The sequence below is a fragment of the Bufo gargarizans genome, chromosome 8 (genome assembly GCF_014858855.1).
Source record: "Bufo gargarizans isolate SCDJY-AF-19 chromosome 8, ASM1485885v1, whole genome shotgun sequence".
Taxonomy (NCBI): domain Eukaryota; kingdom Metazoa; phylum Chordata; class Amphibia; order Anura; family Bufonidae; genus Bufo; species Bufo gargarizans.
In genome coordinates, this window is record NC_058087.1 from 157,463,281 (window position 1) to 157,602,678 (window position 139,398).

At 44.8% G+C, this 139,398-nt stretch overlaps 1 protein-coding gene across 1 annotated transcript; it reads left to right on the forward strand.

Annotated features, from left to right (window-relative positions):
• The first annotated feature begins 60,102 nt into the window (after positions 1 to 60,102).
• USP7 (ubiquitin specific peptidase 7) lies at positions 60,103 to 118,774 on the forward strand. The gene is made up of 31 exons (XM_044302580.1): positions 60,103 to 60,851; positions 77,728 to 77,832; positions 79,860 to 80,058; positions 81,661 to 81,799; positions 83,220 to 83,308; positions 84,259 to 84,367; positions 85,036 to 85,166; positions 86,749 to 86,803; positions 87,219 to 87,299; positions 87,885 to 87,975; positions 91,428 to 91,510; positions 92,855 to 92,964; positions 93,917 to 94,073; positions 94,972 to 95,116; positions 95,248 to 95,378; positions 96,030 to 96,164; positions 99,450 to 99,551; positions 100,169 to 100,274; positions 101,262 to 101,354; positions 101,442 to 101,509; positions 103,417 to 103,517; positions 106,483 to 106,636; positions 108,098 to 108,165; positions 108,331 to 108,439; positions 108,519 to 108,596; positions 108,966 to 109,066; positions 109,866 to 109,965; positions 113,473 to 113,592; positions 113,716 to 113,787; positions 115,201 to 115,291; positions 118,170 to 118,774. The coding sequence occupies exons 1-31, from the start codon at positions 60,767 to 60,769 to the stop codon at positions 118,274 to 118,276; spliced, it is 3,315 nt and encodes a 1,104-aa protein (XP_044158515.1). The 5' UTR covers positions 60,103 to 60,766; the 3' UTR covers positions 118,277 to 118,774.
• The last annotated feature ends 20,624 nt before the right edge of the window (positions 118,775 to 139,398 follow it).

Consider the following 139,398-nt stretch of genomic DNA (forward strand, 5'->3'; position numbering starts at 1 on the left):
AAAATAGGCTCTATGCCAAACTCGAGAAATGTACCTTCGAAAAAACTACAGTACCGTTTCTTGGTTACATCATCTCTGATGCTGGATTACAGATGGATCCTGAAAAACTGTATGCGGTAAAGAACTGGCCTCGCCCACAGGGTCTTCATGCTATGCAGCGCTTCCTGGTATTCGCCAACTTCTATCGGCAGTTTATTCCGAACTTTTCATCCCTAACGTCTCCAATCTCCGCTTTTACTAATAAAGTGGTGAATTCCAAGGACTGGCCGCTTTAGTCCAATTAAAGAGCTCCTTTTCATCTGCACCTATTCTGCGACATCCCGATGTCTCCTGCCAATTCTTTTTAGAAGTGGACGCCTTCTCGATAGGAGCCGATGTGGTTTTACTACAAAAGAATTCCAAGGGCAAGATGTTCACTTGTGGATTTTTCTCTAAGCTCTTCTCTCCCGCTGAAAATAATTACTGTATAGGAGACAGGGAGCTTCTGGCCATAAAACTCGCCTTGGAGGAGTGGCATTATCTATTGGAGGGAGCCCAGCATCCGGTAATAATTTTTACTGACCATAAGAATCTTACGTACCTACAGACAGCTCAGCGTCTGAACCCTCGCCAAGCCAGGTGGGCGCTCTTCTTCTCTCGTTTTGATTTTGAGTTACACTTACGCCCGGTTGAGAAGAACATCAAGGCGGATGCTCTGTCCAGATCTTTTGACAAGCAGGATAAGCCTCAATACATGATAGCTCCTGCTCGCTTAATCACGGTGAATCCTGTCCTGGTAAGAGGCATTCCTCCCGGCAGAACATTTGTACCATCTGCCAAAAGGAAACATATCCTGTCGTGGGGGCACAACTCAAAACTGGCCGGTCATCCTGGGATTCGCAAGACCACAGAACTAGTGTCTTGCCACTACTGGTGGCCCACATTGTCCAAAGACGTGTGTGACTATGTTTCCGCTTCCACCGTCTGTGCTCAAAATAAAATCTCCAGGAGCAAACCTCCAGACCTGTTGCTACTCCTACCTGTTCCTGATGTTCCATGACAACACATTGCCATGGAGTTTATTACTGATCTGCCTTCTTAGGCTGAATGTACTGTGATTTGGGTGGTTGTGGACCACTTTTCCAAGATGGCACACTTCATTCCATTGACTGGATTTCCCTCGGCTGCAGAACTCGCTAAGCTGTTCGTAAAACATATATTTCGTCTACATGGTTTGCCTGGGCATATTGTTTCCGATCGGGGAGTCCAGTTTACTTTCAAGCTCTGGAGAGCCTTCTCTCGTCTACTAGAAATTGATCTAGACTTCTCTTCCTGTTACCACCCCCAAACCAATGGGCAAGTAGAGCGGGTCAATCAAATTTTGGAACTATCTTCGACACTTTGTCTCTGCGCAACACGACGTCTGGGTATCTCTGCTACCTTGGGCAGAGTTCTCCTATAATAACCACACCAATGAATCTACTGGATCCTCCCCATTCTTTGTCGTCTATGGTCAACATGCTCGTACTCCTCTTCCTGTTCCTGCATCCTCCGGGGTACCAGCTGCAGATTCTTTCTTCAGAGATTTTTTGAAGATTTGGAGTGACGCCAAGGTCTGCATCGACAAAGCAGTGTCCCATATGAAGACAAATGCGGACAAGAGAAGAAGGAAACCACCTCAGTTTTCATCTGGCGAGAAGGTATGGCTTTCCTCCAAGAACATCTGGTTAAGAGTCCCCAGTTTTAAGTTTGTTCTTAGATTCCTTGGCCCCCTTTGAAGTGTTGAGGAGAATCAACGAGGTGACATACAAGTTACGTCTGCCTCCTTCTCTACGCATTCCCAATGCCTTCCACGTTTCCTTATTGAAACCAGTAGTCCTTAACCGCTTTTCTACTACTCATTCTACTCCCACTCCGGCATCTGAGAATGCTGACGAGGTCTTTGAAGTCAAGGACATTCTAGAAGCGGGGTAATAAGACCTATTATCTGGTGGACTGGAAAGGTTTTGGTCCTGAAGAAAGATCCTGGGAAGCTCAAGAGAACATTCATGCTCCGGATCTAATTAAAAGCTTTCTGTCTCGGCGCGGACTCAAGAAGAGGGGGCGCGGGGGGGGGGGGGGGTACTGTAACAGCGACCTCTGTGAGGTGCTGTTCCCCCACTCCTAGCCTCTGTTGCAGCTCTGGACTCTGCCTGTGCGGTTGGTATTACCTATATGGATTCCGCTCCACAACTTCCATTTAATCTGGACACGACACTGCTTGTACTCGTCTGCTGATGTGGCAGTATGCATCACTCCCTTGGCGGGGCTGAGTCATGTCATATGATCTCGTTAACCTACCCTGGCTCACCTGCAGCCATTTAGCCAGACGCCTCAGAGTCAAGGTCCTAATCTTGTGCTAAAGAGCTTGCTTACCACTCGTGTTCCTGACTTCGTGCTTCATTCCTGGACTTTGTTTATCTCCTATCCCAGCCTGCTTGCATCACCTCTCCTGTTGCCGATCCGGATTGTCTGACCTTGCTCCTGTGCTGCCTGTCTTGACCCTTTGCTCGTCCTGACTACGTCTCTGCATCATCCTCCGGTTCCTGTCTTGTTGCTCCTGGTCACGACCCTGCCTGGTTTAGGCTCCATTCACACATCCGCAATTCCATTCCACATTCTGCGGAACAGACTCGCATACCTATACATTTCTGTGGCCCCGATCCGGAAATGCGGACTCACACTTCCAGCTCCGCATTTCCGTTCCCGAAAAAAATAGAAATTGCCCTATTCTTGTCCTCAATTGCAGACAAGAATAGGCATATTCTATTATTGCCGGAGATGTGCGGTCCGCAAAATGCTGCCCTTGGTTGGATTTGAATCCAGGACTCCAGCTGTGCTGCAACAGTGCTAACTAGTGATGTCCCAAACTATTCGCTGGCGAACGGTTCCCATTTTAGCATCCATTTTAGATTCATTCGAAAGCTGCATTCTCAGTGAGAGGAGGGACAGTGCTGCTGCTGATTCAATATGGAAAGCATTAGCTAGGGCAGTGTTCTGTGTCCACAGACTCATCTGCTGTAAGGACAGCGTCCTGACAGCACCCCAAAAAGCCCTTTTTTAATATATATATATATATATATATATATATATATGTATATTGCAGTTGCCTGGCTGCCCGTGTGTGAGAGGCTGCAGGCTCAGTCACAGACAGCACTGTGTGCAGACCATTCATACAGGGTGTGACAGAAAATACCTTGCAGATAAAAAAAAATTCTATTTAATATTTTTCTGTGATATAATCACATTTGCAAGCCCGTGTGTGTCAGGCCCACACAGACTGTATTGTGGCCACTGGCTAGTGGCTAGGCCTCCATCCATACCGTTACAGGGTGTCACTCACTCAAATACCTTGCAGATAAAAAAAATTCTATTTAAAATTTTTCTGTGATATAATCACATTTGCAAGCCCGTGTGTGCCAGGCCCACACAGACTGTATTGTGGCCACTGGCTAGTGGCTAGGCCTCCACTCATACAGTTACAGGGTGTCACTCACTCAAATACCTTGCAAATAAAAAAAATTATATTTAATATTTTTCAGTGATATAATCACAGTTGCAAGCCAGTGTGTGTCAGGCCCACACAGACTGTATTGTGGCCACTGGCTAGTGGCTAGGCCTCCACTCATACCGTTACAGGGTGTCATTCACTCAAATACCTTGCAGATAAAAATAATTCTATTTAATATTTTTCTGTGATATAATCACAGTTGCAAGGCCGTGTGTGTCAGGCCCACACAGACTGTACTGTGCCCACTGCCACCCACTTATATAGGGTGGCACAGTACCTTGCACGCATAGTACCACTTATCTAAAAAAAAATGACAGGCAGAGGCAGGCCACCCCGCAGGGGCCGTCGTGGTCGTAGTGCTATGATTTCCACTGGCCCTGGAATAATGCCCAGTGTTCAGAGGCCACGTACCCTGAACCCAAAATATTCGGAGAAAATAGTTGACTGGCTTACACAGGACACCCAATTTTTAACAGCTTCCGCTAAGAACCTTGACGCACCATCCTACTCCAGCTCAGCTTTGGTCACCTGCTCTCAAGTTACCACTCTCCCGTCCGCCGCCACCACCACCACTACCACCACAGCCACCACAGCCGCTTCACTTGATCCCTCAGAGGAGTTATTTACACATCAGTTGGATGAAATTAGTGATGCGCAACCATTATTGCCAGAGGATGTAGATAACAGGGATATGTCTCAGTCAGGCAGCATTACACACATGGACGTACAGTGTGATGAGGATGATAATGTTGTACCCGCTGCTGCTTCCTTTGCTGAGGTGTCAGATACAAGTGAAGTGGTTGATGATGACGATGTGTCTGTGGATGCTATGTGGGTGCCTGCTCGAAGAGAAGAAGAAGAGGGGGAAAGTTCAGAAGGGGAGACAGAGAGAAGGAGGAGACAAGTTGGAAGCAGGGGGAGGTCGTCGCAAGGAGCTAGTGGCACAGTCAGACAGCATGTATCGGCACCCGGGGTCAGCCAGACAGCACGCCGATCAACGCATGCTGTTGCCACCAACAGAATGGCGTCATTGCAAAGCTCAGCAGTGTGGCATTTAGGGTTAGGGTTAGGGTTAGGGTTAGGGTTTTTGTGTGTCTGCCTCTGATAACAGCGATGCCATTTGCAACCTGTGCCAAAAGAAACTGAGTCGTGGGAAGTCCAACACCCACCTCGGTACAACTGCTTTGCGAAAGCACATGATCTCACATCACAAACGCCAATGGGATCAACACATGAGTACAAGCAGCACACAAACTCAAAGCCACCATCCTCCTCCTGGTACAGCATCTTCAGCCACGTCAACCACTGCTGTCCTCCTTGCCCCCCTCAACCACCCGCCACTCCGCCTCTCACCTTCAGCAGTTCCATCTCATCTGCCCACAGTCAGGTGTCTGTAAAGGAAATGTTTGAGCGTAAGAAGCCAATGTCACAGAGTCACCCCCTTGCCTGGCGTCTGACAGCTGGCTTGACGGAACTCTTAGCCCACCAGCTTTTACCATTCCAGCTGGTGGAGTCTGAGGCCTTCAAAAAATTTGTCGCTATTGGGACACCACAGTGGAAGGTACCCGGACAAATTTTTTTTTCAAAAAAGGCAATCCCAAACCTCTACTCAGTGATTGAAAAGGAAGTCATGGCATCTCTGGCATACAGTGTTGGGGCAAGGGTCCATCTGACCACTGATGCCTGGTCTCAAAGCACGGTCAGGGCAGGTATATCACCTACACTGCGCATTGGGTCAACCTGCTGACGGCTGCCAAGTATGGAATGCGTGGTTCTGCAGCGGAGTTGGTGACACCGCCACGACTTGCAGACAGGCCTACTGCCACCTACTCTACTCCTCCTACTCCATCCTCTTCCATAACCTCCTCAGCTGAGTCCTCTTTTGCAGCGGCGTCTGGCTGCACATCAACTGAATCCCCCCAGCTCCCCAGGGGCTATTCCACATCCCGGATACGACATTGTCACGCTGTCTTGGGGCTGACTTGCCTGAAAGCAAGTCAGAGACAGGGAAAAGAAAAAAAGAGGGTTAGTCACTGGGCCTTTCAGAATGATGGTCCAGGGATAACTTCGCAGGGCGCCAAAGGTAGGTCAAAGAGTACGTATAGTTCGTTTGTACCAGAATTTTTGGAGAACAAGTATATGTATATATTAAAAATTTAGTGGAACAAAGAGGGGCAGGCTGCCAATGGTCTCGACCCACCCTGATGCCCTCAAGGTGGGTGATTAGGATGAAAACAGTGGGGTTGCGTAAAAAACGCTAGAAAGGACCACAAAGAGGCGCCAAGATCCCTAGTATCTAGGGTTGTGATGGTATATACCCAAAAGGTGTTAGATACACATAAGTGGGGTGACAGTACTTTCACACTCACCAATTTATTTGTTAAAATTCTCACGGTCAACTCGTATATGGTGTGCAAATAGCAAATGTAGTATTAGGTAAATACAAATATAAAACCTTTGACAAATATAAAATCTAGATGTAAAATCAAGATATAAAATCAAAATTTTAGTGACTCACTTCACCCAGGAGGGTAATGTGGGATAAAGCACAAGACACCCACATCACACCTCCTGCGCCTGGATCGCCAGTAGAGTCTCACGGATGAACAATGATCACTCAGGAGTTCTTGTTCATTCTTTATATTCTTTTATTCCAAAGCCAGGGTGGGGGAGTGAGCAGCTCAACGCGTTTCGGGGCCTCTTAGTGGGTCCCCTTCATCAGGAGCATATAAAATGGTAATACAATGTAATGGCGTTTAAATAACAAATAAAACACAGAAAAAAACCGCCAAAAACGGCTTCCCATTACGTCACTTCCGGTACTGTATGCGCTCCAAGGTGGAACGCACCGGAAGTGATGTCATATTCGTCCTCCAGAATGTCGGCTATACTACCGATAAATCCTGGAGAGACATCACAGTATTTGGGCATGATAAGGTCCTGTAGGGCCGATGGGGGGCACATACTGGCTGTTCCAGGCTTGTTTTGGGAAGGATCGTATCCTTTTCTCTATTATGCTCACGGTGGAACGCATCCTGTACTTCCGGTGCGTTCCACCGTGGAGCGCACCCGAAACCGGAAGTGCCTCTCAAGACGGGAGTAACTGTTTTAACAACCGAAGGAAGCAGAGAAAAAGAGGAAAAAGGGGGGGGGGGGGGGAGGTGCCTAGATGTTGGGTTTACACAAATGTGAGATGTGGATGTTATGGAAAGAGATATGTAAATAAGTTTATTACAAAAGTGAAGGGGAAAAAAGGTCACATGACCAGCTACCTAATCACATGATCGGGGGTTACATTTCTGTTGATAACAGAATCGGATATATATGTTTCTGTACATTATTCTGTTGGAGTAATGGGAAAGTGTTTTTAATGATGTTAACAAGGTGATAAAAAAGAGTAATGTTGGTAATACTAATATTTGACAGTATTGATCAGAGTACCATATAATATGTATTGATGATAATTAGTAACAGGGAAAATGATAATAATGCATAATAAATAAGGATAATATAGCATCAAGTGAAGTAAAATGTGTAATAAATATACTGTGGTTTAATAAATATATGTAAATAAATAAATATATATAAAATCTCCATATATATGTATAATCGAAAAAAATAGAGTAAAAATAGAAATAGAAGTAATAGAATTTTTTTTTAAAAAAAATAAAAATTTTAAAAATTGTCCCCTGAAGGGCAGATGCTACGTTGCAAAATATAAAGTATGGCGACGGTATTTCTTTAGTAATTAGAGTATTCTAAGCTTTCATTTAGGCCGAAAGGGGATAGAGTATTTAGTGTAAAAATCCAATACATTTCCTTTCGGCATAGTTGTTGATATGATGAGGCGATGGTTTCTAGAGGAGTAACTATGAGACCGGTTATGGAACCCTCATGTCGTTCAGAGAAATGGCGTGATACGCTGCGTGTCGGGACTTTTCGTTTAATGTTAGATCTGTGTTCACACATTCTTTCCCTAAGGGTTTGGGTAGTTCTACCGACATATTTTAAACCGCAGGGACATCTGAGGAGATATATGACATTTCTTGTCCCGCAGTTCAGGTCTTGTCTTATTGTCCAGGGGACCTCCTGTTTCAATGGCCCTAGTATCATGTGTGATCATCGCACAACATTTGCATTTTTTCGTGCCACATTTAAAACACCCTTTTCTTATTGGCTGTGGGAAGATGGTTTTTGTGGGGGCTTGAAGTTTGGGACAGGACGGGGCGATGATATTTTTGATAGTTTGTGCCCTTCTAAATGTTATGGACGGTAATTGGGGTAGAATATTTTTGAGGATGGGGTCTTTTAGTAAGATGTTCCAGTGCTTCATCACTATTTTTCTAATATTCTGGTGGTCTCTATTAAACCTGGTAATGAGGTTATATTGATATCCTTTTGGATCAGTAGTTTTTGGGGGTGGTGGTTTCAATGCTTCCCAATCATGGACCTTAACTATTACATACAGGAATCAAAAAGAATTTTGTCTGACCGAACCTACTACAAAGTCCTTGTAGACGACCCAACGGCCATTTTCAAGAAAGCACTGTTTGAACATGTAGATTCTGGTTTTAATCAAAATATTTTAAACAAAAAAGAAAAAATATTCCTCACCCATAATCATCCTACCACTGCTCGCTTTTACTTTTTACCTAAAATACACAAAACCCTTATCAATCCACCAGGCAGACCCATCATCTCTGGTATAAACTCCCTTACATCCAACCTTTCAGCGTATGTCGACACTTTCCTACAAAAATACGCACAAAAACTCCCCTCCTACCTAAAAGATTCCACAGACCTCATAAACACCCTCAATAATATAGTTTGGAAGGACCACTACATTTGGGTCACACTGGACGTAGCATCCCTTTACAGTAATATCCGACATGACTTAGGAATACGCGCAACGAAACATTTCCTTGAGCTGGATCACGAGATGCCCCCCCCCTCAGAAAGATTTCATTTTAAATTCAATACAATTTATTTTAGAACATAATTTATTCACTTTTAATGACACCTTTTATATTCAAACAAGGGGTACCGCTATGGGTACAAAATTTGCACCCTCGTATGCTAATCTGTTCGTAGGCCTCTTCGAGGAGTCTCTAGGTCTCCAATACCATAAGGATATACACCTCTACCGTCGATATATCGATGATATTATCTTCATCTGGGGTGGCAGCGTCGAAGAACTCACGTCTTTTATACTAACGCTAAATCAGAATGACTGGGGCCTCCAATTTACACATGAATTTGACTCCAAGAAATCAACGTTTCTAGATCTACATATTGAAATTATCATGAATAAGATCACCACCAGCACCCATTTTAAAAAAGTGGACTCCAACAGCTACCTAGAATACTCCAGCTGCCACTACACGAAATGGAAAAGAAACATACCGTATGGGCAAATGAAAAGGATCCGGAGAAACTGCTCCAATGAAAAGACCCTCAAAACTCAACTGGGAATCTTAAGGGATCGCTTCTTGGAAAAGGGCTACCCAAAAAGTTTAATTAAAGCATCCACCCAGAGGGTTCTAAAATTAGACCAAAGGGAAGCATTGAAACCACCACCCCCAAAAACTACTGATCCAAAAGGATATCAATATAACCTCATTACCAGGTTTAATAGAGACCACCAGAATATTAGAAAAATAGTGATGAAGCACTGGAACATCTTACTAAAAGACCCCATCCTCAAAAATATTCTACCCCAATTACAGTCCATAACATTTAGAAGGGCACAAACTATCAAAAATATCATCGCCCCGTCCTGTCCCAAACTTCAAGCCCCCACAAAAACCATCTTCCCACAGCCAATAAGAAAAGGGTGTTTTAAATGTGGCACGAAAAAATGCAAATGTTGTGCGATGATCACACATGATACTAGGGCCATTGAAACAGGAGGTTCCCTGGGCCCCTGGACAATAAGACAAGACCTGAACTGCGGGACAAGAAATGTCATATATCTCCTCAGATGTCCCTGCGGTTTAAAATATGTCGGTAGAACTACCCAAACCCTTAGGGAAAGAATGTGTGAACACAGATCTAACATTAAACGAAAAGTCCCGACACACAGCGTATCACGCCATTTCTCTGAACGACATGAGGGTTCCATAACCGGTCTCACAGTTACTCCTCTAGAAACCATCGCCTCATCATATCAACAACTATGCCGAAAGGAAATGTATTGGATTTTTACACTAAATACTCTATCCCCTTTCGGCCTAAATGAAAGCTTAGAATACTCTAATTACTAAAGAAATACCGTCGCCATACTTTATATTTTGCAACGTAGCATCTGCCCTTCAGGGGACAATTTTTTCAAATTTTTTTTTTTTTTTTCAATTTTTTCTATTACTTCTATTTCTATTTTTACTCTATTTTTTTCGATTATACATATATATGGAGATTTTATATATATTTATTTATTTACATATATTTATTAAACCACAGTATATTTATTACACATTTTACTTCACTTGATGCTATATTATCCTTATTTATTATGCATTATTATCATTTTCCCTGTTACTAATTATCATCAATATATATTATATGGTACTCTGATCAATACTGTCAAATATTAGTATTACCAACATTACTCTTTTTTATCACCTTGTTAACATCATTAAAAACACTTTCCCATTACTCCAACAGAATAATGTACAGAAACATATATATCCGATTCTGTTATCAACAGAAATGTAACCCCCGATCATGTGATTAGGTAGCTGGTCATGTGACCTTTTTTCCCCTTCACTTTTGTAATAAACTTATTTACATATCTCTTTCCATAACATCCACATCTCACATTTGTGTAAACCCAACATCTAGGCACCTCCCCCCCCCCCTTTTTCCTCTTTTTCTCTGCTTCCTTCGGTTGTTAAAACAGTTACTCCCGTCTTGAGAGGCACTTCCGGTTTCGGGTGCGCTCCACGGTGGAACGCACCGGAAGTACAGGATGCGTTCCACCGTGAGCATAATAGAGAAAAGGATACGATCCTTCCCAAAACAAGCCTGGAACAGCCAGTATGTGCCCCCCATCGGCCCTACAGGACCTTATCATGCCCAAATACTGTGATGTCTCTCCAGGATTTATCGGTAGTATAGCCGACATTCTGGAGGACGAATATGACATCACTTCCGGTGCGTTCCACCTTGGAGCGCATACAGTACCGGAAGTGACGTAATGGGAAGCCGTTTTTGGCGGTTTTTTTCTGTGTTTTATTTGTTATTTAAACGCCATTACATTGTATTACCATTTTATATGCTCCTGATGAAGGGGACCCACTAAGAGGCCCCGAAACGCGTTGAGCTGCTCACTCCCCCACCCTGGCTTTGGAATAAAAGAATATAAAGAATGAACAAGAACTCCTGAGTGATCATTGTTCATCCGTGAGACTCTACTGGCGATCCAGGCGCAGGAGGTGTGATGTGGGTGTCTTGTGCTTTATCCCACATTACCCTCCTGGGTGAAGTGAGTCACTAAAATTTTGATTTTATATCTTGATTTTACATCTAGATTTTATATTTGTCAAAGGTTTTATATTTGTATTTACCTAATACTACATTTGCTATTTGCACACCATATACGAGTTGACCGTGAGAATTTTAACAAATAAATTGGTGAGTGTGAAAGTACTGTCACCCCACTTATGTGTATCTAACACCTTTTGGGTATATACCATCACAACCCTAGATACTAGGGATCTTGGCGCCTTTTGCCTGAAAGCAGACAGCCACACCGGACCAGCACTCCTGTCCGCCCTGAACGCACAGGTGGATCAGTGGCTTACCCCGCACCAACTGGAGATCGGCAAAGTGGTGTGTGACAATGGAAGCAATTTGTTGGCGGCATTGAATTTGGGCAAGTTGTCACATGTGCCGTGCATGGCACATGTGTTGAATCTTATCGTACAACGCTTTGTGTCTAAGTACCCAGGCTTACAGGACGTCCTCAAGCAGGCCAGGAAGGTGTGTGGCCATTTCAGGCGTTCCTACACGGCCATGGCGCACTTTTCAGACATTCAGCGCCGAAACAACATGCCAGTGAGGCGCTTGATTTGCGACATCCCGACACGTTGGAATTCAACACTCCTAATGTTCGAGCACCTGCTCCAACAAGAAAAAGCCGCCAACGAGTATTTGTATGACCGGGGTGCTAGGACAGTCTCTGCGGAGCTGGGAATTTTTTTTGCCACGTTACTGGACGCTCATGCGCAATGCCTGTAGGCTCATGCGTCCTTTTGAGGAGGTGACAAGGCACCATCAGCGACCTCATCCCATTTGTTTTCTTCCTGGAGCGTGCCCTGCGAAGAGTGCTGGATCAGGCTGTAGATGAGCGTGAAGAGGAAGAGTTGCGGTCACCATCACCACCAGAAACAGCCTTGTCATCATCGCTTGCCGGACCTGCGGCAACGCTGGAAGAGGAGTATGAGGAAGAGGAGTCAGAGGAGGAATGTGGCTTTGAGGAGGAGGAAGACCAACCACAGCAGGCATCCCAGGGTGCTCGTTGTTGTCACTTATCTGGGACCCGTGGTGTTGTACGTGGCTGGGGGGAAGAACAGAACGTCAATGACATCAGTGAGGACGAGGAACGGGAAATGAGTAGCTCGGCATCCAACCTTGTGCAAATGGGGTCTTTCATGCTGTCATGTCTGTTGAGGGACCCTCGTATAAAAAGGATGAAGGAGAACGACCTGTACTGGGTGGCCACGCTACTAGACCCCCGGTATAAGCAGATAGTGGCGGAAATGTTACCAAATTACCGGAAGTCAGAAAGGATGCAGCAGTTCAAAACCAAACTAAAAAATATGCTTTACACAGCTTATAAGGGGGATGTCACAGCAAAATGGGAATCTAACAGGGGAAGAGGTGAAAGTAATCCTCCTCCTACCACGACCACGGCGGAAAGGACAGGACGCTTTACAGATGTGTTGTTGATGGAGGACATGCAGAGCTTTTTCAGTCCTACACATCGCCACAGCCCTTCGGGATCCAGCCTTAGAGAACGACTCGACCGACAGGTAGCAGACTACCTCGCCTTAACTGCAGATATCGACACTGAGGAGCAATGAACCCCTTGACTACTGGGTGTGCAGGCTTGACCTGTGGCCTGAACCAGGGGCGTAACTAGAAGTGACTGGGCCCCACAGCAAATATTTGTAAGGGCCCCTCCAGCGCGCTTCGCACCTCCCTCCTCCTGTGTAAAACCCACTCCTTTGGCACAGTGTAGCGGTATACTGTATATTGTGTGGCACAGTGTAGGTTATATGTGTATAACATAAACATATTCCACATAAAAATTTACAATTACTTGGCTTGGCCCTTGGGGATATCGGACACCACTTCAACACTTGGCTGGGGCTCGGCGGAGCTGATGTTATGCTTTATCCTAATGAGAAAGATTTCATAATAAGGATTTGGAGAAGGGGCAGAGGAATAGCAGAGCAGGGAGAGGCTGGTGCTGCTACTAGGGGTCATACCATGGCGGAGTAATAAAGTCCACCATAATGCCCCCCAAGTAGTAATAATTCTCCTTATAATGTGACAGTGCAAAAATACCCCCTTGTAATGCCCCCAGTTGAGCTAATGTCCCCATAGTGCCCCCATAATGTGCCAGTATAAAATACCCCTATATAGTGCCCCCAGTAAATTCCCCCATAGTGCTCCTCTCCCCCTTCCTGCTAGTGCCCCCATAATGTACCAGTATAAAATGCCCCATATATAGTGCCCCAGTAGATGCCCCTCAGTGTCCGGCCTCTGATAGGCTGCCGGCCTAGTGTCCCCCATAATGCCCTCCAATAATGTGCCAGTAAGTGTCCCCATAGATGCCCCCCATCATGTGCCAGTATCAAGTGTCTCTCTCCTCCCCCCACATGTCCCAGTATCATAGTACCATCTCCCCCCCCCCCAATGTGCCAGTATCAAGTGCCTCTCTCCTTCCCACCCCCATGTGCCAGTATCATAGTGCCAAACCCCCCCATGTGCCAGTATCAAGTGCCTCTCTCTTCCCCCCCATGTCCCAGTATCATAGTGCCATCTCCCCCCCCCAAAAAAAGTGGCAGTATCAAGTGCCTCTCCCCCATGTGCCAGTATCAAGTGCCAACCCCCCTCCACATGCCAGTATCAAGTGCTTCTCTCTCCCCCCCATGTCCCAGTATCATAGTGCCATCTCCCCCCCAAAAAAGTGCCAGTATCAAGTGCCTCTCTCCCCCCCATGTGCCAGTATCATAGTGCCAAACCCACCCATGTGCCAGTATCAAGTGCCAAAACCCCCCCCCCCCACATGGCAGTATCAAGTGCCTCTCCCCCCCCCCATGTGCCAGTATCAGGTGCCAACCCCTGTCCCCCCCCCCATGTGCCAGTATCAGGTGCCTCTCTCCCCCCCATGTGCCAGTATCAGGTGCCAACCCCCCTCCCCCCATGTGCCAGTATCAAGTGCCTCCCGCTCCCCCCATGGCAGTAACAGTCGGGTTTTAAAAATAAATTATAAACACTTATACTTACCTCCATGTCAGCCTCTTCCTGTGTCCTGCCCTGTATGTCCATATATGGAGTCAGTGCTTGTATTTCAGAAAAGTTTCTGACAGGATTCAAACCCACAAGCTTCTGTATCAGAGGCAAAGCACTTAACCACAAGGCCATAAGAGCTGCCTTGCCGCTGACTGAAAAAATATGAGACTTCTACTGTTATAGCTGGCTTAAGTGTACATCTATACACATGACAGCTGCTCATATATAGAGATATAGCAGAGCTGAGTGTGCTGGGACAGCAAAAATGTAGAGATATAGCAGTGCTGGGTGTGTTGGGGCAGCTGTCATGTGTATAGATGTACGCTTAGCCAGCTATAACAGTAGAAGTCTCATATTTTTTCAGTCAGTTGCAATGCAGCCTTTATGGCTGTGTGTGTAAATGCTTACGCTTCTGATACACATTGGAGGTTGTGGGTTCGAATCCCAGACACTTTAGGAGACAGTAAGATTAGATCACATTAGCGAGGGGGCCTGGTCAAGGGCCCTGAACATTAAGAATCGATCATATTTAACTAACTTGAAAATAAACTGTCACACACGCTGCTGGGGTGCCGGGCCCCGAAGCAGCCGCTTCCCCAGTAGTTATGCCACTGGCCTGAACTATCCCAGTTTGCGATAGAACTTCTGGCCTGCCCCGCTTCAAGTGTCCTGTCAGAAAGGACCTTCAGTGCAGCAGGACAAAAGAAGTCGCCTCGGTCAAAAAAGTGTTGATTACCTCACCTTCATTAAGATGAATGAGGCATGGATCCCGAAGGGACTGACAGTGGGGGATACGTTTGACTAACAAAAGGCCTGATGACATGCCTTGGCCTCAAAATGGTCCCCACGCTGCTGTATTTAATGTCTGCATACCGGATGACGTTCGTGAATTCTCCGCCACCAACTAGGGTTCAAGCCGCAATGTTTTAGTCACCTTTCTGCCTGGAAAACATACCTAATTTTTCAGGCATGTGTACATGCCTAATTTTTCTGGCCTCTAGTGCTGCACTGTGGCTGCAAAAACAAAACAAAAAAAAGGCACATACATGTGTAAATTCCCCTTTGTGATCGGTACTTGCGTATCACAATGAAGCGATCATCACCTCTATGAGTGTGTTGGCAATGTTGCCACACCCCAGATAAGGCCGTTGCTTTATTATGATCAGACTAAAAGCGATCGGCTGGATAATTTTTCATAGAAAAAACATTATTATTTTTTTTTTTAAGTTGTATGGGTTTTTAATACATAAAATAAAAAAATCATAATAAAGTCTCTTAATAGTTTATTAGAAATAATGCAGACAATTTAAAAAATCCCCATCAATTCCAATATAAAGCAAGTACAGAGCTCAGAACAAAATGATTTCAGGATGTCGTTAATTCGACAATGATTAATCAATTCGACACACGTCCCCAGATAGGGGACGTAACAGGGATTAAACTGATAGGAATAGTACTAGTTAAGACACCACTCATATAGGGTGTCACAGCACATTGCTCCGTGCATCGGGTGTGACAGTAAATTGCACGGCGCAGACGCAGTGGCGTGGATTCAAACAAAGGGGAGGGAGCCAGCGTTTTTTTAACCATCTCCCCGTTCGAAAAATCAATTTAATAAATGGACCCCAGATTGGGGACGTCACGTAACAGGGATTAAACTGATGAGAATAGTACTACAGAAAATAGCACTCATATCGGGTGGGACCGTGGATTCAAACAAAGGGGAGGGAGCAAGCGTTTTTTTAACCATCTCCCCGTTCGAAAAATTCAATTCACCTTTTGGGGACCCTTGGTGTTGTACGTGGCTGGGTGGAGGAAGAAACCTTCAATGACATCAACGGGACATGGCTAGTTTGGTATCTAACCTTGTGCAAATGGGAAGTTTGCGGTTGGGCAAATGGACTGTTTGCAGTTGTTTGCGGTGCATTAAAAGGGGAGTTTGGTCTGTCAATGTCTGTGAAGCGGGCGTAACCCTTACACTACCTGATCGATACAACATCATACCTGATCGTATACACACACTGGATGTTTTAAACCACGTTGTTAAAAAAAAATATAGGATTCTTAGGTGATTTATGCCCTTTATGGATTAAAATCCAACTCTGCGTCAACTATGTAATTTTCCATGGGAGTTTTGCCATGGATCCCCCTCCGGCATGCCACAGTCCAGGTGTTAGTCCCCTTGAAACAACTTTTCCATCACTACTGTGGCTAGAAAGAGTCCCTGTGGGTTTTAAAATTCGCCTGCCTATTGAAGTCAATGGTGGTTCGCCCGGTTCGCGAACATTTGCAGAAATTCGCGTTCGCTATTCGCGAACGGAAAATTTTATGTTCGCGACATCTCTAGTGCTAACCACTGAGCCACCGAACTGGACTTATTATGTGTATGGTTAAATTACTTTTGCAGCGGTCCACGTGCGGTGGGGCTGCTCCCCCAATGAAAAACACGCTACAGTGTTAGGGGTTGAGCAGCTCCCCCAGATTTGCCACTATATTTCTGTGTTTTTGTCTTGTTTTTATATGTAGTGTATGTGCCTTCACCTGGCATTTAAACACTCTCCTTTGCACCTGGTAGCCTCCATCACATGGTCTGATATGGGTGTGGCTTACAGTCTGGCTTTGTTCACATTGCACTAGTTGTCCTGCTAGGCGGTTGTGTGGAAGCTTGGCTGTGAGCTGGATTACATCACCTTCAGACCTTGTTCACACCATAGGTAGCGTAGTGGTAGGACCCCTTGCCATGCTGAGAGCCGTGACGTGGTGCATGTGGGCTCCGATATCTTCCTGACAGGAATATATTGGCAAAAGTCTCAGCTTTTAATATCTGCATTTATGACTAGCCAGTATAGTCAGTGGCATATCCGTTTGGTGCATTTTTTCTGTGATTTATGATTATATTTTCATCCGCACAATGCTCCGTTTTGTGTAGGATGCCTTTGTGGTGCATGTGGACCGCGCCGACAGCCTCCACCGTATGCAAAATATTTTTTGCTGGGGATAGTCGTTTGCTGCGGTCCACGTGCGGTGGGGCTGCTCCCCCAATGAAAAACACGCTACAGTGTTAGGGGTTGAGCAGCTCCCCCAGATTTGCCACTATATTTCTGTGTTTTTGTCTTGTTTTTATATGTAGTGTATGTGCCTTCACCTGGCATTTAAACACTCTCCTTTGCACCTGGTAGCCTCCATCACATGGTCTGATATGGGTGTGGCTTACAGTCTGGCTTTGTTCACATTGCACTAGTTGTCCTGCTAGGCGGTTGTGTGGAAGCTTGGCTGTGAGCTGGATTACATCACCTTCAGACCTTGTTCACACCATAGGTAGCGTAGTGGTAGGACCCCTTGCCATACTGAGAGCCGTGACGTGGTGCATGTGGGCTCCGATATCTTCCTGACAGGAATATATTGGCAAAAGTCTCAGCTTTTAATATCTGCATTTATGACTAGCCAGTATAGTCAGTGGCATATCCGTTTGGTGCATTTTTTCTGTGATTTATAATAGTATGGTTAAATTACTTGGCACATTCACTCTTGGAAAGTTGAGATACTGTGTTATTTATTTAATCTGTATATTCTTTATATTTTTATACAGTATATTTATTGATTAGCACTGACATTTGTACTGTATGTCTCGTGATCCATGGACCAGCTCTTTTGAGTTAAAAGACAACAAGGAATCTGAGATTTCTTCCACTGTGATAAGTCACTTTCCATTGTGGATCCTATAAATGCTATTGCTTTTATACAGTTTGTTGCAGTCAAAGATACCACACAATTAGGCCTTGCTTTCTTTTTTGTTTTTCCAAAGGAGATGACAGAGCCATTTCCAGGAGTTTTTAGAGATGGACACCAATGCCTCTCCGATTCACTGGAATGCCACCAAACAAAAAAATATGTAGAGTGAGGGATGGTTTATCTGAATATATGGTCCGAATTATTTTTATTATTCTGAGTCTGGTGTTTTTATTATGCTGAAAACTGAATCTGGGAGGTGAACTAAATTTGGGAATTAATTTTGAGCATCTGCGTCTGGGGTCAGCCAGATTATCAAGCGGCAGACTACCTGACCGTAAAAGGTGAGATTCTGGCAAGACTGGCGGTGAATGTATTGGTCCGGCCCAGCGGGTGTGTCACTGGGTATTTAACCCGGCTGAACCCGCCAGACCGCAGTATTATGATCTGCTACACAGGTTGCAAAAATGGCTGCAGCTTGACGTACTGAGTTCCACTGCTATGCTGGACTGTCTGTTGGCGGATGTGTACTGGAGAGCTTTGTCGTACCCTCTCTAGCACTTGATCGGCCAAGAGTCACCTGGTAATGCCCTAGAAATGGTCGACCTGGTGGAGCGCTATGAGGCCACTAGAAATCTACAGGAGGGTTCTTTTGGGGGGGGGGCAGTTAAACACCGGAGGTCTCCAACCTCGACCAGGCGGCTAAGGGCAGCAAAACCCACTCTGGATATACTCCCTACAGACCCAGCTCTGATGGTCTGTTGGCGGTGTCAAGAGCCAGGTTACATAAGGGCTGATTGTCCCCATCGGAGGGAATCCATGGACACTAACTATGGCTACCGCCCTTCAATGTATGCCAGGAGGTTGTGTGCAACCGGTACCCCCGAGACAATAGACAATAGTCACCTGTGCCAGGTGCAAGTTGGAGATACCTTGGCGGTGGTGCTGTTGGACTCAGGGAGCCTGGTGTCCCTAGTGAGAGCTGCCCTGGTGCGGCCCGCCATGTATACTGGCTGAAAGGTCAGTGTTGTGTGCATCCATGGAGACTCAAAGGACTATCCCACCGCCCTGGTGTCTCTATCCACTGTGGCCGGCAATTGGACTCATGAGGTGGCCGCCGCCACAAAGTTACACTATGAACTAATAATTACGAGAGACTTCCCCGGTTTCCTGTCACTGTGGCATGAGGTGAGAGTCACCAATACCCATGAGATTGAGATAACCCTAGCAGAGTTGCCTGGCTTAGGGGGGAGACCAGAACCCTGGGAACCTGAGACCAAAGGGCCAGCAGTAGGGATGACTGCCACTTCGGTGGAAGAGGGGGAGGCAATCCTGCTAAGTGTGATGTGGGAGACGCGGAGGACTTGCCGCCAGGTCCGGACTTTGCAGACCTCAATGTCTCCGGAGACAATTTTGGTACAGCACCAGGACCCGACTCTATCTCGAGCCTGGGGAAATGTGGTAGTAGTTGAGGGTGAGCCGCAACAACAGGGGGCCGAGTCTATGTTTCCCCGTTTTGTGGTTTAACAGGAGATGCTGTACCGAGTAAATCAACTAACGGGGTGATCATATTGAACAGTTGGTGGTCCACAAGGTGTATCGCAAGCTCGGAGTTAGCCCACCAACATGTTCTTGGGGGACACCTGGGCCAGCAGAAAACTTAGGACCGGATTCTACAGTGGTTTTACTGGCCCAGTGTGTTCAGAGAGGTGAAAGAGTATTGCAAGTCTTGCTCAACCTGCCAGATAACCAGCCCCCAGCCACATTTCCATAGTCCCCTGGTCACTCTCCCGATTATTGAGGTTCCATTCGAGCGGATCACTATGGATCTCATAGGCCAAGTCCACTAGAGGGTACCAACACATCTTGGTAGTCCTGGACTATGTCACTCGGTAACCCGGAGGCAGTGCCGCTGTGACATACCTCCGCCAAACTCATAGCCAAAGAGTTGATGTAGATGTTTTCCCGAGTGGGCCTACCTAAAGAGATCTTGACCGACCAGGGGACCCATTGTATGTCAAAAGTCATAAGGGAACTCAGTAAACTACTACAGATCAAACAGTTGTGGACGTCCCTCTATCACACGCAAACGGACGGCCTGGTAGAAAGATTGAATCAAACCTTAAAAAACATGTTAAAACGGGTGGTGTCTAAAGATGGGAGGGATTGGGATCTTTTACTGCCCTATCTTATGTTCCCAGTGCGAGAGGTGCCCCAGGCCTCTACTGGGTTCTCACCCTTCGAACTGCTGTATGGTCGACATCCGCGTGGTTTGTTGGACATAGCCAAAGAGGCGTGGGAACAACAACCCACACCGCATAAAATTGAGTATGTCACTCGGATGCAAGAACGGATGGAGACGGTGTTGCCGCTGGTTAAGGAACATATGGAGGCAGCCCAGCGAGCGCAGAGTCGAGTCTATAATCGTCAGGCTCGGGTTCGGAATTTTAACCTGGGAGATCAGGTTTTGGTTCTGGTGCCGACGATGGACAGTAAGTTCCTGGATAGGTGGCAGGGTCCCTATGAAGTGCTTGAAAAAGTTGGGGAGGTAACCTACAGGGTACACCAGCCAGGGCGGAGAAAGCCTGAGCAGGTGTACCATGTAAAGTTACTTAAACCATGGAAAGATAGGGAGACCAGTATGGACAACAGCCCCCGGCCGAGTTTTCTGGGGGTAGAGTTTCCAGTCCCACAGTCTGATACAAAGGAAGCAGTTGCCACAGTAAATATTGCTGACAACCTTTCCTCTAAACAGACTCAGGAGGCCAGGGAGTTCGTCAGCAGAAACACGGATGTGTTTTCGGACCTCCCTGGACGCACTTCTATCATCCGACATGACATTGTCACTTAGCCTCAGGCCAAAATCCGGTTGAAACCATACTGGAGTCGCGGCAATCTCGGAAGAAGTGCAGCTGATGTTACAGCTAGGTGTCATCGAGGAGTCAAAAAGTGAATGGGCCAGTCCAATAGTCTTAATACCCAAACCAGACAGGACGTTACGATTCTGTAACGACTTCCGCAAACTTAATGAGGTTTCCAAGTTTGACGCATATCCCATGCACCGACTGGATGAGCTTATTGAGAAGTTAGGCCAAGCCCAGTATTTTTCTGTTTTGGACCTCACCAAAGGGTACTGGCAGGTACCCTTGACGGAGGCTGCCAAGGAAAAAAACGGCTTTCATCACACCAGAGGGGCTGTATCAGTACAAGGTATTACCCTTTGGTCTACATGGTGCTCCCGCCACATTTCAAAGGCTTATGGACATTGTACTCCGTCCACATCAGCGGTACGCTCCGGCGTACCTGGACGATATCGTTATCCACAGCACTAACTGGGAAAGTTACCTACCTAAAGTACAAGCTGTAGTGGACTCCCTTAGGAAAGCTGGCTTTACCGCTAACCCAAAAAAGTGCGCAATATGGTTAGAAGAGACCAAGTAGTGTTTGTGTGAAAGCACGTGGACTTTATGCAAGAACTTCTGCATTACTGCCTGGTGTGAAGGAACACCAGAATCAAGGTGACTGTTTTTTCTGGAAACTGAGTCTTGTTGTCACTTACTTAGGCCGCATGCACACGACCATGGTGTGTTTTGCGGTCAGCAAATCGCAGATCCGCAAAACACGGATGGCGTCCGTGTGCGTCCCGCTATTTTTGCGGAAGGGCACGGACAGCCTTTACATATAACTGCCTATTCTTGTCTGCAAAGCGTGGACAAGAATATAACATGTTATATTTTTTTACAGAGTGCTGTCCGCATCTTTTGCGGCCCCATTAAAGTGAATGGGTCCGCATCTCAGCCGCCAAAACGGCGTCTCGGATGCGGACCAAAATAACGGCCATGTGCATGAGGCCTTAATGTGTGAATAAACACTGAACTGTTTAAGTTAAATACTTTGTTATTGCCTCTATACTGCGCCCGCTAACCTGCCTACCAGAGCGAATCCTTAACAATATCTATAGCTGCTTAAGGAGATATTGTCACTTACTTTTGATTTTAACAGTATTTTCTCTTTAACCCTTTCAAGACCAAGCCAGTTTTTACCATAAGGACCAAGCCATATTTAGCAAATCTGACATGTTTCACTTTATGCGGTAATAACTCTGGAACGCTTTTACTTATGTAAGCCATTCTGAGATTGTCTTCTCGTGACATATTGTACTTCATGTTAGTGGTAAATTTGAGTCAATATGTTTTATGTTTATTTAAAAACCAAGTTTACGGAAAATGTGGAAAAATTCTGTATTTTCTAAATTAGAATTTCTTTGCTTTTAAGATAAATAGTGATACCTCATAAAATAGTTATTACATAACATTCCCCATATGTCAACTTTATGTAGGCATCATTTTGTAAATGACATTTTATTTTTATTTTTAAGCAATTTTGAAATTTTTACGAAAATTCTCAAAACCCACTTTTTTAAGTACTAATTCAATTATGAAGTCATTTTGTGGAGCTTACATAGTAGAAATCACCCATAAATGACTCCATTTTGGAACCTATTTCCAGATTATTTATAACTGATTTTACAAACTTTGTTGATCATTTAGGTGTTCCATAAGAATTAAAGGAAAATGGAGGTGAAATTTAAAAACTTCACTTTTTTTGCAGATTTTAAATTTTTACCCATTTTTTTTTATGTAACACATCAAGGGTTAAGAGCCAAACAAAAAACTCAATATTTATTTCCCTGATTCTGCAGTTTACGGAAATACCCTATATTTGGTCATAAACACACAGGGTGCAGAAGGAAAGGAGCGCCATATGGATTTTGGAGAGCAGATGTTGCTGAGATCATTTTCAGTTGCCATGTCACATCTACAGTAGAAACTCCCAAAAGTGACCCCATTTTGTAATCTACGGGATTAGGTGACAGTTATTGTTATGTTGCGGCCTTGTGCTAAAATAAAAAAGATGTTTCCCTATCATTCTGCTCTCAGAATTTTAGAAATGGTTGCAAATTTATACAAAAAAAATTAATTTCATGGACGAAAGTGCACTAGAAATTTAACTCTGGGGACCTCCCATTTCTCTTGATAATCTTTGGATGGTTTCTACATCTTGATTGGAGTTCACCTGTGGTAAATTTAGTTGATTGGGTAAATACACACCCCTGTCTGTATAAGGTTTCACAGCTGACAGTGCATATCCGAGGAAAAAACTATCCATGATGAGGAAAGAACTGCCTGTAGAATCAAGAGACATGATTGTGTGGAGACAAAGATCTGGAGAATCTGAATAAATGAGCTGTGCGCTGCGATTGGCCAGCACTGCAGCAAGGGACACGCCTCCTACAAGAAATCAGTCAGAGGGAGCGCAGACACCGGAGCCTATACCGGGCGAACGGAGCGGCGCCCAGGCATACTAGTAAGTGCAGGGGGACCCCTGGGCGCCGCTCTGCCCACTGATCTAGTTAGTTTTTAGTTTATACAGTAGTGAAAGGTCCTCTTTAAGTACAAGAACAGGACCTTTCACCTGAAAATGCAAGTTAAACTAAAGATATACCCTTACTTGCCGGCCCCCGGTGGTGCTTATTCAGTTCTTCATTTTGCACTCAGTGCCCCCGTTTGTCCGTGGTGCCCCTGCAATATTTTCCGCCTTCTATGCTAATGAGCCATTCGGCTCAACTGGGCGGGCCTGCAAAAGTTCTCCTGGGCGTGTCTTTCTTCTCCCTGGCACGGAGCGCATCCAATCAGTGCGCTCCGCTCTTAGCCAGGGGGAAGAGATTTGCGAGAACTGGAGCGATTTCATCCATCCTGAGCCGCCGCCTCCGACGCTGCTCCAATGCTCGCCGCGGGAATCCAGGAAGGCGCCAGCTCAGGATGGATGAAATCGCACCAGTTCTCGCGAATCTCACGAGAAGAAAGACACGCCCGGGAGAACTTTTGCAGGCCCACCCAGTTGAGCCGAATGGCTCATTAGCATAGAAGGCGGGAAATATTGCGGGGGCATCGCGGACAAACGGGGGCACTGAGTGCAAAATGAAGAACTGAATAAGCACCACTGGGGGCCGGCAAGTAAGGGTATATCTTTAGTTTAACTTGCATTTTCAGGTGAAAGGTCCTCTTTAAGGCTAACTGCACAAAGGTGCGGGTTTCAAAATGGAAAATCCATTTTGTTTTTAGGCCTCATGCACAAAACCATTTTCAGTCCGCAGCACAGGCAATGATAGCCTATGATGTGTGCATGAGGCTTTAGTGTGGATTTCTGTGCATTTCCACACCAAAAATCACATAGATTTTCCACAGATCTTACCCTTGCAATGAAAAGGGTGAAATCCGCACAAAAGAACCCAACAAAAAATGGACATGCTACATATTTCAAAATCTGAACAGGTCCACATGGGGGAAAAAAGCAAAGTGTACATGAGATTTGTCTAATTTCATTCCATTTGCTGGCACTGTATTATGCTATGGTTTGTCCGCACAAGAATATGCACAGGAAAATGTGTGCAGCATCCTGTTCCTAGAAGTCGCATATACTGCAAAGTGCACAAGTATATTGTCATCATGTCATGTATGTATTCACTGTACATTCCTGTAAGCTCATGATAGTTATAGGCCATAGCTCACATCCACCACTAGATGGGGCTGGTGTCACCCTATATATAAGGAGAGGAGTGAGGCAGCACAGGGGAGTGAGTTTGGAGTGTTAATCCAGTCTGAACTAGTTGAGTCAGAGAGAGCGCAGTGTTAGAGCAAGCACAAAGATGTGAAGCTGACACCCTAACCACCCCTGGACACAGGAACCAGCCAGGAAGAGGCCTGAAGGAGAAAAGAACAACTACTAAAAACAGGCCAGATGTAAAACAGATAGGTGTAGTGGAAGTCCGGTAGAGGTAACTTGTTTAACAGGACCTATGGACTCTATGGCCTCCATGTTCAGGAGTTGCCTCTGCTGACTGAGCATACCAAATTACAATTTGGCCCCCTGTGAGACTCTCCACATCCCAAGGTGGATTTTGTGGAAAATTACTGTAAATACAGCAACCTGTGCAAAAAAATAGGGCAGAGGTGTCTGCCTGCTGTTAGGGAGAATCGCCCTTTTGGTTCCCAGAAGTAAAGTCTAGAAACCCCGGGCCTGGATGCTTGTGTGTACAAGTCAGTTAGTAAAGTGCAGGATAAGGAAGATTGCCTGAATTGTCTGCATCTGCAGCTTCAGTGAAAAATTGTTTGCAATTAACCTAGACTCGTAATTTCTATCCCACATTTGCACCTCAAGGTGCTGGTGTCACGGACGTTCCCGTGACAGGTGCCAGGAGATCAGTGACACTGGCAACACATGTTTTGATCTGACAGGTTTCTTGTGGATCAATTTGTGTCTGTGGTTTCTGGTAATGGCCACACCCCTTGCTTCAGGTGTTGCTTATGTGGTCATTTTATCTACCGTATTTATTGTGGCTTCTCCCACCATGCTGTGCAGTTTATAGCTTCAGTCTTGTTGTGGATTGCTGGTGTTTGGATCTCGGCGGCGTCCTGTGCTTCCATAGCCATTTAAAGGGAGTCTTTCACGCCGATTGACCTTATTAACCTATTAACACACTTATGTCCACGGCATCCCCCCTATTAAAACTGTTCTTATCGTTAGTTCCCTGCTAGCATCATTCGTTCAAAAAACACTTTTATTCCGTATGCAAATGAGGCTGTGAAGGTGCCCAGGGGCGGCCTTACAACGGCCGGTGCCCAGGCCCCTGGGTCATTTTCATACCAATTCCCGCCCATCTGCCGCGTCTGCCCGCCCATCCGCCGCGTCTGCCCACCCTTGGTCTCTTCTCTATCTTTCCTCCTACTGTCCGTAATCCCGCGCATGCGCCGATGACCGCGATATCGGCGCGTGCGCATTGAATGACCACAGTCTGGCCGGGGCATCACAGTTTACTGTGCGCATGCGCCGGCCCGGGCCTAACTTACGTTCTTGCCGTGATGCTGTGATTACGGACAGTAGGAGGAAAGATAGAGAAGAGACCAAGGGCGGGCAGACGCGGCGGATGGACGGGCAGACGCGGAGGAGGGGGAGTGAATTGGTATGAAAATGACCCAGGGGCCTGGGCACCGGCCGTTGTAAGGCCGCCCCTGGGCACCTTCACAGCCTCACTTGCATACGGAATAAAAGTGTTTTTGTAACGAATGATGCAAGCAGGGAACTAACGGTAAGAACAGTTTTAATAGGGCGGATGCCGTGGACATAAGTGTGTTAATAGGTTAATAGGGTCAATCAGCGTGAAAGACTCCCTTTAAAGTTAAGTGTCTTCTTCCCCTTTTGTTTATTGTGTGGGTTTACTTGTATTGCTCTTTTCCCTATCATTTGTGTTTAGGCCTGTGGGAGACTCCTGTTTGTCCTACTGTTTGGAGGAACAGGTTGTCTCTTGTCCCAACATTAGTACCAGGGTAGTACAGGGTGAGTTAGGACTTTAGGTTCCGGTGTATGAACTTACCTACCTTCGGGGTCAGTTCATACTTGCAGTCAGTCAGGACTTTGAATAAGGTTTCTCTAGGAGGTGACCTGCTCCTTTCCCGTTTCCAGGCCTTTTCCCCTCACCCCTTTCCCTCCTATGTTCGGTGCAGGTTTTACTCCCACACCGAAGCGTGACATTATAAACCGCCAAACCGTCATTTTTTTGCTTGTGTCAGTGCAGCCATGGATCCTATCGCTGCACTGGCCGAACAGCTGCACAGGCTGTCTTTGGAGGTAGCTGACCTCCGCACAACCATCTCGCAGATCCTGAGACTACAGGCTGCTGGTCCTAGTGGTGGTTACCAGGCCTGTCCTGAACCAAAAGTGGCCCTCCCAGACAGATTCTCTGGGGGGAGTGATAATTTCCTTTTGTTCAGAGAGGTGTGTAAATTGTATTTTAAGCTACGTCCTCACTGATCTGTGGATGAGAGTCAGAGTTGGTGTGGTTATTTCATTGTTAAAAGGGAACGCTTAGTCTTGGGCTTTTTCTCTGCCGACCGGATCAGAGTCCCTCCAGTTGGTGGATGAATTTTTCAGAGCTCTGGGGCTCATTTATGATGACCCGGACCGGACCACCCTGGCCAAGACAAGTTACGTGGCCCGTGATGCGGATCAAACATGCTTATTATAGTCTATGGGCCTGTGAAAACTGATGATGATCAATTTTTGTATGAGCAGTGTTTGTCAAATACGGATGACACTCGGGAGGAAAAAACAAACACACAGACGAAAAATGGATCCTTCAAGGACATCTTCACTGATGAAACTTGGACTGATTTTTTTCACAGATGTCAAATGGACACAGAAATATTAATGATGCCCAAATAATTGTTAGGATACATAAAAAAGTCACTGACAAGTGTTGTATTCAGTGAATCAAATTCTACAACCTGAGCATACAGTAATTAACTATAATTGGTGTTTTCTCACAGCGTCAGCAGGGCAGTTCTTTTTACAGTACCTGTAACTGACTTTCACATGTCAACTATATGTCAGGTTTTTATAGTGAATGTCAATCCATCAGTAAACGCTTATCACAAAGAGGATATCCCCAGTGGATGCTCTCAAGAGTCCTTGATTTTGTTAAAAACTAATCCAGACAAGATCTCTCATATTAAAAAAAAAACAAAAAAACATAATGCAGATCTTTCTGAACAACCAACCTTAGTGCTCACTTATAGCAGGCAATTCACACAAATTCAACAAGCCATCACTAAACGTTTATCCATCCTCTATGAAGATTATGTTTTATACGAGTTATTGAAAGATGGTTCCAGAATTGTTTTCCGACGCCGACACTTGCCAATTCTCTTTCACCTTCATTTTCTTCATGTACCAACAGAACCGCACCTAATACTTGGATGGGATATGTGGGCTTTACAAAGTGCGGAAGCCATCCTTGCAAAACATGCGGTTTTGTAGTACCTGTGAAAAGTTTTCATAATTCAGACAACACAGAGGTTTTCTCCATCAAATCACATATCAATTGCAATTCAATAGTAGTAATCTACATTATCAAATGCACAGAATGCAATTGATTATATGTGGGCAGTACCTAAAAAAAAATTAAAACCAGAATTCTTGAACATTTGAACTACATATCTAACCCCTCTTGTACAGGCATTTCAAATGCGGTTAGACACTTCATTCAACAACATGATCGATCATTAAAAAGTTTCCAAAGTTATACTATTGAAAAGGTGATAGCTCCTTCTAGAGGTGGAGACATTAAAAAAGTGATGTTACTGAGAGAAGCGTACTGGATATTTAGACTAAATACCCGCTATTTATTAGGCTTAAATCTCAGAAAAGAACTTAGGTACTTTTACCAGTGGATTCTTCTGCTTGTCTGTTTTTGTATTTTTGCAATTGCAATACGCCTCACAAATTATATTTTTTCAGTATGTTGTATAGAAAACATAACTTTACCTTTCTATGTTCACACTATGCGATTTGTTGAAAATGTTGTTTGATATCTATTGTCACACAATTTTTATACAATACAAATTTAATATGTGCAACAATATACAGTATATATGATTTTAACTATATATGTATCTTTTATGTTAGTCACAAGGTGAAACAACAAATGCCTTCCTCAATTAAACAGGTGGTTCCCCACCCTGTTTTTCTTCTCCCTTGATTAGCTCAAAGGAAGTAGGGTGGCACCTACTATATAAACCTTTGAGTTAGGCATTTTTTTAAATCAGTTATGACTAAGGAGTAGGACAGTTCGTCCAAAACGCGTTAGGCTGAGTTCACACCAGCGTTCAGCCTTTCCGTTCTCCTGCTCCGTTATAGGAGCAGGAGAACGGAAAGGACGGATTGGGCACATAACTGAGGCGAGCAGAGCCTACAGACCCCATAGACTATAATGGGGTCCGTTAGGTTTACGCTCAGAAAATGATTTTGGAGCGGAGAAAAAAGTCCTGCAAAAGTCCTGGAATTCAACTATAAACATAGAAAGGGAGGGACTGTAGTACCAGCAACTTGGCCAGGTGCATGTTCAGCTTCTGCGCTGTTGGATTGGTACACACATACTGTTGTCTTTTTGCAATCGCCTCAGTGATTGATTGCTGTCGAAACAAGTGATGAAGAGTAGTAAGGGACATTGAAGTCAATAGGAAGTAGTGACAGCTTCCTTCTGCTGGCGTTGATGAGCCCTGACTGCTTGAGAGGGGGTGCGAGGTTGTGGGAGATGCTGTGGTTGCTTAATGTAAGACTGAGTGGCATGGTTTTCCCATGCCACTTTATGTTAAGGCTCTTTGTGTTGAGGCAGGGCCGTCGTGCCAACATTAGCGCCCTGGCCGTGTCTAACCTTCTGCCCACACATCCTGCATACCGCCACGCTAATGTCCCCCAGTGACTTGCTTAAAAACTCCTACACTGCCAAGTATGGCAATTTTCACTACTGTGTGATGCCTGCCGCTGCTTTTATGAACTCTTACACTGCTAGTGTGTTCCTCACAGGTAGTCTCCCCAGTAGCAGATGGTGTACCCCTCCAGAACTCCCACTGCTTCCACCCTGCTGCCTCAAAGGCACGCTTCCATCCTGCTGGCTCACGGGTACGCTGCCATCCTGCTTTCTCATGGGCACATTTCCACCTTCGCCCCTGATGATGATGATGATGCTTCCTCTTCACCCAGCTCTCACGTGCGATCGGCTACATCATCATCTACGAATCTTTGGTTGTCACTTATGTTACTCTCACCAGTCTCTCCCGCACGTCCCTGAATTCTTGCTACTTGTGCTGGCTACATTTTTGCCACTGCCCGTTCCTTTGAAGGGCCCAGGCAACTGTCTGTTGGGCATAGTGAACAGTAACTGTATCACTAAAATAACTGATTAACTCTGAATGTCGGTGCACTAGAACGTGTAACTGTATCACTAACATAACGGATTAACTTTGAATGTGGGTGCACTAGAACGTGATGCACACGGCGATATATGACACCTGCCTTTAATACTGAGGCACAAAAACTGTATCACTAAAATAACAGACTAGAACTTGATATACGCGGCGATACACTCTCCCTCTCCAATATTCTTCTATTAATTGTTTTCAGCAACACTGTCCCTAGCGCATGAGCACTTGCCACGTCTCTCCCTGATCTCAGCTCACAGGATAAATGCGGAGACCGCACGGAATGAGGCTTTTATAAGGCTGTGACATCACAGGGGATGGCTACTTTCACTGTCCCTCCCATGACAGACGTTAGAAGATCTGAGAGACTAGCTGCACGTTAGGTCATCTGACAGCCTATCTGTTTTCACTTCTTGCAGTGTTGTTGTTGGTAATGACCACACCTCTTTTCTCAGGTGGAGCTTGTGGTCATTACTGCTCCTCTATTAAGTCTGGACTAACACTTCTTACCTTGCGGTTGATATTCTCTGCCTGGAGTTGGAAAAGCTGGTGTGTGGTCCTCATCTGAGTTCCTGCTCATCCATTTTCAATCGAAGATAAGTGTACTTCTCTTGGTATTTTGTTGCTCCCATTTGCTTGTTGTTTACTAGGCCTCAGGGAGATGCTGGTTCGTTCATCTGGGAAAGAACCAGTAGTCTCAGACCCTGTCACTAATCCTAGGGATTTTCAGGTTTACGGTGTATGAATATTCCCACCCTCAGGGTCTATTCATACTGACAGGAGTCAGGGCTAGGTTTAGGGTTTCCTTAGGGGGTCACCCTTTTCCTAGCCTTGAGGCCTAGTTCCTGGTCATTTTCCTTCTGTTGTCATTCTGGTGTTCCTCCCCTCCCCCTACACTGTGACATTATCAACCGCTGAAAAACCGCCATTTTGTTTGTGTCAGTGCAGCGATGGATACTATTTCTGCACTGATTGGACAACTGCAGGGGCTGTCTTTGGAGGTAGCTGACCTCCGCACGACCGTCTCACGGATCCAGAGACCACAGGTGGCTGGTTCTGGTAGCAGGAACCAGGCCTGTCCTGAACCTAAGGTCGCTCTCCCAGACAGATTTTCCGGGGAAAATGACAACTTTATTCGGTTCAGGGAGTTGTGCAAATTATATTTTAGACTAAGTCCTAACTCTTCTGGGGACGAGAGTCAAAGAGTGAGTATAATCATATCGTTACTTAAAGGTGACGCTCAATCTTGGGCTTTTTCGTTGCCGATCACAGTCCCTCTGGTTGGTAGATGAATTTTTTCAGAGCTCTAGGTCTTATCTGCGATGACCCAGATCGGATCTCCCTGGCCGAGAATAAGTTGCGTGGCTTAATACAGGGAGAGCATTCTGCAGAGACCTATTGCTCTGAATTTAGGAGATGGGCTACGGATACAGAGTGGAATAATCCAGCTCTCCGTAGTCAATTTTGTCAAGGGCTATCCGAGAGCCTGAAGGACGTGTTGGCGTTTCACAAATATCCTGAGTCATTGGAAGCGGGGGGACATTTTGTTAACATATGTCCTTATGTTCAGAGTCAAAGTGAAAAAGAAAAAAAAATGTTTAATCCTCATCTCACTCCTGGTCTATTCATACTGACAGGAGTCAGGGTTAGGTTTAGGGTTTCCTTAGGTGGTCACCATTTCCCTTTCCCTAGCCTTGAGGCCTAGTTCCTGGTCATTTTTCTTCTGTTGTCATTCTGGTGTTCCTCCCCTCCCCCTACACTTTGACAGCTACATGTGGATTTGCTGCTGCACAGCATTTTGGGTGATCTTGCGTTCCCGGGCTTCTTACTTTCACTTTGTAACAGATGTAGCCGCTATTTTAGAAAAACTGATTTGTTACCACAAAGCGTGAGGAAAGTCATATTCAGCCATAAGGCTGATCGCATACATTTTCCCTTGTCTGATGCTGTGGTCAAATCTGATCACGGCATTATAGTAGCCCGGAAGCGGAAGCCGCACTTCTGCTCCGGTAACAGTGTTCCCCAGCTGAGATCGGGGAACCTGTTACACTAATCTAATACACCGAAGCCTCAAGCAGGCTTCAGAGTCTATTAGATGAATATACCAATACAGGCCACTAGGTGGAAGCACTGTATTCTTATATTGAAAACTAAAGGGATTTTGTCATCAGGATTTTAGCAACAGAGCTTTTCACATTAACAGTATAATTATCAGTCTCCTGTATTTAATTAAAAATATACTACTCTTACTGCCATATGTGTTGTCATTTCTGTAAATAAATAAATAAAAATCGCTCATATGCAAATTACCCCTCTAGGGAGCTCAAGGCTGTCCTCTGGCCTTTTGAGCCCAGTCATGCCCATTCTCTTGGAGCCCAGCACCGCCCCACTATAAATTATTTACTCCTTTCATCGCTGACGTCATTGTTCTGGTGCGCCGTAATTTCACGCATATGCCCTGGATCCACTCATCAGCGCCCGTGATAAAAATCAAACCATCATCTCATCCCGCAAAAATTATACCCTATCTAAGACAATCGCCCAAAAACTAAAAATGACTATGGCTCTCAGAATATGGAGACACTAAAACATAATTTTTTTTGTTTAAAAAATGCTGTAATTGTGTAAAACTTAAATAAATAAAATAAAAAGTATACATATTAGGTATTGCCATTTCCGTAAGAACATGCTATACAAAATATCACATGACCTAAAGCCTCAGATGAACACCGTAAAAAAATAAAAATAAAAACTGTGTCAAAAAAGCAATTTTTTGTCACCTTACATCACAAAAAGTGTAATACCAAGTGATCAAAAAGTCATATACATTCTAAAATAGTACCAATCAAACTGCCATCTCATACTGAAAAAAATTAGCCCCGCCCAAAAAATAAAAAGAATAAACTATGGCTTTCAGAATATGGAGACACTAAAAAAATCTTTTTTTTCAACAAATGCTTTATTATGTAAAACTGAAACAAACAACCCAAAAAAGTAGTCATATTTGTTATTGTCGCATCCGTAACAACCTGTTCTGTAAAAATACCACATGATCTAACCTGTCAGATGAACATTGTAAATAAAAAATAAAAACGGTCCCAAAACAGCAATTTTTTGTTACCTTGCCTCACAAAAAGTATAATATAGAACAACCAAAAATCATATGTACTGTAAAATAGTACCAACAAAACTGCCACTTTATCCCGTAGTTTCCAAAATGGGGTCATTTTTTTGGTAGTTTCTACTCTAGGGGTGCATCAGGGGGTCTTCAAATTTGACATGGCAACTTAAAATTATCCCAGTGAAATCTACCCTCCAAAAACCATATGGCGTTCCTTTCCTTCTGCACCCTGCCGTGTGCCTGTACAGCAGTTTACGACCACACATGGGGTGTTTCTGTAAACTACAGAATCAGGGTAATAAATTTTAAGTTTTGTTTAGCTGTTAACCTTTGCTTTGTTAGCGGGAAAAAATGGATTAAAATGGAAAATCTGCCAAAAATGTGAAATTCTGAAATTTCATCTACATTTTCCTTTAATTCTTGTGGAACACCTAAAGGGTTAACAAAGTTTGTAAAATCAGTTTTGAATAGCTTAAGGGGTGTAGTTTCCAAAATGTGGTTACTTTTTTGAAGTTTCTACTCTAGGGATGCATCAGGGGGTCTTCAAATGTGACATGGCAACTTAAAATTATCCCAGTGAAATCTGCCTTCCAAAAACCATATGCGTTCTTTTCCTTCTGCGCCCTGCCGTGTGCCCGTACAGCAGTTTACAACCAAATATGGGGTGTTTCTGTAAACTACAAAATCAGGGCAATAAATATTGAGTTTTGTTTGGCTGTTAACCCTTGCTTTGTTGCTGGAAAAAATTGATTATAATGGAAAATCTGCCTAAAAAAGTGAAATTCTGAAATTTCATCTACATTTTCCTTTAATTCTTGTGGAACACCTAATGTCACGGTGCGGTGGGGGGGGGGGGGATAAACTCCACACCGAACACCGATGGGAAGCGGAACAGAAACTAGGCCTGGACACTGGGGACAGGGAGCAGGTCACCTCCTAAAGAATGATAGTCCTAGCCCTGACTCCTATTCATATGAGCAGACCTAGATGGTAGGACGGCTCATACACAGTAACCTCAGATCCTGGAATCTCTGAATAGCCCTAGGGATAGTGTCAGGGCTTGAGATGACCTGTTCCTTCCCAAATGAACGTGATCATGTTCAAGTGCGGGTCAATCAGACCCCTAGAAAATCACACAACGAAAGTAAAACACCAGTGCAAGCATCCAGTGGCAAGAATAACCACTGGAACAAGAGCACAGGTATACTTGGTCACTTATCTGCCACGGCTGCTGGAAGGAACTCTAGCAGTTCACACAACAACAACTGAAACCCATGAATATGTACTGGAACCCAAACACCATGACACAGTACAAACACAGAATCTAGCACACCAGTAACTGCTTGGACCCCCATGCGGACAGGATGCATGGTGGCCTTAGGCAGAGATGCACACTGACTAGTAGTTCCCCCTCCAGGGAACCCAGAAGCCCTCTCACCGACGGCACAGACAGACAGGGGAGTTTCTAGCATCCATGCAGGACCATACACACCAAAACAGACCAGACATGGAATAACTAGACATACAACACAAACCCTGAATGTAAACCACGCCATACATAGAAACGGGTAAGGTAGGAAGACATGGTAACAACGGGATGACATTGATGGCCCTCAATAACTGGGCAGATGGAATACCCAGGAAAAGAGCATAGCTCCAGCACCAACAGAGGCTGGAGGACAACTAACTCCAGGCTACCAGCCACAGGCAATATAAGCACCTAGTGACCACACCCACCAGGTAGTTAACCCTACAAATCAGGGAAGGGAAACAAACCTTAAAAGAGAAATGTACACACATGCGGCATAAACTACATGTTGCCCCAGGCAACCAGCATGCATGGCAAACGTGTCACGGCAAATAACACAGAGACCAAGACAAAGCCATGACACCTAAAGGGTTAAGAAAGTTTGTAAAATCTGTTTTGAATACCTTGAGGGGTGTAGTTTCTAAAATGGGGCCATTTATGGGTGGTTTCTATTATGTAAGCCTCACAAAGCGACTTCAGACCTTAACTGGTGCTTAAAAAGTGGTTTTTTGAAATTTTCTGAAAAATTTCAAGATTTGCTTCTAAGCCTTCTAACGTCCCAAAAAAAGAAAATTTCATTTACAAAATGATCCAAACATGAAGTTGACATATATGAAATGTAAAGTAATAACTATTTTAGGAGGTATCACTATCTGTTTTAAAAGCAGAGAAATAGAAATTTTGAAAATTGTGAATTTTTCAAAATTTTTGGTAAATTTTGTATTTTTTATAAAATAAAAATGAAATATTTTGACTCAAATTTACCACTGTCATGAAGTACAATATGTGATGAGAAAACAGTCTCAGAATGGCTTGGATGAGTAAAAGTTATCACCACATAAAGTGACACATGTCAGATTTGCAAAAAATGGCCTGGTCATTAAGGGGTAAAAAAAAAAAAACATCATGGGCATCTCCGCTTGCCCATACAATTAAAATATAACAATAATAATGGCATGAGGCAAATGGCGTAACGATAAAAAAATAAAAACATTTGCCATTTTTTGTCACTTCAACTCCCCAATAATTTTTTTAATACAAAGTGATCAAAAGGCAGGCATGGCATGAGGCAGCTTTGCAGCTCTCCTCAGAATCCTGCATTAAATCCTGAATTCCCCATCTTTCTCTCTCCTGATGACCACTCTCCCCACCTGGTAGAGAACCCTGGACCCTTCCTGACACACCAGAGCGGCAAGAAGGTGGCTGCTGCAAGAGAGGAATGTAAGCGGCTCCGTATCTGAGAGACGCGGGAGCTGGCTTATTGGAGGAGACTGTCGGAACAAAGCAGCGCAGCGCAGAGCAGATCGGTGAGGCGGGGGAAGCCCTGCAGTGATTATATTTATCGGGGTAGCCCCGTGACCTTCGGTAGCGTAGGACTCTGTCCCTACCCATAGGAGAAGAGTGGATCTTGCCCTCTGCACACGCGGCAGCCATCTTGCGCACTTGGCTGCGGACATTTGCTGGGACACAGCAGCGGGGTCTAAAGGCAGGGGAAGCCCTTTAGTCATCTGTGGCCTACACAGGCATTATAAGCTTTCCTCTGCGGAGGATTGGTGTTCTATACAAGTAGAGACTACCACTTAAGGGAAGCCTGACAATCTTGATACAGCACCTATAGACCAGTGCACCTAGAAGTGGAAAGAAATATTGAGACCCATCATACCTATACAGAGGCTGATCCACAGCTTATACCTACAAACCGGTCTAACTTGCTCCTAGACGTGTATAGGGGTAGGGAAGGCTGTATATGGGGCGAAAAACTGCGTTGGCACCACCTGCCACACCAGGCAAGGCCTTGGTAGACAGTATGAGCCAAACAGAGGAGCACGACATGGCCACGGATACGCCTGAGGAAACATCACAAACCGACAAAATTATGTTGGCTATAGCAGCTTGCCATGCAGCCTTAACTGCTAAAATAGATACATTAGATTCCCCAATATCTGTGGCTGAGATTCAGGCAGCAATAGGCTCTATGGCCTCCCACAAAACCCCTGGCCCGGATGGCTTCCTTGTCGAGTGGTATAAATTGCATGCAGAGGATCTTAACACCCGGCTGAGCAAGTTGTTCAAACATGCCTTGGAGATTTCAGAGTTACCACCCTCGTTTCCTGAGGCTACAATTGTGGTAATTTACACGGCGGGGAGGCCACCGGAGCAGTGTAGTTCATACCGGCCCATTTCACTCATAATGCCAAAATATTGGCTAAGGTATTACCATACGATTAACAGGGGTTATTCTATCTATTGTAGGGAAAGACCAATCTGGCTTTATGCCGGGGAAATCTACGGATATTAATATTAGACGCCTCTATACAAACTGTGGTGTCTCGCTCTGGTAGATAAGGTAAGCGGGCGCAGTACAGAGGCAAAATACAAGTTCTTAACTCAAAACGTCAGTGTTTATTCACACTTGAGGCAATTGCGCAAAACATTACGTAACTTTGCAGTCTTGGTGTTAATTCACACACAAGTCACCTTGCTGGCAGTTCTGCCTCCAGTAGTCCGGGCCGGTATTTGACCTCACCTGGCTGGTAAACAGCCCAGCCGGATATGCTGGGAGGAAAATACCTGCCTTGCCAGACACAACCCCTCACTGTATCACATACCCCCCCCTCCCCTTTGTTTAACCCTGAGGGGGTGGACACACCCCAGACAATGCACCCGGGACAGGGGATCCGTGTTTCCCTGCATCGGCCTGCTCGGTCTGCTTTGTGTTCTACCGAGAACTTAAAGTTCTGCAGAGAAAAATCCATCTGGTGACCCGGGCATTCCTATCTTTGGCCTGGCTCATCCACTTGAGAGGGGAGTAGTCGGTCACCAGGCGGAACTTTCTCCCCAACAAAAAGTAGCGGAGAGACTCGAGTGCCGACTTGATAGCCAGGAACTCTCTCTCCACTATACTGTACCTGGTTTTGGCTGGGGTGAGCTTGCGGCTTAGGAAGACAACAGGATGCTCCTCCCAGTTGACCTCCTGAGACAGTACAGCATGAGGCCTACTTCGGAGGTATCTGTTTGTACCACGAACTCCCTCTTGAAGTCGGGGGCGTCACCAAAACTGGTGACCCACACAGGGCCTACTTCAAAGCACCAAAGCCTCTTCTGGCCGATCATCCCAGCCAACCATCACTGATTTCTGTCAAGGGCGCGGCTAGAGTAGTAAAGTGGGGAACAAATCTCATGTAATAGCCCACCATTCCCAGGAATTACTTTATTTGCCTAGTGGTAACAGGTCAGGGCTAGTGTTGATCGAGCACCATAGTGCTCGGGTACTCGGGCTGAACACATCGGAATGAGTATAATAGAAGTCAATAGGAGAGCCCGAGCATTAAACCAAGTACCCCCTGCTCTTAAGAGGGGAGGGTGCCTGCTTCATAGTAAAATGTCAGAAATTGATGGAAACACCACAGAAATGGTTCGGAAACAGCATGGGGACGATGTCTGGATGCATCTTGGACTCCCAGGTCGCTGCTGGGAACGATGTTGTCCAATTAGTATGCAGACTGACAATAATACGCACAAAAGCGAAGGTGAAATCGATTTTTGAGGAAAAATTGTTAGGAAACATTCTTTCCTATATATTTACTTGTATATAAAGTGCAAGTTTAGCCCAAAATTTTGTCGATTTTCGGAACTGGGGCCATGATTAAGAGGGACTGCCGGTGGCATCCGTATTGCGCCGATAGAGGTGAAATTCGTGGACCGGCGCAAGACGAACCAGTGAAAGCATTTGCCAAGAATGTTTTCATTAATCAACAATGAAAGTCGGAGGTTCTAAGACGATCCGACAGGCAATCCGGCAGCGTTATTCCCATGACCCGCCGAGCAGCTTCCGGGAAACCAAAGTCTTTGGGTTCCAGGGGGAGTATGGTTGCAAAGCTGAAATGTAAACTAATTGACGGAAGGGCACCACCAGGAGTGGAGCCTGCGGCAAAATTTTACTCAACACGGCAAACCTCACCCGGCCCGGACTCGGAAAGGATTGACAGATTGATAGCTCTTTCTTGATTCTGTGGGTGGTGGTGCATTGCTGTTCAGAGTTGGTAGAGCGATTTGTCTGGTTAATTCCGATAACCAACTAATGTCACGGAAGGTGTACAGAAAACTAGAAGACACAAAATGAAGATCCGACTGACTGGATCCAAAACTAAGGAACAAAATAGAGAGCCCTGCATCAGACCTGGCTCTCTCCCTAACTGCTCAGCCTATGCGAAAATTCCAATGGTAGATGATCGCATATCCTCGTACCTCGACTGTATAACACCTGAACACCCTATAATAGTGAGGGGACACGACCACCGGCTCCCTACACTAGATACGGAGGGAGTCAGGGTCACCTGGGATCCAGCAAACAGGAAAACACAAATAAACGAACAAAACTTATCTGTAGAAGACTCAGTAGTAGGATCAGCATGCACACACTCCAGGAGGTAATATAAACCGCAAAGTGATGCAGTATGGGAAGGGATTTAAAGGGATGCAATCAGTGCAACTACATGACAGCTGAGAGAGGCTAACGAGATGAGAAAATGAAAGCAAAACAAAAGGAACCTCAAGGAGGAGGTTCTGAAGGACGTCTGTCAGAGCTTCTCAGATGTCTGGTGGTGACAGTACCCCTCCTTCTACGAGTGGACTCCGGAAACTCAGAGCCCACCTTCTCAGGATGGGACCTATGGAAAGCGCTGATGAGACGAGTGGCCTTAATGTCCGTCACTGGGACCCACATCCTCTCCTCAGGACCATAACCCTCCCAATGAACGAGGTGCTGGAGAGAACCGCGGACAACACGAGAATCCACAATCCTAGAGACCTGAAATTCAAGATTACCATCAACCACAATCGGAGGAGGAGGCAAAGACGAGGGTACAATGGGTTGGACATAAGGTTTTAATAAGGACTTATGAAAAACATTATGGATCTTCCAAGTCTGAGGAAGATCAAGACGGTAGGCAACAGGATTGATGACAGACAAGATTTTGTAAGGCCCAATAAACTTAGGACCCAACTTTCAGGAGGGAACCTTCAATTTGATATTCTTAGTAGACAACCACACCAGATCACCAACATTCAGGTCTGGACCAGGCACACGTCTCTTATCCGCCACACGCTTATATCTCTCACTCATGCTCTTTAGATTATCCTGAATCTTTTGCCAAATAGATGACAAAGACGAGGAGAATCTGTCCGCATCAGGTAAACCAGAAGACCCCTCTCCAGAGAATGTCCCAAACTGCGGATGAAACCCATATGCACCAAAAAATGGTGACTTATCAGAGGACTCCTGACGACGGTTATTTAAAGCAAACTCAGCAAGGGACAAAAAAGAACACCAATCCTCCTGATTCTCCGCCACAAAACAGCGCAGATATGTCTCCAGATTCTGATTGACGCGCTCTGTCTGACCATTCGACTGCAGGTGGAAAGCAGAAGAGAATGGCAACCGAACCCCCAAGCGAGAACAGAAAGCCTTCCAGAATCTGGAAACAAACTGTGTGCCCCTATCAGAGACTATGTCTGAACGGATACCATGCAATTTGACAATGTGATCAATAAATGCCTGCGCCAGCGTCTTAGCATTGGGCAAGCCAGGAAAAGGAATGAAATGCACCATTTTGCTAAAACGGTCCACCACCACCAGAATCACAGTCTTCCCCGAGGAACGAGGCAGGTCCGTAATGAAGTCCATGGACAGATGTGTCCAAGGATGGGAAGGAATGGGTAAGGGAAGGAGAGGACCTGATGGCCGTGAATGAGGGACTTTGGCATGAGCGCAGGTCTCGCAGGCTGCCACAAAACCCTCAACCGACTTACGAAGCGCAGGCCACCAGAATCTCAGAGCGATGAGATCCACTGGGGCTCTTGCCCCCGGGTGCCCAGCAAGGACAGTATCGTGGTGTTCCTTAAAAATCTTGTGTCTTAAAGCGAGAGGCACAAACAACCTCCCAGGAGGACAAAGATCAGGAGCCTCTGACTGGGCTACCTGAACCTCTGCCTCCAATTCAGGATAAAGAGCAGAGACCACCACACCTTCAGCCAAAATGGAACCCGGGTCTTCAAAATTCCCACCTCCCGGAAAACAACGTGACAGGGCATCCGCCTTCACATTCTTAACCCCAGGGCGGAACGTGACAACAAAATTAAACCTTGAAAAGAACAAAGACCATCTGACCTGTCTCGGGTTCAGACGCTTGGCTGACTCCAAGTAGGCCAGATTTTTATGGTCGGTAAACACGGTAATAGGGTGTCTGGCTCCCTCTAGCCAATGGCGCCACTCCTCAAAAGCCAACTTGATGGCCAACAACTCCCTATCTCCCACATCGTAAATTCTCTCTGCGGAGGAGAGTTTCTTCGAGAAAAAGGCACACGGTCGCCATTTGACAGGAGAGGAACCCTGAGACAAGACCGCACCCACACCCACCTCAGAAGCATCAACCTCAACTATGAAGGGTAGAGAAATATCAGGTTGTACCAAGATGGGAGCGGAAGCAAAACTCTTCTTGATATTAGAAAAGGCCTTACGCGCCTCTACCGACCAGGAGGAAAAATCTACCCCCTTTCTAGTCATATCAGTGAGTGGTTTAACAACAGAGGAATAATTCAAAATAAACTTCCTGTAATAATTGGCAAAACCCAAATAACGCATCAGCGCCTTCTGATTCTCAGGAAGCTCCCACTCAAGCACAGCGCGGACCTTCTCGGGGTCCATACAAAAACCAGAAGCGGAGAGAAGAAACCCCAGAAATTGAATTTCTGGAACCGCAAACACACATTTTTCCAGTTTCGCGTACAATTTATTCTCCCTCAGGATGAGCAAGACATGACGTAAGTGTTCCTTATGAGTTTTGAAATCAGGAGAAAAAAATCAAAATGTCATCCAAATACACTAATACAAATTTCCCCATTAAATTATAAAAAATGCTGTTCACAAAATGCTGAAAGACGGCTGGAGCATTCATCAAACCAAAAGGCATAACCAAATTCTCAAAATGGCCCTCAGGGGTATTGAAGGCCGTCTTCCATTCGTCTCCTTCTCTGACCCTGACCAGGTTGTATGCCCCTCTTAGATCTAATTTGGAAAAAACTTTAGCCCCAACAATCTGGTTAAACAGGTCCGGGATCAGAGGAAGCAGATAAGGGTCACGAATTGTGATACTGTTCAGCTCCCTGAAATAAAGACATGAGATTGTATAAACGAGATTTAGGCAGCTTGGCGCCTGGGGTGAGATTAATAGGGCAATCGTACTCCCTGTGCGGGGGCAAGTCCTGAACACCACTCTCAGAGAACACATCTAAAAATTCAGAGAGAAAAGATGGTACTGTCTTAGAAGAAACCTCAGAAACAGATGTTGTGAGGCAATTCTCTCTGCAAAAGTCACGCCAACCATTTATTTGCCTCGCTTGCCATTCAATGGTGGGGTTATGTTTAGTAAGCCAGGGTAGCCCCAACACTAGAGGAGTAGGCAACCCGCTTAGGACGAAACATGACACATCCTCAACATGAGTATCACTCACAATCAAACGGATATTGTGAACTATGCCCTTTAACGATTTCTGAGAAAGTGGAACGGAATCAATAGCAAAAACAGGTATAACCTTTCCCAAAGTGCATACCTGGAAGCCATGAGTTATAGCAAATTGATTATCAATGAGATTGACAGCTGCTCCACTATCTACAAAAATCTCACAAAAAATGCTCTTGCTCTCTAGCGCCACCCTGGCAGGTAGGACAAAACGGGAACTACAAGCAAACAGAAAACCTTCAATTTCCGCATCAACCTTGCCAATAGTAACAGATGGAACGTTTTTAGAGGATTTTTTTCTTTTTGTTACTTTATTACTCTCAAAAAACTGCCTGAATCTCCTAGAGGGACAAACATTTGCCAAATGATTTATACCCCCACAACAGAAACAAACCTTCCCATGAGGGCTGAATCTTCTATTGTCAGAGGCAATCAAACCCAGCTGCATGGGCTCCTGCTCAGAAGGGATTGAGAGCGACTGAGACCCCTGTGCACTGAATGAGACCGCCGCACTGTCCTTGGACTGAGTATGACAGGAAGGAGTGATCTCTCCTCTCTCTCTAAGACGCCTGTCAATACAAACGGCCCGAGACATGGCAGAGTCCAAGGAGGTAGGTCTCTCATGAAAGGCAAATGCATCTTTCAATCCCTCTGAAAGACCATGGCAAAATTGACTTCGGAGTGCAGCATCATTCCAACCAGTATCAGCTGCTCATCTCCGAAATTCTGAACAGTATATCTCTGCGGACTGTTTACCCTGGCATAAAAGACGTAGTCTAGACTCAGCCAAAGCAATACAATCCGGATCATCATATATCTGACCCAGGGCTAAAAAAAATTAATCCACTGAATGGAGGGGCCGTGCCCCCACCCGCAGCGAAAAGGCCCAGGACTGAGCGTTATCCCTGAGCAGCGATATGATGATCCCCACCCTCCGCTCCTCATCACCAGAGGAATGGGGAAGTAGGCGAAAATGGAGTTTGCAAGCCTCTCTAAAACGAACAAAATTCTCACTACCCCCGGAGAACGTATCCGGAAGCGAGATTTTAGGCTCAGAACAAATTCCATGAACGCAAGCAGAAACGGTCACCTCAAACTGAGAGACAGTTTTCCGGAGATCTTCTACCTCTAGTGAAAGACCCTGCATGCGGTCAATCAAGGTTGAAGCCGGATTCATGCTTAAGACGGTTTTGGCGGTTTATAATGTCACGAAAGGTGTACAGAAAACTAGAAGACACAAAATGAAGATCCGACTGACTGGATCCAAAACTAAGGAACAAAAGGGAGAGCCCTGCATCAGACCTGGCTCTCTCCCTAACTGCTCAGCCTATGCGAAAATCCCAATGGTAGATGATCGCATATCCTCGTACCTCGACTGTATAACACCTGAACACCCTATAATAGTGAGGGGACACGACCACCGGCTCCCTACACTAGATACGGAGGGAGTCAGGGTCACCTGGGATCCAGCAAACAGGAAAACACAAATGAACAAACAAAACTTATCTGTAGAAGACTCAGTAGTAGGATCAGCATGCACACACTCCAGGAGGTAATATAAACCGCAAAGTGATGCAGTATGGGAAGGGATTTAAAGGGATGCAATCAGTGCAACTACATGACAGCTGAGAGAGGCTAATGAGATGAGAAAATGAAGGAGGAGGTTCTGAAGGACGTCTGTCAGAGCTTCACAGATGTCTGGTGGTGACAACTAGACTCCTCCGTGCTAATTAGTTACGTGACCCCCGTGCGGTGAGGATTGTGTTGACCAGACTCTTATGGGAGAGTGCCTGCTGCTTAGCTGACCATCGAAAAAATTATGGTTTAGGGCCTGCAGGTGAACTGACCATCGCAAACATTATTGGCGAGGGCCTGCTGCCGCTTTGTTGACTCTAGATAACTTCTGCCTGATCGCACGTCTCAGTGGCGTCGATGATCCATTTGGATGTCTGCCCTATCAACTTTCGATGTTCTTTTATGCGCCTAACATGGTAACCATGGGTAACGGGGAATCAGTGATCGATTCCGGAGAGGGAGCCTGAGAAACGGCTACCACATCCAAGGAAGGCAAGCGGGGGGCGCACAAATTACCCACTCCCGACTGTCAGAAGAGGACACCGTCTATTGAAAAATTAAATGTTATGTCACAGAAAATTTTTAGAAGCGCACACATTACACAACAAATGTGGGCCTGGTCAGGTCACTGTCAGAAGAGGACACCGTCTACAGAAAAAGTGCACTGGATGTCACTGATATTTTAGGGATGCGCACATTTTAAACAGGAGATGTGGCACGAATAATTTAACAGTCCACAGCGAACACTGTCTACTGAAAAACTGCACTGGATGTCACTGATATTTTAGGTATGTGCACACTTTAGACAGGAGATGTGGCGCGAGTAATTTAACTGTCCGCAGGGGACACCGTCTACGGAAAAACTGCACTGGATATCACTGATATTTTAGGGATGTGCACACTTTAGACAGGAGATGTGGCGCGGATAATTTAACAGTCCGCAGCGGACACCGTCTACTGAAAAACTGCACAGGCATGCACACACTTTAGACAGGAGATGTGGTGTGGATAATTAAACGTTCCGCAGGGGACACCGTCTACAGAAAAAGTGCACTGGATGTCACTGATATTTTAGGGATTCGCACGCTTTAAACAGGAGATGTGGAGTGGATAATTTAACAGTCTGCAGGGGACACCGTCTACGGAAAAAGTGCACTGGATGTCACTGATATTTTAGGGATGCGCAGACTTTAAACAGGAGATGTGGCGCGGATAATTTAACTGTACGCAGCGGCCTATTACACAGTATTTAGTGCAGGATGCGCTAAAAATATATATTGCTGCTGTCCCTTCCTATGCACAGCTCTCCCTAACACAGCAATTTAGCGCAGGTTGCGCTACAAAAATATATTGCTGCTGTCGCACACAATAGTCCTTACAAGGACTTTTGGGTCTCTGAAACGTTTTTGTACACTTATAATATTCGATTACACTCCCTACACTCTCTGTCCCTTCCTATCCTCAGCACTCCCTGATGATATATAGCACCCGATGATGTGTTTCGGCCAGCCAATCACTGTAATGCCAGTAGCCAGCATGGCTACTGGCATTACAGTGAGGGCAGTACTCTGAACGTTTATTGGCTGCTTAGTAGCGGCAAAATGTGCGGGGAGGAGACTTGAGCATTGCGCTTAAGCACATAGCTGGTATTTGGCCGAGCATGCTCGCTCAACAATAGTCGGGGCCAATACCCTATCGCCTCGATTTTGTTCACTTGGGGTTTGATGACTCTGCGTCCAATGACATACCCCAGGTACTTAGACTTTCTAACCCTATCGCACATTTTTTTGGGTTAGCGGTTAGGCCAGCTTTACGAAGGGAGTCCACTACAGCCTGCACTTTGGGTAGGTGACTTTCCCAGTCGGTACTATGGATGACAATATCGTCCAGGTAAGCCGAAGCGTACCGATGATGTGGACGAAGCACAATGTTCATTAGTCGCTGAAAATTGGCGGGGGCGCCATGCAGACCAAAGGGTAAGACCTTATATTGATACAGCTCCTCAGGCATGATGAAGGCAGTTTTCTCTTTGGCGGCCTCCGTTAAGGGCACCTGCCAGTACCCTTTCGTGAGATCCAAAACAGAAAAATACCGGGCTTGTCCTAACCTCTCGATGAGCTCATCCACCCGGGGCATGGGATACGCATCGAATTTGGAACCTCGTTAAGTTTTTGAAAGTCGTTACAAAACCGCAATGTCCCGTCCGGCTTGGGTATCAATACTATAGGACTGGCCCATTCACTTTTTGACTACTCAATGACGTCTAGCTGCAACATTAGCTGCACCTCCTCCAATATGGTTTGTCACCGAGCCTCGGGTACCCGGTATGATTTTAATCAGACTTTTGCCTGAGGCTCAGTGACAATGTCATGCTGGATTATGGAAGTGAATCCAGGGAGGTCCGAGAACACATCCGTGTTCCGACTAACAAACTCCCTGGCCTCCTGACTGTGTATAGAGGAGAGGCTGTCAGCAATTTTTAATGTGGCAGCCGCCTCTCTTGCATCAGACAGAGGGCCGATACCTCTTCTCCTAGAAAACCCGGCGCGGACTGTCTTCTGTACAGGTTTCCCTATCTTTCCACGGTTTGAGTAAATTCATATGGTAAACCTGCTCTGGCTTTTGCCACCCTGGCTGGTGTACCTTGTAGTTTACATCTCCAATTTTCTCGAGTACCTCGTAGGGCCCCTGCCAGCACCAGAACCAAAACCGGATCACCCGGGTTAAAAGTCTAGAATGACTAAGATGTGTTCATGCCCTCTGGCGGACTTCGGTAATGGGCCTATGAGGTCCATGGCTATTCGTCAAATGGTACTTCGATAATCGGGAGAGATACTACAGGACTACGGAAATGTGGCTGGGGGCTAGTTATCTGGAAGGTCGGGCAAGACTTACAAAACTCTTTCACTTTTTTGAATATGCTGGGCCAGTAAAACCGCTGTAGAATCCGATCCTGAGTTTTCTGAAGCCCCAGGTGACCCCCAAGAATGTGTTGGTGGGCTAGATCTAACACAAGCTTGCGATAAGCCTTGGGGACCACCAACTGTTCAATAGTACCCGCTGGGCCTGGACCAACACATTCACCCCCAGTCTTGCCAAAATCTCACCTTTTACTTTTTGGTAGTCGGCCGCTTGATCTTCCATCAAGTCGAAATACACCAGCTGGAATTCGGATGCCAGGGATGGAGAGATGGCCTCAGCCCACTGGTCACGGGGTAGCTTTTCCCTGATGGCCACTTTCTCGTACTTTGCCAGGTAGGTTTTGATGTCGTCGTCGCTGCTGCAGATTAGCCTCCATAAGGGGCCTTCACAACAGCTTCCATTTATGTCGTGGGGCACTGGTTGTAATATAGCTGATTTAATCTATGACATACAAACTTACCTGAAAAATGTAGAAACCAAAAATATCAGCATTCACACCGGCCTCACTGCTCTTGCCCGCATCCTACACCAATTGTGGGGCTTCGCTCTGGTAGTTAGGGTAAGCGGGCGCAGAACAGAGGCAAAATACGAAATTCTTAACTCAAAAAGTCCGTGTTTATTAGCACTTGAGGCAATTGCACAAAACAGCACATAACTTTGCAGTCTTGGTGTTAATTTACACACAATGGAAAGTTCATATAACACAAGTCACCTTGCTTGCAGTTCTGCCTCCAGTAGTCCACAGCTGGCTTTAGGGGTCCTATTTCCCCAGCGTGCGGCTCTCAGCCCTCCAGTAAGGCACAAAGCCTCAGATCCCAAAAACAGAGACATCTCTGCTGAGCCCAGCTGCCTATTTAAGGACAGCCAGATGCTGCCAAAACCCAGACCGGGATTAAAACTCAGGTCCGGTATTTGACCTGACCTGGTTGGAAGCCAGCTTAGCCGCACATGCTGGGAGGAAAATACCTGCCTTGCCAGACACAACCCCTCACTGTGTCACACAACATACAGATTAAACATGATATCATGGGCAATAGAGCCATAGCCTCATTAGATTCGGTAGAATGGATCTTTCTATTGGAGATTTTGGAAAGATTTGGGTTCCCAGGGAACATTTTGCAATGGGTGCGACTCTTATACTGACGACCCACAGCCTGAGTAAATGGATATCTGGCAGAACCGTTCACCACAAATTAGAGGTACACGGCAGGGATGCCCTCTATTTCCACTGATATTTGCATTAGTAATGCTGTAATTGTATAGAAGGTTGGAACATCACAGGGATAACTGAGGAGTTATCCTTATATGCAGATGACATTCTGGCATACTTGGGACACACAGGTGGGTCGCTATAAGCGCTTTTGGAGGCAGTGAATGATTATGGGGGATTCTCCGGTCTGAAGGTTAATTGGGCCAAGTCGGTGCTCTATCTGGTTGACTGAGAGGAAGGGAGTCCAATATCGCCCAGGTCCAAGTGTCACGGAAGGTGTACAGGAAACAAGACAACACAAAATGAATATACGACTCACTGGATCCAAAACTAAGGAACAAAAAGGGAGACCCCTGCATCAGACCTGGCACTCTCCCTGACTGCTCAGCCTATGCGAAAATCCCAATGGTAGATGATCGCATATCCTAGTACCTCGGCTGTATAACACCTGAACACCCTATAATAGTGAGGGGACACGACCACCGGCTCCCTACACTAGATACGGAGGGAGTCAGGGTCACCTGGGATCCAGCAAACAGAAAATCACAAATGAATGCACAACACTTATCTTGTAGAAGACTGGGAAGTAGGATCTGTCACGGATGATCCGCGAGAATATTGAACTGTCCTCCCAATATTATCAATATTACTCTGCCTTATTGAACAGTAAGTCTATTAAACAGTAATTATTTCCCTAGGCCCCAGAACCTACAATTTGATTATTCAGAGCGTCTCCTTCTGTCCTTCTGTTGTACCCAGAGAACAACATAGTCCTTTTGTTCAAGTCAGTCAATAGATGCCCAGCAGATAACGCAATTACAGCTGGCTTCCTCAGGTGGACAAAAGAACTTCCCTTCCTGAGGAGATATCACAGCTAGGTGTGAAGACTGCACCTGGGGGGGAGCCATATGGTGTCGCTGCTATAAGGGTCTGTAAGCTGACTTGCTGCAGACAGGCCGGCACCAAGGTTTCCCAGATTGCAACATGAATCTGAGATATGATTTTTACCTTTTTAAGAGAGACCATGCATCTTACGGACGTAAAAATTACATCATCGTGTCACTCAGAATTCACTGGACGTTTACATAGGACAAACATAACTCTAAGATGTACCCAGGTAAAGTTATGGTGTTACCCCATCATAGAACCAGTTATAATAGTAATATTTGGTATCCCTGAACTCCATATTTTGTGGGGAATGTGAATATGTGCTTGTTACTTGTGTACAGCGGAGACATCCCACGATATGGCACATGCCATATTTCAGAACTGACATTCACCTCAGGAATACAGCCTGCCCAGCAGGCGGACTCTCAATTTCCCGCCTTGTTTCTGGGACCCTTTATAACAAAGACCTAGAATCTGCTAAAGGAGTTCTCCACTTTTAACAACACTTAAAGAGGGCCTCAGCCAGAGAACCCGTGGGCTGTAGGCATATTACACTGGACAAAGGCTTCTTGGACTTTACCCCTGCAACGGACTATTTCACCAACGGACATCTTTTCTGCGGAAACTAAGTATTTTCTTTCTTTTCTCCCTTTTGTTTATTGGACTATACTTTCCTTGATTATTGTGTTAATAATTACTGTGCATCGTGATAATTTGTATTGTAGATAGATATATAATAAATGACCTCCAAGTCATTTCTCTAGCCATATGCCTGTTTTCAAACACTGCAAAAACTTACCCTAGCCTCTCCGAAGGGAAAGCTACTCGGTTGTGTTATCTAGATAGTGGGTTCCTCGCTCCCATAAATTGTGAGGTGGTGGCAGTTAAACTACCCTGTGTGTAGTTCCGGTCGCAGTTCGTCGCACGCTTACTTGCGGTCGGTCGGAGGTCCACTCCCTGCGCTTTCAGCCTATCGACTGTACGGACTCAAGTTAGACTGTCGGTGTGCTGAAAGTGGCTGGGAGGCCTGTTTGCGGATTGACCGCTAGGGGCGCTGTGACGGTTTGGTGACGTATTGTGGATGCGGCGGTCCAGTTCGTCACAGGATCAGCATGCACACACACTCCAGGAAGAACTATAAACCGCACACTAATTCACTATGGGGAGGAATTTAAAGGGATGCAATCAGTACAACTACATGACAGCTGAGAGAGGCTAACGAGATGAGGAACTGAAAGCAAAACAAAGGAAGCTCAAGGAGGAGGTTCTGAAAGGCATCTGTCAGAGCTTCTCAGATGTCTGGTGGTGACAGTACCCCTCCTTCTACGAGTGGACTCCGGACACTCAGAGCCCACCTTCTCAGGATGAGACCTATGGAAAGCCCTGATGAGATGAGTGGCCTTAATGTCCGTCACTGGGACCCACATCCTCTCCTCAGGACCATAACCCTCCCAATGAACGAGGTACTGGAGAGAACCGCGGACAACACGAGAATCCACAATCCTAGAGACCTGAAATTCAAGATTACCATCAACCATAATCGGAGGAGGAGGCAAAGACGAGGGTACAATGGGTTGGACATAAGGTTTTAATAAGGACTTATGAAAAACATTATGCATCTTCCAAGTCTGAGGAAGATCAAGACGGTAGGCAACAGGATTGATGACAGACAAGATTTTGTAAGGCCCAATAAACTTAGGACCCAACTTCCAGGAGGGAACCTTCAATTTGATATTCTTAGTAGACAACCACACCAGATCACCAACATTCAGGTCCGGACCAGGCACACGTCTCTTATCCGCCACACGCTTATATCTCTCACTCATGCTCTTTAGATTATCCTGAATCTTTTGCCAAATAGATGACAAAGACGAGGAGAATCTGTCCTCATCAGGTAAACCAGAAGACCCCTCTCCCGAGAATGTCCCAAACTGCGGATAAAACCCATATGCACCAAAAAATTGTGACTTATCAGAGGACTCCTGACGACGGTTATTTAAAGCAAACTCAGCAAGGGACAAAAAAGAACACCAATCCTCCTGATTCTCCGCCACAAAACAGCGCAGATATGTCTCCAGATTCTGATTGACGCGCTCTGTCTGGCCATTCGACTGCGGGTGGAAAGCAGAAGAGAATGACAACCGAACCCCCAAGCGAGAACAGAAAGCCTTCCAGAATCTGGAAACAAACTGCGTGCCCCTATCAGAGACTATGTCTGAAGGAATACCATGCAATTTGACAATGTGATCAATAAATGCCTGCGCCAGCGTCTTAGCATTGGGCAAGCCAGGAAAAGGGATGAAATGCACCATTTTGCTAAAACGGTCCACCACCACCAGAATCACAGTCTTCCCCGAGGAACGAGGCAGGTCCGTTATGAAGTCCATGGACAGATGTGTCCAAGGACGGGAAGGAATGGGTAAGGGAAGGAGAGGACCTTATGGCCGTGAATGAGGGACTTTGGCACAAGCGCAGGTCTCGCAGGCTGCCACAAAACCCTCAACCGACTTACGAAGCGCAGGCCACCAGAATCTCAGAGCGATGAGATCCACTGTGGCTCTTGCCCCCGGGTGCCCAGCAAGGACCGTATCGTGGTGTTCCTTAAAAATCTTGTGTCTTAAAGCGAGAGGCACAAACAACCTCCCAGGAGGACAAAGATCAGGAGCCTCTGACTGGGCTACCTGCACCTCTGCCTCCAATTCAGGATAAAGAGCAGAGACCACCACACCTTCAGCCAAAATGGGACCCGGGTCTTCAAAATTCCCACCTCCCGGAAAACAACGTGACAGGACATCTGCCTTCACATTCTTAACCCCAGGGCGGAACGTGACAACAAAATTAAACCTTGAAAAGAACAAAGACAATCTGGCCTGTCTCGGGTTCAGACGCTTGGCTGACTCCAAGTAGGCTAGATTTTTATGGTCAGTAAACACGGTAATAGGGTGTCTGGCTCCCTCTAACCAATGGCGCCATTCCTCAAAAGCCAACTTGATGGCCAACAACTCCCTATCTCCCACATCGTAATTTCTCTCTGCGGAGGCAGACGGTCGCCATTTGGCAGGAGAGGAACCCTGAGACAATACCGCACCCACACCCACCTCAGAAGCATCAACCTCAACTATGAAGGGTAGAGAAATATCAGGTTGTACCAAGATGGGAGCGGAAGCAAAACTCTCCTTGATATTAGAAAAGGCCTTACGCGCCTCTACCGACCAGGAAGAAAAATCTACCCCCTTTCTGGTCATATCAGTGAGTGGTTTAACAACAGAGGAATAATTCAAAATAAACTTCCTGTAATAATTGCCAAAGCCCAAAAAACGCATCAGCGCCTTCTGATTCTCAGGAAGCTCCCACTCAAGCACAGCGCGGACCTTCTCGGGGTCCATGCGAAAACCAGAAGCGGAGAGAAGAAACCCCAGAAATTGAATTTCTGGAACCGCAAACACACATTTTTCCAGTTTCGCGTACAATTTATTCTCCCGCAGGATGAGCAAGACCTGACGTAAGTGTTCCTTATGAGTTTTGAAATCAGGAGAAAAAATCAAAATGTCATCCAAATACACTAATACAAATTTCCCCATTAAATGATAAAAAATGCTGTTCACAAAATGCTGAAAAACAGCTGGAGCATTCATCAAACCAAAAGGCATAACCAAATTCTCAAAATGGCCCTCAGGGGTATTGAAGGCCGTCTTCCATTCGTCTCCTTCTCTGACCCTGACCAGGTTGTATGCCCCTCTTAGATCTAATTTGGAAAAAACTTTAGCCCCAACAATCTGGTTAAACAGGTCCGGGATCAGAGGAAGCAGATAAGGGTCACGAATTGTGATACTGTTCAGCTCCCTGAAATCCAGACAAGGTCTTAAAGAACCATCTTTTTTCTTAACAAAGAAAAAATCTGCGGCAACAGGTGACTTCGAGGGTCGTATGTGTCCTTTTCTCAGACTCTCAGAGATATAAGCACGCATAGTGACCCTTTCAGGTTGGGAGAGATTGTATAAACGAGATTTAGGCAGCTTGGCGCCTGGGATGAGATTAATAGGGCAATCGTACTCCCTGTGCGGGGGCAAATCCTGAACTCCACTCTCAGAGAAGACATCTGAAAATTCAGAGAGAAAGGATGGTACAGTCTTAGTAGAAACCTCAGAAACAGATGTCGTGAGGCAATTCTCTCTGCAAAAGTCACTCCAACCATTTATTTGCCTCGCTTGCCAATCAATGGTGGGGTTATGTTTAGTGAGCCAGGGTAGCCCCAACACTAGAGGAGTAGGCAATCCGCTAAGGACGAAACATGACACATCCTCAACATGAGCATCACTCACAATTAAACGGATATTGTGAACTATGCCCTTTAATGATTTCTGAGAAAGTGGAGCGGAATCAATAGCAAAAACAGGAATATCCTTTCCCAAAGTGCATACCTGGAAACCATGAGTTATCGCAAATTGATTATCAATGAGATTGACAGCTGCTCCACTATCTACAAAAATCTCACAAAAAATGTTCTTGCTCTCTAGCGCCACCCTGGCAGGCAGGACAAAACGGGAACTACAAGCAAACGGAAAACCTTCAATTTCCGCCTCAACCCTGCCAATGGTAACAGATGGAACATTTTTTAAGGATTTTTTCCTTTTTGTTTCTTTATTACTCCCAAAAAACTGCCTGAATCTCCTAGAGGGACAAACATTTGCCAAATGATTTATACCTCCACAACAAAAACAAACCTTCCCATGCGGGCTGAATCTTCTATTGTCAGAGGCAATCAACCCCAGCTGCATGGGCTCCTGCTCAGAAGGGGTTGACAGCGACTGAGACCCCTGCGCACAGAGAGAGACTGCTGCACTGTCCTGGGATTGAGCATGACAGGAAGGAGTGATCTCTCCTCTCTCTCTAAGACGCCTGTCAATACGAACGGCCCGAGACATAGCAGAGTCCAAGGAAGTAGGCCTCTCATGAAAGGCAAATGCATCTTTCAATCCCTCTGAAAGACCATGGCAAAATTGACTTCGGAGTGCAGCATCATTCCAACCAGTATCAGCTGCCCATCTCCGAAATTCTGAGCAGTATATCTCTGCGGATTGTTTACCCTGGCATAACAGACGTAGTCTAGACTCAGCCAAAGCAATACGATCCGGATCATCATATATCTGACCCAGGGCTAAAAAGAATTCATCCACTGAACGGAGGGGCCGTGCCCCCACCGGCAGCGAAAAGGCCCACGACTGAGCGTTACCCCTGAGCAGCGATATAATGATCCCCACCCTCCGTTCCTCATCACCAGAGGAATGGGGAAGAAGGCGAAAATGGAGTTTGCAAGCCTCTCTAAAACGCACAAAATTCTCACTACCCCCGCAGAACGTATCCGGGAGCGAGATCTTAGGCTCAGAACAAACTCCATGAACGCAAGCTGAACCGGTCACTTGAAACTGAGAAAGAGTCTTACGGAGATCAGCTACCTCCAATGAAAGACCCTGGAAGCGTTCAGTCAAAAGTGAAACCGGATCCATGCTTGAGACGGTTTTGGTGGTTTATAATGTCACGGAAGGTGTACAGGAAACAAGACAACACAAAATGAATATACGACTCACTGGATCCAAAACTAAGGAACAAAAAGGGAGACCCCTGCATCAGACCTGGCACTCTCCCTGACTGCTCAGCCTATGCGAACACCCCAATGGTGGATGATCGCATATCCTCGTACCTCGGCTGTATAACACCTGAACACCCTATAATAGTGAGGGGACACGACCACCGGCTCCCTACACTAGATACGGAGGGAGTCAGGGTCACCTGGGATCCAGCAACCAGAAAATCACAAATGAATGCACAACACTTATCTTGTAGAAGACTGGGAAGTAGGATCAGCATGCACACACACTCCAGGAAGAACTATAAACTGCACACTAATGCACTATGGGGAGGAATTTAAAGGGATGCAATCAGTACAACTACATGACAGCTGAGAGAGGCTAACGAGATGAGGAACTGAAAGCAAAACAAAGGAAGCTCAAGGAGGAGGTTCTGAAAGGCATCTGTCAGAGCTTCTCAGATGTCTGGTGGTGACACCAAGTTATTGGTGGTTGACCACTTTAAATATCTGGGAATTATAATAGATAAAGATATACAGCAATTCATCCCACTTAACATATTAACATTAACATTATTACCCGAAAACTGAAAGCATGGGAAACTCTTCCTCTATCTTTAGTAGGGCGTATTAACATTTTCAAAATGATAATTCTACCTAAACTTCTTTATGTATATGTATATAGGGCGGTGCCAGTTGTTCTTCAGAAATCTCACTTTGTGGCAATCGACAAACTACTGGCTCCAATCCTCTGGGCGAACACGCAACCCAGATTGGCCAGGGAAACCTTGAAGGCGCCATATACTAGGGGTGGTTTGGCTCTGCCGGATATGTATAGATATTATTGTGCCGTCCAATTGACATATGCAAGCTGTAAAGTAAGGGCAGATGCCAATAATCCAGCTATAGTGCTGGAAGCAGCACTCTTAGGATCATATGAGGCTCTGATAAATGTTCTGTATAGAATGGGTAAATATCCAGTTAGGTGTCTTACTTCTAAAGGAGGAATTTGGCATACCTCGGAATAGCCTCCTTAGATACTTCCAATTAAGGCACGCCTGTGTAGAACAACTCGGAAGTGGCAGAGTCAAGATAGAATATGGAGAGATTGAAAAAATTGTTATCTCCCAACTAGCCTTCCCTGTTGACCAGGGCATTGACAAGGTGGCAGAAGGAAATTCTGAGATTAGAAGATAGGCATGAGAAGGAGCTTATACATAACTGGAGGAATACAGTCATAAGTGCCATGGATCAGCTGATACAAGTGAAGTGGATACATAGTTTATTTAACCCCAGCCAGACTAGAGCGGATGCGTTGACTTAACAGCTCGTTATGTACTAGATGTAATAGAGAAGTTGGCACTCTAATTCACATGATCTGGGAGTGCCCGAAAATTGCAGAATTCTGGTCAGACATCCATGAGTTCCTGAATTTGAAGTTAGGGTTGCTGGCGGTAAGCTCCCTGGAAAACAGCTTGTTAGGACTGGTGGATGATTTGATGCAGACCAAATACTCTAAGATGCTATATCTACTTCTAATGTTCTATGCTAGGAAGTCTATCCTGTTGAACTGAAAGCCCCCTAAAGTCCCATCAGTCCAACATTGGATGCAACTTATAGAAGAGGCTTTGCCAATGTATAAAATGACATATCTTGCTAGAGGCAGCCCGGAGAAATTTGGGGTTTGTGGCTGGCTGCTAGAACATTGACAATCTAATGGAAGGTGGGAGTCCTGCGGCGCCGAGGTGGTGTATATGTGTGAGTGAATGGCGTCAAAACTCATAATACAATTACTAGGAAGCAACAGCGAGAATAATGGCTGGAAGGAATTACACTGACAAGAATTTTGTGTAATCTGTCTAACATATCAAGTGGCTGTTGTAATCTCATACTGATTTGTGTGCATTTGGTTTAGTGAACTGTTGAATGATTACTTTTCAAAATGATAAATAAAGACTTTAAAAAAAAATAAAGGGATCAAAAAGTCGCACACACTTCAAATTTGTATGACTGAAAAGTACAGATTGTCCCGCAAAAAATGAGCCTTCACACAGCCTCGTACACATAACTACAAAAAAAGTTATAGGGGTATAGGAATATGGTGCAACTTTTTTTTTCAGTATTAAAACGCAAGAAAAATGATATCAATTCCCAGCACCCAAGATCATAAGACATGGATGTTTACTTCATTACATCGTACAGATTAAGCAACCTGAAAGCTCCATACAAAGGTGTACATACTTGTTCGGCCACAGCTCCATACAATTCCTTGCCATATAAGTTGTCCTAGACCAGATGGATGTGGTCCCAACGCATGCAGATTTTGAAGTGGATTTATCCCAGATCTCAACCTTTGTATGGCAAAGAGTAAAATCTGCGCTGAAAATCCACACAAAAAACAGACATGCTGCGGATTTCAAAATCCGCACTGCAGGTCAATTTCCGTACATAAACTTCCTGTACCCACCATGTATATTAGTGCGGGCGGCCCATTGAAGAAATGCCTATTCTTGTCCGCAAAACGAACAAGAATAGGACATGCTATATTTTTTTGCGGGGCCACGGAACGGAGCAAAGGATGCGGACAGCACACGGAGTGCTGTCCGCATCTTTTGCGGCCCCATTTAAGTGAATGGGTCCGCACCCGAGCCGCAAAAACTGTGGCTCGAATGCAGACCCGAAAAACGGTCTAAGATTGAGTTCACACTTCAGTTATTTGATGAGTTATTTCCAACAGTAAGGGCTCATGCAAACAAACGTATTTTCTTTCCGTGTCCGTTCCGTTTTTTTTTGCGGACCGTATGTGCAACCATTCACTTCAATGGGTCAGCAAAAAACGGAAGTTACTCCGTGTGCATTTAGTTTCCGTATGTCCGTATTTCCATTCCGCAAAAAAAAAGAACATGTCCTATTATTGTCCCCATTACGGACGAGGATAGTATTGTTCTATGAAGGGCCAGCTGTTCCGTTTCACAAAATACGGAATGCATGCGGATGTCATCCGTATTTTTTGCGGACCGCAAAATAAATACGGTCATGTGCATGAGCTCGAAGGCCTCGTGCACTCAAACGTATTTTCTTTCCGTGTCCGTTCCATTTTTCTTACAGACCATATACGGAACCATTCATTTCAATGGGTCCGCAAAAAAAACGAAAGTTACTCCATGTGCATTCCGTTTCCATATGTCTGTATTTCCGTTACGCAAAAAAATAGAACATGTCCTATTATTGTCCGTATTATGAACAAGGATAATACTGTTCTATTAGGGGCCAGCTGTTCCGTTCCGCAAAATACAGAATGCACACGGACGTCATCCGTATTTTTTGCAAATCCGTTTTTGCGGAATTCAAAATACATACAGTCATGTGCATGAGCCCTAAGGCTGACTTCACACTTCAGTTATTTGATCAGTTATTTCAATCAGTTAGGGCTCATGCACACGACCGTATGTATTTTGTGGCCCGCAAAAATACGGATGACGTCCGTGTGCATTCCGTATTTTGTGGAACGGAACAGCTGGCCCCTAATAGAACAGTCCTATCCTTGTCCGTAATGCGAATCTGATTGTGGGTCTATTGCACTGTACTCACATGATGATGGCAACTGACTCTATCATAAAACAGTATGATTCAGTCAGTTTGGGGAGCCATGGTTGGTCCTGGAGATGCGGCCGACACATACACCGTGTTTCACTCGTGTGAATCAGGCTTCATACACATGGCCTTTGGTCCTCAAAAAAGCGTATCCTCGAAAAGCAACTATTCTCATCCACCAAAAACAGACAATAAGACCTACACAGCAAGATTCTTGGATCAAGCACATGTATCCACGAAAAAACAGAGGTGTATGTGACCTCATTGACTTGTATAGGTCAGCGTGCTATACGTCTTAGGCTACTTTCACACTGGCGTTTTGGCTTTCCGTTTGTGAGATCCGTTTCAGGGCTCTCACAAGCGGTCCAAAACGGATCAGTTTTGCCCTAATCCATTCTGAAAGGAAAAGGATCCGCTCAGAATGCATCAGTTTGACTCCGTTCAGTCTCCATTCCGCTCTGGAGACGGACTCCAAAACGCTGCCATCCGTCCTGGCACACAATGTAAGTCAATGGGGACGGTTCCGTTTTCTCTGATACAATAGAAAACGGATCCGTCCCCCATTGACTTTCAATGGTGTTCATGGCGGATCCGTCATGGCTATAGAACACATAATACAACTGGATCCGTTCATGACGGATGCATGCGGTTGTATTATTGTAACTGAAGCGTTTTTGCAGATCCATTACTACCGAGAGCACTATAGGGGGCTTTATTACTTCTAGTACATACTACTAGGGGGTATTATGGTGAGAGTCATTACTACTGGGGGTGCTTTAGGGGGTATTAGTACTACTGGGGGCACTATTAGAGGTCATATTTACTACTGTGAGAGATTTAAAACTACTGGAGGGCATTATGGTTGGCTTTAGGACTACTGGGGCTTTAATACTATTAGGGATACTGTGGTGGGCTTTACTATTACTGGGGCACTATTAGGCATTAGCACTACTGGGGCACTATAGACAGTCATTATTACTATTGGGGCATTATGGTGGGCACTACTTCTACCTGGGGCATTATGGTGGGTTTTTATTATTACTGGGGGACTATAGGGAATATGATTACTAGTATGGGCATGAAGGGTGAAATTATTACTAATAGGTGCACTGTATGGGGACTCTGGGAGAAAATTATTACTATAGGTGGGACTCGTAGGAGCACTGTTGCTGTGTGCACCCTGGCACAGTATCAGCTTAAAGGGGTTCTGCACTTTGTTTAAACTGATGATCTATCCTCTGGATAGCTCATCAGCATCTGATCGGCGGGGGTCCGACACCCGGGACCCCCATCGATCAGCTGTTTGAGAAGGCAGCGGCGTGGCCTTCTCACTGTTTGCCGCAGGTCACGACTTGTATCAACTGGTCTGGGCGGGGCTAAGCTCCATTCAAGTGAACGAAGCTTAGCCCCGCCCAGGCCACCGATTCTAGTCGTGATGTCACTGGGCCAGCGGTAAACAGTGAGAAGGTCGCGGCGCTGCTGGAGCGCCGCTGCCTTCTCAAACAGCTGATTGGTGAGGGTCCTGGGTGTTGGATCCCCGCCGATCAGATGCTGATGATCTATCCAGAGGATAGATCATCAGTTTAAACAAAGTGCAGAACCCCTTTAAGCACAATTATTTTTGGGGAATGCTGTGTTTGTGGCACTATTTGCTGGGCAGTTATTTTTGAGAGCACTGAATGGCAATAATGAAGGAGGCCGTATCTGTGTGATACTAGCATTTTCTGGAAGATCATCTTTTTCTGCAGTATATTATTGGGGACCACAGCAGGCACTGTATTGATGGTGGCAGGATGGGGTGTTCACAAGGTGGGACAAACTCAGCAGAGATGATACATGGCTAAAAGAGGCCATCATGGTGGTCTGTCCGAATGGAGAAGATGAGGAAAGAGAACATCTATATGAGACATCACTGGATGTAACAAGTATGTGGTGCTGGCTTCTCCTGTATGTTTGGTAGTGCGGAATGTAATTTTAATTTAATCATGGGTCCTAATACGTTGTCTGCCATTTTGCCAGGAAGGTTAGTGCTGCATGCTGCGCTATTCATCTGAAAGATCTGCTGACATGGGTTTAGAACAGCGCCCATGACAGCGGTGGGAGAATAACTTTACTGGGTTAACATTTACCATTGTTCGCTTCTTTGGGGGTAGTCGGTGGGAACCTGTTGTAGGGGGTACTTGGCATGAAAAGGATGAGAACCGCTGCTGTAAACTGAGGTTAAAAATGAACTAGCGCCATCCACTAAACCGGGTAGTGACCCTGCAGACATAGGTGTCCATCGGTCCCCAGGGGAAGCTGCCCCTCCTCATGGATGGAGCCCCCCTGGGGGATGATGTGCCAGTAATACCACAGACCCCACTTTGGGCGCAGGGTGAGCCCTGTCATGAGTGATGGCAGCAATACCATGCAGTGTGCCATGTAATATGGACCCTCCACACCACAGCCGGGAGGGGAGAGGGATGGAGGAGGAGGAGGAGGAGGGATGTGGCGGGCTCACGCTTTGATTATCTCCCCCGCCTCCCCTCCCTCCTCCTCTCACGCTGCCCCATGCGGATGTGACATTTCACTGAGCCGCCATTTTGAGAGCCTGGCGTCTCCACACACAGGCTGAGGAGAGGGAAAGAGCAAAGCACCAAAGGGGACAGGAGAAGGGGTTCTCGGTGACGGTGGCTGCCGGCTGCTCCCGCCCTGCACTCGGGAAAGAAGCGGCCCGGGGCTCGGCCGCACTGTGGTTGACAGCAGCGGGTTACATGAGACGCGGGCGCTCCCGGAGAGGGTCAGGCCGCAGAGCTCCCGCTGCACCGGCTGTGCTCTCATCTACCCAATGAGCAGAGGGGCAAGAGCTGAGCGCAGCACAAGAGCTGGCCGCGGCCTGCAGCTGCGAGGCCCAGTGACGGTTCCCCGGACTCCGTGCAGCGTGTGTCACTTCACCGGCCGCTGAGGGCCCCCGGGGAGCAGCATCCCCTGCGCCTACCCCTTCAAAGGCGCCGAAATTGGGCGAATAGCGAGCAAATACGTGCGCGTATCCCTGCCGCCGGCTCCCTCCGCTCTCCCTCCTTCCGCTCATCTGCAGGCGCCCGCGGGAAAGGCCCAGGCTGCAGCCGCTGCGCAGGCCCTGCCGAGGCCGCTCTCCGCCCCATCCCAACCGGGCCTTCAGCCCAAATCTACGCCGGCGCAGCGAGCAGGACCGATCGAGGCCTCAGAGGCCGAAGCCAGAGAGATGAACCACCACCAGCAGCAGCAACAACAGCAGCCGAAGCCCGGGGAGCAGCAGCTCAGTGAGCCCGAGGACATGGAGATGGAAGGTACAGCATGAGCTTTGTGTGACGGCCATTGTGCCCCTCCTGTAGTGCCCGCTGTAGTACCTCACCCCTCCTGTAGCGCCCGCTGTAGTACCTCACCCCTCCTGTAGTGCCCGCTGTAGTACCTCACCCCTCCTGTAGTGTACCTCACCCCTCCTGTAGTGCCCGGGGTACGGTGTACCTCACCCCTCCTGTAGTGCCCGGGGTATGGTGTACCTCACCCCTCCTGTAGTGCCCGGGGTACGGTGTACCTCACCCCTCCTGTAGTGCCCGCTGTACGGTGTACCTCACCCCTCCTGTAGTGCCCGCTGTACGGTGTACCTCACCCCTCCTGTAGTGCCCGCGGTACGGTGTACCTCACCCCTCCTGTAGTGCCCGCGGTACGGTGTACCTCACCCCTCCTGTAGTGCCCGCGGTACGGTGTACCTCACCCCTCCTGTAGTGCCCGCGGTACGGTGTACCTCACCCCTCCTGTAGTGCCCGCGGTACGGTGTACCTCACCCCTCCTGTAGTGCCCGCGGTACGGTGTACCTCACCCCTCCTGTAGTGCCCGCGGTACGGTGTACCTCACCCCTCCTGTAGTGCCCGCGGTACGGTGTACCTCACCCCTCCTGTAGTGCCCGCGGTACGGTGTACCTCACCCCTCCTGTAGTGCCCGTGGTACGGTGTACCTCACCCCTCCTGTAGTGCCTGCGGTACGGTGTACCTCACCCCTCCTGTAGTGCCCGCGGTACGGTGTACCTAACCCCTCCTGTAGTGCCCGCGGTACGGTGTACCTCACCCCTCCTGTAGTGCCCGCGGTACGGTGTACCTCACCCCTCCTGTAGTGCCCGCGGTACGGTGTACCTCACCCCTCCTGTAGTGCCCGCGGTACGGTGTACCTCACCCCTCCTGTAGTGCCCGCGGTACGGTGTACCTCACCCCTCCTGTAGTGCCCGCGGTACGGTGTACCTCACCCCTCCTGTAGTGCCCGCGGTACGGTGTACCTCACCCCTCCTGTAGTGCCCGCGGTACGGTGTACCTCACCCCTCCTGTAGTGCCCGCGGTACGGTGTACCTCACCCCTCCTGTAGTGCCCGCGGTACGGTGTACCTCACCCCTCCTGTAGTGCCCGCGGTACCTCACCCCTCCTGTAGTGCCCGCGGTACCTCACCCCTCCTGTAGTGCCCGCGGTACCTCACCCCTCCTGTAGTGCCCGCTGTACCTCACCCCTCCTGTAGTGCCCGCTGTACCTCACCCCTCCTGTAGTGCCCGCTGTACCTCACCCCTCCTGTAGTGCCCGCTGTACCTCACCCCTCCTGTAGTGCCCGCTGTACCTCACCCCTCCTGTAGTGCCCGCTGTACCTCACCCCTCCTGTAGTGCCCGCTATCCTGCTACCCATCACTAGACACCCGCCGCACACAGTAATGACCCGTCTGTGGGGATCACAGGCCATTGCCGGCTCTGCCTTATACACGGCAGCAGAAGGGTTACCCGGCCATGTGCCCTTCAGGGATGACACTGTTTGTCAGCATCATCGTGCAGAGTCATGATCACCCGGCTGGGGGAGGGGATGTGTACAGGATGGCATCACCATAGGTATGGGTACACTGTGGCATCATCATGCATATGGGTACAGGGTGGCAAGATAGGTATGGTTACAAGGTGACATCTTTATTCATGTGTAGAGTGACATCACCATAGTTATAGGTACACTGTGGCTTCATCATACATGTGGGTGTAGGGAGGCATCTTCATACAGGTGTAGGGTAACTGCCATGCGTATGGGTACAGGGTGGCGTCATACGTATGGTTATCGCCATACATGTACAGCTGTGCCCACCCTGGTGTCCCTGCCACCTCTCTACATAGTAAAATTGAGTAAAAGACACATGTAAAGTTCCTGCAGGATGTACGCGGGGCAGGGGGTGCATGCCAGCTGCAGGTACCTCCTAGGCACCTCATACAATGTGCCCCTGTAGTGTAAGGGGCCTCCTTCAGCCTGCCTCAGGTCTCTCAGTTTTGGGGAATGTCCACAGTTTTGTGTGCTGAGAAAATAATTTGGAATCTGCTTCAGGATTCCTCATGGTTTCTTGGGTGCAGTTTTTCTACCGACACGCTTTTTCTTGGCGCACTATGACGTGGTTATTGATTCTGTCCACTTCAAGGGGACGTTTCGGATGTGGAAGCGATGAGCAATACGCACCAAGAATGAACACCGTGGAAAACAAACAGCACCTTGTCAATTAACAAACAGGCTTCCCGTTGAAGTCAATGGAAATGATTTGCAGAAACTGAACATACCCTTTAGTGCGGTCCAGTTGAATGAGAGCCTAGTCCCATGGCGGCCGCACAATCCGCCCTGTAGTCTGTAGAAGTAATTCTGATGGGGTCCCAGTGACTCCCAGCCCTAACATAGGAGATCCCCGGACCCCTGCTTGGTGTAGACGGGTGATTCATTCTATAATTTTGCCTAAGGGTCCTGTGACGGGAATAGACTGCGATAAGGTGATCGGCACTCGCTTAGGCTACTTTCACACTTGCGCAGAGTGATCCGGCAAGCACTTCCGTCACCAGAACTGCCTGCCGGATCCGGCAAAACGTATGCCAACTGATGGCATTTGTAAGACTGATCAGGATCCTGATCCGTCTTACACGTGCATTGGATTGCCGGATCCGTATTTCCAGTGTCATCCGCATGCGCAGACCGGAAGGACCAATCCAGCATTCAGGCAAGTGTTCAGTTTTTTGGGCCGGAGATAAAACCGCAGCATGCTGCTGTATTATCTCTGTCCTGAAAAGACTGAACTGAAGAAATCCTGAGCGGATTGCTCTCCATTGTATGGGGATAAAACTGATCCGTTATTTTCCGGTATAGAGCCCCTAGGACGGAACTCTGTGCCGGAAAAGAAAAACGCTAGTGTGAAAGTATCCTTAAAGGGCCTTTCTCACATCCCGATACCAAGTGAATAGGTGTGGGGATCAATCTTTATTTAAAAAGAACCTGTCGCCTAGAAAATGCATATTACACCGCCAGCAGTACCGTATGGCAGCCTGTAGTATGATTATAAAGGGTCTGTGTCTTTTCTGTGCAATGCGGCAAAAGTCTGTAAAAAGACTTATTCAACGGGCCACGCTATGTAAACCATAGTCTTGAAGTCAAGGGGGCAGCGGCCTTCTCGCCTGAAGTCTAGCGCGCCCCCTTCACCTCCCCATAGCGTTTGATAGGATGCCCGATTCCTTCACTGCCGGTTGATTGAATGTTGTGTACGGATTTCTGAGCATTGAGCTTTTAAACAATACCTCATAGCGGAATGGAACAATGCGCAGGCGCCGGTATTGCAGGGACACTGTAAGACACAGACACCTGTATAATTGCGCTACAGGCTGCAATAAGGTACTACAGGTTCCCTTTAAACAGTTCACCCTCCATCCACTCTGCATAGTGTTGGCAGCATATCCCTGTATGCACAGGGCGATGTTCTGCAGACAAGGATTTTTGGTGACATCTGTTGGGTGATCGGCAGCTCATTTCCATGGGCCGGTTATCGGTAATGAGCGTTTGTACGAATGTTCTTTTCCAATAATCATCCCGATCCTCCATCTGTGTATAAGGGCCCTAATGCTATTTCCTACTGGATGTGTGGACTGTTCTGCTCAGCATCTTTAAAAGGGTCTTCCAGATGTTTAATATTGATTTCCTCTCCTCAGGATCGGCAGGGGTCTGACACCCCGACGGTCACTCCTCACGACTTGCTGTGCACAGCGCCGTTACATCATATAGTGGCTGTGCTTGGTATTGCAGCCCAGCCCTATTCACTTGACTGATGAAGATGACTTCACAAGCCTTAGAGGCCGCAGCGCTCATCGGACCGTCATGGTTGCTTAAAACAGCTGATTGGCGGGGATGCCGGGGGTCAGATACCCACCAGTCTAATTTGATGGCCTATCCTGAGGATAGCCCATCAAAATCTCAGACAATCCCTCTGCACGTCAGCCAGGTTTTCCTGAAGCCATAACTTGTAGGATTTTCCCATTGGAATAGCTCATGAGGGCTTTTCCTTGTTTTTCGGGAGGAGTTGCATTTTTAGTGGCAGGATTTAAAGCGGTATTCCAGCCAAATAAAGGCTTGCGGTGGGATACAGATGTAAAAGAAAAACCATCTTGTATTTTTCTTACCAGTCCGCCGCTGTTCTGTCGGTGCCCGGGTCCTGCTGCTCTCCAGTTCCAGCTCACCTTCCTCATCCAGTGATTCCCAGGTAATTCCTGTTGGGTCAGCAGGAAGTAGGGAGCAGTGGAGACCCCAGAACTGTCAGCATGGCCGCGGCGGGGGATCAATGAGGTGAGTATAAACTTGTTTACCATTATAACCCATTAGCGTATCCCTTTTGTAATACTTTATTTGGCAGGAATGCCCCTGTATTATATAATGTACGGAGAAACTAGTTTTTTTAGGTGTTATTTTCACAGCAATCGCTGTACAGTAAAGATGATGTAGGAACTTGATTTTGCGGGTCAGTACAGTTGTCGTGATAAATTGACATTTTTATTTTTTTGTTTTAATACTTTCACAGAATGTAAAAAAAATGACTCCCTATATCTAACCGTTTAGGTGCCGTGGTCACTATTAACCACGGCGTCTAAGGGATTGGCATTGTTTCTGATACTGGAGATTGCGGGCGAGTGTCACCCATATAACACAGTCCGCACTGTATACAGCGGGCTGGGCTTCTGGGTGCACTCCATACCCTTCCTGTGCACCTCACTTGACGCTAAGGGATTAAAGTTTAATTCAGGTGGCCATCTCTGTTGTAATAGTGACGGTTCTTACTGCTGTGTATTTGGGAACCCCGACCAGACTATGAGGTCTGAAGTGTATATTATAGATCAGTGATCCCTCTACCTTTCTATTAGAGCTCATTCACTTGCCCCTGGACCGCCCATCCTGTGGGCTGCAAATTACGGTCCACAATGCAAGTGCGCCGGCTGTGTGAATTCACAATATACGGCAAAAGATAGGACATGTCATTGCGGTGCGCTTCGTACTTTGAGGATTGCAGACCCAATTGAAGTAAATTAGTGATACGGCATTCACACGGCCGGTGCCTGTATATTGCGAACCCGCTGTTTGCGCTCTAACTCGGGCACGGATGGCCTACAGTCGTGTGCATGAGCCCTAAAAGGGATGATTGTACAGTAGTTGCTAGAATACACCGTTGCGCCTGATCTGTGGGGGCCAATGCCTAGAGTGAAGGGGCTGTAGCACTGCGGCCCCTTTATTTTTTGTCCCTGCACAGCTGCGAGCGTCACTTTACAGGGAACATTTCGAATTACACCAGTTCTGCATCCTCTTAAAGGGTTTGTCCAGCATTTTTTAAGTGATGGTCATCGGCACCGGAAATAAACTGCATTGTAGTGGAAGGTGCCTGTGACTGCAGTGCTACTGCCACTAATTGGGAGCAGCGCTATAGTACCCATCTCCCTCCACTACGAGGTTGGTGGCACTGTGTAGTTCCGCTGCCATCTTCCCGTGGTGGTGCTTCACCTCAGCAGCTAGTGATGGCCCATCCTAAGGATAAACCATCACTATAGAAAGGTTGCCCAGCCCTTTTTATTAAGTCTTCCCCCAGAGTATTGTTTACCAGACACAATGGGGGTCATTTATCAAGATGGTTTACGTCAGTTTTTCGCATTAAAAAGTAGTGACTTTTTAGATGCCCGCACAACAAAATTTTCTTTGATAAATCACCTCCAATGCTAATTGAATGTAGCGATATCTTTCACTTAGTGATCCGTCGCGTCATCCTGGAGAAAAGGTAGTTTTAATCCATATGCAAATAAGAAGTTAAAGGGACACGGTCACCTGGATTTCACTGAGCGATTAACATCACATCAGTCTCCACGATTTACTAGTCTTACTGCCCCGTGTCTTGTAATTTCTCTATAAAATCGCTTTTATTAATGTTAATTACCTTGATAAGGAGCCCAGGGGCTGTCCCTCTGGTGGTTTGAGACCAGCACCGCCCCACTGCTAATATATTCACTGCTCATCGCCAACATAATGTGTTTGTTGCGCCCGGAAATGTGCGAGATTTCGGGCGCAACAAACACATTATGTCGGCGATGAGCAGTGAATATATTAGCAGTGGGGCGGTGCTGGTCTCAAACCACCAGAGGGGACAGCCCCTGGGCTCCTTATCAAGGTAATTAACATATTAATAAAAGTGATTTTATAGAGAAATTACAAGACACAGGACAGTAATACTAGTATTTTTATGTAAATCGTGGAGACTGATGTGATGTTAATAGCTCAGTAAGTGAAATCCAGGTGACCGTGTCCCTTTTAGGTGCACAGAGGGTGGGCCCAAGCAAACTTGCTCCTCCTGTTTCCTGTTCCAGCCCCCCCCCTTTCCTGTCAATTGACAGGGCCAGGCAAGATGACTATGCAGGAACCCGACCCTGTCACTCAAGAAAAGGGGAGGGGCTGGAAGTGGAAGCAGGAGGAACACTGGTGCACAGAGCTGCTTGATCCCTCCCTTGGTGCGCTTAACTTCTCATATGACTGAGCAGTACCTTTTCTCCAGAATGAAGCAATGAACTGAAATGTATCATTGCATTCAACTGAGCTTGCTTTACAAGACACTGTGCTGGTTTACCAGTGAGATTCCTTGTGATAGATTACCTCTAATTCTCTGGAGTGGTGGGGGTCACAGAAGGCTTTAAATAAGAGCAGAGTACCCCTTCAATAGGCTGAGAGTCACTGATTTATCGCCACCCTGTAGGATATGCCTGATGCGCATGCGCACTTCGCTCAACGAAGCCGCTGCCAGGAGTCTGCGGCGCATCAGGCTGAGCCTAGTGCGCAGGCGCGGTATCTGGCAGAGGGACGGATAGGATTGCGGAGGCGGCGCTGGGCACCGGATGGCGAGGGGTGCGGCCGGGCACCCTGTATTAACGGACTCCCCTTGGGCACCTTAAGTGAGTTTTTTGGGCAAATAGAGCCACAGTGAAGTATAATAAGGCCAGCTTAGGATTCTTATTATTACTTCGGACATGAGCATATGTTTAGGTTATAGGGGTAAAATCCCTTTAAAGGAGTATTCTGGTTATAGAACATTATCCACTATTAGATCATTGAGGGTTCTACCGCTGAGACCCCCAGTGATCATGAGACCGGGGGCCACATAGAGCCCCCCTGAAATAGACTGAGTGGCTGGCCGGAATTGCACGCAGCCGCTCCATTTGTTTAAATGGGAGTTCTGGAGATAGCAGCGTACGACGCACAGCTAAAAATGCAGCACAGCTGCAACGTGTCGCAGCACCCTAAGGCAATGTTCACAGTAGCTAAGGGAATCTGATGTCTGATCCAACAGAGGATCAGGCTACAGGATCTCGCCATACCCGCCATTGCTGGACATGACTGTGTACCGCTGGATGCCCATTGACTAAATGCCTTGTTTCAGCCGGGCAAATACCACTGCATGCTGTAATTAGCTACCGGAATGGCGAACGCAACTGTAAACATGGCCCAACACAGACTAGTTATTGTAAACAAGTGTTTCTACAAGTTCTCATCCCTGATAATTGGTCTTATCGGTCCATGTAAAACGACCTTAAGAGGAGGAAATGGTATAAAATAACCTAAACTCAACTGCTCAACCTACCCGGCAGCTCTAGTCCTTTTGTGATGACATTGCATTCACCATTGTGACTGTTGCAGCCATCATTGGCCTCAGCAGTCATTTGTGCATGTACAGAGCTTGACTGAGGCCAGTGATTGGCTGCAGCTTGAATGAAGTTTGTGCCGAAGTTGCTGCAGGACTGTCAGGGACCAGAGCGGCAGTGCTGGCACAGGGGATTGAATGGGTGAGTTTGGGGTGGTTTATTCCACTGCCTCTATTTAGCCAGATACTAGAAAATAATCCCTTTACCCAGCAATGCAGCCCAGAGTTGTCCAAGTGTTTAATACAGATGACCTATCCTCATGATCATAAGGGTGCATTCACACAACTGTATTTTTGGTCCGTAACTGATCCTCATATTTTGCGGATAGGATACGGACTGATTTATTTCAATGGGGCTGCAAAAAATATGGGCATCAGCATGTCCGTTCCGTCGCCTCGCAGAAAAGAGAGAACATTTCCTATTCTTGGCCTTTTTGCGGACAAGGATAGGCATGGTTACAATGGATCCGCCCAAAAACTGATGCAACATGGATGTCACACGGACATCATCCGTATTTTTTGTTGATCTGTGTTTTTTTACAAAATACATAGTCGTGTGAATGCACCCTAAGACCAGAAATGTCGTGTTCATCGGTAACATGGCCTAGGGGCAGCTCTGTCCCATTGAATTGAATGGGGCAGAGCTGCAACTCCAACGGACGGTACTGTGCTTGGTAAGCTGTGAGGAGGTTGTGATGCTCATTGGAGTGCCACAGCCTCTTCAATCGGCTCATCAGCAGGTTTGCCAGGCCTCGGACACCCACCGATCACATACTGATGACCTATCCTGAGGGTGACCATCCATATTAAGAACTCAGACAACCCCTTTGACAGCTTTCCAGATGTAAATTGACTTGCAAAGGGTGAAATCTGGCAAATCAGAATTGATAGATGACAAAATCTGATCCACATAAGATATGCTCCTCTGCCTGTGGCCTTTAAAGGGGTTATCCATCCCCTATAATGAAATCTCCCTCTCAATGACCCAGGCACCTCGTATAGATTATACTTACTCCGCTCCCCGGCACCTGCTTCCCCCTTAATCCCCACACGGACGCCGCTGCATCTTCCCATTGCTTGGATCAAAACATCTGGAGATTGGGGTGGGGGGCAGCCAATAGCAGGCCGCAAAGGGGACAAGCCTTCCTAGCATTGCGGGTTACGCTAGGGAGGCTCATCCCCGTCGCAGCTCTGAACCTCCAGCCGTGATATCCTCTTCTGGCTGCAGCAATGATGTCCCCCTATACCTGAGAGATTAGATTGGTTGCAGCAATCGCTGACCTTGGCAGTATACAGCACATGGTGTGGCAGCAATGGTCGCATGAGGCATAGTCTTTAGAATCAGCCTGCAATAAAGACCTGTTAAGTACTTATTTGGCAGATCCTTGTGCCGTTCTGGCTCTGTCGGCTAGGATCTGTTTACCTGACTGCGGTGGTAACATCACCTCAAAACACGTGACTGCTGCAGCCAAGCACCGGCCTCAGTGGTGAGTGGAACAGGCCAGTGATTGGCTGCAGCGGTCACATGTTGCAGACATTACCTCATCGCTGAAACTTGGTAAATAGAGTACGCCTGGGAGAAAACCTGCAGCAGCGCCGTGTCTGTTAGGTAACTACTTACCAGTTCTTTATGGCAGGCTGATCCCAAGGATGGTTCAGTTCCCTATGAAACTGGACAACCCCTTTAAAGGGGCTATTATATGTCCCCCTTTTTTCTTTCTTTATAATTAACCCAAATCAACATTTTCATGTATTATTTTGCTATGGTCATGGAGATGTGTGTATATTCTGTATGGCCACCAGGTCTGTGGATTCAGTAAGCCAAAACATTTATCACACTCTGACTCCTTTAATAACGGACAATAATTAATAATTGTAAGAAATCTATGAATTTGTCCTCGGTAAAAAAAAAAAAAGTGAAATGTTTCTACTCGTTGCATTTTCTTACTCAGTAGTATTGTATTGATGGGTCAACCCCTTTTTAGGTTGCCAGGTGATGGACCTGGATCTTCCTCTGCTTAGAGGAAGTATCATTCTAGCTGTGCTAAACAGAGGACCCATGTTGTCTGAGCCCCTCAGAACTAGGCCCAAGTTTCAGAGAACAATAATCTCTGAAGCTGTACTCAAACATGCCAGGTCCAGAGTCTGCAAGGCCGTGCATTAGAGCAAGGTATTATGCATGTTTATGGCAGAGATTTTGCTGGTGTAAGAAGGAATATTGCTAGCGCGCACCCTTCTACACTTAGAGTTGGTTTGGCCAACCGTAACTTTAAATCTGTACCCCTCAGTTGGGAATTACTGAACTTATACCAAAAACCTCAACTGCATGTGTAAGATTCTGCAGGCATTTTAGAAAGGCAAGAGATGATAACTGATTATAATATCACAAGAACAAACTGCTTATCACTGCTTATAGTATAAGCGCAGGGGAAACACAGGAGAGGGGAGAACTGATTATCTATCACCTAGAACACCCTGCTTATCACTGCTTATAGTATAAGCGCAGGGGAAACACAGGAGAGGTGAGAACGATTATCACCACTAGAACACCCTATGTATCACTGATTTTGATAAATAAGGACCTTAGACTGATAGAACATAAAATATAATTAGAATTTCTAGACTTAAGTTAATACATTAATTACACACTTTTTTAAAGCTAGCGTCGGCCGTGATGGCTACCTCATATCCTGTACCAGTGACATTAGCAGTTTAGATGATGGTTAGTTCACAATCGTTGAGAACAGCTTTTTCTTTGTGAAAGGTTTTCCCTCCTTGCTCTGACGGGTCTTTCACATGTTATTGGCCAGATCCCTCCATGGATTGGTGGTCTTCTGAGTGCATCCTTATTGCTGTAAGGCCTCTTTCACACAAGCGAGTTTTCTGTCCGGGTGCAATGCGTGAAGCAAACGACTGAATCTGGACCCAATAATTTCAGTGTGTCTGTGCACATCATGTCTGCGTTCAGGAAAAATCACGGCATGTTCTGTATTGTGTTCTTCACGCACCTCTGGTTCCATAGAAGTGAATGGGGCTTCAGTGAAAAACAGATTGCCTCTGGATGCTGAGCGTTTTTCTCTGATGGTTGCTAGAAGATATAGTTTGTTCTTCAGCTTTATTTCGTGCACATGAAAAAGCATCAAAAGTTGATTGCACCAGCGCGGAAAAACAAACGCTGAACATAGTCACAGACAAAACTGGCTGAACTTTTGTGCAAAACAATCATTTTTTTTTTTCCTGAGAGAATCCTGTAAAACGGGCCTAAGTGAACCCTGTGTGCAGGTGATTCTCTCCATTGAGGAGACACCTCCAGCAGATTACTGTAAGGGCTCATGCACATGAGCGTATGGCTTTTTCAGTGTTTTGCGGTCTGTTTTTATGGTTCCGTTTTTTTGTTTCCGTTCATTATACAGTAATTACATAGAAAAAAATTGGGCTGGGCATAACATTTTCAATAGATGGCTCTGCAAAAACAGAACGGATACAGAAGACATGCGGATGCATTTCCGTATGTGTGCTTTTTTTTTTTTTTTTTTTTGCGGACCCATTGACTTGAATGGAGCCGAGCACTGTGATTTGCGGCCAATAGGACATGTTCTATCTTTTCACAGTACGGAAATACTGAAACGGAATGCACACTGAGACACCTCCAGGTTTTTTTTTTGTCTTTTTTGCTGAACCATTGAAATGAATGGTTCAGTATATGTACCGCATACTGAACTTAAAAAAACGTATCCACATTCTCATACCTGTTAATACTTACCCCTTCTGCACAGATATTGTCTCCACGGTAACAGACTGCAAACAAACCCTGTGTAGTCAGATTCTGCAGTCATACTCCCCTCTCTTTCTTGTTAGCCTACCAAATGTATATTGGGACCTATACACATAAGCAAAGTTCACATACATGTTGTCAGAGTATAGAATGGACAGCACAAGGAATCAACGCTGACATCATGGTCAGTGGGCCAATTGACGTGCAGTTTTTTTCGTACGGACCATCGTTTGTGAAGAGAAAATCGCAGCATGCACAACTTTCGATTCTTGTGCTAGGCTCACCTATTGGAGTGTGGCGCCTCTACATAAGGGCTAATGCACATGACCGTATGTATTTTGTGGTCCACAAAATGCGGATCCGCAAAAAAAAAGGTGATGTCCATGCTAGATCCGCATTTTTATTTTTGCGCATCCATTGTAACAATGCCTGTCCTTGTCGGCAAAACGGACAAGAATAGGACATGTTCTGTATTTTTATATTTTTATTTTTTTGTGGAACGGACATATGGACACAGAATGCACACAGCCATTTCCATGTTTTTTTTTTTTTTTTTTTCCCCCTCAAGCCCCATTTGAAATTAACGGTTCCGCATACTGACCTGTGTAATAAATTAAAAAATAATAATATATAGTGTTTGTGTGCATGAGCCCAAACTCCGGGGGATCCACTGCTGCTAAAGGGGTATTAAGACTGATGTCTAAAACGTCGGTCTTAATAAATGACCACCATAATGTCTGTGGAAATCTCTTTAATCTCTGACTGATGCCGTCACAATAGAGTTCCATTCTAAAAAACACGTTAACTTAGTTTTTTACCGGACTCTGCAGGATACAAAATCGGGGTGTGCTACGCTTTTGTTTCCCCTTCCAACATATGTGTTAAACAGATGACTAATGTTGTGAACCCTCCCAAATTCTTCAGAACTTTCCAGGTGTTATCCTGAACACCGCTGTCTGAATGAGCCCTTAGGCAGAAGCCGGTACAGACCTAATGCTTTACACAGCTGAATTTGCTATCCTTTTTTGTCCTGTCAGTCCAGGCAATCTTGGGCTGTATTCACATGGGCGGCCTGCGGTCCTTGTGATGCCGACATTTCCCAGACTGATGGGGGCTTGGGAGCCAAACTTAAACTATGATGCATGGAGTTTCAGCCCAGTACCGACAGCATCAATGGAGTACACGACAATAGACCAAAGGTTGGTCCGGAACTTGCAGCCTTATGGAGTTTGGGAACACTACATTGTCCTGTTTGTTCCTCCGTTATTCCTCCTGAACAAGAGGAATTGTATTACCCAGTTGGCAAAGGATGTTTTCATGCAGAAATGTTGTCCTATGAATACTTGCAATTTCCCTTGACCTTGGCTCCTGCTTCTTCTATACCTTTGGTCTGACTGGAGACCGGTGGGTGAGGTCCTGAGAAGCACTTCAATCTACCTATTGATGGCACTGCTGCTCCATCTTTCTGTTTTGGCTGACATCCGTCTAACGTGAGGATACAGTGACCACCACCCCCCACCTATTATGGCGACAGGTTCTCAATGATTATCTTCCTTCTGTCCCTTTCTTCATAATAATTAAAGACCTTTGATGCTTTTAGATGCCACTAAGGAGTCATGAGGATGGAGCCGCTCTCCCAAGGAGTCATTCTGGCCGCTCCCCATCTTGCTTCATTGACGCCCTGAAGTGTGGCGTACTGGGTGGCGCGTTATTTTTGAACTTCTTTGGTTTGAACCATATAAATATATGAATTGTAATGGATGCTAAAGAGATGTATGCTTTTCTTATGGAGACAAATGTATAGAATAAAAGGCTTGTTCGCCTCATGTTTTCCTTCTACGTTTAATGTGTATGCCGTGACGCTCCCGATGCATGGGCCTCCCTCTGGCCTACATATGTCAGTATGCTACAGGAACGGATGTGACATTGCGTAGTAGTTGCGTTTTTCTGGATGACACCGGAAAGACTGTTCCGGCATTTCATTACATTTGTAAGACGGATCAGGATCCTGATCAGTCTTACAAATGCCATCTGTTGGCATATACGTTTTGACGGATCTAGCAGGCAGTTCCAGCGAAGGAAACACCTGCTGGATTCCTCTGCTGCAAGTGTGAAAGTAGCCTTAGGAAAGTGGCAATGGGAAGAATTGATGGTGGATGGATGTGAAATTACAATAAAGTAGCCTGAAGGGCCAACCATAAACGGGTCCTTTTGGGAAAAAATGTGTTCATGGTTTTTAACTTCATGGGATTTGTAGAGCTGTGGATAGATTGCCCCCTAATCATTGTCTTTAGGCTATGGGCTAGATTTACGAAGACCCCTGTGCTGCAATAGAAGTACCAAAAGGTTGCAGATTGTTGTACAAGCCCCATTTTACATAACAGTCATTTTTTTCCCCATTAACGCCATGCTTGTTACTTTTGTTCAGGGCCTAACACATCCAAGATTGCTGGCCTGTATAGCAGACCTGCCGAGATGCACCACTTAATAATCTGGCACACCTCATGCCACCGCCAAGCATATATGGACCGCTCCCCCAGTGTGTTCTGACCCTGCACGCTTATTGTGGTGTCATAGTGCGGTATGCCTGTTGACTGTGTGCGGTTTTCTTTTGAGATGCCTTAAGTTATCCCATTAACAATCTCCAGCCTCTTTCACACATCCGTGTCTGTGATGACCTCCGTGACTAGGTCAGTGGTACTTCCGTGAAAGGTGTGCGTGAAGGATCTTTGCTTGGTCTGTGTGGCTGTTTTGTCATCCGTATTCCACGGACACTTCTAGGCCAGAGCTCCTCCTACCAATGGTCCATTAAAACCACTGACCAAACACAGATGGCTTCAGTGTTTTGTCCGTAGCTTTCACTGATCCATAGATTATAATGTGGGTGACGGGACAAAATAGAACAGGCTTCTGTGGAATCATAGCGGACCCACGGTCCGTGGTAATCCGCTGATGTGTGAATACACAAATTTAAGTCATTGAATGTTAGCGGTCTGTGGAGACCACGGTCAGCTCGCTGATGTGTGGGAGGCCTTAGTTACATGATCCATCATTTAGGGGCTTTGTCTGTGTGATGCCATCCCAGCCATGTGTAGGGAACTTGTGATTCATGTGATGCCCTCTCATTTCTCCCGGGTGCTTTTGATGTTCTCTGGTGTCCTATTGTAAACTCACACCGTCTTCAAAATCTGTCAGAGTGCGGATTTGGCTTTGTCTGTGCAGGTGATGTATGACTGCGTTTTATGCAGGAAGGTTAATGTACCTGCATAACCAGATCCTGGAACCTGCTGCTTTACAGATCAGATGTTCATGTGCTAAGATGACGCCATCAGAATTTTCCACCCACAGCGTTTTAGTATTCATGCATTTTTGCAACCGTTTTTATTGCTCCATTGCGTCTTAATAAAAAAAAAATAATTAAAAAGTTGCCACTTTGTGAATAGGCCCTATACAGCTGCCTTTATGGTAATAGACTGCAAGAAAGGCCTGTGTGTGTGTGTGTGTGTCTCTAACCTACCCTCGTGTTACTCCCTTTTTTGTGCCCCACTTTAAAGGGAACCTGTCACGTTGAACATGGTGTCTGAGCTACAAGCAGCATGTTATAGAGCAGGAGGAATGGAGCAGTTTTATGGGAAAAGATTCTGTTTTAATTTGTATTTCTTTAATTTTATATCTCTGCTCTTTCTGGTTTTTTGAAGTCCAGGAGGCGGTGCTATCAGTGATTGACAGCTACTTCTGTATACACAGTCATAGAGCGAAGGCTGTAAATCACTGATGGGACCGGCTTCTTGACTTCAAAGACCAGAGCTATAAATGAAGGAGATTCAATAACACACTGCCGGGCGGTAACTTCCGCCCAGCAGTGTGTTCGGTGACGTCACCGGCTCTGAGGGGCGGGCTTTAGCTCTGCCCTAGCAGTTTTACTGGCTAGGGCAGAGCCAAATCCCGCCCATCAGTGCCGGTGACGTCACCGGGGTTCCTGTCAGCCCCATAGAGAGCCCCGGTACGTCACCGGAACTCAGAAAAATGCCTTTGCCCTGTGCAATTTAGCGCAGGGCAAAGGAGAGCATCGGAGAATGAACTGCTCCGGTGCTCATGTCAGGGGGGCTGCCAGGGTGAAAATGGAGGGATGTCCAGGTTCAGCTCTGAACCTGGACAACCCCTTTAAATAACCTCTGCCCACAGATATTCTGCCCAGGAGTTAGTGCTGATTGGCAAGGTGATTGATTTTGTGCCATTTTAAGGATGTGATCAACTGATAAATGCGTGTGTACATGGGGAAATGATTGGGAGCGAGCCTGGTTTATTCCTGATCATTGGCCCTTTTATCAGATAAAGCAGAGTTCTGATTTTATTCATCTGTAAGATGACTGTACTGCGCGAGTCCTGCGGCCCCAGCCGACATTGACACATAGGTCTGCATAAGAGCTGTATACACAGAAAGTTGGGATGACTCTTTAAATAGAAATGAAAGCCTTCATCGACCCAACTCCAGACAGGGCAGGAGGCTTGGCTTCAGTAAGAAGGAAAATGGCACAGAAGTTGATAGATAGATCTGTAAGTGGCATATAGTGAAGGGGTTATCCGATACCAACAAATTCTCCCCCATATGCTGGGCCCCTCACACTGATTCTACTTACCTGGCTCCCCACTCCCTGTGCCGCTCCTGGTCGCAGCTGCTTCTCCCCGTGCGTGGATAAAAACATCCGGTCGGGGAGGGGAGCAGCCAATTGCAGGTGGTGACAGGGACGAGCCTCCCTAGCGTCACCTGCCATTGACAGATCAGTATGGGCAATGAGTAACAACCCCAATGCCAACAAGAATGCCACCAGTTGTCTACAGATAAAGTTGACCTAAGCAGTCATTTTGGTAACACTGTAGGCAGGTCAAGATGCATTGTGGAAACCATTCATACTTCCTCCTATTGTTAGTTTTATAAAGCAGAAGGTACATGCCGGATTGATTGGCCATGTAAATTACTGTAAGCCATGGGTTGGCACATTGGTTTTGATCAGTGACCATGGGAAAGTTTGGCTACCTGGCACTTGTCCAGCCCTACCCTCAGTATTATGTTCTGTTGCCCTTACCTTAACAGATTGCGGAGTCTCTAAATCGGTGAGAGTAATGTGTTGTGTTTTATTTATTATTTTCTCTCCCCCCCCCCCCCCCCCCCCCCCCGGTCTTTGGACACGCACGCGCGCACACATCCCTTTAATGGCTTAGTCTGCTGCCCTTTTGTAGCACTTCAGGCATATGGGCGGCTGATCACCACTTCAAAATCTCATATTTCTGACTTTTAGTTCTTTAGCTTGGATTCCAAAAGGTTGTGGTGATCTTCATTTGACTTTTATTTTTTGTAAATGTGCTTTTATCACTTATGGTATTTCTTTTATCTTTTCAGCTGGAGATGCTGATGAACCTCCAAGAATCACTCCTAATCCTGTAATAAATGGAAATGTTGCCATGGCGGATGGCCATAATAACACAGAGGAGGATATGGAAGATGGTAAGATATATGTGCAAGGTGCACTAATGTTGTCTGTTTAGTTCTCTCCTTGTGATATAAACCATGAGAATTATGGTACTTCTTACACCCCCTAAAACTGAACTGTCTCTAAAGTACAAGAGGGCAGAATTAACTAAAGGGGTTGTCCGTTTTTTTGCTATTGATCTATCCTCAGAATAGGTCGTCAATATCCGATCAGTTGAAGCGCTGCCTTCTCTGCCCTCCTTACGTACTTGCCACAGCAGTTGCAGTGATGAACAGGTGTAATTACATGAATGGGATGCCATACTTGTAATAACACTGCAAGCAGGTAAACAAGCGCTGCCTTCTCCAACAGCTGATCCGCGGGGATGCTGGGAGTCGGACCCTTGCCGATCTGATATTGATGGCCTATACTGACAACTTTAGCACTTTAAGGGTCCATTCACATGTCCGCAATTCTGTTCCACATTTTGCGGAACGAATTGTGGACCCATTCATTTTTATGGGGCTGCATGATGTGCGGACCCGCACTTCTGGGTCCGAATTTCCTTTCCCGAAAAAAATAGAACATGCCCTATTCTTGTCTGCATTTTAGTGCCGGCCCCAAAATGCGGAACGCACATTGCCGGTGTCCGTGGATCCGCAAAACACACACGGACGTGTGAATGGACCCTAACACTGCGCCGATGAACAGACCTTTATTGGCTTGGAAGTGTTCCTTCCTCGGCAGTGGAGGTGAATAGCTTCATTTACATGCAGCGATCACCTCTACTGTACAAGGACGAGCGATGGGTACTGCTATTTGTCCGCATACAGATTCATAGTTTCTGGGCAGTCGATCACTGTTTACACCGCGCAATCTGCTGCCCAAAAACTATGAGTGTCCACTCTCCACACCAAAGGTCATCTCACCCGATGAACAATCGTTCTGCTAGTTCATCAGGTGGTCTGCGGCACCTATACATGCTCCAGCTATCCGGATTCCCATTAGGTGGCCTGAAAATTGGTCTGTTTTTCAATTCTCCATTAAGCTAGACAGTCTAGAAATGTGCTAGATATATCAAAGTTGCTCAGGTTGGATGATAAATTTTGTGCATTGTTAGGCGCTTTTGTCAACTTTACACCACCTATTGGTTCATTTACTTTCTGGTATATTTGGGGCACGGCGTTGCATTATAAGCCATGCCCCTTGTCGAGTGAGATGCAAAAAGTTGCCTAAAACACATAAATGTGGTGCCAAGCATTTACGCCAGTATTTGTTGGCAGATGAAGCCATAATTCTGGTGGGTTGAGCTTGTTAAATCTCCACCAGTGTGTCTTGTCCTCTTTCCTAGTCTTCTGGTCGTGTGACATTTCGCATTATGTTGCAGTGTGTGCTGGAACCATGCTGATCTGTCACACTATGTAATGATCAAATGCCAGATTAAAGGACCTTCTCTGTAGTTCACTTTCTACTGATGGGGCCGGTAGCATTCGCCGTTAAAGGGGTAATTTAGTTCTACAAAGTTTTATTCTCAATCCACAGGGTAAGCGATAATAATTATTAGATCGACGGTAGTGGGACTGGGACCCCATCAGTCACAGGGTCCCCTACCTCGCATGGCCACCAAAATGGTTGGGGTGGCTGGTCAAGCATGCGCTGTGCCGCTTCTTTCTGTACGTGGCTCCCTGAGATAGATTAGCTCAGTGCTCGGCAGTCCCATGGAGAATGAATAGAGGGGCACTCTGCACGCATGAGCAGCTGCTCCATTCATTTCAGAGGGTCCCTTTTCTTGTGATCGGTGGGGCCCCCACCAATCTTAGGTTATCTCTATTCTGTGGTTATGAGAGAGCTTGATCTAAAAGGAATACTTCTTCAGATCCATCCTTGTAAAATGTGGATGTGAAATATTTTCTGCATAGGAGACTTGGTGAAGCTTGCACCCCTCTGCCTCCCAGGGTCTTGGGTAATGTTTAGTAATCTGTGTGATGCTGCTGTTAAACTGCTTGGTGTTTTGTAAGTGTTCTACTATGAAGAAACAATTGTGGTCATTTTCTGCTTTCAGATACCAGTTGGCGGTCAGAAGCAACGTTTCAGTTCACTGTAGACCGCTTTAGTCGGCTTAGTGAATCTGTGCTGAGCCCTCCTTGCTTTGTGCGAAACCTGCCCTGGAAAATTATGGTGATGCCACGATTTTACCCAGATCGACCACATCAGAAAAGCGTGGGATTTTTCCTTCAGTGCAACGCAGAATCTGATTCCACGTACGACCATTTTATTACTCTTGTCATGTGTGTAACGTTGCTGCAGTTTCTGGCTTAATGTGGTGCAGCATTTCAGACCATATCTTTCAAGTGGTGAAACGTTGCAAAAAATGCCCCGCCTATAGAAGTCCCTAAACAAATATATTTCATAATGAACTATACTAGTCATTTGGGTTTCTGCTGTAAACCATTTTAATTTATTAGTTTACTCTCTGGGATCTCGAAGAAAAGTCCCCCAATATCTGCCGTGGGAGGTTAGCCTGTCTGATCATTTATAGTCTTTGAAGACAACTTATAAATGAGCTCTGTGGAGCTAGTGTGAACAGAACCTAAAGCTGGCCATAAACCTGAGCCTTCGGTTACATTAACTATGTAAGGACCAGCCACTTTAAATGTAAGGGGAGTGATCCTTAAATTCGCCCCTGCGAGCAGGTAGACTCTAGGAGAGAATACACAAGTGGTTTTCACTGCTTCTCTGTTCACATGAGTCCTATTGGGTGCCATTGGTCATGTTATAGGTGGGATGCTGGTAGCTGAAGCCTGCTGCTGGGTCTAACTAGACAATAAAGGTTTAAGAGGGCTATACAGCCCGTTATAATGGAAAACTATAGTCTAAAGAAACTAATATTTAAAAAAATATATTAAATTACAAATGCACACAATATTCTCCAAAAAGATCACCCCACTAAGTACCCTAAAATACACATGGGGGTTATTTATTAGAGACATTTGTGTAATATTCTTCATTAGGGAAAGAAGTTTATTTGTTCTAATAACGAGTTGTAATGAGAAGAGTCTTCTTAGCCAAGCTCTAAGGGCTCATGCACACAAATTTATTTTGTTTTGGTGTCCGTTCCGTTTTTTTTTTTTTTTTTTTTGTGTGTGTGCAGCCTGTATGCAGAACCATTCACTTCAATGGGGCCGCAAAAAAAAAAGAAATGAATGTGCGCATTCTGTTACGCAAAAAATTAATATAGAACGTGTCCTATTATTGACAAGGATAATACTGTTCTATTAGGGCCAGCTGTTCTGATCTGCAAAATACGGAATGCACATGGATGTCGTCCACATTTTTAGAGGATCCATGTTTTGTGGACCACAAAAAAAATGCATATGGTCGTGTGCATGAGCCCTAACCATATTACGAAGGAAAATCTGTCTTCAGCATTGTACTGAGCGCTGAAGATGCCTGTGAATAAAATAGAGGCTCCCAGCCACTTCTTGTCACTACTCCAGCCCCTGACTGTGTCCTAACTATCATTGCCCATCAGACTTATTAGACTGAAGAAAGACCCCCCCCACAGTCACGCTCGCAGCTTTTTAAGAAGAATCTTTAAACTGAAAGAACAATTAAATTATAAAGCAAAGTACTATTGGTGTGAATGGACTTCTGCTTGTGTTTGGGAGATTTTCTCTGCCCCTGGGTGTAATCCCTTGTGGCAGAGGATGTAGCGCTTGCTGTAATGCCATGGCCCCTTCACACACTGTTTGAGACTGATGAAGTGAATGGGCATACTACCCAGTTCCCTCTCGTGTGTTTTTTTATTTATTTTATTTTAAGGTAGCGATCTTAAATGTAAAATGTAAAGTTTTCTCTTGCAGGTCATGGTCTTGCCACGCACAGGCAGTGCTTAAGATAATCAATTACAAGGACGATGAGAAATCTTTTAGCCGACGCATTAGTCACTTGTTTTTTCACAAGGAGAATGATTGGGGATTTTCCAATTTCATGGCATGGAGTGTAAGTAGCATCATTTACACAGTTTGTGCCATCTGATTATATGCAGAATGAATTAGATCTGAGGGGGGAAAAATTGTGGTGATGTTACAAACATGCACTGGGATACATGTATGGAATATGATCTAGGTATTCACTATAAACAGACATGACTAGACTATGCTTTATGCATTCACGTGTTACAGACGTCCATAAGCTTACCTGCTGGCCTCCTCCCAGCTTTTAATTAATGGGTGTTGTGCCGATATGGAAGTTTTCAACACCCAGGGTTTCTCATCATAAGGCTCTGCACACGCTGCATCTCAGTCCTACATTTGGAAAAAACTCTAGGTATAGGTGTCATATGTATCCACGGGACTCCATTCACCCGACCATGGCCAAAAGAGTGTCATTGTGGCTGCCATTAGGCTGGTATACATAGTTATACCTCCTTTTATTTATTATATTTTTTCCCCTACCGTATATAAGAGCTGTAGACTGCACTGTGTAGTGAGCCACTGCAAAAAAAATATTCTCTGCATGTACATTATTTTAACATTGTGGCCAATTGTCACCACACCCCTGTATGTCCATACAGCGACAAACTTGGAAATCTTCCATCAGAGGTATAAATGACACGACTTGCATGCATCATTCTTTTGCCATCTGATTAGAATGGTTAAATACGTTTAGGGGTACTTTCACACTAGCATTTTTCTTTTCCGGCACGGAGTTCCGTCCTATGAGCTCTATACCGGAAAAGAACTGATCAGATACATCCCCATGCATTCTGAATGGAGAGTAATCCATTCAGGATGCATCGGGAGGTCTTCAGTTCAGTCATTTTGACCAGGCAAAATATAAAACCCTAGCATGCTGCGATGTTTATCTCCAGCGAAAAAAAAACTGAAGACTTGCCTGAATGCCCGATCTGCCATTTTTCCCCATAGGAATGTATTAGTGCTGCATCTGGCATTCAAAATACTGGAATGCCGGATCGGTCTTTCCGGTCTGCGCATGTGCAGACCGGTAAAGTGTAAAAAGATACAAGACTGATCCGTCTGTCCGCATGACGAGCGGAGAGACGGATCCGTTCTTGCAATGCATTTGTGAGACGGATGCGCATCCAGATAGGCTGATCCGGCGGGCAGTTCAGAAGACGGAACTGCCCGCCGGATCACACTGCCGCAAGTGTGAAAGTAGCCTAAGTGCTCAGAAATAAGGCGTTGCTACTTGTATACTATTATAGTATCATTTCAAATTCCTTTGTGCCATACAACTAAACTTGATAAAATTGTAGCTAAAATGTAGATGTATAAATCAGATTCTGGTTTCCCAGTGCAGATATAAAGGAACACTGATACTTTATTTAAATGGAAAGGCAGATTTGGGTGTATAGACGGGTACACTTCTCTGATCCGGATTTCTGATCTTTCCTTTACAGGAAGTTACAGATCCAGAGAAGGGTTTCGTAGAGGATGATAAAGTGACTTTTGAAGTCTATGTGCAAGCTGATGCTCCTCATGGTGTAGCGTAAGTATTGTTATCTTAGCCGTTGTCTCATGAGTTTCTTCGCTTTTCAGAGGGGTTTTATACAATCTGTCTTGGCTCATTAAATGGTTTCTTTTTGCAGAAACGGTGGTAAAGTGACTAATGATCTATGATACAATTACTGTTAGCAATAACTGTTTTCAGTTACTGTATCTGTAATGTAAGGAAACGTCCTCTAATTGTTCTAGGTTGCGAATGATTCATGTTTTTATATTTACTAACGCGTATGGATAGTAATATGGGGGTAATAGATATGCAGCACGGAAAATCTTACCGATATTAGAATATTGCATGGATAAGGGGCGTTCCCATCTGCTGCTTGCTTGGGATTATCGCCTGTCCGCAGTGTTGTATTTGCCATCTCGTCAGCCCCGTAGACTTAGATTTTATTCAAACTCCTTCAGAAAAGATGCCTGGAACCCCTGTTCTACTGATTGATGGAGGTCCTAGCAGTGAAGCCCCCAGGAATCAGACACTTATTATCCTATGTCCAGGTTGTGAATCTTTTTCATTGGATAACAACCAGTAAAGAGCTTGTCCACAACTTTTTTTTATTTCTCAAAACTGCCTGTGGTCTGTTTAAAATATAATAACACTTATACTTACCTTCCCATGTCCCTCCAGCATCGCCGTTCTGTCCTCTCCATGGGCGGCAGCAGTGGTGACATCCTGTATACTTCTGCAGCCAATCACTGACCTAAACTTGTCGCGTTGCAAGCACCGCACCGTGATTTGGCTGCAGCAGTATATGGGACGTCACAGCTGTAGCCTGGCGAGAGGATGGAGTAGCAGTGCTGGAAAGAAGGGCATTTGAGGAAAGGTGAGTGTAAGGGTATGTTCACATCGTTTTATTAGGCCCCAGGCAGTTTAAAGAGAAAAACTACGTATCTGTGTAAAATATTCTGAATACTGGATCCTTTTCGTTTCTGTAGCTGGGACTCCAAGAAGCACACTGGTTATGTTGGACTGAAGAATCAGGGAGCCACATGTTACATGAACAGCCTGCTCCAAACCTTGTTTTTCACCAACCAGCTCCGGAAGGTGTGTGGTGTCATTATTATCTTCCATATGATGTTTGGTTTCTGCTGTCTTCAGTCTTGTCTCAACCCAAAGGAATTCTGTTACGTATTTGTCCTTTTCAATTTTATGTTGAATTTGAATATCTGTGCCATACAGGGTTTTTAATTTCGTTATCCTAGTATTATGTTTCCCTATCCCTTCCAGAAATTGAACCCTGCCTCAAAATGTTAATTGTTGTGATAGTGAACCCAACATATTTTGGTGCTCGAGTCTTTAAAAGGTCCATACTTTGCGGCCCATTCACACAAACGTAAGGGCCCCATGCCCGTACTGAATGGGTTCGCGATCTGCAAAAGATAGCACATGGAACACTCCAAAGCACTTTTGCTGGCTTTTGGGTTCGTTCCCCACCCACCTCAAAAGATAAAACATCTTGCTGTATTTTGCGGCTTGCGGACCCATTCAGGTCAGTGTGACCGCAATATGGGATTCACACAGCCAGTGCCCATGCATTGCAGACCACTATTTTCGGTCTGCAACACGGTCACAACGACCATACAGTCAGCTAGGGCTAAGGGACAAATGATTCTAAACATTTGCCATAAGACCAATGTGAGCAATGCCTGAGAGTTAGTCTGCGAGGCTGCTTATGTGAAGGTTACATCTATATTATTTTTTTTTCCTTCCAGGCTGTGTACATGATGCCTACAGAAGGTGATGACTCCTCCAAGAGTGTTCCTCTTGCATTACAGAGGGTGTTCTATGAATTACAACACAGTGACAAACCTGTAGGAACTAAAAAGTTAACAAAATCCTTTGGGTAAGCTATCAGTAATGCCGTCAGATATTTTTCTAAACCTATTTAATCTTGGCTGCGCAGTGCAGCATCAGAACGCAGGTGACTGGTATGATTAGGTGTGCCGTGCCCTCACCATACAGAGGGCAGCAAGAAGCTGTGTAACACAAAAACGAAGACCAATGAACACACTTCCTTCAGGCTGGCATTAACATTGTCACACAGTGGCCAGATAATCGACATTCCAGACTAGAAGCAGAAATGCTCTTGTAATTTATGTTAACCTAGAATCATTGGGAAATGAAAAGCTCTGCAACTTCCTAATTTATGTAGTTACAATATGTTTGCTTTCAGCAAATTAATATTTTGTTTAGATCAAAAGGCTGAAAAACATTGGCCCAGATTTACTAATGTCTGCCCTGGAATCTAAAAAGTGGTTCAGTTTGGCTTTTTTTTTTTTGTCTCTAACAAGGGTTATTGCCCAAGATGCTACGTATTGTGCCACAGTTATGGTGTAAATCTGTCTCCACGTAAGCAAACCTAGTAGTTGGCATAGGGTTAAGCATCTATCCCTGCACCACATTTATCATCCAGCCTGAGCCCCTGGTGTTAGCGCCATCTACAGGCTTAGTAAATGTGTCCCTTGAGACTTTGTATCCAGTCTAGTCAAACCTCTCAACAGTGGCCCTTGGCTTGATACATTTACTGATGATTTATTGTACTAAACTGACATGATATGTTCCGCTCAGGGAGGATTTCCTAGACTGGATACACTGGTTCCCACTTCTCAGCTCAGGTCTGTATGGATGTAAACCTATGATTACACTTAGGGCAGAGATCTGGACATTTCCTATTATATTAGTTAAAGCGGACCTCTAGTTTTAGAAAGCTTGTGACATATGACATAAATTTTGATCTATGGGGGGGTTCAGGTTCTGATGTCCCTCGGAGATTGCTGAAATGAAAGGACAGGAGCACTCACCTGAAAGTTGTGCCGGCTCTCCTTGGAGACACAGGAGGAGCGGTGCTTGCTCTCTGAGCCCCTCTGCCACTTCATTTCTGCAGTTGTTTGGGGCCTCAGAGCCTGACTCTGTGATATATTTAATGGTTTCTAAAACTGGACGTACCCTTTAAAGGAAGTCTGTCAGATGAGTTCTCACTCGCACAGTGCAAGACTGCCTTCTCTGCACAGAGACTGATGAAGGGTAAACGGTAAATCAGTGCGTATTGGCAGGATAATCAGATCTCTTCTAAGAGTCCAGTCAGGATTTGTGCTGTCTTTTTGCCCAGAAATTCTTCTTCAAATGATATAAGCCAATAGAGATAAACCTCTCTCCCTCTGTCATGCTAATCTCAGATTGGGCAGCAGAAATCACCTGACAGGTTCTCCGGTTTCTCCAGGATGCAGTAATACTGTAGTAAAGTGCTGGTATAGGGGGCAAAATATGCAGTGTTCAGGGTACTCGGGGCAGCTAAATTCATTAAGGAACCAGAGAAATCCTTTAAGCTCTATTATGATTCAGTATATCAGTCTGAAAAAAAAAAAATTATATAATTTTTTTTCTATATCAAATATAAATATATCTACACATTTGCTTATTTACAGGTGGGAGACGTTGGATAGTTTCATGCAGCATGATGTCCAAGAACTATGTAGAGTGGTAAGTTGTCAAAATCCTGTTACTGCACACTGCCACAATGACCTTGAATGGTTTGTCTAGTTTCGGGAGGAAACCAGACAATTTATGGGATCTGCCTGCAATAAAGAAGTGCTAGTTACTTACCTGGCACAACTGCTCTGGCTCTCGATCAGGACCTGTTTACTCGGCTGCAGCAGTGATAACACATTGACAATATGTGACCGATGCAGCATTCATACAACAACATTACTGCTGCAGCCATGTACAGTGCCCGGCCAGCAACTGAGAATAACACGGCTTTTGTGCATTTTCCATTCAGTTCTTTCAAACCTGATGACCTTTTCAGTTTCCCTTTTGATATAGTCTAAAATGATGGAAAAGGTGGCAGATAAATCAGTTTGTCTTTATTTTTTTTGTATTTTTTTCTGTCTTGCAGTTACTGGACAATGTGGAAAACAAAATGAAAGGAACATGTGTAGAAGGAACTATTCCAAAGTTATTCCGAGGAAAGATGGTGGTATGTGCTTTGAGTAGTTTGGACAGGTTTATTAATTGTGTCAAACATTTTGCCAGTGTAAACTTTGTGCACCAGAATCATCCACAGTGATAAGTATTTATTGCCTATTGGCTTACTTTGTGCCTAAATGCTGTCACCGTTTTGGTGCTTTTTGCATATTTCCAAGCCATGCCCAGCTTTGTGCGGTCTGTATTGCTAATGGCCGAGTGGCACCTTCAATACTGCTTGGCTGTTAGCAATAGACCCACTGAGCAGTGCAGTCTTATTGGATTACGAGGCAGCTGCGGCACATTTGACCGCTGCACTGCCGCTTCTCAACTGCAACAAGTTTGGTCGTACCCATAGTAAGCTTGTACATGGATTGTGAGCTCCGTTCGAGACAGCAAGTTATGATGTCTGTAAAACGCTGCAGAATACGTCACCGCCATATACGTGAGTAAAATAGTTTGGCATATGCCTTGTATGCCAGAATTCTGTCTCCGTTTGAGCCGAAGTTCTGGTGCTACTTGATTAGTAAATCTGCCTTGTTGATAAGAGTGAGGAGCAGTCATTTGTGTTCCGGTTTTAAGACTTGTTCTTTTTCAGTCCTACATCCAGTGTAAGCATGTGGACTACCGGTCTGAGCGGATAGAAGACTATTATGATATTCAACTAAGTATAAAAGGAAAGAAAAACAGTGAGTACAAAGTACAAATGGGGTGTGGGGCTCCTTGATTCACTTTTTTGTGTTCGGTTGTTTAAAGGGTTTATTATCTCAGTATTGCTAGGATATACCACAAATATCAGATATGTGCCAGTCCCACCTCTAAAACCCACTCCTATCTCCAGAACCTGCTCCAGAAATGGAGAGAGAGCAGCTGTGCATTCGTGACCTTCCTCCATTTACTGCTATGGGAGTTCTGAAAATAACCGAATGCTGGCTCAGCTATTTCCAGCAGTCCCATAGTGAATGGAGAGGATGCCACCCTTGCGAGGTGTGCTCTCTTTCACTTCGGGAACCCCATTCTGGAGAGAAGCATGGGTCTTGCCTTTCGGGGGACCTTCTTCTATCTGACCTATGTAATGTGCCCTAAATCTAAATGTTGAGACAGGACAACCCCATTAAGTATTGAACTTTTAGTAAGCTATATGTAATTTCAGTGTATTGTGTTTGTAGTAGTTATATGGCATGGTTACTTCCTCAAAGAGTTGGCTGCTTTACATGGAATGTCAAATGTGTTTAGAAACGTTAATATCCTAAACGTACTGATATGCCATTATTAGTTCTGCATTGTTTTGACGGTTCTTGAAGCCACAGCCCTTTGTTGGGCAAATCTTCTGTCCCGATAATACACAGTTCCCATCTGCAAAAATGGCCACTGACAGAGGGACATGTGATGCCCCTCGCTTTGAAGTGCCTACGATAGTCTCCTGTGCATCATAGCAGGAAAGAAAGCTGGGCATAATGCTTTCATCTGCTCTTGAACGTGCAGGAAGCTACTACAGGCGTAGTGTTTTTCAGGCGCTGATGGACAGGTTGAGTCGCGTGCCCCTTCATCAGTGTCGAAATTCAGGATGGGAGTGGCATGTGGTTGGGACAGAAGACTTGGCTCAGTAAGGGACTTGGCTTCAGGAAATGTCAATTTATTTTAGTAATTTGATAAATATTCAGGTATTTAACACTTGACAAGATTCTATTTGAAGCAGCATGCCCCTTTAATGAATTCAAAACTGATCCTGTGGGGCAATAAATGTCCATTTGAGGATAATGAAGAAACCGTCACCATACAGTATGGGTTTAGATCAAAGCCGAGGAGGAACAAAGAGTATGAGTGATTTATAAAGAAGTTTAGAAGATGAGCCAGCATGTCTGTAAAATTAAGATTCCTACTTTATTGATCATATCATGAAAAGGGTTCTGTAGCTTTTTCTTGCTACTGATCTATCCTGTGGATAGATCATCAGTATCTGATTAGTGGGGGTCTGACACCCGGGACCCCCGCCAGTCAGTTGGTTGAGAAGGCTGCGGCACTGACAGTAGTGACACGGCCTTCATGTTGTTTCCCGCAGGCCCAGTGATGTGACGACTAGTATTGCCTCACAACTGGCCTGGGTGCGGCTAAGCTCTGTTCACCTCGTTGGGGCTTATCCACGCACAGGCTGGTGATGCTAGTTATGACTTCACTGGGCCTGCAGGAAACTGCAAGAAGGCTGCAGCGCTACTTCCAGTGCCTTCGCAAACAGCTGATCGGCAGGGATCCTGTGTGTCAGACCCCTGCCAATCAGATGCTGATCTCGAGAGGATAGATCATCAGTAAGAAAAATCTAGAACCCCCCCCCCCCTTTAAATATTCCAGTACATCAGGTTCAGGGAACCACTTGTGTTTGAAACCTGCTTTTTAGTCTGTCTACTTTCCCGCGAGTGTACTGAGGAAAACAAACTCTGTGTGGCATCTGCAATTCCCAGACTGAACATTGCTCCTCTGACATGAACTCGCATAATTTAGGATTCTGTGAATTCCTGTCTTGCCTTGGGTCTGCTGAATGTTACGTAATGCTGTGACTACAGTTCAGTAGACATGCAGAGAGCTGGGAATTCACAGCATCATAAAGCATTATGATGCTGCAAGTTCACTTCAGAGGAGCTGTGTTCAGTCCGGGAAATTTGGCTCCCACGCGGAGCGTTTTCTGGACAGAATAGGTTTGTCTGATACTGGCCCATCAGAGTTTCCCATCAACCTGGTACTGATTACAGTTTACTATAAAATTGTATGGTTTTTAATGACTGTTTAGACATTTAAGTGCCTTGTCTGTTAACTTGATTTGAATTCCTCTGACTGCTGAATTGTGGAATTGCTTAGATGTAGTTTCTGCTGAAGCAATAATCCTAGTTTATTCTCTGTTAAGCCAAACACCAGGACAATCTCAGTTGTGAATGTGTTTGCTGGCAGGTTCTGTTGCAGCTCTATAATGGCGCTCGTCATCGTAGCCCGTATAGTAAACCAGACTTTCTAAAAGGTTGTCTGAGTAGTCTTTTTGGAGGGTAAAAATGCCACTTCCTCCATGTTGTGATGACATTGGGAATGACGTCTTGTCAGAAACTTGGGAAACTTCCAGTTTGTATCAGCTAGTTTTTGCTATTGACCTCACGTTGCAGTTTTCTAACTTTTGAAGGTCTTGTGGTGTAGTGCCAAGCATTCCCCAGCCTTTGGCCCTGTTCACGTCAGTGTTGAGGCTTCTATGTAAGGTGCATACTGCCATTGATAGAATTGTAGAGGAGTGGCAGCCTCCAGATGAGAACAGTCCTGGAGATCTGCACACATGCCCCTTCCGAAGATAATGTGTGTGTTTAGGGAGGCAGGAGAGGATTGGGTGGCTCAGCATTAGTAAATTCAATACAGCTGTAATTACTGCTCACTAGCCAAAATTACACTTGCTAAGAGTACAAGGTCTCGTTAACCTCTCCATTTAAGGCCCCATGCACACGGCCGTGTTCCACAGCCGTGTGCGGGCCGTGGAACCGCGGCCTAGATCCCTCCTGAGAGCAGGAGCGCTCGGCGTCACTGGTTGCTATGACGCCGTGCGCTCCCTGCTGCCGCCGCAATACAGTAATACACTGGTATGATCTATACCAGTGTATTACTGTACTGTGCCGGCAGCAGGGAGCGCACGGCGTCATAGCAACCAGTGACGCCGTGCGCTCCTGCTCTCAGGAGGGATTCAGGCCGCGGTTCCACGGCCCGCACACGGCAGTGAAACACGGCCGTGTGCATGGGGCCTTAGTCAGGAGATCCTGCAGGCTGTTCTGGTGCAGAACAGCTTGTTATCTCTAGCAGGTTCCAGCATGACCGGATCCTCTACTACAGTCAGATCCCCATTGACTGCAATAAGGTCCGACAGTGATGCGGCCGATTTCTGGTATACTGTAAATGTTGGGTTTCGGCTGGAAAACAAAAAACGCACATTGCGTGCAATTTTTTATTTTTTTTGTCCGGGCCACAGCTGGCAATTGTGCCAGATCTCCTAAACATGGTGGAGGCCCATTTTAGCATAACTATGCATTACCAGTATTGTTCAACAAATGTTTTATTGGTTTTAACGAGCCTTGACCTTTTTTATATATTCTTATTTCTTTTTTTTCCCCTCCAGTTTTCGAATCCTTTATTGACTATGTGGCGGTGGAGCAGCTAGATGGTGACAACAAATATGATGCAGGGGAACATGGCTTGCAGGTGAGTACGTGCTTACAGTAAATAAGACCTTCCTCAATGCTTTGTAATCATGAATACTGACTGAACACGATGCGTGCGATTTTAATCTGCTCTTAGTGATGGCTGCTGTGTGTAAGTGGGCAAAAATGAGTCTGGTTGTATGTTACTGGTCTGCAGTGACTGCCCTGGAGATGAGCTCCCTCTGTGTGTCAAGGGGCAAATCGCATTCATGACACACAATCGAAGAGCAGTTTTGTTAACAAGTTCTTAACAGGATTTGAAAAAGTCATAAGTTAGGCCTCATTCACATCACCGTTACTCCTTTCCGGAGAACGGGAAGGAGAAACGGTGATGTGAACGAGTCCTAACTGATACACATTTGTCTTCTGTTGTACAGATGTACTTTAATATTGGTTGCCAGCTATTGTGGAGTAGTGTCACTAGGGGTGTAGTGATTCCGCATTGCAGTCATTAAGAGCTGATCCCCATACATTAGCGAGCACACACTTTTTTGGCTTTTTTTTTTTTTTTTTTTTTTTTTTTTTTTATTGCTGTTCTGGCACCTCAGATCAGTGACTATCTAATATATGAAGTGGTGTGAAATTCACAACCTGTATTATATGTGGCTCATGATACTGCTCTGTACCTCCCCCATTCTTTACACTGCAGTTCTTCTGGGTCATTATCAGCACTAGATCACCGCACAGCCGACGCTTTCCGTGTAAACTCCTCCAAGCTATTAAACCACATAAATTATTTGGCAAATGCCACTCTTAGGCCCCTTTCACAATAGCGAGTTTTCCTCGCGGGTGCAATGCGTGGCGTGAAAGCATAGCAACCCGCACTGAATCTTGACCCATTCATTTCAATGGGTCTGTATACATGAGCGTTTTTTTTTTCCCTTCATGCATCAGTTCAGTTCTATTTTCAGCGTTTCACTCAGCCCTGGCCCCATAGAAGTGAATGGGGCTTTAGTGAAAAACGCATTGCATCCGGAAGCAAGTGCGGGTGCAATGCGTTTTTCACTGATGGTTGCTAGATGTTTGCAAACCTTCAGTATTTGTATCACGCACGTGAAAAACGCGTCAAAACGCATTGCACCCACGTGGCAAAAAACTGAACACAATCGCAGACAAAACTGACTTGAACTTGCTTGCAAAATGGTGCGAATTTCGCTGAACTCATCCGGACCTAATCCGTATAATTCGTGTGAAAGGGGCCTAACACTGAAGAGGATGCACCAGGAATGCTGCTTTAAAGTCCCTTCTATTTTACTTTAAATGCAGCTCCAGCCATTAGGTGTTTCAACACCTCTTCGTGTATGTGCAGCTGACTTGTGTTTTATACTTTTATCTCAATTTGCAGGAAGCCGAGAAAGGAGTAAAATTTTTAACATTACCACCCGTATTACATCTTCAACTAATGAGATTCATGTACGATCCTCAGACAGACCAGAACATCAAGATTAATGACAGGTAATAATATTAACCCCTTCCTGCACAGTGGTGTGGGTGTACCGTGCAGGATGGCATATACGGTCAGGAGTAACTGTAAGTGGTAACATCCTGCATTGTACTTAACTGTGTGTTCCTGACCATTTAATCCTTTACATGCGATTAGTGACGGGGGCACTGAAGTGGGTTTACAGAGGTAGAGGCTTCCTTTTTAAACTCCTCAATGCCTCAGGGACGCAGTCATGGGTTGCTCTGCCTGATAGGTGCCTAACATACACATAAGTCGTGAAAAACTGCCTACAGCCTCATGCACCCCACAATATCCATTTTGTGGTTCGCAAACTGTTGATTCGCAAAAAACTGATAATGGCTGTGTGCCTTCCACAATTTTCTCACTTTGGTAGAAATGCCTATTGTCTGCAGAACGGACAAGAATATAAATTTGTGGAACGGCCAGACTGATGTGGACATCACACTGATGGTTTTTCCGGACCCATATAAATAAATGGGTCCACATATCGGATGCAGGCCAAAACTATGGGTGTGCATGAGGCCGAAGACTGGAACTAGTCGGCTGCCTATTGGCTTCAGCTGACAGGCAAAATCCACCACGGTAGGGAAGTATTGCCGTATATTATAGAACCAATCAAATGACCGCATGGTCAGGTCCCATAGTGGGACTAAAATAGTGACAAATTGTGTGCAGAAAAAAACGTCCTTTCTAAAATAAATAATTATACGGGTATAGTACTGTCCCGGCCCCAAATGACCACTGTTTTGAAGTGAGTGTATTATTTATCCCGCACGGTGAGTCGTAAACGGGGAATAGCAGTTTCCTGGTGACAAAGGACCATTTGTAGTCTACCACCGGGGAAGAATTAATTTGAGGAAAAGTGCCAGTGTAGGAAAAGTGAAGCTTCCCACTTGGCATGTTGTTGGTTTCCCATCATATATCATATCCTGTTGTTTCCAGGTTTGAGTTTCCAGAACAGCTACCGCTGGACGAATTCCTACAAAAGCCTGATGTCAAAGACCCTGCTAACTACATACTGCACGCTGTGTTAGTGCACAGTGGAGACAACCATGGAGGACACTACGTTGTGTATTTAAATCCTAAAGGCGAAGGCAAAGTACGTGTTCTAGATTCCTGCGTGGCATTTCATGTAATTTCCCTAGTATGGCTCATCACGTTGTGAAATATCCATAGATGAAAGGTTTCTCCCCCCGATCAGATAAGCATTATGATATTCTTATTGTCTTCTAAATGCTCCTTGGGGAAAATGGCGTTCACAACAGATATTACAACAGTGAACAATTTTAACTGTTGTATACGGAATATTGTATGTTTCCAATACCCAACATCGCTACAATTGTATCCTGTTCTGACATGACCCCCCAAATTCTAGAGACCGAAATGTAAATTGTTTGCATGGTCCTTCTCACTAGTACCTGGGGAACTGATATTTCTTTAATTGACGCTCAAAAAATTGCTTTACAGTTGGTCATAGAAAAAAAACAGTACTTCGTTATGGTAGTAAAGTGTGGGTAAGATTTAATACAAATAACTGAAAACAGCCATAGTCCTTCTATCACACTCAGAACACCTAACGGCTGAGTTGCTGTTACTACATGTTGTTCACTTGGAACCAGTCATTGGGTTCGCACTGCCCATATCCTGAACAGCTTAAAATCCTGAAAGAGCCCCTCATGATATCAAGCTGGGCACAGGGAGAGGAGTCCACTGTTCGGCTTCTTCCTGTCCTGCTGTTTGACAAGTCTCTCCTAGTTTGCATATAGAAAGAGTCCTGTCAATCAAGCACGGTGGGAAGGGGCCATAGTGAACTCCTCTGCCCATATACAGACTCCACGCCGTGTCCAGTTCGATTTTAAAACTTTTGCTTTAACTCTGAAACACAACTCTGTCATGATGGACAGTGTCAGGATTTCATCCCGTCTTTGTCAGGTTCCCTTTTAGTTGCCTTTAAATTCTTTCTGTACTGACTTATTTTTTTTTCTGTCTATCTGCAGTGGTGTAAGTTTGACGATGACGTAGTTTCAAGATGTACCAAGGAGGAAGCAATTGAACATAATTATGGAGGCCACGATGATGACTTGTCTGTACGGCACTGCACAAATGCTTACATGTTAGTTTACATCAGGGAATCCAAGCTGAGTAAGTGCCTGCCTGATATTACAGAAGTATTGAGTATATGAAGCTCAGAATTGGTGCTAAAGTAGAAATTGCTAAACAGTATGTATTTTTGCTTTTGGCACATTGAAAACATTTTTATTTTATTCTTTTAGATGAAGTCCTACTAGCGGTTACAGATCATGATATCCCCCAGCAGCTGGTAGAGAGACTACAGGAAGAAAAGCGCATAGAGGCTCAGAAAAGAAAAGAGCGTCAGGAAGCTCATCTTTACATGCAGGTTCAGGTAAGCAGTTTGTAACGTCTAGACAAGACGTTTTTCATTGCAGAAAATGCTATCAAAGACGCCTTGTCCGGGTGCTGTGTAATGGTATGCTTCCTGGTACAGTCTGGGGGTAACTTTCATAGTATGCGCATCAGCCCAAAATAGAGTAACAAATATGAGTCGGCACCGTCCAAGTGGAGACAGTAAGATTCCAACGCATATGATTGTAGTTGGTGTCAAATGGTGTGCAAGGTGGTGCTCAATGCAAGAAGGCAATCCATATAGTAATGTAAAAACAAAGATAGCATAGCCCTCACCATAGAGCAGACTCTTCCTTTATTAATACATTAACATGTGCGGGTACAGGAAAGGCGTTACAGGATAGCAGGTGGACGGTACGCTCCCTGGAACAGTGTGGAAGTTCTAAAGCTAGGTGAGGACCCTCATCACTCTGACATTTTTGGCAAATCCTGTGGATACGCCATACATTTATATGTTGGGGAAAAATTAGCGACCTGTAATGTGTTTGGGTTAACATCCATGTTAATCCTGGTATCAAATTTGCTCGTAGAAGGTATTTGGGGCGACTGAGTCCTTTTGGAAGTGATGATCATAATATGTAAAAAATAAATAAAAAATCAGAGAGTAATACCTCATTTTACTTTTCCTCAGATCGTCGCAGAGGACCAGTTCTGTGGTCACCAGGGCAATGACATGTACGATGAAGAGAAAGTTAAATACACTGTGTTCAAAGTATTAAAAAACTCCACACTTGCCGAATTTGTTCAAAATCTATCACAAACCATGGTAAGCAAAAGTGCCTGAGCCTTTGTCTTGTATTAAGTAACCGGTGCGCTGCTTCAAATGAATAGATCGCTGGGGAGCATTAGTCTATCGGCTATGCAGCAGGGATATCTTTTCTATTTGTCTGAATTCTTTATTTTGCAAATGTGATGTATAGTCCTGTAAGTTCAGAGGTTTCCCCCCCCAGGATCGGTGACGTGTATGAAGGGGCTGTCAGGCTTGGCTCGTTAAGTCATCCCGCTTCTCCATCACAGTTGGTGGATTGACAGGGAACAGGACTGGCTTAGGCTACTTTCACACTAGCGTTCTGCTGTCCGCTCGTGAGCTCCGTTTGAAGGGGCTCACGAGCGGAGCAGAACGCTTCCGTCCAGCCCTGATGCAGTCTGAATGGATGCGGATCCGCTCAGACTGCATCAGTCTGGCGGCGTTCAGCCTCCGCTCCGCACGGCCAGGCTGACAGCTGAACGCTGCTTGAAGCGTTCAGCTGGCCGTGCGGTGGCGTGCGGATCCGTCCAGACTTACAATGTAAGTCAATGGGAACGGATCCGCTTGAAGATGACACCATATGGCTCAATCTTCAAGCGGATCCGTCCCCCATTGACTTTACATTGAAAGTCTGAACGGATCCGCTCGGGCTACTTTCGCACTTAGAAAAAAATTTAAGTTATTAATGCAGACGGATCCGTACTGAACGGAGCCTCCGTCTGCATTAATATGATCGGATCCGTTCAGAACGGATCCGATCAAGCGCAAGTGTGAAAGTAGCCTTAACTGATCACCACAAGACCCAGACGGGAAGGAAGCTCTTTGCCATCTGAGGCTACGCACATCTTGCAGGAGAAGCTCTGAACTTTCGGGACCACATAACTGAGTGAAATCCAGCCATCTTTATAGTTTTGTAAATTTAGGGGTTTTTCCCAGTTTCTAGATTTCCATGACCTATCCTCAGCCCCCTTGGTACTGTAAGCATAAGGGTCCGTCCAGTGTGTGGTGGCCATAATGGGTTGTGCAGCTCTGCTCCCATGTAAGTGGAGTGTGAGACTGGCTATGGCTGATCTGAGATAAAGGCTTGCCAAAGGCTTGGACCCCATGTGCTAAAGATGTATTTGTATCTATTGCCCATTGGATTTATAAAGCGCTAAAGAATATTAAAGGGAATCTCTGCTTTTTGACAAACATATATGTTAATTTTGATATTGTAAATTGTGTAGTTAGTATCTTCAGGACTGCAGTGATAAAGCTGGGAAGCTTCGGGGAATTTGGCGATTCCAACTAATGTAATTGCCCATAGACACAGGATGTATAGAGCGTATACTGCTGGACTTTTTCCGTTTTAAAGAGGACCTGTCGCCTCTCCTGAAATAAGTATTAACTACTTGCACCCTTCTTTGTAGTAACAATTCTGGAGCATCTGTTTATTGATGAACTCTATGATGTCCCGTTTGTTATTTCTGCTTGAATTTGTGAATTTCCAGTGGTCTGCAATGAAGTTCCAGATGTGTGTCACCAGTTGGGGATGTGTCCCTGCACAATCTGACATTATCCAATCAGTGCTGCCAGAGTCAGACTGCAGGGATCCCCCCCAAACTGGTAACACCTATCTGGACCTTTATTACAAACTGCTGGAAATTCATGCATACATTCTAGAAGGAATAATAAAGAAATAGCACAACATAGTCGACAAAGTGGTTACAAGTATATTGCGATATAGGTTGCACCAATGTTGTGACATTTATTGTAATGTGGTGTCACACTGCAACATGCTGCGACGCGATAGTCGCACAGAAATCCAACTTGGATAGATTTGTCACTGTTGTGTCGCAGCGTGTTGGTGTGACACCATAGACCTGTGATGGCTAACCTCTGGCACGCCAGCTGCGGTAAAACTACAACTCCCAAAATGCACACTTGCTTGGCTTTTCTCAGGACTCCATTGAATGGAGCATGCTGGGAGTCAGAGTTTCACCACTGCTGGAGTGCTGGAGGTTAGTCATCACTGCCATAGACTATAATTACAATAAATGTCGCCATGTAGCACTAGCCTAAGTTGAATTTATATAAGTTTGTAAAGACTATGTCATCTTCCGGCAGCCTGCTGCTCCTCTTTCTTTGTCTACAAGCTCTCTGTAAATGTTCACAAGCCTCCTCACTATCTGGTCAATGCCTAGTGTAAAACGGGAAAGGAGGGGGTGCAGCTGGAGCATGCCAGTCTTTTATGGGGGCAGCAGCTGAAGACTTGTGATTGGCACTACTTTACAGCACAGGTAGAGTGCGGAGAGAAAATATCCATTCACAGAAATCAACTAAAGTAAAAAGATGCAGGGTAGGCCTTAGGCTAGGGCTGCACAAAGACACACAGGGCACAACTACACTGCAACATGTGTAACACTACATTTTTTTTAATTTTTATTAATGGTAGTCTATGGTGTCATACTGAGACATGACATCTCAAATGGATTTTTTTTGTGACCGTCACAGCATGTCCCAGTGCGACACCATAGACACCAAAAATTGTTGCACGACAAAATGTTGTCATGTAGCTCTAGCCTTATTCACATAGTCAGTGTTCAGTCAGTGATTTTGAGCCAAATGCAGATCTTTCCCTTATACCTTATGTCTGTGGAGGCTCCAATCCTGGTTTTGGCCACAATCACTGATGGTAATCGCTGAACAAAACCCTGACGTGTGGATGAGGCTTTAGACAGGATTTCTACCTGCACTGCATCAAATACACACCTACTGCTGCCTAGAGAGGATTTTTTGTTATAGTGGGCCGTCTTTAGAGTCCTCAGTGTATGAATGTTTTCTCTTATTTTCTAACTGGACCACACTAAACTTGTGGCCCTGGAAAAAAACTAAAAGTGGACCCATTGTTGTAGACAGGTCTAAACTGACACGACAGAACCAGCACAAGTAGCTATACCACAGTGCAGCTCAAAATACCTCCCCAGAAGCTGTCCTCTGTGAGGTGGCCGGCCCCAGCTGTCACGTTCTGTCCACATACTCCAGTTGCCTCAGGAAGGTAGTACAGTTGAATTTGGTATTCAGGAGGGCACCTACAGCCACCAGCCAGGTACATGGGTACTTGACACTCTCAGCGTTTATTAACTCTGGGAGTGTCAGATCATTACTTGTCTGGCTACCGGCCGTGAGGAGGGCTCATGCGGCCACTTGGGCATCGGCCGACTTTGAAGTTTCCCTGTGGACTCTATGGCCAGTCCACCTCTGTTTTCTAACCATTTTATAGTCTGGGTTAAGAGTAAATAAATGCGTTTTCTTAATTTGCAGGGATTTCCACAGGACCAAATTCGGTTATGGCCCATGCAAGCTCGGAGTAATGGAACAAAAAGGCCAGCAATGTTGGATTATGAAGCGGATTGCAGCAAAACTGTAAATATTCAATATATATTGAGTGCCTTCGCTTCTCTTCTGGATTCGTTTGCTGAATGTAAATAGTGTAGTATTTTTAAATGTAAATTATTTGTGGGTCTCTTATAGGACCTCTCATACTGATAGAAGTTCACAGTGATCCAGTAAGGGACAAGCTTGTGCCTCCAATCGGTTGTTTGAAGGTGCTGGAGTGCATCCCGTTAACGGTTTACCAGGGACATCTCGGTGCTTTTAGTAGTGGCTGTGCCAGAGCTAAAGTTTGCTATGGCTTTCTCCTCATTCACGTGAATGGGACTAAGCTGTAATACTAGGCACAGCCCCTGCTAGAGGCACAGATTTTGTCCTTGGCACGGCCCCTTTCAAAAGCGAATGGGCTAGAAGTTCAGCCACCAGTTTAAAAAAAAAAAACGGGTGACCCCTTTAATCATGAATGTTTGCTTGTTCACATGAGGCACTTAACTATGTGTACATTCATCATGGTTTAGATGCAATAGATAATTGCATCATATAAATAGGCCTTCTGTACCGCTTCTTTATTTTTGGTTTATTTCAAAATTGTTTCCAGGACTATTTGAAAATTTCATTCTGCTGTGTTTCTTGTTATATTCACCATGTAGATGATTGAGCTGAGTGACAATGAAAATCCCTGGACAATATTTTTGGAAACTGTAGATCCAGAAATGGCTGCTAGTGGGGCAACGCTTCCCAAGTTTGACAAAGATCGTAAGTGTAGGCTATCCTCTATAAATATTTCTTTTTTCACATGTAACCCTAATGGTTTGGGAATGTGCATAGTTTTTCTAGGTGGCCTCAAGTCTTCATACACGTGATTTAAAATCTAACTGCAAGTGACCCACTGAACACTTAATGACTCATTTAAAGGGGTTCACTTAAGCAGTGATTGTCCATCTTCAGGATAGGCCATCTCCCCCACCCCCCAAAATCAACTGTTCTGCAGTAACTGTGGTACTGGAACAGTGAACTGAGCTGGTTACCGCAGCACTGCTCCCATTTACGTCAGTAAGAGCAGCGCTGCACAATGGGCGATGTAGTTATAGAGCCAAAGCTACTGCAGGACAGATGATTAGCTGGGGTGCAGGTTGTCTGTCCCCCATCTATCAGATAGATCTGGCCTATCGTGAAGATGGCTCATCACTTATCATTTGTGAAGGTTTGGACAACCCCATTTAAGGCAGCCATACACATTCACTGGGTCAAACTTAACAATGAACTATCGTTTTAGCCGACTGGTGAATTGGTTATTCCCTGGCCATTTTAAAATGTTCACCCTATAGATCTTTCATTTCTATGAAATACCCTTTATCCACCAATAATCTTTCTTTAAAAGAACACTTCCCAAAACTAGATGTTGTTTGCCTGGTTTCCCTGAGCTTGTATGGCCAGTTTGGATGACTGTTAGTGCCCACTATGTACTAAAATGTGTATTTCTGCATCAGCTAAAAGATCCTTCACCAGACAATCACTCATTTGACAGTTGCAACAATCAACCACCTTCTACCTATTGTATATGGCCACCTTTAGAGTCCTGTAAATTGTACTTTCCGCAATGGTGTGGAGTTGGCTGCTCTTCACACACTTGGCTTATACTTTGCCTCATTAGTATCTTCTGTATATTTTTCCATTTCAGCAGCAAGCTCGACACTTGGTCCTGTGCTAAGCATATTCTGACTAAAGCTTTCTCTCCCACAGATGATGTAATGCTCTTTTTAAAAATGTACGATCCAAAAAGTCGAAGCTTAAATTACTGTGGACATATCTACACCCCAATTTCCTGTAAAATACGTAAGTTTGTTACATGAGGGGGTCATAATTTGACGGATGTCCTCTTGTAGTCCTGTCATAAAACTTTTCTTTCCCCTTCCAAAATAGGTGACCTACTGCCAGTTATGTGTGAGAGAGCTGGATTTCCGCAAGGAACTAACCTTATCCTCTATGAGGTAACGGGCCAGATACTGATTTCTTGTTGCAAGCACCTTCTCTTTACACTATCCCCTTTTCTGAAAGCTGGCTAATCCTACTGGACTTATACACTCCTCTCCCAGACACTGTCAAATTTGCCGTTCACACTGGGTTCAGGTCTTGGCGGCTTTCCTTTGTCTGTAGTTGACAGAATATGGCTTGCATACTGCGTTATTTTTAGTGTAGAAACAACTTATTGGTAACATCCATCATGGATCATTTTAAAACAGTTGCTAATGTGCTCCCATTCTAAGGCCTCTTTCAGACGAGTGAGTGTCACGCTGTGGACTCGCAGCACAGCACCCACCCTGAACTTTTAGCACTGCCGGGGTCGCATGGCATTATATTGATTTTATGATGCTGTGTAACCCTTATGCCCCTTTCACACAGGCGAGTTTTCCACGCGGGTGCAATGCGTGAGTTAAACGCATTGCATTGCACCCACACTGAATCCGGACCCATTAATTTCTATGGGGCTGTGCACATGAGCGGTGATTTTCACGCATCACTTGTGCGTTGCGTGAAAATCGCAGCAAGCTCTATTTTGTGCGTTTTTCCAACCAACACATTCCCCATAGAAGTGAATGGGGCTGCGTGAAAATCGCAAGCAAGTGTGGATGCGGTGTGATTTTCACGCATGGTTGCTAGGAGACTATAGGGATGGGGACCCGATCATTATTATTTTCCCTTATAACATGGTTATAAGGAAAAAAAATAGCATTCTGAATACAGAATGCTAAGTAAAATAGGGCTGGAGGGGTTAAAAAAAAAGTAATAATTTAACTTGCCTTAATCCACTTCGCGCAGCCGGCATCTCTTCTGTCTTCATCTGTGAGGAATAGGACCTTTGACGTCACTATGCTCATCATATGGCCCATGACATGATCCATTACCATGGAGATGGATCATGTGATGGACCATGTGATGAACACAGTGACGTCAAAGGTCCTATTCCTCAAAGAAGACGACAGAAGAGATGCCGGCTGCGCAAACAAGTGGATTAAGGTGAGTTAAAAATTTTTTTTATATATTTTCCCCTCCAGCCCTATATCTGTATTCAGAATGCTATTATTTTTCCCTTATAACCATGTTATAAGGGAAAATAATACAATCTACACAATCTTGAACCCAAACCTGAACTTCTGTGAATAAATTGCACCCGTGCGATAAAAACTGAACAACGGAATGCAATCGCAGTCAAAACTGACTGCAATTGGGTACCTACTCGCGTGGGTTTGCGGCAACGCATCCGGACACGCTCGTGTGAAACAGGCCTTACAGTTCTGGAATGTACTGGATAACACTAACATAATGCTGTCAGTGTTATTCTATACATTCCAGACCTCTAAGGGTTACATAGTATCATAAAACAATATAATGTTATGCAACCCCGCCAGTGCTTGGGAGTTCAGGACGGGTGTTGGGTGTCCACAGCTTGACACTTGTCTGAAAGGGGCCTAATACATTGTCTGTCTGGCGAGCCGATCGTCCTCCTTGTAACATAGCAATGACTTTTTATAAACTTAATATTGAAGGGCTTGTCCTATTAAAACAGCCTCTATTAGGTCAGAAGGACCACATAGGATGCAAAGAGCAGGCCCCCTGCAGCTTGACCATGTATTACATGGTTCCCTTTGCATTAGAATGTGCACCATGTAATCCCACATTTCTCCTGCAGGGGCCAGTACATACATTGTCATCTGATGGGTGCAGTTAGCTTTAGAGCATATTCAAAAAAAATCCTTTAACTGGCCACCGGGGGCAATAACTTCTGCTGCTCAATAGTTCATCCAGAAATATCTACACAGACAAGTATTTTGCAGCAGATCTTAATTTCAAAGGCAGAATCTTACAGTGCTTTATCATTTCTATGTACTATTTGCAGGAAGTCAAACCGAATTTAACAGAACGCATTCAAGATTACGATGTGTCTCTTGACAAAGCACTTGATGAGCTTATGGATGGTGACATTATAGTATTCCAGAAGTAAGTACATGTACAGCCGGATGCAGTTGCATTTTGACTCCGCCTTGTATGCTTGGTAATTCTACTTCAGTCGTCCTCTGTATAAAGTAGGCAGTAAGGTCAGACTCGTTTCATCACTGAAAATCATTTTATTCTACATAACTGATTATAAGATGACCGTGCATTACAAGCCCGTATTATATTTGAAAGCTGTGTTTGGCTTACTGCTGGTTGATACTGGAACCAGTTGACTCCTAGCTGTGCTCCTCTTTGTCTTCTGGAAAGGTTATATTAGCTTACGGTACATTAAGACCAACACCCTAGCATTCAAGGCAAACCAGAAGCTCGACTTCAGTTTGTGAATGAGAGTAATTCATGTATTAAAGGGGTTGTGCTCCTAACATAAATGTATCCCGCCCTACAGATACTGCTGTTATATCACTTGCTCAAAAACCACCAGTTATCAGAGCTACCTTATTCTAAAGTTGTTAGCCGACCATTGCGCCCTGTGGCAAATCAGTTTTGATTCAAATTCTGTTGGCTACGTCCTGCATTGGAGCCTAGTCGCGTAGGACGCACAGTCGTCATTGGTAAGAACAAGGGGCGTGGTTATTGTCACATGATCTGCCTAGGTCTGGACACATCTCGCTGCCCTGAGGCAGGATGGGACAGTAGGGGGATAAGAGAGAACTGCAAATGAGGTACATAAAAAATAATCAAGGAGGCATGGTAGCTAGCACAATTGATGAAAATACACTTTAGAATGAAAAGTAGTTTATGGTACGCCGCAGAGCTAAATCCCACCCATCAGTGCCGGTGACGTCACTGGGGTTCCTGGCAGCCCTATAGAGAGCCCTGGTATGTCACCAGAACTCCAAAAAATGCCTTTGCCCTGCGCAATTTAGCGCAGGGCAAAGGAGAGCATCGGAGCATGAACTGCTCCGATGCTCTTGTCAGGAGGGCTGCCTGGGTGAAAATGGAGGTATGTCCGGGTTCAGAGCTTTTAAGTGAATGGGACGGCTTCTTGTAATTACACATGTTCACTGTTGCGATGTCGACAGCGAACAGGTAAACAATGAAGGTAAGGCTGGGATGGCACGGCCTTCTCTTCAACCAGCTGATCGTCAGGGATGCTGGCTGCTGGACCCCCTGCCGATCTGATATTGATAACCTATCCTGAGGGTAGGTTATCAATAAAAAATATCTTGGAAGACACCATTTAAACTAGTACAATGCCTTGAAAGGTACCATTTCCTTTAGTGATTATTGGAGGAAAAATACTTTTAATCCTCCCTCTTCTTGATTGGCAGGGCCATATTTCTGCATGGTCTTCTCACCTGGCCTTGTCAATCAATCTCTAGGGATTCCTTGTATATAAAGTGTCCCCAACCATTAGCTTTAAACTGTTTGAACCCGGCAGAAAGCATTAAAGGGAACCTGTCATCAACTTTATGCTAACCTCACTGAGGGCAGCATAAATTAGTGACAGAAATGCTGATTTCAGCGGTTTGTCACTCATTAACTAAAAGTAAGTGGTTGCTGAGAAGCGGCATCATAATCATTGCAGCCCAGGCCTTAAAGAATCCAATCTACCTGAGAAGAGTTATGGTTATCCATAATCTCCTGCTCTCCCACCCATCTGCTGCTGATTGGCAGTTTTCTCCTATAGAGAAAGGGAGAAAACTAGGTAGACTGTCAGTCATCAGCAGGTGAGCAGGGAGTCATGAATGACCATGACTCTTCTCAGGTGGCCGGGACTCTCTTCCAGTCTGCAATGATTGTGATGTTGTTTCTCTGTAATGACTGATTTTGTCTGTGCATGTACTATCTGATTTGTAAACTAATAATTCTAACACTATTAGGGAGGGCTCTGCTCACCAGGGATCAGCAACCTTTGGCCCTCCAGCTGCTGTGAAACTACAACTCCCAGCATGCAAACATGCTCGGTTGTTCTAACTCCCATAGGAGTGACTGGAGCACTCTGAGAGTTGTAGTTTCAGAACAGCTGGTGTGTCAAAGGTTGCTGGTCCCTGTGCTACACCCTGCCTAAAAGCTTGCATGCATGATGTGCCTAGTCTTCGAATGTCACAAAGGAGTTATTGGAAGGAAGGACTAGGCTTGAATACCCTTATTTTCCAATGTCCTAGCTACATCACTTGTCTGAAGTAAACCTATTCAGTACCACCACACGGGAGGATACATTATGCAGTAAATTTGGCCAATTTCTCCACTGAAAAGCTGTAATAAAATGAATTGCTCTATTGTGGTACCATATTAAAGCCTCATTTGTGATGCAGTCTATTTGGAAACATTCAGTTACATTGTGATATTGTGGGCTTGACTCAGCTCTTGGTGACCATTCATCTGTCAGGAGGTCCTATTCCCCTTGAGGACATGGCAATTTTCCATTTTTGTTTTTTGCTGCCTGCCTTCCAGGAGCCATAACTTTATTTTTTTGTGATTTCAATTTTTGTATATTTAAAATTTTATTTTTATTTTTTACACATTAGGGGATTTAAACAAGCATTTGTTGGATCGCTGCTTCAATACAGTGCAATAAATAACCATTACAGCGTATGGGAGCTTAGTTATGTTCCTATGGAGCCCTGCCACCTGGAGAGCTCCATAGGAACTACTGCTCTAGTAGCCTCAGATCCTTCAGAGGTTTTCTCCATCACTGCATGGGGTTGCCATTCGGCTCCCGTGAGCACAGTTTTTCTGAGAAAAGTCGCGTGAGATCCTGTGTTTACAGCATCTGAGGGTTTAATGTCTGCAATTGGGGTTTTTGACGATTGTAGACATTAGTCCCGAGTTGTGAAACAGCAGAAACCTGGTGGCTGTGGTGTGCACTCCGCTCTTGAGCAGAAACAGTCTTTAAAGTTCAGACTGAATGCCCTGAACGGGTTAATTATAAAGGCAATGTCAATGTTACTTGCACATGAGTTGTTCAGTTTCTGTAGCATTTGTTTTCTGTTGTCTTGTCTAGAGATGACCCGGAAAATGAGAACAGTGAATTGGCCACTGCTAAAGAATACTTCAGAGACCTTTATCACCGTGTTGATGTAATCTTCTGTGACAAGACAATTCCTAATGATCCGGGATTCGTCGTTACATTGTCTAACAGAATGAATTACTCTCATGTATGTATTGGATTATTTCTCAATTATAACTCTTTCCATTAAACACTTCATTTAAAGGGGTTCTCCAGGATTCTGATATTGATTGCCTGTCATCACGTTAGGTCATCAATATCAGATTGGCCGGGGTCCACCATAGGAAGAGGCCGTGGTGCCCTGTGACGTTCCTCAGTCACATGGCCTAGATGCAGGTCAGTCCCATTCTAGTGAATTGGGCTTGGGCTACTTTCACACTGGCGTTTTAGCTTTCCGTTTGTGAGATCCGTTCAGGGCTCTCACAGGCGGTTCAAAAACGGGTCAGTTTTGCCCTAATGCATTCTGAATTGAGAAGGATCCGCTCAGAATGCATCAGTTTGCCTCCGTTCCGCTTTGGAGGCGGACACCAAAACGCTGCTTGCAGCATTTTGGTGTCCGTCTGATGAAACTGAGCAAAACGGATCCATCCTGGCACACAATGAAAGTCAATGGGGACGGACTGTTTTCTATGACACAAACTGGCACAATAGAAAATGGATCCGCCCTCCATTGACTTTCAATGGTGTTCAAGACTGATCTGTCTTGGCTATGTTACAGATAATACAAACGCGAGTGTGAAGGTTGCCTAAGCTGCAGTGATTAGCACCGTAGCTTCCTCAAGCAGCTGATTGTAGTTGTCGGCAGTAGGACCTCTGCAGACCTCATATTGAGGAGTTATCCTGAGGATAGTCCATCAATATGAAAATCCCAGAGAACCTTTTTAACTGTAGTACTGCGCATACAGTGCAACCTTCATTAATCTGATGCACAAGACTAGTGGATGCTTCTGCAGAAGTCTTTGCATGGACCCTCCTGCTTACATCCTTTATGCGCACTGGGCACTAGTATTTGCGCAGCCAGCTATACAGCAGTGCACTTACAATATCTGTGGCAACCCGTGTCTGTATGCACTAGTGTAGCATAGAAATGGGTCCCCAGCATGTGAGACAAACTCCAGCTGACAGACTGCCATTGTTCTGACTGGTCACCATGTAATAATACATCTCCTTTCAGCAAAATACATCCAAAATGTTTCCAAGTTATGGTAGAAAATGTCACAAGATCATCTCATCATGGAAGTGGACGGTTGGTTGAGTTCACAAATTTCTCTGTGGTTGTTGTGTCCGCAGATCAGTCTTATAGTGCAGAGAAATTTCAGCTGTTGGATGTCGCATCAATGGCTAAATCTCCTGATTTTCCTGTAAAAATGCAGGCTTGGCTGGTGTGATTTCCATATTTAGTGAGTAGGGTAGAGGCAGACCTTCTGCCAGGAACTAGTCATCTGTGGATGCCCCACCGGTCACTCCTGCCAATCACTCATCGCCTGTCCTGTGTATAGGGGATTAGTGTTTGTAATGGGACAACCCCTTTAAATCTCTCTAGGGACATAGCCTGGCTTGCAAAATTTGGTAAATTAAATATTCTGTATTTTAAATTACTGTTTTTCAGGTTGCAAAGACTGTTGCACAAAGGCTCAACACTGACCCAATGCTTCTACAGTTTTTCAAATCTCAAGGGTAAGTGCTATATATGCCTAGCTGAAATACTGGTGTATAGTATAATAGTAAACTGTACATCCTAAAGAACCAAGACCCTGAGATCTCAAATTCAACTAGTGATTGATGTAGATGCAATCTTGGCATCCTTGTGGGCTGTTACTAACCACTTGATGAAATTTATAGGTACAGGGATGGTCCTGGAAACCCTCTTAGGCATAATTATGAAGGAACTTTACGGGACCTTCTGCAATTCTTCAAGCCTAGGCAACCCAAGAAACTCTATTATCAGCAGGTATGCTCTCATATAGAAGACGGGCTGTATTGTTCTATACCACTTGACGCTCTTGTGACATTGAATATTTCTCTTTCAGCTTAAAATGAAGATTACAGACTTTGAAAACAGAAGAAGCTTCAAATGTATATGGCTGAATAGCCAGTTTAGAGAAGAGGTAAGCATTTTGTTGGCTTAACCATTGTACTATGAAAATAAAGGGTTTCTTTTTGGTAATATTTATATATAAATATGTCAGACAATATATCGCTGCCATTCAGTGACTCAAATTATTGCTATTTTTCTGTCGGGTCTGTCAGGATAGAGATTATTTATATATTTTTTTTAAATGTAAATCCTGGCCATGCATTAATCCTCACATATCATTTATGTGCTTGGCACAAATGGTGAAGAAATTACTAACAGATAAGACACTGAAATTCGCGACCCCCGGGCAATTGACGCCTGTCTTTTAGGCCTCCTACAGTATGCGTCATTACGATTCTATTACTTTGTTGCCTTACTCTTATTTTTACCTGTGTAACAGGAAATAACACTATACCCGGACAAGCACGGTTGTGTAAGAGATCTTCTAGAAGAATGTAAAAGAGCTGTTGAACTGTCAGAGAAAGGATCTGGTAAATTGAGGTAAGTGACTTGTTTTTCCTATTGAAGGCAGCGTGGCAGATTTATCAGTGTGCTTCCGCAGTTTAATATCATTCTTGTTACATTGGAGAAGACTGACAGTGCTTAGTGCACACGTATCAATAAATCTCCATTGTCTTCATAAAATAGAGTACCATGATATGCAGTTTATCCTGGGCCTTCATTAATGTCTCAGGGTGAATTCACACACAACAGACTTGTTGCAGTAACTATTCCATATATCTGTATGGGGCTTGCAGGAATCCACGTGCCTTATTTCAGATAAATGAAACAGTTTATCGGTCAAAGAAATTTTTGCAAAAAAAATGCGGCGTGTGGATATATAGTCTTAATAAAATTAACTATGCTGAAGCATCTTTTCTTTGAAATCTGCATTCTGACAACCCTCTGTTATTCCTCCCAGAAAATGTATGACTACTTTGACAACTGATTGTGACCGTTGTCCTTTTCAAATGGGTTGGGTGTCTTTACACAATCTGCCATGTCCTACCACTGCTGATACTGGCAGTTTGTCAGGACATAATTTGTTAGCAAGGCGAATAATAATCAGTTAATTTATTGATACGTTTGCAAGAGAGTAACAGCTCAGAAAATATGCATTGATGTTTTATGGAAAGCTGAAGTTGAGTCATGGTGTGAATGCGCATAACTCCTGGTATTTACAGTGAAGTGTCAGACTTCTACATTTCCCAAGCTGTGTTGTATACAAGTAGTTACTGGAGGAAGGATAAATGCTCTACCTCCTTCATGTATACTTATCTTTCTCCTTTTTTCTGTTAAGGCTGCTAGAAATTGTAAGCTACAAGATAATTGGAGTACATCAGGAGGAGGAACTACTAGAGTGCTTATCACCTGCTACAAGTCGAACCTTTAGAATAGAGGTAAGTTCTGTTAAGTTAGACTAACCTTCTTGCCTTAATAGGGAGTCTTGCTAAAAGTACTAGGTAGGCCTAAGCAGAGCAATTCAAGCATACTTTTTATAGAGCTTTTGTATTCTGACTAGTGTGTACATGAACTTTTATTCTGCTCCTGCAAGTGCTGAGGGTGCAGAGCTTTACTGTGATGTCTACTCTGCTCGCTGCATTGAGCTCTAACACAACTTCTCCCCTTTGCTGTGGGTGATGGGTGCAACGCCTAGTTGGATACTACAGCTCAATCTGAGCAGAGAGGAGTTCCTGTGAATCGGCTCAATGCAGAGAGCTCTCACATTGAAGCACTGCCACCAGTGCACATGCAGAACAGAATCTGGCAGAATAAAAGGTCATATTCGCACTGCTCCTTATCATTAAGGTTGTGCAAAAGGCACATTTAAATATGGTTCCCACTCACAGGTGCCATAAGCACCGGGTGCAGACATTTAACCCTTTAGGTGCTGTGGTCAAATGGCATATGAGAACTGGTGGGAACAGCTCCCCTTAGTGGCGATTGGGGGAGCTGTCCATTCCTTGTGGCAGCCCTTAGTCCCCCTGAAGGATCTGAGGCTACCGCAGCTATCTTATCGGGATCCTGCCTGTGGCAGGGCTCCATAGGAACATACTGAAATGCTGATATACTCCAAAGCTATATCCCAATGGGAACATATATATTCCAATACAGCACCGAAGGCTACACATCTTTGTAACTGCATGCCCGCCATCAGAGGCGTGCAGCGTATTCTCATCTCTACACTAGAGCTGCACGCTAGTTATGAAGCGTGTAGCGCTCACCATACCTTGTCTATTTACTTATCTGCTCCTTAGGATATGCAGACATAAGTATGTGCGGCATAGAAACTCGTTGAGCAGACGCACAAGGATTTGTTTTAGACGACTGTAGCAATCATATCTGTGGATGGGGGCTATTCGTGTCTAAGGTACAGTGTGCGGTAGCCTGTTAGAAGCTAAAAACAATAGCACTCACCTCACCACAGTTTTGCACATTATCATCACCTCTATTTGGAGGGAGATGCGCTGTGTGTTCAGAGTATATACAACACAGCATTGTTACTGTATCGCCAATGAGGATATCAGATTTTCTTGTGTGACAGGATGGATGGTTATGCAATATTTGTAAAAAGACATAACTGCTCTATTGCACCCTAGCCTGATTTGAATATTTTGGGCGGTTAGACACTTTATGATCTTAAGAATTTTTTTGCGTTTTCCGTCCAGGCAGTAAATCGCTTTACTGAAATGCTAACGCATACCAGTTGAGCATAATCAGAAGATAACCATCATCCCCCATTCCCCAAAATTATAATTGGTAAACAATGAAAAAATAAACCTCATGGGCGTCACCATCGTACACAGTCCAAAATAGTATCAATAAGGCTACTTTCACACTTGCGCTAGGTGCGGATCAGTCTGGTATCTGCCTGGCAGCACCCGATCAGGGGGCTGAGATCCGCACAATTAACCCCTCAGGTGCCTCATCTGAGGGGTTAATTGTGTGGATCACAGCCCCCTGTAAGAGATCGGGTGCTGCCAGGCAGCAGGGGGCAGTTATGTACACAGTTCTTAGTATATTGTAACTTGAAGTGTCCCAATCACCATGGGAACGCCTCTGTGTTAGAATATACCGTCGGATCTGAGTTTTCACGATCTAACTCAAATCCGATGGTATATTCTAACATAAAGGCGTTCCCATGGTGATGGGGACGCTTCAAGTTAAAATATACCATCGGACTGGAGAAAACTCCTATCCGATGGTATATTAATAGGGACTCCTGACTTTACATTGAAAGTCAATGGGGGACAGATCCTTTTACAATTGCACCAATATTGTCAATGTAAACGGATCCGTCTCCATTGACTTCTATTGTTCAGATGGATCAGTTTGGGTCCGCATTGCCAGGCGGAGACCAAAACGCTACAAGCAGCGTTTGGGTGTCTGCCTCCTGAGCGGAATGGAGCCAGACTGATGCATTCTGAGCGGATCCTTATACATTCAGAATGCATTGGGGATGAATGGATTCGTTCGGGCCGCTTGTGATAGCCCTCAAATGGATCTCACAAGCGGCACCCCAAACGCAAGTGCGAAAGTAGCCTAAAAAGTACAGATCGTCCCGCAAAAAAATTACCCCTCAAACAACTCTGTAGACATTTAAAAAATAAAAATAAAATTGGGGGGGGGGTTATGATATGGTGATGCAAAGAAACAATGTGTATTTTGAATTTTTTTTTTTTGTAACTGTATTTAAACAAGAAAAACTGTATAAATATGGTATCATTGCAATCGTACTGACTAGGGATGAGCGAATTGACTTCGGATGTAAAATTCGAAGTCGATTCACATAAAAATTCATTTCAATACTATATACGGAGTGAGCGCTCTGTACAATATTAGAAGTTATTGGCTCAGATGAGCCAAAGTTATTCCTTGGAACCAATTCTGAGTTCGGGAATTTTTTTTTTTTTTACAGAACATACAAAAGTTCTGTAAAACTTAAAATAGACTCCCAGAAGCATGGACGCTCACCTAAAATAGACTCCCAGAAGCATGGACGCAGCCTGGATCAGTTGCTAACTTGTAATGTGAGAAAAAGACTGAAAGGTCCAGCTTCTAAAATCCAATTCTTTATTCCAGCGGTTAAAATTTTTCCAGACACGGGACAGGAATATAAAATCCATACAATATCATGTTTTTTACAGTATAAATCAATTTCTGAAGTTATTATGCGAAGTCTAACTTCGGTTTATTGGAGCCAATACGTTCTAATACTGTACGGGGCTCTCGCTCCGTACAGTATTGAAACAAAGTTTTATGCGAATCTAGTTCGGATTTTTCATCCAAAGTTGATTCGCTCATCCCTAGTACTGACCCTGGAAATGAAGAGCATGGGTCAGTTTTATCTCATAGGAAACGCTGTAAAAACAAAACTCCTAAAACTACGGTGTGAATGTTTTTTTTTTTTTTTTTTTTTCCCCCAGCCTCCCACTACGTTGTATACAACAGTAAATGGTGCTATTAAAGTACAACTGCTCCCGCAGTTGTTCATATGGATATGTGAATGGAACAATAAAAAAGGTCTGGGAGGGCAGGGAGTAAAAAACAAAAACAAAAAATATAGAAAATCCTTTGGGGCTGAAGGGTTTAAGGTTATGTTCACACACTGCAGACATTTCTGCAATTGGTTATGTGTTTATACATCAGAATTGGATGGTCGCAGAAATGTCTAAGTCTACTGCAGGCATGTCCAAACTGCGGCCCTCCAGCTGTTTCAAAACTACAACTCCCAGCATGCCTGGATAGCTATTAGAGCATGCTGGGAGTTGTAGTTTTGCAACAGCCGGAGGGCCGCAGTTTGGACATGCCTGGTCTACTGCATGTGATTATATCCTAACATTTTATGGCAGAACATGTGAATATTGTAGGCTTTCATAATTATTTTTTTTTCTATTACATTTTAGGAAATCCCTTTGGACCAGGTGGAAATAGATAAAGAAAATGAAATGCTTATTACTGTGGCACATTTTCACAAGGAGGTGTTTGGCACATTTGGGATTCCATTTTTGCTTAGGATACATCAGGTATGTTGCAGGGTATCAATTCTTAATGTTGGATTCAACAGCATTGAGGGCAATTAGTGGCCTGCTCTTTCGCATAGATATGTTTTGGCTTTTTTTAGAACTTTCATTTACTTTTTCAATTAGGGTGAGCCATTCAGAGAGGTGATGAAGAGGATTCAGGCCATGCTGGAAATCCAAGAAAAAGAGTTTGAAAAGGTAGGTGGGGATGTTGAATCTGTGTGCATGCTGGGTGCAGCGGTCTTTCAATTAGCAAATAAGGCTAGCCATGCAACATAAGATTGCAGTGTTGCGCTGCCTGTCGCACCTAATAATATTGAAGGTGATTACTGTATTTTTCGCCCTATAAGACGCACCTAGGTTTTAGAGGAGGTCAATAAGAAAAAAATATTTTTTTTTCCATTAGACCTCAAGTCAAACTCCGAATGTTAATCAGACCTCAGCAGACTGCCCCAATGTTAATAAGACCTCAGATAAGTATCCCAAAATAAATTAGACCCCCAATTCAATCCGCAGATAAGCCCCCAGCAGCCTCATATTGCATAAAAAAAAAAAATCACTAATCCTGCTGCGGACGCTGCCGCTCCTCACCTCCAGCGATCTTCTTTCCCCGGCCGTGCTGTTACCTGACTCACACGATGTTAGGTCACAGAGCGCCCTCACGTTGTGCACAGCCAACAGCCGCGGACGCACTGAGTACAAGGTCTTTATCGCTTCCTGGTCCTCCGGTACTATTGAGCCCTCATTAGTATTCATCGCATAAGACGCAAGCGGCGAAAAATATGATTTGTTGCAAGCCACAAGTTTCCATTGCATGGCAGTCGCCAAATATCCAAACCTGCTGAATTTCTGCACGGTTCACTAGATGGAACTGCCAACATAACCTTTGCAACCTTTTATGGCTGAGATCAGAATAACCTTTGTAAGGGACAACCAAGGATGATCATAGATACGGTAACGGCTGAGCTAGCTGTGGTACTGTTTTTCCATAACTCCCATAGAACTGAGAGCTCCAGACGTCGTAGCATGCAAACTATAATGCAAACGCTGGTATCCGTTCAGAACGGGTCTGTTTGCATTACTCTGTAAAAAAATAATTTAAGTGTAAGTCAAACGGATCCATCCTGACTTACATTGAAAGTCAACGGATCCGTTTAGAATTGCACCATATTGTGTCAGTGAAATCTGATCCGTCCCCATTGACTTGCATTGTAAGTCAGGACGGATACATTTGGCTCTGCATCGCCAGGCGGACACCAAAATGCTGCAAGCAGTGTTTTGGTGTCCGCCTCCACAGGGGAATGGAGGCGGAACGGAGCCAAACTGATGCATTTTGAGCGGATCCTTATCCATTCAGAATGCATTGGGGCTAAACTGATCCATTTTGGGCCGCTTGTGAGAGCCCTGAAACAGATCTCGGAAGCGGACCCAGAAACGCCAGTGTGAAAGTAGCCTTGGCGAATATTTAATATTTAGTATTGTAATATAGATATGTATACTGTAAGATATAGGCATATGGAAAAATGAAGATTGTAGATACATGTGCGTCTTATGGTCGACTTCATGTTTATTTATTTATTTTAATAACATTTGTTACCTTTGTTCGTACAGTTCAAGTTTGCAATTGTAATGATGGGCCGGCATCAGTACATAAATGAGGAGGACTATGAAGTGAACTTAAAAGACTTTGAGCCCCAGCCTGGTGAGTATATTTGACATACTGAAAAGTAAATGAGTTTCCGAACTGTATATACAGTGGACCCTGAGGATACAATATTTTTTCAACATAACAATGATCTTTCTGAGGCCATTGTAAATGAAACCAAACTCAAAATTCAATGCACCAAAACCAACCAATTGACAGCCATTTCTCTGGTAAAACACCTGTATTTGGTGTCTAGTAGCTCCTCTATATAGCACAGTGTGGTACTACATGTCATGTGCTGCCCTCTGTACCAGGATAAGCTGCTCCTTTTGGATCAGGTAGGGGCAGCTCCATTTTAATTTTCTGGTACATTGTGCGCTATTCAGGACTCTGAAGACCCTTCTTTCTATCATCGTAGAAAGTGACTTCCAGCATCTATTCCATCTATGTAAGGAATTGCTTCATCTGTCTTGGTTTTCTGCTTATTTTTCTTAAATCTTTTATTTCTGTTATCTTGGGATGACATTTCGGGGCTTTGGTACCACCCACTAGTTTTCCATAGTCAGGGACTCAAGTGAGAACTATTTCAGCTGTCGTCCCAGAAGCGATTTAATATTTTAACTTGAGACCCCCTTATCTTAATGGAATTAAAAAAATTGACAAGTAAAAAGTTGTATACTAGACAAGTGGGAAGCATTCTGGGTAGATTGTCATTCCATTAGAAACCCTTCCTTGAATTCAGCTAGTTATAGCAGCTACATCTGGACGTCCTGAACATGGCCACTTTTCTGCAGATATTGGCCCCCACCAATGTTTTGACAGATCTGAAATCATTCACCCGAGAGAGCTGCAGCTTTCTTTCTTTCCATGTACATTTTGCAAACCTTTAAGTTACTTTGCAGATGTAAGTAAACTTTGGCTGCCACTTGACTGTCTGCAGAGAAGAGTTAATATGTAGCATTTTGAGAAACTTAATTTAGATACACTACATTAATCAGTGTGTGGAAGTAATGCTCATTAAATAAGCCTAGAAGTACTACCATTTGTAGTGATGAAAGTAATGTAAGGGCACCTACCATATTTTTCGGCCCATAAGACGCACCTAGGTTTTAGAGGACAATAAGAAAAAAAAAAAATTCATTACACCTCAGGTCAGACCCCCAATGTTAATCAAACCTCAGCTGACAGCACCAATCAGACCCCTAATGTTAAGACCTCAGATCAGACGTCAGCTCAGACCCCTAATGTAAATGACCCCCAATCTCACCTCAGATAGGAGCCTCATGCCTTTCTTCAGCCTTTATGCCTCTCGTCAGCCCCCATATCAGTCCTTATGCCTCTCATCGTGTTTTTTTTGCCGCTCCTCACTGCCTGCAATCTTCTTCCTCCTGCTGTTGGCTGTGCTGTGAACTGGCGCGCACAGCGTGAGGTCACAGAGTGCCCTCACGCTGTGCGCAGCCACTGCACAGCTGACAGCTGAGGACCAGGAAGAGGTGAGTACAGAGCCTTCACCGCTTCCTGGTCCTCCGGTACTAATGAGCACTTCCATAATATATTCGGCCTGGTTGTGGAATCTGCAGGCAGATTACTGCTACTGTTGAACCAGTAGCAATTACCAGTATAACCCGGCAGCTCATGGTAATCTGGATGCAGATCCTGCAGCTTGGACACACCATGTAAAGGCTCCCTTAGACCCACTTACTATGGCTTCAACCTGTAGTCCAGGTGAAGTAACCACCTCTGTGATTAGGTTTAAGCGTAATGTGTTCACCTTTCTAATGGGTGCTGTACATTCTTCTGCGTACACATTATTATTTAGGGAGGAAAGGGATGCAAATAAGCTCTTAAAAAGCTCTGCCATAATGCCACCAGATGTAAGTCAGCTATCCTATAAGTCAATGTTCAGCTCTTTAAGCTTTGAGACATGACTTGGATATTAAATAAGCCAGCACCTCATCTGCAGACAGCTGTTTCGGGGTGATTGCCCCTCATCAGTGCATAGCAGAGAGTACTGGGTGAGAAGCCTGTCAAGTCAGGTCTTAAAGCTTAGTTAAAGAGCTGAACATTGACTTGTCTTATAGGATAGCTGCCTTACATCTGGTGGCATTAGAGGCAGAGCTTATTAAGAGCTTATTTGCATCCATTTCCTCCCAGAATTCCCAGGAGCATGTATGGCCTAGAAGTCTCCTCATGCTGATTTAAGGTGCGAGATAGTATCCCCATTATTATTTAGGCACACATACTTCCTTCCATTTTAGACCAGAGACTGGATTAGTGAACTTTTGAACCATACTAACTTTGTAACAGGAATTGAATCTAAAAGGCTCTTACTCCATTAGATCATCTTCAATTTTCATGACATGTACCATGAAAGCAATACCTTCCTATTAGAGAAGCATTGAGACCATGTGTGTCTGCTGAACTAAATAAGTTGTCAATTTTCTATAAATTATAGCAGGTAACGGAGATGGAAGCTACAGTGTTTCTTCACTTTTTACTGAATTAATTTGTTCATCAAATAGAGTTTCTGCTGTTAGTGGCCATCCCTGCTGCAGAAGACGCTCTCTCTACTTCAGTGACGGGGCTGGAGATCTCGCCCGTCCTGAAAGTCTCGCGCTTGCCCTGTTGCTGCAAGTATCTGCACAAGCTCAGAGGGTCTGCTTCCAGTACCAGAGCAGTGACTGTGCAGAGCATGCACAGCCTTCTACGCTTGCTCCGCAATTTGCAGCAGCAGAGTAGGCGTCAGATTGTCAGGGCTGGGTGAAATGTCCTGCCTTGTGAGTCAAGCAGCAGGTGGGAGCGTCTTCAGTAGCAGGGGTAGAACTGTATTTAATGAGCAAATCAATATGCTCATCGCTTATCCTATCCTTGCACTAGTTAATGTTACCACTGTATGGCACAATTGTAAATCTCATGTCTTTTATTCTTTCTTTAGGCAACATGTCCCATCCAAGGCCTTGGCTAGGGCTCGACCACTTCAATAAAGCCCCAAAGAGAAGCCGCTACACATACCTTGAGAAAGCAATTAAGATCCATAACTGACTCACCATAACCAAGTTTATCCAAACCGAGGGACATATAAATGTGTGTGTGTGTGTGTGCACCTTTCTAACAAAGCTAGAACTTTGGTACACGTGCACTATATTTGAAGTCTACAGCAAGAAGATTTGCTGCTGATGTTAATTTTATTTTGTTGAGGCTGTTCCGTTTGGCTTCTCTGTATCTATTGACTGCCCTTTTTGAGGAAAATGAAGGTGTTTTTATAAAGCTTGAATGCCAATGTAATATTTTATGGTAACTGTAAAGCAAGACAGAAAGCAGAACGTGGGGTAAATGTAGTAGAAGAGAGGATTTGGCCCAATATATTGTACGAGGCATAGGATGGCTGGCTGCACGCCAACCCTGGTGTTCCTATTCCACCGTCATCGCAGCAAGTAACTCTTATGTTTACACTCACATCCAGTTTCCTCCCTTTCAATGACATCCTTGTGCATTTGTAAATTCAGAAACCCTCACTTCAATAAATAGCAATCTCTACTCCATTGTGTACATTGTTGGCACTTTTTTGGCAATCGTCATATACCTACCGCACAATACCTTCAGAAGGTATCTTTATATTTCGTCTAGCTATCCACCAGATTATATCTTAAGAGTTGCCGGGAATAAGCCAGGTGTCCTTTGCTGTCTGTCTGCTTGGAGAAAATAACGAATTCTATGTATACCCACGTGTGTATATATAGCTGATGATGCTGATTGAAAAACACCATTTTCATTAACCGCCTTGAGCACACAGGGCATGCTCACTAGTGTTTAGTAGGATAACTTTGTACAAAAATTACAGACCTAAAATGTATATTTAATGAACTGTACAAATTAACACATGGAGGTTCATATTGTCGGTTGAGTCTGTCTTTCACTGATGTTGATATTCTTGTGTGTAGTTTTATTTCCTATTCCAGTTTTTTCTCAGTTTTTGCTCCCCCCCCCCCTTCCCATCTTTAGTTTTTTTTTTTTTGTTTTGTTTTGTTTTTTCTTCCCATCAGACATAAGGACAGAAGTGTGTCTAGTTTGAGTGCAGTACATAGGTTACAGCGATTCAAATGATTTTACTTTGTTTCCTGGTCTTTTACTTTACTCCTGTTAGCAGCAGTGTACAACTCTACCTGTATATTGCCTTTTTTTGCTGGAAAATGTTGTCTGTTGAATAAAACTTTTCTATAAAATTGCCATTTCTGTGACTGATATACATGTGAACAGCACTTTCAGTTACTGCGTCATTAGGAACATTTTCCGAATTAGTTTGTCTGCCATTCTGTAATTGTAAATCTTTGTCCATGTGGGTGTTCTATAATCCATGTACAAATGAGGGAACTTTCCAACAAAAAGTCCACACAATATAGTTAGAAACATTAAAACTGTGTGAAAATGTAAGATGACTGACAAGTGTAGTGTCTGTGGCTGAGATGAGAGGGCATCTGTCAGCAGATTTATACTTATGAAACTGGCAGATCTGTTACATATGTGTCTGTGAGATGTCTGACAAATGGAGGTATATGCTCAGATAACCCCTTTTTAAGAAATTTTGTAAATGCTGTAGTGTAGAATTAAATGTTAGCAGTAAAATTTGTTTTTCGACTCCTTCCTGACCATGGATTGTTCTTTTGATGTGTGATTGGTTTTCTATTAACGCTAAGCACATAATCCCCCATTTCCACATCCCAAGGTTGTCTGTGTGTCATGAGGAGTCAGGTGTTTTGGAGGATCCATTAGGAATCAGTCACAAATGCAATCTGAAATGTACAGTACAATGCTGGGGTTTCTGACCAACCTATTCATAGCCAATGCAGGTCTGTCATGCCACTGAGCTGCCCTTCAGAACAATGGAAATACAGGTGCAGATGTGAATGAAGCCTTGTCAGACACAAGCTCTCCAGCAGACAAGTTACCGTATTTTCAAATGGGTTTTCTGGGATTTTAATACTGATGACCCATTTTCTGGCTAGGTCACCACTATCCCATCGGCTGCTTTGAGACGGCACCAGCGCTCCTGTGAGCACCGCAGCCTTCTCCGTGCTTACCAAGCTCAGTGCCAAACATTGTATTAGCCTTTATGGTGCTGAGCGCAATACCAAGCAGAGCTGCTATACAATGTACAGTGCAGTGCGCATTGCCTTCTCAAAACAGCTGATTGGCGAGGATCCCGAGTGTCAGACGCCCACTGGTAAGATACTGATGACCTATCCTAAGGATAGGTCATCAGTATACAAATCCTAGTAAATGTACAATGACACACAAGTCCCATATTATAAGGTTTATTAATGTTCAATGAAAGTTTAGGAACGGGAACCGCGCTATATATTAGCAGTTAAATGAAAGTGGTTGGAAAAAAGAACCATAAATATACTCAGCCGAGCTTCTACTCAGCTGCCGGCAGTGTCAATCACAGGTCCGTACTTCACATAGAGTGAGCCTGCTATCCACCTCCAGCCAGCCGTTTGATCTCCCCTTTGAATCACCAGCCGTGCACACCAAACCGGATCAGGATTACCTTCACAAGAAGCATAAACATATGGTGCAATACCCTCTATATTTTGTGGTGATCAACTTTTATTATACTCACATATTCCAAATTTTCACATGCATATATGATTGCCCGACCCGGGTTTCGCTGTTAGCTTCGTCAGGGGCTGCGGTAACAAACACCGCCAAAGTCCATGAATATATAGCAACCTTTTGCCCCGGAACAGAAACGGACTTCCGTCGTTCCGTGACAGGTCAAACATTTGCATGCTTAAAACATATACAAAGTATTCAAAATACATAACACACATTATTTCCTTGCATGAAATTATGTAAAACCATATCAAAATTCCATATCGTTAAAATATAAATATAATAAATATTTAAAAAGTTCATATAAAAATTGTGTAAAAATCCAGACAGCATATATTCGAATAAATTACACCATACATACAGATTTTATATCCCATTCAATATTGAGACCCTGTGGCTGCAGTGTGTTCAGTTCATAAATCCACTCGGCCTCCCTTTTGTTAATTTGTGTAGCCGGGTTCCCCCCTCGCCAGTGACGTTTCACTAGTTCCACGCCACAAAATTTAAGACCAGTGGGGTCCTTTTGGTGGAATTTTTTGTAATGCATCGAAACACTGTGGGTCTCCAGACCCTTTTTGATATTTCTAATGTGTTCCGCAATGCGGACCTTCAGTTTTCTCAATGTTCTGCCGACATACTGCAGCCTACATGGGCACTCAAGCACATAAATGACACCCATGGATTCACATGAAATGTTCCCTCTAACTTTTTTTGAGATGGATTTGGAAGTAGACACTATATTTTCTATTTTACTTCTTTTCTTTTCCTCCCTAGAGCGGTTTTTGCAACATGGGCAAAAGCCGCACCAGGTGAAGGCATCACGGAATTTTCGTATACTGACATCGTCTTTCACATAACTGCATACAATGTTATTTCTAACTGTGGGTGCTCTTTTGAAAATAAACGGGGGTTTAGTAGGAATAAGGTCTCCTATAACTGAGTCATTTTTTAGTACATTCCAATTTTGATAGATAAGTCTCTTGATTTGGGGACAATTAATGGAGTACGTAGTGGAAAATGCAAATTTGAATTTATCTTTATTCTGTATTTTATGTTCACTCAGATCATTACTCTTTCTATTGGAGTTTTCAAACTTTACTTCCTCCCTTTGATTATATAATATTTCTTTTTCGTAGCCTTTTTCTATAAACCTATTCACAATGACATCACTCTGCTTTTCATAGTCATCAATACTAGTGCAATTTCTTTTAATGCGTTTTAACTGCCCTTTTGGTACGTTGCAAATCCATGGTTTATAGTGACAACTGCTTCTTTCTATATAGCCATTACGGTCGGTCGGCTTGAAATAGGTTAAGGTTTTGATTTTTCCTCCTTCCACCTTAATCTCAAGATCCAGGAAGTGAATAACATCTTTACTCACATCCTGGGTGAAATGAATATTCCACACATTAGAATTAATCTGAGAGATGAATTTCATTAATCCCATCTCAGTGCCATACCAAATACCAATGCAGTCGTCGATGTACCTTCTCCAAAGTTGTAGACTGCCACCCTCCATATCTTTTCCTATAACGGGACAAATATGATAGTGTTCCCAATAGGCCATGAAGAGATTGGCGAAACTGGGTGCGAATTTCGCACCCATCGCCACGCCAGAAATCTGTAGGAAATGGCAGTCATCATACCAAAAATAATTATGTCCAAGGCAATATTGTATACAATCCAAAATAAATAATTTTTGTTCCTCACGCATTTGGTCATCCTTATCCATATAAAATTTAACTGCGTCCATACCTATATTATTTGGTATGATAGTATATAACGAGGTGACGTCTAAAGTCATAAGAAAGGCATTCTCAGGGACATTATCAAACTCTTTTAGAATATCCAAAATATGTCCTGTGTCCCTTAAATAGGAAGGTGTGGAAATTACATATTTTTGTAAAAAAATGTCTATATATTCCGATAACCTACTGGTGATCGAGTCAATCCCTGAGACTATCGGTCTACCAGGGGGACACTCCATATTTTTGTGCACCTTAGGCAAATAATATATAGTAGGAGTCTTCGGATATAAGTTATTTAAATATTGGTACTCCTTTTGATTTAACACTTTTTGCAACACTCCTCTATCCAAAAGGACTTTTAGTTCTTTTTTATAGTCATTTATTGGATCACATTTTAATTTTCTATATGTGGTGATATCACTCAAAATTCTCTGCATTTCTATATTATAATCAACTTTATTCAAAACCACTACCCCTCCCCCCTTATCGGCCGGTTTTATTATTATCTCTTTATTTTGTTCTAGACTTTTTAGGGCCTCCTTTTCTTTTTTAGTTAAATTGTACTTTTTTACACCCCCTATATCTAGACGGTCCAATCCTTTCAATACTCCCCGTTTAAACGCATCTATACACTCATTATCTTTATTATCCGGAAAAAAGGTTGATTTATTTCTCAGATTAGTGTATATATTAGTATCTTGAACACTAGGAGTTTTTATGGGGTTTTTTGTCAAGTATTTACATATATTCAACTTTCTAATAAATCGATGCACATCCAAATAGGTTTCAAATTTATTGCTTTTATGTGTTGGGGCAAACTTTAGCCCCTTATTAAGTACCGATGTTTCTTCAGATGTCAGAACATGAGTACTTAAATTATAGATACCTAAAGGATCCCTCTGCCTTTCTTTGCTTCTGGACTTATTATGTCTCCTTCCCCCCCTTCTTCCCCTACTTCTCTTTTTTTCTTTCTCGGTGTCTCTTCCATCTTTTCTGGCAATTGCGGTGTTTTTCCCTTTACCATTTTGTGAGGAAAATTTTCCGCATGAACATTAGTGCCTCTCCCTTCAAGTCCATGTTTTAATTGCGGTTTTCTACTTCTAGAGTCTTAGTTATAGTTGTGACTGTAGATTCTAAAAACTAGGAATTCTTGGTATGAACTCTGGTGATAAGAGTTCTATTCCAACCATTACCGAGCATTCACAGCTCAGTGGAGATTTATCCACTAAGGACTGCCCTATGCTGCAGTCCATTCATTCTCTGGATTAATGGGGTCCCAGAGGTCGAACCTGCCCCCAATAATCATGAATCTGGCATATTGTAGCAGCATCATTTCGGGAGATGAGAATTTTTGAGCATATATATTATGCTAGAAATCTTGTTCCTTTCTATTAGGGTGGAGCTACACGTCAATCTTGGCCACGACACCTGTCACACAAACGGCAATCTTTGTGTGGCACTGCAGCTATTAAACTGAATGAGGTTGCTGTACCCTTGACCCTTAGAATCACAATATAATCTAGCAGTTCTGGGATTTTTTGCAAATTTGTGGTTTTAATTTGCAGTTCGTGTTGTGGCCTCATTCTATTTAGTGGCTTCAGTGATACACAGCAGTCTGTCGCTTGATGGGTGTAATAGCCAAAATCGTTGTGCAGAAACGTCCTTAAAGGGGTATTCTGGGTATAGAAAGAAATTCCCTATCTCCAGTGCGCCCCTAGAAATCAATGGAGTGGCAGTGTGCTTTTCCAACCAGTCGCTCCATCCATTTCAGTGGGTCTCCACAGGGTATGGGGCACTGGGCCCCCATTCTCGTGATCGGTGGGGGCCTACTGCTGGAATCGGAATACACCTTTTAATGTTTGTATTGATCCTGAACTAGATTTTACCAAGATTTAGGGGGTACTTTGTCTAAATTGTGTGTAGTGCTGTAATGCACATGCTCTGTGACATGGGAACTTTCATCTTTGAAGTGTCCTATGATAGGCATTTGATTTGGCGCCCTGTGTCACGGAGTTTGGGATTTTATCCCCATCTCCTGTATGCATTTGGGCCTTGGTGACCAAGCAATTTTTTATTTATTTTTTCCATCTTATTCTAAGAGCTATATAATTTATTTATTCCCCCCCTGCTGATATAGCCATATGAGGGCATGTCTTATGTGGGATATAGCTTACTGGTTATATATGGAGTTGAGCAGACACCTGGATGTTCGGCCGAACGCGAAAAAAAAGTTTGGGTTCGGGACCCAAACTTGACCCTGAACCCCATTGAAGTCAATGGGGACCTGAACTTTTGGCCACTAAAATGGCTCTAAAATAGCCCTGGAAAGAGCTAGAGGGTTGCAAAAGGCAGCAAAATGTGCTTAAGAGCATGGCAAATGCTCTGCAAGCAAATGTGGATAGGGAAATAAATAAAAATAACATAAAAGACCTTAAAAAAAATATATATTAGGAATGATCTAGGAGGAAGAGGTTGCGACAGTGAATGGGTGGATGTGGCTGTGTAGGCTCGCGGTCTTGGTGGAAGCGGCGGCGAAGGAGGAATAGGTAGCCAACACAGATGATGTTTAGCATTTTACATAGGGGCATCCCCCCAAAATATTGGGACATATTATTTTTATCATTATAATATATATATAAATATATAATATATATATAAAATTTTATTTTATTTTTTGTGCACTTGAGTACAAGGATGGATGGTTGAGGCTGTTAGAACTGTCTAGTCTGCACAAGGTACAGACAAGTCTTGTGGGATCCAGGCCTGGTTCATTTTAATGAACGTGAGCTTGTCCACGTTGGCTGTGGACAGGAGGCTGAGTCTGTCTGCCTAATGACTCCTCCTGCCGTGCTAAATACACATTCAGAGAGTACACTGGCTGCAGGGCAGGCCAGCACCTCCAAGGCATACAGGGAAAGCTCTGGCCATGTAATTTGGAGACCCAGAAGTTGAATGGGGCAGAACCATCAGTCAGTACATGTAGTCGTGTGCACAGGTACTGTTCCACCATGTTGGTCAAATGCTGCCTCCTGCTAACACGCGCCTTATCAGTAGTTGGAGCCGGTTGTTGCGGCGAGGTGACAAAGCTTTTCCACATGTCGGCCATGCTAACCCTGCCTTCTGAGGTGCTGGCGCTGACACAGCTGTGTTGGCGACCTCTTCCTCCTCCCCTGCCTTCGCCTTGTGCTTCCACTTCTCCGGCGTCAGTTGGGAATGGTCTCGGGAGCGCCTCTACCAGCGTGCGCCTGTAGTCGCGCATCTTCCTATCACACTCCAGTGAGGGAATTAAGGATGGCACATTGTCTTTGTGACGGGGATCCAGCAGGGTGGCCGCCCAGTAGTCGGCACATGTTAAAATGTGGGCAACTCTGCAGTCGTTGCGCAGGCACTGCAGCATGTAGTCGCTCATGTGTGCCAGGCTGCCAAGAGGTAAGGACAAGCTGTCCGCTGTGGGAGGCGTATCGTCTGTGTCCTCCGTATCCCCCCAGCCACGCACCAGTGATAGGCATGAGCTGCTTTGGGTGCCACCCTGCTGTGAACATGATTCATCCTCGTCCTCCAGTAGTGGGCCCTGGTTGGCCAAATTTGTACCTGGCCTCTGCTGTTGCAAGAAATCTCCCTCTGAGGCAATTCTAAAAGACTGGCCTGAAAGTCTTAGAAATGACCCCTCTTCCTCCGCCTGGCCCACATACTCTTCCATCATCGCCCTAAGGCTGGGTTCACACTTGAGCGTTGCGCAAACGCGCGTTTTAGACGCGCATTTTTATGCGCGTTTTTGTAATAGTAAACGCGCGTTTGACGCGCGTTTGTGTGATTCACTACAGTGTCCTATGGCCACAAACGCCCCAAAAGTCGCTCATGTACTTTTTGGAGCGTCGGGCGTTTTACAGCGCGATCGTACGCGCTGTAAAACGCCCAAGTGTGAACCATTCCCATAGGGAATCATTGGTTTCTCCTTGTTGAGCGTTTTACAGCGCGTAGGAACGCGCTGTAAAACGCTCAGGTGTGAACCCAGCCTCAGTGTTTTCTCAAGGAGGCATAGAACTGGTATTTTAACACTAACTGCATCATCCCCACTGGCCATGTTTGTGGAGTACTCGAAACAGCGCAACAGGGCACACGTCTCGCATGGAGGCCCAGTCATTGGTGGTGAAGTGGTGCTGTTCCGCAGTGCGACTCACCCCTGCGTGCTGCAGCTGAAACTCCACTATAGCCTGCTGCAGCTCGCACAGTCTCCATGTGCAAGGTGGAGTTCCACCTGGTTGGCACATCTCATATGAGTGGGAACGCTGAAGTTGTGCTGTAGCGCAGACAGGTGAGCTGTGGCAGGATGAGAACGCCGGAAGCGCGCACAGACGGCCCGCACTTTATGCAGCAGCTCAGAAATCTCGGGGTAGTTGTGAATGAATTTCTGCGCCACCAAAGTCAGCACATGCGCCAGGCAAGGGATGTGCATCAAACCGGCTAGTCCCAGAGTTGCAGCGAGATTTCACCTGTTGTCGCACACCACCAGGCCGGGCTTGAGGCTCACTGGCAGCGCGACCATGACCGCGTCCCTTATTCTAATTTTTCCTCGTGGTTAGCGTTCCGCCAAGCAAAAAAATAAAAATAAAGGGAACAGTATATATGGGCTGGTTAATATGACAGATTCCCAGCAAAATAGGTTTATTTCAGCTACTTCTAAATGGGTTCGGCCACACACAGATAGTGCAACAGCGGTGTATATGGGCTGGTTAATATGACAGATTCTCAGCAAAATTGCTTTAGTTCAGCTACTTATAAATAGGTTTGGTCACACACAGTGTCACAGCGGTGTATATGGCCTGCTTAAAATGACAGATTCCCAGCAAAATAGATTTATTTCAGCTACTTCTAAATAGGTTCGATCACACACAGATAGTGTCACAGCGGTGTATATGGGCTGCTTAATATGATAGATTCTCAGAAAAATATCTTTAGTTCAGCTACTTCTAAATGGGTACAGTCACACACAGTGTCACAGCGGTGTATATGGCCTGGTTAAAATGACAGATTCCCAGCAAAATAGTTCAGCTACTTCTGTTACACACAGATTGGGTCAGAGCGGTATGGCCTGAAGACAAGCGTCAGATCATGTAATGCTGTGCTGGTGCACTGCAACTGTGGTAAAATGGCCGCCAATGACCACTGAAAAGTGTCTGAAAAAAAAACGCTCGGGGCAGGCACAAAACCTGTGTGCTCTGCACCCACAAAAGATCGATGATTCTCAGGTGTAGATGTGCAGAATTTCAGGACTTCGTTGTATTTCTCCCTCACAGCAGCAGCAGCAGCAACCTATCCCTACACTAGTGAAGAGCAGAGTGACGTGCAGCGCTACATGACTACAGCTTTTAAGGAGGCTGGGTCACATGGTGCACTTGGCCAATCACAGCCATGGCAATAGTAGGCATGGATGAGATGGCTCCTTGGGGCAAGTAGTATGACGCTTGTTGATTGGCTGCTTTGCAGCCTTTGAAAAAGCGCCATAGAAATCACCGAACCCAAACCGGAAATTTTACATAAATGTTCGGGTGGAAAAAAACTTTACAGTTCGGGTTTGCTGAACTCTAGTTATATACAGTGAGGAACAGAAGTATTTGAACACCCTGCGATTTTGCAAGTTCTCCCACTTAGAAATCATTGAGGGGTCTGAAAATCACATTGTAGGTGCATTCCCACTCTGAGGGACAGAATAAAAAAAATAAAAATCAGGAAATCACAACATAAGTATTTGAACACCTGAGAAAATCAGTGTTAATATTTGGTACAGAAGCCTTTGTTTGCAATTACAGAGGTCAAACATTTCTTATAGTTCTTGACCAGGTTTGCACACACTGCAACAGGGATTTTGGCCCACTCCTCCACACAGATCTCTAGATCTGTCAGGTTTCGGGGCTGTCGCTGAGCAACATGGAGTTCCAGCTCCCTCCAAAGATGTTCTATTGAATTTAGGTCTGGAGACACTTCAAAATCTTGATATGCTTCTCACAGAGCCACTCCTTGGTTATCCTCGCTGTGTGCTTTGGGTCGCTGTCCTGTTGGAAGACCCAGCCACGACCCATCTTCAATGCTCTGACTGAGGGAAGGAGGTTGTTGCTCAAAATCTCACAATAAATGGCCCCATTCATCCTCTCCTTTATGCAGTCGTCCTGTCCCCTTCGAAGAAAAGCACCCCCAAAGCATGATGTTACCACCCCAATGCTTCACAGTAGGGATGGTGTTCTTGGGATGCAACTCATCCTTCTTTTTCCTCCAAACATGAAGAGTGAAGTTTAGACCAAAAAGTTCTACTTTGGTCTCAGCTGACCACATGACTTTCTCCCATGCCTCCTCTGGATCATCCAGATGATCATTGGCAAACTTCAGACAGGCCTGATGACTTGAGCAGGGAACCTTCCGTTCAATGCATGATTTGAAACCATGACGGCATAGTGTTCTACTGACAGCGACCTTTGAAACTGGTCCCAGCTCTCTTCACGTCATTGACCAGCTCTTCCCTTGTAGTTCTGGGCTGGTTCCTCACCTTTCTGATCATCCGTGATACTCCACAAGGTGAGATCTTGCATGGAGCCCCAGTCCGAGGGAGACTGACAGTCGTCTTTAGCCTCTTCCATTTTCTAACAATTGCTCCAACAGTTGATCTGTTTTCTTTCTCGCATATGAAAGCACCCCTGGAGAGACCTCCTCCACCTCCTCAGGACAGGAAACAGAACCACCTTTTTAGAGGAGGGATCATCTCCTTTATCTCCAGTTCTGTGTCCTGTCCTAAGGGGCGGGAGGGAGTCAAATCCACCGAAAGAAAGATTAATAACGAGAGCTGCGAGGACCCCGGCTATTGAAATAGTGCGAGGAGGGTTACCCCGTGCGGTGTAAGTTCTCCTCCGGGAGCCGCTGCAAAAGTCTGGACTCCCTTCTCTTTCCTTACCCCTTCGGTTCTCCTTCCCGGTCCTGGGACGGTCTTCACCTTCTTAGGCTCCTGCGAACCTCTGCGGCCGTTTTAGCATGTTCAGCCGCCGACCCGCTCGTTTACTTCCGGGTTGCGACGGTGGGAGGAAGCTATGCTTTGTTCTGGAAGGAGAGGGATGCTGGCTGCGCACGCCGAGGAGATAAGCCCAGCCAGAAAATTTTGTAAGAGATAACTATATTCAGGCACACATATTGGGTAAAAAGCTAGCAGCTTTGGTAGCGGCCCAAGCAAAAAAAAATAAGGCCTCTTTCACACGGCCATTGCGGAAAAATGTGCGGGAACACCCGTGGTTTTTCCGCGCGAGTGCAGAACATTGTAATGCGTTTTGCACTCGCGTGAGAAAAATCGCGCATGTTTGGTACCCAAACACGAGCTTCTTCACAGAAGTTCGGGCTTGGGATCGGTATTCTGTAGATTGTATTATTTTCCCTTATAACATGGTTATAAGAGAAAATAATAGCATTCTGAATACAGAATGCATAGTATAATAGTGCTGGAGGGGTTAAAAAAAAAAATAATAATTTAACTCACCTTAGTCCACTTGCGTAGCCTGCATCTCCTTCTGTCTTCATCTTAGCTGTGTGTAGCAACAAGGACCTTTGGTGACGTCACAGTCATCACATGATCCGTCACCATGTTAAAAGATCATGTGATGACTGTGACGTCACCAAAGGTCCTTGTTGCTACACACAGCTAAGATGAAGACAGAAGGAGATGCCGGACTGCGCGAGCAAGTGGACTAAGGTGAGTTACATCATTTTTTTTTTTTATCCCCTCCAGCGCTATTTTACTATGCATTCTGTATTCAGAATGCTATTATTTTCCCTTCTAACCATGTTATAAGGGAAAATAATAATGATCGGGTCTCCATCCCGATCGTCTCCTAGCAACCATGAGTGAAAAATCGCACCGCATCCGCACTTGCTTGCGGATGCTTGCGATTTTCACGCAACCCCATTCACTTCTATGGGGCCTGCGTTGAGTGAAAAACGCACAAAGAGGAGCATGCTGCGATTTTCACGCAACGCACAAGTGATGCGTGAAAATCATCACTCATGTGAACAGCCCCATAGAAATGAATGGGTCAGGATTCAGTGCGGGTGCAATGCGTTCACTTCACGCATTGCACCCGCGCGGAATACTCGCTTGTGTGAAAGGGGCCTAACTATATCCACTGTTTAATTGATGAATCGGGACATAAAATTACTGAACATATGGCAAAAATAGAACTGTTTAAAAAATATTTTGAAGATATATACAGCAGTAAGGTTAATAAGAACCCAGAGGAAATACAACAGTTTCTGGATAACATTTCTATTTCTAGACTAACAGTAGATCAATGTGAGCGCCTGGAAGCTCCCCTAACCTCTTTAGAAGTAGATAATACACTATCCAGGATAACCAAAAACAAGGCCCCAGGAATAGACTGTATTCCGTTTGAGGTATATGCACAATACAAAGAAATACTAACACCGAAACTGCTCACTATGTGGGCGGAATCGATGAAGGTGGGAAAACACTTATTCTAAAACCTGGAAAGGATCTAGCCTCCCCGGACTCATATCGCCCCATCTCACTAATTAGTACTGATAATAAAATATTAGCCAGGGTATTGGCAGCCAGACTCAGGAGTGTGGTCTCAGAGCTTATTCATGAGGATCAGACGGGATTCATGGCAGGAAAGACCACAACCGACAATATTATGCAATATTTTGTGAATACTCAACTTGAACCTACAAACTGCGGGGAACGAATGATTGTAACTATAGACGCCTCAAAGGCCTTTGATACTGTAGAATGGCCTTTTTTAATCAGTATGTTGAAGAAAATGGGATATGGTGAAAATTTTATTAACTGGGTAAAGCTATTGTATACTGACATCTCAGCAAGGGTGTTAGCAAATGGAGAACACTCCGATAATATACACATTGGCAGGGGAGTTAGACAGGGTTGCCCTCTCTCTCCTCTGCTTTTTGCTATAGCGATGGAACCGCTTGCAGATATGATCAGGCAAGATAAAGAAATTGTAGGGTTTAAAGTTTGGCAGACATGAGGAAAAAATTGCTCTCTATGCAGATGACATCATGCTGTTTGTAGGTTCACAGGGTTCACTAACTAAGATCTTTTAAGTTTTCGATCAGTACGGTAAATATGCTGGACTTCTCATAAATTGGTCCAAATCGGCTTGTGTCCCGATTGACCCTCTGAATGATTTTAGACCGGGACCACTGGAAATTAAGAGGACTAATGACCCGGTTAAGTATTTAGGTATCTACATTACCCCAAACCCGAGGGACTACGTCCAGATGAACGTGGCCCCCAAAATAAAGGAAATTAAGAAAAAAAAAGAGATATGGAAAAAACTATGTCTCGGTGACAGGTCGTATCTCACTGGTGAAGATGTGCTTATTACCCGGCCTAAACTACATTTTGTGGAATACGCCGGTGATAATCCCAAAAAGAGTTTTCAAAATAATAACCAGTTTACTAACGGATCTAATATGGCGAGGGAAAAAAATGAGGATAAAGGCACAAATATTGTGCATCCATGAGAAGGAGGGCGGATTATCAGTACCAGACTTGGAACTCTACTTCATTTCTGGCCATATAAAAAATATGCTAACATGGAGTAGTACGCAAAGCTATAGGAATATGATAGTGGGGATTAATAAAAGATTGGAAAAATGTAACATCTTCCAAATATCGGAAGCAGGTATTCTGCTGCAACAGCAAGACAAAAAGCTACCACTATTCGAGTTGATGTTTAATGTATGGAAGGAAGCTAGAGAACTGTAGTTGCAGAGTGGGCCCCATACTAGTACCATACTGTGGGATAACATTTATCTTACAGAATTAAAGTCTATCGAACAGAGAATCTGGTGGAAATACGGAATATATAAATTGGGACAGGTATGGGATGAGGGGGAAATAATTCCTTATGAAGAGCTTAAAGATAAGTTTCAATTGAACAATATACAGTTGAGGTTTTACTATATACAATTAAAACAAGCATTATATACAGTTAAGGTTTTACTATATACAATTAACACAAGCATTGAGTAAAACAATAGGAAAAGGTACACAAATTGCCACCCTACCGCCACCACTAGCTAAAATTATGGAATTGACATCAGGAAGGAAACTAGTTTCCAAAATATATGAAGGCTTGCTACACCAAAAAACTAAGAGTAGAGCAGTCAGTAGTTTAATGTATAAATGGCAAGGGACTTTAAATCCCCAACGGGAAGAGTTTTGGGAACTGGCCATACAGGAAAAAAGCAGGGTCTCAAATAATTTTTTGCATAGAATCATCCAATTTAACATATTGTATTGTCTCTACTACTCTCCCAAGACTTTAATGAAGTGTTACAAATCGAAGGCGTTTGGCTGTCAAAAATGCGATGAGATAGGAGTAGACGATACACATATACTTTGGACATGTGTAAGAATTCAAGAGTTCTGGGCAAAGGTTAACGAAAAAATAGAGGGATACCATTGGTTTAAAGAACCTAGGAAATTCGAAAACTGTATTTTGAGGGTGATGGAAGGAGTGGATACCCCTCAACACCGAGAGATACCATCTAAACTCCTATTCCATGCTAGGAGATGCATTGTTCGACACTAGGGGGGTAATACTGTCCCCACGGTCAATGAATCGGAGAACTCCACCAGAGTCTCACTTGCCAGTGAGAAATTTCACCAGGTAAATATAAAAAAAGAATATGGCAGAAATGGTTAAATTAAATAGTAGATGATTTTGGGCAGATGGGTCGGGGAGATGTGGAGGTGACGGGGGGGGGAGAGAATTTTTAATTTTATTTTTTCTGGAACAAGTGGCGGCTCAAGGAAGGGGGGGTAGTCTTATTGTATGTAAATTAATTTAAAAAACTGAATGTTTGTAAAAAAGGATTAAAGATATAATAAATAAAAGAAGAAGCTCCCGTCTGTAATGGGCAGCATTAAACAAATTATACGTGAGGAAGTCAGTTAGCGGCTTGATAAAGCACCGTCCCGGTACTTCTTCCGCTGCTGCTAAGGACTCCCCCTCCAGTGACAGTGAGATACTTTCGGGTCTGGAGGAAGAGGGAGAATGGGGGTCATCAGACGATTCTTCTGAAGATGAGGCCTCAGGGAGGAGACCACTTTTCCATGTGGAGAACATTAGCTCCCTAGTAAAGGCGGTTAAGGCTACCATGGGGTTGGAGGATGAGAAGCCACAGCATTCAGTTCAGGATTCAATGTTTGAAGGATTAGGCCCCAAGAAGAGGATGTGCATAAGAACATTCATGAGCTGATTGCCAGAGAATGGAAAAGACCGGATAGGAAATTTTTCGTTCCCTCTTCAGTTAAGTGGAAGTATCGGTTCAATGAGGAATTGTCTGCCCCTTGGGATATAGCCCGAAAACTGGATACCCCTGTAGCAAAAATATCCAAAAAAGCTGCGCTCCCCTTTGAGGACATGGGTTCACTCATGAACCCAATGGACAGAAGGGCAGAAGTGTATTTAGAGAAAAATTGGGAAGCCTTTGCAGCAACTTTTAGACCTGCCATTGCTGCGAAATCTGTTGCTAGGTCCATGAAAGTGTGGATGGGGGAGCTAGAGGCTCACATTAAAGGCGGTACCCCTAGGGAGCAATTGCTTTCTTTCTTTCCTGTTATAAACAACGCCTTGGATTTCTAAGGCTGCTTTCACACTCCCGTTTTGGCTTTCCGTTTGTGAGATCCGTTCAGGGCTCTCAAAAACGGTCCAAAATGGATCAGTTTTCCCTAATGCATTCTGAATGGATAAGGATCTGCTCAGAATGCATCAGTTTGCCTCCGATCAGTCTCCATTCCACTCTGGAGATGGACACCAAAACGCTGCCTGCAGCGTTTTGCTGTCCGCTTGACTAAACTGAGCCAAACGGATCCGTCCCCATTGACTTACATTGTGTGCCAGGACGGATCCGTTTGGCTCAGTTTAGTCAAGCGTTTTCTCTGACACAATCTGGCACAATAGAAAACGGATCCGTCTCCCATTGACTTTTAATAGAGTTCATGACGGATATGTCTTCGCTATGTTACAGATAATACAAACGTATCCGTTCATGACGGATGCATGCGGTTGTATTATTGCAATGGATCCGTTTTTGCAGATCCATGATGGATCTGCCCAAACCACGAGTGTGAAAGTAGCCTTAGCTGATGCCTCTGCGGATACCTTGAGATTTTCTGCTAGGGCGTCTGCCTTATCCAACTCTGCCCGGAGTGCTATTTGGTTAAAGGGCTGGAAAGGAGAGGCCAGTTCCAAGGCAAAATTGTGCGCTATCCCTAGTCAGGGAGAATTTTTGTTTGGGCCTGTTCTTGATGATTTATTGGAAAAGGCCTCAGACAAGAAAAAGGGCTTTCCCTCTGATAGTCAGCCACCCAAAAGATCCGTCTGCCTAAGATTTAACAAAGGGTACTTTAGGGGGAAAGAGAGCAAGACAGTTTGCAGGTCCAAACAAAAAAAATAGTTTTTTTTTTTTTCCCGGGTCGGATGCCTCAAAAAAGCAGTCCCAATGACGCCAGGGCTCCCGTTGGGGGTCGTCTGTCCCTCTTTGTACTCCAATGGCAGAAGATCTCCAACAGCCCCTGTATAAAGTCTGTAATAGGGGAGGGCCTAAAACTAAAGTTCCAGAGTGTTCCAGAGGGAAAATTTGTAGTTACAGATTTCCGGTCAGATCCTGTAAAACATTCTGCCATAGTTTCAGAAGTTTTTTCCCTAATAGAGAAAAAAGTTCTAGTAAGTGTCCCAGAGCAGGAATGGAAAGAAAGATTTTATTCAAATCTTTTTCTGGTAAAAAAACCTAATGGCTCGTTTCGGACCATAATAAACTTGAAGTGTTTGAACCATATTTTGCAGTACGAGAGGTTTTGTATAGAGTCCATTAGATCGGTAGTGAAGAATCTTTACCCGGGCTGCTTCATGGCCACAATAGACCCGAGAGATGCATACTATCATGTCCCCATTCATCCTGGCCACCAGAGGTTTCTAAGGGTAGCGGTCCAGTTAGAGAAGAAATTTCTACATCTTCAGTTCCGAGCATTATCATTCGGGCTCCGAGGGTCTTTACAAAGATTATTTCAGAGATGATGGCCCACGTCAGGGAGCAGGACATCATTATACCATACCTGGATGATTTTCTACTGGTGGCCCAGTACAGACCAAAAGTTTGGACACACTTTCTCATTCAAAGAGTTTTCTTTATTTTCATGACTATGAAAATTGTAGATTCACAGTGAAGGCATCAAAACTATGAATTAACACGTGGAACTATATACATAACAAAAAAGTGTGAAACAACTGAAAATATGTCATATTCTTGGTTCTTCAAAGAAGCCACCTTTTGCGTTGATTACTGCTTTGCATACTCTTGGCATTCTCTTGATGAGCTTCACAGGTGTGCCCTGTCAGGTTTAATAAGTAAAAGATAAAAAAAAAAAAAATTGGAGTGGATGTGTGGAAAGGGGGAATGGGACAGGGAGAGGAGAATAGGAGGGGTGAAGCGCCAGAGGAGAACTCGAAATTGGCGTCAGATTACCAGCTTGTGATAGACTGGCCACAGTGCGAGGCAGCTGCCCACTTAAAAAGAAACAAAGCACAGGAACACTAACAGTGTGCCATATGCAAGAAAACACATAACAGTATAGTGGGGCGCCAGTTACATGTGACCGGTGTTACAAGGGTGGCAGTAGAGAAATATATGTATATATAACAATATACAGATTATCTACAACTGCTCAAATGGCGGGTCTATTGATGTTATATCAGAGCTATATAGAAAAGTATGCCATAACCATAATGGAATAATATTAAAATGAGAAATAAGTTGAGTCAAGGGACTTACGTCACCAGGGAGGAGGAAGAACAGGATAAATTAAGACACCTGTCCTCCTTACCTCCCTCGCCGAGGTCACCTGTAAGATGGATACACACCCTGTCCTCGTGATGAAAGAAAATTTGAGGGCTTCAAACCAAGGATGCTTGTTTTATTCCAATAAAAAGCTTGACGCGTTTCGGGGATTACAACTAAGTCCCCTTTATCAAGAGCACAAATATAAGTATAACATAACACTGAAAAGACTCACGGTTAAATAGGGAGGATGCATATCATTCGTTTGGTTGGTTCCATGTGGCATCTCATTGTGGGCAGTAACTTCCTGGTCACATGACCTCCAGGGCCGGAACAGGAAGTGAGTTGGTGGGGAACTCTAACTAAATATTGTTATATTGCAAGGATTCAATGGCTATATTCTTTATTCTTTAGTATTTAGTAGTAACATAACATTTTGCCATAGGAAACTATATTACAGCCAGAGGTCTACACCCTCTGATTATAACGCTAGGGCCCCGATTTCGCTGTGCGTTCCACTTCGTAGATTCGCTGTGGTGCGCTCCAGGCTGGAGCGCACCAATGAAGAGCATATTACCCAGTAGGCAAGCTGTAGGTGCGTTCCACAGTGGAACGCACAGCGAAATCGGGGCCCTAGCATTATAATCAGAGGGTGTAGACCTCTGGCTGTAATATAGTTTCCTATGGCAAAATGTTATGTTACTACTAAAGAATAAAAAATATAGCCATTGAATCCCTGCAATATAACAATATTTAGTTAGAGTTCCCAACCAACTCACTTCCTGTTCCGGCCCTGGAGGTCATGTGACCAGGAAGTTACTGCCCACAATGAGGTGCCACATGGAACCAACCAAACGAATGATATGCATCCTCCCTATTTAACCGTGAGTCTTTTCAGTGTTATGTTATGCTTATATTTGTGCTCTTGATAAAGGGGACTTAGTTGTAATCCCCGAAACGCGTCGAGCTTTTTATTGGAACAAAACAAGCATCCTTGGTTTGAAGCCCTCAGGTTTAATAAGTGGGATTTCTTGCCTTATAAATGGGGTTGGAACCATCAGTTGCGTTGTGGAGAAGTCAGGTGGATACACAGCTGATAGTCCTACTGAATAGACTGTTAGAATTAGTATTATGGAAAGAAAAAAAGCAGCTAAGTAAAGAAAAACGAGTGGCCATCATTACTTTAAGAAATGAAGGTCAGTCAGTCCGAAAAATTGGGAAAACTTTGAAAGTGTCCCCAAGTGCAGTCACAAAAACCATCAAGCGCTACAAAGAAACTGGCTCACATGCGGACCGCCCCAGGAAAGGAAGACCAAGAGTCACCTCTGCTGCGGAGGATAAGTTCATCCGAGTCACCAGCCTCAGAAATCGCAGGTTAACAGCAGCTCAGATTAGAGACCAGGTCAATGCCACAGAGAGTTCTGGCAGCAGACACATCTCTAGAACAAATGTTAAGAGGAGACTGTGTGAATCAGGCCTTCATGGTAGAATATCTGCTAGGAAACCACTGCTAAGGACAGGCAACAAGCAGAAGAGACTTGTTTGGGCTAAAGAACACAAGGAATGGACATTAGACCAGTGGAAATCTGTGCTTTGGTCTGATGAGTCCAAATTTGAGATCTTTGGTTCCAACCACCATGTCTTTGTGCGACGCAGAAAAGGTGAACGGATGGACTCTACATGCCTGGTTCCCACCGTGAAGCATGGAGGAGGAGGTGTGATGGTGGGGGGTGCTTTGCTGGTGACACTGTTGGGGATTTATTCAAAATTGAAGGCACACTGAACCAGCATGGCTACCACAGCATCTTGCAGCGGCATGCTATTCCATCCGGTTTGCGTTTAGTTGGACCATCATTTATTTTTCAACAGGACAATGACCCCAAACACACCTCCAGGCTCTGTAAGGGCTATTTGACCATGAAGGAGAGTGATGGGGTGCTGCGCCAGATGACCTGGCCTCCACAGTCACCGGACCTGAACCCAATCGAGATGGTTTGGGGTGAGCTGGACCGCAGAGTGAAGGCAAAAGGGCCAACAAGTGCTAAGCATCTCTGAGAACGCCTTTAAGACTGTTGGAAAACCATTTCAGGTGACTACCTCTTGAAGCTCATCAAGAGAATGCCAAGAGTGTGCAAAGCAGTAATCAAAGCAAAAGGTGGCTACTTTGAAGAACCTAGAATATGACATATTTTCAGTTGTTTCACACTTTTTTGTTATGTATATAATTCCACATGTGTTAATTCATAGTTTTGATGCCTTCAGTGTGAATCTACAATTTTCATAGTCATGAAAATAAATAAAACTCTTTGAATGAGAAGGTGTGTCCAAACTTTTGGTCTGTACTGTATATATATATATATATATATATATATATATATATAAAAAATTAAGTTTTACTACTTGTACACAATAAAAACCTTTTATAAATGCATTTACATCGCCACATCCCAAGACCCATAACTTTATTTTCCCTTACTCCCATGACAGCATCCTTGAGAGACTGCCTCCATCCTGGACAGGAAACAGGAACTTTCGTGGAGATTTGGGACTCAGCCCCTATACCAAGGGCCCTATATAGGGCCCCAAAAGTCTTTCTTACTATAGGGGTTACCTGGTACGGCGTAAGTCTCCACTAGGAGCCGCTGGAAGACTGGATTTAAAAAAATCCTTCTTGGTCTTGGGGCAGGCCGGGCTGATGTCCGTGGGCAGTCCCAGCCGTACCGAGAGGAGAGGATGTAACTTCAGGTATTTGGTGTGCAACCTCCAGTATTTGGAACGCATAGCGTTCCAGAAGTACAGCGCTCAGGAAGGCCGCTGGCGGGCATTGGCAGGGACCAGACCTGGGGTATTTAAGCCCTGTTAAGTGCGCAGGTAGAAGGATTCCAGCCAGCCTGCAAGCATCAGCAGAGTCCTTTATGGAAGACCCTCCATCCCTGGATTCTA

What these genes read in the sequence shown, in the direction of transcription:
- USP7 (XM_044302580.1), top strand. Translation starts at nt 60,767, where the DNA reads ATGAACCACCACCAGCAGCAGCAACAACAGCAGCCGAAGCCCGGGGAG. An exon ending in TATTCCGAGGAAAGATGGTG is followed by an intron (nt 87,300 to 87,884) that starts GTATGTGCTTTG and finishes GTTCTTTTTCAG; the next exon opens with TCCTACATCCAGTGTAAGCA. An exon ending in GTCGAACCTTTAGAATAGAG is followed by an intron (nt 109,966 to 113,472) that starts GTAAGTTCTGTT and finishes ATTACATTTTAG; the next exon opens with GAAATCCCTTTGGACCAGGT.